Here is a 144,179-nt window from a genome sequence, read left to right as displayed (position 1 = left end):
TGTACCCTAGAACTCTGTGGGAAGCCAAGGAAGTGATTGCTGGGCCTCTTACTGAACTACTTGCATCTTCGATAGTCACAGATAAAGTGCCGGAAGACTGGAGGTTGGCTAATGTGGTGCCACTGTTTAAGAAAGGTGGTGAGGACAAGCCAGGGAACTATAGACCAGTGAGCCTCAAATTGGTGGTGGGCAAGTTGTTGTAGGGAATCCTAAGGGACAGGATGCAGATGTATTTGGAAAGGCAAGTGCTGATTAGGGATAGTCAACATGTTTTTATTGCATGGGAAATCATGTCTCACAAACTTGATTGAGTTTTTTGAAGAAGTAACAAAGAGGATTGATGAGGGCAGAGCAGTAGATGTGATCTATATGGGCTCCAGTAAGGCATTTGACAAAGTTCCCTATGGTTAGCAAGGTTAGATCTCATGGAATACAGGGAGAACTAGCCATTTGGATACAGAACTGGCTCAAAGGTAGAAGACAGAGGGTAGTGGTGGAGGGTTATTTTTCAGACTGGAGGCCTGTGACCAGTGGAGTGCCACAAGGATCAGTGCTGGGTCCATTACTTTTCATCATTTATATAAATGATTTGGATATCAGCATAAGAGGTATAGTTAGTAAGTTTTCAGATGACACCAAAATTGGAGGTATAGTGGACAGCAAAAAGGTGACCTCAGATTACAATGGGATCTTGATCAGATGGATCAATGGGCTGAGAAGTGGCAGATGGAGTTTAATTCAGATAAGTGCAAGGTGCTGCATTTTGGGAAAGCAAATCTTAGCAGGGCTTATACACTTAATGGTAATGTCCTAGGGAGTGTTGCTGAACAAAGAGACTTTGGAGTGCAGGTTCATAGCTCCTTGAAAGTAGAGTTGCAGGTAGATAGGATAGTGAAGAAGGTGTTTGGTATGTTTTCCTTTATTTATCAGAGTATTGAGTACAGGAGTTGAGAGGTCAAGTTGCGGCTGTACAGGACATTGGTTAGGCAGCTGTTAGAATATTGCGTGCAATTTTGGTCTCCTTCCTATCGAAAAGATGTTGTGAAACTTGAAAGGGTTCAGAAAAGATTTACAAGGATGTTGCCAGGGTTGGAGGCTTTGAGCTATAGGGAGAGGTTGAAAAGGCCAGGGCTGTTTTCCCTTGAATGTCGGAGGCTGAGAGGTGACTTTATAGACTTTTACAAAATCATGAGGGGCATGGATAAGATAAATAGACAACATCTTTTCCCTGGGGTGGGAAGTCCAGTACTCGAAGGCATAGGTTTAGGGTGAAAGGAGAAAGATATAAAAGAGACCTAAGAGGCAACTGTTTCATGCAGAGGGTGGTGCGTTTATGGAATGAGCTGCCAGAGGAAGTGATGGAGGCTGGTACAATTGCAACATTGAAAAGGCATTTGGATGGGTATATGAGTAGGAAGGGTTTGGAGGAATATGGGACGGGTGCTGGCAGGTGGGACTAAATTGGGTTGGGATATCTGGTTGGCATGGACAAGTTGGACCGAAGGGTCTGTTTCCATGCTGTACATCCCTATGACTCTGTGACTCTAAGACCCTTCAGTCCAACTTGTTCCCACTGACTATGTTCCCAAACTAAACTAGTTTCACCTGCCACTTGGCACATATCCCTCCAAACCTTTCCTATTCATGAACCCATCTAAATGTCTTTTAAATGTTGTAACTGTACCTGCATCCATCACTTCCTCTGGAAGTTCATTCCATACACGAACCACTCTCTGTGTGAACAAGTTTCTCCTCATGTCCATTTAAATCTTTCTCCTCTCACATTAAAAATATGCCCTTCAGCTTTGCACTCCCCCATCTGAGGGAAAAGACCTTTGTCATTCACCATATCCCTGCCCCTCATGAATTTATAACTCTCAATCAGGTTACCCCTCAACCTCTCTGCCCCAGTGAAAAAGGTCCTAGTGTTTCCAGAAGCAAAAACAGAAATTGCTGGAAAATCTCATCAGGCCTGGAAGCATCTGTGGAGAGAAATCAAAGTTAATGTTTCGGGTTGAGTGACCCTTCCTCAGTCTTTTCCCAGTCTTTCCAGTCTATTCTTATATCTCAAACCCTCCTTTCCTGGCAACATCTTGGTAAATCTTTTTTGAACTCTCTCCAGTATAATCATGTCCTTCCCATAACAGGGTGACCAGAATGGCACACCATACCCCAGAAGAGGCTTCACCAACATCCTGTACAACCTTACCATGACATCCCAGCTTCTGTGCTCAAAGGCTGAGTAATGAAGATAAGTGTGCCAAACACCTTCTTAACCACTCTGTTGACACAAATGTCAAAGTTTTATGTATTTATCCAGAAATAACATCAACTGTGATCATAACAATGTACAAATAATGATCCCTAATTTATGGGATAGGTTATAAAGTTGGAAATATATCAATCATTTAGTTTCGGGAATGTGCCAGAGAAAACAGGATGTTTTGCAGCACTTGCAGTTTGACCCTATGATGCTACTGGTATGTGTCTACAGGCAGTTCACCAATTACTGACAGTCAATTTCAGCCTGTTTGCTTTGTCAGCAGTGGGATACTCAGGTAACTGCCTTGGAGGGGAGATCAATCATAGCTGGCAGCAGCTGGCAGGAGTGTTTTGAAACATCTCTTGGCTCTGCATGAATTCAAACATAAGTTGTATTTACCTTTTGTTGAAGCCTGCTTGCTAGCTCAGGTGCATGTCTAGTAAACTTTGTATCTGGAACCCCTGAAAATTCCCTGAGAGGCCTTAAAACAGCTGTTGGAAGTTCTCAAGCCTAAAACTGTGACATTATTTGACAAAATCAGGTACAATGGTATCCAATTTTATTATAGTCTTTTGTTGCTTGATGTATAGTTTGAATTCCTTGAACAATTCATGGATATTAAGTGTGCTGTGACCCGAGCTGATGTTGGACAATCAGATCCCAGAGTAAAACTTGGCTTGATGAACCATAACATTCTTTTCTTATCTGTGAGGATCAGCTACTGGACACATTCACAAGTGTCAATTAAAATTTTTGCACAAAGAATAAAGCATGGAAAATACAGGAGCTACATAACGCTACATAAAAGGGTTAGAAATATTTCATCACAAACACCAGAAAAGGATTCCGTTCATTCCAATAATATCTACACAAGCACCCAAACCCTATCAAAGATTTACCACTATCTCAGCAACAAGATTTCTTAGTTCAGGCTAGCATGTCTGCAACCTGTTTGTGTATTCACTAGACATTTTCTCTTCAGCTGGTACCCCTCCCTGATCCACTTAAAATAAATTGCAGATGAAACTCACTGTTACTTTAAACTTCAGAACAATCTTGCAATATTTCTTATAAGAGAATTGAATATGTCTCCACTCTCTGACACACGCACTCATTCCTTCTAGATTTCCTTCTAGATTTTTCTGTCGCCCTACATAGCGACAGAACAGTTGCTTCTACTTTTTTATGATTAGACTATTCACCCCTTCTCTCCATTCGATGGTTGTACACATCATTAACAACAGTTAAAAATAAATGTAAAGCAACTGGTCTAAAGTTTCAGGGCAGGTGTAAACACAATATCTACTGGGACAGGAGCCCTCTGAGCACAAGTCCTGTTTCAGAAAATGACACTGTTCAGTGACAATAGCCCAATGTCCTGAGTCTGAACCTATCCTGTGTTTCCAAGGGCAGTGGAAAATAAAGGCTAGGCCTATGGATGGAAGGTCACATCATTCTCTCTACCCCCAGAGGATTTTCACCAGCTGCTCCTCCCTCTAAGAAAATATCAAAGGAGAGAGCAAATTCAATGTTGCCAGCAAACCTGACAAGAGGATCGTGGAACAGGCTCAGGAGGTCACTGTTCTTACCCAGCTTGCTGATCGTAATGAAATTGCTCTGCCCTTCGATGTTTTCTTCACATTGGGAGCTAAGCCATGGGGACTCCAGCCACCATGATACTGATGTCATAAATGTAAGCAGCCAATCTGGGGGGAATGTCAGGAAGCGGAGACCTCACTCTTATGAGCCCTCACATCAACCACAATGAAACATCATGTTTTGCCATTTTTTGTATTGCTATTGCATAGTTGACTTTGCATTGAAGATGGCGAGGTTTCGACTTCATGATCTTGTGAGTGACTTGCAGGCTCTGCCTGAGATAAAGGAGGACCCCCCAACTTTTATGTTCCATTGGTGATGCTGTCCCTGCATCCTCAATTACCTTTCAGCCTCCTCCCATTTCATATAAGACCCTTTATGTAGCCATTAATGTCATTAATGTACTCCCAGTGCCTATAGCTTTGTGAAGTGCTATGTCCTTGAAGTCAGCATGTTAGTGACTGGTGAAAGACCCAACACTACCACCACCACTGAGCTTCCCATCCCATCCTATGCTCTATAAACTCCTATTCTTCTATCTTGAACTGTCCCTCAGCTATACAATGCAATCAACTCTAACCCAAAACTCAAGTTTTCTGCTTTCCCCAGGACTGCCTTGATCTTCCCAATAAGCCCCCTGAACATTATTGAGCAAATCTCCAGGAGTGACCATGGCCCACATCCTGGACTGATGTCTGAACTGGCTATCTCCACCACATGCTGACTGACATACTGTATCTGTAATCCGCAGACTGATTGTATTTGAATGACTAGACTGACCATGGCCCAATCTTCAGACTGCAAAGAGCATAGATTCCATGTCTCTGGTAGGATTACATGTTTAATTACTCATACTGGATTGGAATCAGACGAGCCCCGAGACTGACTATGGCAGTACCCCTGACTGACCTCACTAGGACTGCTCCCCTTTGACTTTCAGACATACAGGGGTATTTGCCAGCAAAGCTGCTGGTTCATGCTATGCAGCCATGAAGCAGTGCATCCACCACCTTGACAGTTCAGGGCTCTGGACTCTCACAAGCTGCCCACTTCTCCCGTTGCAATAAAAAGCAATGGCAGCCATGGAGGCTGTCAGCCTGCCACCTAACGCTGGAGAGCCTGTGCAGTGAAAAAAAACAAGTGAGCCATAAGAATGGCAGTTTCCAAGTGGATGAAATGTATATGAGTTGCTAAGTAATGAATTGAAGAGCAATAAGATGCATTCTGTGTAGTTCCATGATGTGCAAAGACTGCATGCAAAGTGACCTGGCAGAAGCATGCAAGTCATAGGTGTCCCTGTGAGCTCAAGGTGATGTCCTGAAGAACTGGTTTTTGGGTGAGAATTGGAAGGAGAGCAGGCATGATGATATAGTGAGGCTGCAGGTTTCTTGATGCCAATTGTGTGGGTGCAGGGTGGAAGAGGATGGTATCCTTGGAGCATGTAGTGGCATTGTAATGAAAACAGAATTGGATGAAGGCCCACAGAAGCAATGGAGACCTGCAGCCAATATCTAACCATTTTGACTTTTATGATGAGAATCGACATCTTCTAGTTTCTTGAGGAAGAGGAAAATTGGAAGCTGCATCAAAATGAGTCAAATTCGACTTATAATGAGATGCAAATGATGGTAATAAGTAATATATCATTACTGAAATTCTGAACCCACTGTTTCATTCATAAGGGAAAAATCAAAATGTTCTATAATACCATTGATATTCTGATTTTTTTTACTGTATTTTAACACATTTCTTACCATTGCCTATGTCACACAAGGAAATGGAAAAATTCCACTAATTGTTCCCAACAAGTAATATTCATGCTGTAATCAGAAAATTCTTAAAAACATGTTGTGCCAATCCACTTAATTATGGGTTTTCAACCTCTTTATCAGGACAGACCCCCTTTAAATTTAATGCATTACCACAGAGAATGAGGATGATAATCTAATTCAAGTCAACAACCTAGAAAGGACAAAAGTACATTTTCTTTTGGAATACTGCATTCAATTCTGGTCTTCCCACTATAGGGAAGATGTTGTTAAACTTGTAAGTGTACAGAAAAGATTTCCAAGAATGTTGCCGGGTTTGGGAGGTTTGAGTTATAGGGAGACGCTGAATCAGCTGGGGCTATTTTTTCAGGAGCATTGGAGTTGAGGGTGACGTTATGGAGGTTTATAACATCATGAGGGGCATGGATAGGGTCTTTTTCCCAGGAGAGGGTAGTCCAAACTTAGACAGCATAGGTTTGAGGTGAGCAGAGAAAGATATAAAAGGGACCTAAGATGAAAATATTTTCGTGCAGAGGGTGGTGCACTTATGGGATGAGCTGTCAAAGGAAGTGGTGGAGACTGGTACAATTACAATATTTAAAAGGCATCTGGATAGGTATATGAATAAGAAAGGTTTAGCGGGATCTGGGCCAAATGCTGGCAAATGGGACGAAACTAATTTAGGATATCCGATTAGCATGGACAAATTGGACCGAAGAGTTTGTTTCCATGCTGTACAACTCTATGACTCGATAACCCAAGAAGTATAAAGGAGGATTTCAGAAATTTCCTTTCCATCTTTCTATTACTCTCATTGAACATAATTCTAACCCTAGACAAAAAGACCTCAAAACCTCATTGAAATTAAACAGCAAATTTAGTCTTTAGAAGTAATAGGTAGCAAAGACATTGATGCTACAATCATCAGGTATGATAAATGAAAAGAAATTGCAAATTCTTCTAATCTCTGCAGTCACACATCAGGATTTCAATCAATCCTTTTTGAGCTGTATAAAGAACATGGCTATGCTTAGAGGAGACAAAGCCCTTCACTTTTTTCATTCATTCAGGTACTCTTTGTAAAGGGCTCAACCAATAATGCTTCAACCAACCGAATTTCAATAGTTATTCATAACAGAACGCCTGGAATAACACTGCAATATCTTGTCAATGCAATCCCATTGAAAGTATACTCCTGTGTTTTGATAAGTTAACAGATCTGGTCAACACATTAGTTCAGTAGAATTTTCTGAAAACTCTTTAGTAATCTCAGACTAATTGGATTGCAGAGCCATTTGCAAATTCCAAGTGAAATGCTTCTCATTCATTTTAACTGGAGGAGCAGCGATTAAATCCTTCAACAGATCTCAGGCTGCCATAAAAATACACAGTGTTTCCTCCAAATTGAAGCAATAATAAGAACATAAGAGCTAGGAGCAGGAGTAGGCCATCTGGCCCATTGAGTTTGCTCTGCCATTCAATAAGATCATGGCTGATCTCTTCACGGACTCAGCTCCACTTACCCACCTGCCATGCATAATCCTTAATCCCTTTACTGTTCAAATATCTATCTATCTTTGGTTTAAAAACATCCAACGAGGTAGCACCAACTGCTTTACTGGGCAGGAAATTCCACAGAATCATAAGCCTTTGGGTGAAAACGTTCCTCCTGAACTCAGTCATAAATCTGTTCCCTTTAGTTTGAGGCTTTGCTTGCTAGTTCTAGTTTCACCCATTAATGGAAACAAACTCCCTGCTTCTATCTAATGGGCACTGAGAGGATGCCATCTCAAACTTGTTGTTTTAAGACTGAATTAAAACAAACTTTATCACATTTCCCTTATAAAGACTGCTGAATGACTTATCCTTTTGACCCATCTCCACCAAATAGCAATCGCCACTATGTAACTGACAAAAATGGTTGTTGTCAGCTTTCCTAGGTGTGAATGGTACATTGAGGATCTATATATGCTGGAGGGTGAGTTGTATTTTCACAACTATTGATATCAGTAGCACTTGGATGCAGAAATCCCATCCCTCTGGGAGGAAAATAGAAATCACCGGGACCATTTAAAATTTGTGCTGAGCTAAAACAGTTTCCATTTCAATTGTCCTAAGGACCTTGTTGTACAATGTGGGAGTCACAGCTTGTGAAGTAAACATAGATGTTCTTGAAAGGCAAATATGATGTATGAAGTGTTATTATCTGATGCTATTTTAATCCCATGCCCTTTAAATATGAAAAATACTAAGTTTCAGCTGTCTGTTCAAGTAACAAAATGAACATGCACTGCTAAACAACATTGATTGACAGATCATTAGGTGCAGCTTAGAAAAAGTGTTATACCCTGGTTCATTTTAATCAGGTTCAATATCTTTCATTGTTTATATTTCCCAAAAGCCTCTATTACAGGAGCCAGTTATGAATGCTTGGCTGAGATTCAAAATTCCTAAAACTACTTATCTCAATTGGGGATTTGAATTCACATTTCAATTCAAAATTTGAAGCTATTTAAAGATTAGCTTTATGATGTAGGTTATTGAATAGAATTTGTTTTCCAACAGGTTGACCACTTGAATGGAGTTACATTTTTTGAATGGGTTTCTTGAATGACAGGCTTTTTTTTTCAGTGGAAGCAAGGGCCCAAGTTTGAGGAGTTGTGGTGGATCAATGAGTGGGGAAAATGGGATTAATGTGGGAAATGATCAATGATAATGACAGGAAAGATAATGACAGGAAGGGATAGATAATATAAATCTAAGAGTAAATCAGCAGGGAAGACTAAGGGTTACAAAAATAAGAAAAGACAAAACTGAAGGCACTTTATTTGAATGCATTTGACATTCACATAAAGCAGATAAAACTAGTAGTGCAAGTGGTAATAAATAAGTATGGTAAAAACAATGACTGCAGATGCTGGAAACCAGATTCTGGGTTAGTGGTGCTGGAGGAGCACAGCAGTTCAGGCAGCATCCAAGTAGCTTCGAAGCTACTTGGATGCTGCCTGAACTGCTGTGCTCCTCCAGCACCACTAATCCAGAAATAAATAAGTATGGTCCAGTTGCTATTACTGAGACATGGCTATGGGACAACCTATATTGGGACCTGAATATCGAAGGGTATGTGACAGTTAAGGAGGTTGGGAAGCTAGGAAAGGTGGAGGAGTGGTTTTGTTAATTAAAGCTGATATGAGCACAATAAAGAGGGATGAACTAAATTCAGGATATAAAAGTAGTCTGGGTAGAGATGAGATTGATAAAGGCAAGAGGTCATTTATGGGAGTTGTGTATATGCCCCTTAACAGTAACTATACGGTGGGCTAGGGCATCAAGGAAGAAATAATGATAGTTTGTCAAAAGGGTATGGCAAGGGATTTAAACCTAGATATAGACTTGAAAAATCAGATAGAAACATGTAGTCCAAATGAGGAATTCATTGAATGTTTTTGGGATAATTTCTTAGACTAGCATGTTGTGTCCCCAATCAAACAGGAGGTTACATTGGACCTGGTTTTGACCAATGAGATAGGATTAATTACAAATCTCGTAGTGAAAATGACCCTGGGTAACAGCAAGCATAATATGGTGGAATTTTACACATAGTTTAAGGGAGAAAAATGTGGATCCAAGATTAATATTTTGAATTTAAGTAAGGGCAGTTATGTGGGCATGAAATCAGAGCTGGTGAAAGTGAATTGGCAATTTATTTTAAGGGATAGGTCAATACAGATACAGTGGCAAACCCTAACCCAATTCCAGAAAATGTAAAGTAGATACATTCCCAAAACATAAGAAGCATTTTAAGGAATTGAATCAGTCATCCATGGTAAACTAAGAAAGGCAAAATATAGTATCAAACTCTAAGAAAAGACATAAAATTGTGCAAAGCTAGATGACAGGTCAGAAGATAAAATATGAACAAAGGCAAAGAATCAGGAAAGAATATAGAATGTTATGTTTTATTGTGAGAGAAATTGAATGCAACAGTAGGAAGATTATGCTTCAGTTACACAGTGCAATGGTGAGACCGCATCTGGAGTATTGTGTTCAGTACTGTGCATTCTACTTATAGAAGGATGTTAATGCAATGAAAGCAGTTCAGAGAAAAACTAGACAAATATGTGGAATGAACAGATTGCCTTATTAAAAAGGGGTAGACAGGTTAGGCCTGTAGTCTCTGGAATTTAGAACATTCAGAGATGACTCAATTGATACTTAAGATTTTGAGGGATTTGAACGTGTGGATATCAAAAAGATGTTTTCTCGTGTGAGAGAATCTAGAACTAGGGCTCATCATTTAAAAATAAGGAGTTGCCTATTTAAGACACAGATTAGGAAACATTTTTTCTCTGAGGGTTGTGAGTCTTTGGAATTCGCTTCCTTAAAAGGAAGCAGAATCTTTAGATATTTTCACAGCACAAGTAGAATGATTTTTAGAATCATAGAGTCACAGAGATGTACAGCACGAAAACAGACCCTTTGGTCTAACTCCGTCCATGCTGAACAGACATCCTAAATTAATCTAGTCCCAATTGCAGCATTTGGCCCATATCCCTTTAAACCCTTCCTATTCATATACTCATCAAGATGTCTTTTAATTGCTGTAATTGTACCAACCTCCACCACTTCCTCTGGTAGTTCATTCCACACACGCACCACCCTCTGTGTGAAAAGGTTGCCCTTAGATCCCTTTTAAATCTTTCCCTTCTCACCTCAAACCTATGTCCTCTAGTTTTGGACTCCCCTACTCTGGGGAAAAGACCTTGACTATTCACCTTATTCAGGCCCCTCATGATTTTATAAACCTCTATAAGGTCACCCCTCAGCCTCTGGTCCTGCAAAAACAGTCCCAGCCTGTACAGCTACTCCCTATAGTTCAAACCCTCCAACCCTGGCAAAATCCTTGTAAATTGTTTCTGTATCTGTTTCAAGTTTCACAACATCCTTGCAACAGAGGGGAGGTCAGAACTGAAAGCAGTATTCCAAAAGTGGCCTAACTGATGTCCTGTACAGCCACAACATGACATCCCAATACTCAAAGCCAATAAAGACAAGCATACCAAATGCCTTCTTCACTCCCCTTGCCTACTTGCGATTCCACTTTCAAGGAAGCTATACTCCAAGATCTCTTGGTTCCGCAACACTCCCTAGGACTGTACCATTAACTGTATAAGTCCTGCCCCGATTTGCTTTTCCAAAATGCAGCACCTCACATGATGTAAATTAAACTCCATCTGCCACCTCTTGGCCCATTGGCTCATCTGAACAAAAGTCCCGTTACACTCTAAGGTAACCTTCTTCGCAGTGGACTATACCTCCAATTTTGGTGTCATTTGGAAACACTAACCATGCCTCCTATATTCACATCCAAACCATTCTTGATTGCCAAGGGGATGAAAGACTATTAGGAAAATGCAGGAATATAGAATTGAAGTTAAAATCATATTGGCCATAATATAATTGAAAATTAGAGTGTAGGGCCAAATAGCATACTTTTGTTTAAGAGCAAACAGGCTATGAAAAAATGGGGTCAAGGTCTTAGACATTTTCCAGAGGGGCTTCTAATCAATCCATCTCAGCACTCGCCTACTCTGCAACTATCTCTGGCTTCATCAGACCCTGCTTTCCTCTTCACCTAGAGTAGGGCATTTCCATGCAGACAGGCCTGTTAGTTCAGGAGATTTCAATCTTCAGCTTTGTGCCCCCATGACAAAACTTCTGCCACATGTGGCTGGTATAGTCAAGATTCTGATCAACAGCAAACCCAGAACATTGATGCTGAGGAATTCATCGATAATATTGAGATTGAATATTAGAGGAGTTGGGTAGACAGGGATGGGGACGGTATGTCTAATACTCAGTCGTGGGATGTGGGCATTGCAGGCTAAGCCAGCAATTATTACCTATCACTAGCTACTCTTGAGAAAGTGATGCTAAGCTGTGTTCTTAAACCACAGCAGTCCACATGCTGTAGAACAAAGAACATAGAACATTATAGTGCAGTCTAGTGGTTGACCCACAATTCTGTGAGGGAGGGAATTCCAGGATTTTGACCTAGAAATTGAAGGAATCATGATAAAATTCCCAGTCAGGATGGTGAATGTCTTGAGGGATCCTTTATGATGATGGTGTTCCATTTTTCTACTACCCTTGTCCTTCTAGATGGAAGTGGCCATGGGTTTAGAAGGTGTTGTCTAAGGAGCTTTGGTAAATTTCTGCAGTGTATCTTGTAGATCATACACACAGCTACTAGTGAGCATCAGTGGTCGAGGGAATGGATGCCTGTGGATGTGGTGCCAATCAAACAGGCTGCTGCTTTGTCCTGGATGGTGTCACTTTTTTTGAGTGTTGTTGGTGCTGCACTCATCCAGGCAAGTGGGGACTGTTCCAGCACATTCCTGACTTGTGCCTTGTTGATGGTGGACAGGCTTTGGGGAGTCAGGAGGTGAGCTACTTGCCACAATGTTCATAACCTCTAACCTGCTCTTATAATCACTGTGTTTGTGATGAATCTAGTTGTGTCTTTGGTCAATGGTAATCCCAAGGATGTTGATCGTGGGAGTATATCATTGGTGATTAGATTGACTCTTATTGGAAATGGTCATTGCCTGACACTTTTGTTGCAAATATTACTTATCAGCCCAAGCTTGAATGTTGTCTAGTTAATAATGCATCCAAGCACAGACTGCCTCAGTATCTGAGCAGTTATGAATGGGACTGAACATTATGCAATCAAGTTTAGAAAATGAAAATCTTCCCAAGTATTTTGTGCTCAGATCACCAATTATATCTGAAGTAGAAACTCCAGGCTCTCTTTTGTTTCTCTTTTTTCAGTTTAGCATTAAGGTAGTGTGTCACTGTTGGGAGTCCTGTATTTCGAAGGTGGCATTAAACTAAGGGTCCGCCTGATTTGTAGGGAGGTGAAAAGAATCCACAGACATTATTCAATGAGGAGCACGAGGGATTCACCCCCCCCCCCCCCCCCCCCTCCCCCCCACGGCCTCCCACCCGGTGTCCTGACCTATATTTACCTTGAACAAATACCAATGAAACTGATTACCTGGCACTTATTTTTTTAAATCTTTCAGTATGCATGGTGACAGCTGTGTGACAACAGTAACTATGCTTCAAAATTATTTCTTTGGCGACATTTTGATGTTACAAAATGCAACTTACATTCTTTCTTTTTCTAACCACTATTTCAATGATGTTGAAATCACTTTGGTCATAAAAGTTGTTCACTCACATATGTTTGTAAAAAGTACAGCAATAAATCCCAATCCTTTAATTTGCAATCTTGGCTACTCAGTTTCTTAGATCGAATATAACTTGCTCAGTTTCTTCGATGAATGGCCTATCATTGTGTCAATTCACCAAACTAGCTTCTGGTATTTGGCAGTTTCTGTTCAACATTCTCAAGAACTAACAGCCTGTCAGTCTCGTGATAAATATTCTGCCTCTCACAAACTAACACTTAACATTTCAGGGCACTCAGTTTCTTGCAAGCTAACACTCTGTCTGTATTCATGACTTTGTTTCACCCGTGCACACCAGGCCAGCTGATACTCAGTTACAGCAAATTAATCTTCTGCCACTTTCAAGTGAAGTAATCACTTTCACCAAATCTCTCATTCAATTTTGTACTAACAGTGCCTCGAGAATCTCTGTGCAAGTTTCGACTAAATACGGGTTAAGATTTTCCTGACATAGCTGTACAGATTTTGATTGGGAATTTGTACTTTAACGTTAATCATACGAGACAGTTCTTGACACCTTCAAATACCTTTGGTAACTTGCGTATCAAAGTACTTTTCCTAAACACTATCTTTCTTTGCATTTCAGAATTTTGTTAACTATTTTGACCATCTTGGTGCATTTTGAAACTAAGCACACATCCCATTCAATTACTTTCAGCGCTGCTTGAAAAATTATGTTAGATTCTTCAGATAGTTCCCTTACATTTCTGGCTGTTTGCATTATCTAGCCCACAGTAAGATGAGTGGAACATTTTCTCTGCAGGCATGGAATCTAACAACTAAAACAATTGTCACATCCAAATTACATTAGATTTGACCCAATCATCCACTACAAAATCAGCACTTTCATACTTTCACAATACTGAAAGCAAATGAAACTAGACCCAAAACCGCAAGGCATACAAATAAGAGAAAATATTTTAATCAAATATAAATTAATTTTCAGGATACTGTGCATTGTACAATAGCATGTTTCATTACAAACGGTGCCAGAAGAAATAATTGATGATACGTTCACCCAATCTTACTTCAGTAATGTGATACAGATCTTGAAACTTCAAGTTGTGATATATTCATGCAATTTACACCATAAGTTGCATCAATTCATCAGGCAAAATATAACTAATGGTATCCATAAAAGCATGAGAAACACACATCACCTGGCTAAGACTGGGCTGAAGGCTAAACTCTGAATGATATTGGAATTCAGACAAAGCACTCACCATATTTGAGAATCAAAAGAAAAAAGGCAAAGTGAATCATTTGGACTCTTAAAATCACCAAAGCAACATTTAACATAATAGTATATACAACATTACATTTGAGGCACAATAAAAAATAATGCAAGGTCACATTTACTTTGGTTAAGGAAGTTAAGGGTGGAAAATAAATAAATGCTTCCATTGCCAATGGCTCCACCTCCCAGGAATGAATAAAAATATTCACTTTAACAATGCAACAATTAGCCTTTTAAGATATAAACTGTGTGAAGTGTAACATGAATAATAAACGGTCCTTATGATCAAATCTGAAAAGATGCATAAATGTAAGACAGAGAACTTCTGAATTAAATAGTACATTGAAATGAGCTTTCCTTCACAAAACCATTTATTTTTGGCTGCTTTGGGACGGTATAATAAATAAAACAAGTATACGTGTATGGGTCAGTGTCTGTTGTATGTGTGTATGTGTGTGTGTGTGTGTTTGCATCTGTGAGTCTGTGTTCATGTCCGTATGTCTGGCTGTTTGTAGTTTGTGTGTGAGTGTGCCTGTGCATATATGTGTGTCTGTCTGCCTGTATGTTTTTGTGTGCATGTATCTGTGTGCTTGTGTGTGTGCGAGTGTGAGTGTGTGTGTGTGCATACGCACACCTGTGTGTGTCTTTGAGTGTCCGTGTGTGTGTTTGTGTGTATGCATGTTTGCATCTGTGTTTGGGTGTTTGTGTGTTGCATGTTTGTGCCTGTGTGTCTGTGTTTATGTGTTTGTGTATGTTTGTGTGTGTATATGTCTGCAGTTTTGTGTGTGTATTTGTGTGCCTGTGCATATATGTTTGTGTATCTGTCTATCTGTGTGTTTTTTGTGTCTATATGTGTGTCTATGTCTGTGTGAGTAGGCAGGAGTGGGTACTGCAGATGCTGGAGATCAGAGTCAAGATTAGTGGTGCTGGAAAAACATAGCAGGTCAGGCAGCATCCAAAGAGCAAGAAAAATCGATGTTTCAGGCAAAATCCCTTCATCAAGAATGGTAAAGCCCTGATGAAGGGCTTTTGCCCAAAACGTCAATTTTTCCTGCTCCTCAGTTACTGCCTGACCTGCTGTGCTTTTCCACCACCACTCTAATCTTGACTCTGTGTGTGTGTGTGCGCGTGTGCGTGTGCGTGTGCGTGTGTGTGTGTGTGTGTCTTTTTCCATATTATGTGGGGAATTAATAGGGGGTGGTGTTCACAACCACACTGAAGAATAACAACCAAGTGTTCCTCTTAAAAACCCAGCAGTTGGTAAAACCATTCAGCATGAGCTCCCTCAGCATATGCAAATGGATTTTGAACTTATTAGTTGTCATCTTACAGTGCCTACAGACTGGGAAGTGTACCCAACAATGTCTCAGAATGTTATACATCACTTGGAAACTATTGAGAAGTCATGACAGCTATTGGTTAAGGAGTTGAAGGCACTGTTTCACATTATACCACTGTGACACAAACACGAATATGGTCAATTGACAGGAAACAGAGTTCTGGCTCAGGAATTTTTTCTTTAGTCTGAAGGATTGTTTAAAGGTAGTTCGTTAAGGGTCAGTTTTTGGCACCTCCTTTTCCTGTTATAAAGTAAGGACCTAGACAATGGTATACAAGCACAATTTAAACTTTTGTGCGTAACAGAAAAAAATCAAAGTACTCTCAACTGTGAGGCATGGCTAAAGGACATAAACAAATTGGTGGTATGGTTGGATAAATGCAGATGAAAACTAATGCAGGGTAGTGTGCATTCATTTTTGCAAGAAGAGTTCAGAGAGAGATAGTGTAAAACAAAGAGTTCAATTCAAAAAAGGGTCTATGAGCTGAGGGACCAGAGTGTCATTGTGTGTAAGTCATTGAAAATGACAGGTCAGCTTAAAGTACTATCTTAGGTTTTATCAGTAGGAACAAAGAGCACAATGAGATCGAATGTCTCTGTATCTAAACTAGAAGGTCTTGATTCTTGCCCCAGGACTTAGCTATGGAAGGAGCTGTCATAATGTGGCCAAAAAGGTTGATTTGTAGGCTGATTATCAACCTATAAATCCTTTCAATCTCTCTATGAGAGGTGGTAAGAGTGGAAGAGACTCGTAGTCAGCCATGACTGATGAGGAGTGGTGCCCCTCAAGCTATAGCCTCTGCTGATTATCCAGCAAACCATTCCAGGGAAAAAAACTAGCAATAGAAAAAGTCATGAGTACGTAGTTTGGCATCCCACTACAAGTGGGATGAGACATGAAGGCTAAAAGAGCAAGGATTTTAATTAAACTAATATAAAACAGTGTCTCGGCCTCAACTGAAGTATTGCATATATTCCTGAAACCATACATAGAACATAGAACATAGTACATTACAATACAGTACAGGCCCTTCAGCCCTCAATATTGCGCCAACCTGTGGAACCAATCCGAAGCGTATCTATCCTACACTATATCATTTTCATCCATATGTTTATCCAATGATCATTTAAATGCCCTTAAAGTTGGCGAGTCTACTACTATTGCGGGCAGTGCATTCCATGCCCCTGGTACTCTGAGTAAAGAAACTACCTCTGACATCTGTCCTATATCAACCACCCCTCAATTTAAACCTATATCCCCTTGTGCTAGCCTTCACCATCAGAGGAAAAAGGCTCTCACTGTCCACCCTATCTAACCCTCTGATTATCTTTTATGTCTCAATTAAGTCACCTCTCAACCTTCTCTCTAATGAAAACAGCTTCAAGAGCCTCAGCCTTTCCTCATAAGACCTTCCCTCCATACCCAGCAACGTCCTAGTAAATCACCTTTGCACCTTTTCAAAAGCTTCCACATTCTTCCTATAATGCGGTGACCAGAGCTATACGCAATACTCTAATTGTGGCCACACCAGAGTTTTGTACAGCTGCAGCATGACTGCGTGGCTCCAAAACTCAATCCCTCTACCAATAAAAGCTAACACACTGTTTGCCTTCTTAACAACCCTATCAACCTCGGTGGAAACTTTCAGGAATCTATGTACATGGATACCAAGATCTCTCTGCTCATCTACACTGCCAAGAATCTTACCATTAGCCCAGTACTCTTTATACCTGTTGCTCCTCCCAAAGTGAATCACCTCACACTTTTCTGCATTAAACTCCATTTGCCACCTCTCAGCCCAGCTCTGCAGCTTATCTATGTTCCCCCTGTAACCTGCAACATCCTTCAGCATTATCCACATTCCTTTACTTTCGGAAGGATAAGAAGGCACTAGAGAAAATGCAGAAATAATTCATGGAAGTGATTTCAGGGTGAGGAACTTTAATTATGTAGTTAGATTGGAGGATTTGTGACTATTTTACTCAGAGAAGAGAAGGTTGAGAGGATTTTATCAAGTTAGTCAAAATAATGATGAGTTTGTACAAAGTAGCTATGGAGAAACTGTTCCCACTGATGAAAGGATGAGGAGCAAGAGGGCACAGCTTTAAGGTAATGGACAAGACATCCGATGTTAGATTTGAGGAATTTTTTTTTTCATGCAGTGACTGGTTAGGATCTGATAGTATAATTCATTTGAGGCATTGAAGAGAAAGTTGGATAATTATTTGAAAAAAATTAATGTGCAGGGTTACAGAGAAAAGTCAGGGGAATGGCACTGCTCATTGGGAGACCCAATACAGACATAATGGGCCAAATAGCCTCCTTCTACACTATAACAATGCTGTATAATTCTATGATTGGGCAAAGCAAAACAACATTGCAACCATATTACAAGTGTTGTTTGCTGCAATGCAGCATTAGATTATTATACACAATGTGTAATCCCACTTAATTAAAATGAACTTGTAAGCAGATTCATTGCATTTGGAAAATTATGCAATCAAAATGTGAAGTATATAGCTTAGTATTTGTTAAGTTTTCATAGTGGAACCTATCATGTTAGGTTTATGGATAAATCCAGGATCCCAAAATGTGTACAATTTTACTTTTCAGGCATAAATTCATTCAGTGGGATTGAGAGATTTGCTTGTTACAAGATTTAATGGAAACAGTTGTTAATCTTCTTTGAATTGGCCTGTTATGTACTCAATCTAACCTGCAAAGTAAAAGAGCTATTTATAAAGAGATTAAGATTAAACATTCCATTGTTGAATGATCCAACAGCCATAACAGATTTACAAGGGACACCTTTTGGGCTTTGCACTTGTTCCAAGAGTAAAAAGAAGTTGGAGTTACTGATGAACGGGATCATCTGAGTATTACACGTTAACTGCTGTGGATTCTATTTGTCATATAAAAATTCAATTACTATCAAATTCTAACTGCAAAACAGCTGGAACAACAGTTAATCAGAATCACAGAATCAGCAGGAGTTCCAAAGAGATGTATTTAAACTCAAGTATCTTGGTTGCTTCAATAACTACCATCCCTCCATCCTCAGGTTAGAATGGTGTTGTCGTAGTCCATAAGACCATAAAACATAGAAGCAACAATTGACCAATCAGCCCATCAAGAATGTTCCACGATTCAATGAGATCATGGCTGATCTGAAATCCATTTTCCTATCTTTTCCCATAACCCTTGATTTTGTTAATAATTAACAATCTGTCTCGATCAGTCTTCAATATACATAACGACCTAGCCTCTACAGCCTTCTGCAGTAAAGAATTTCACAGATTCACTCCCGTTTGAGAGAAACCAATCCTCCTCATCGCTGATCCCATACTCTGAGATTATGTCCTCTGGATGTAGACTGTCTCACAATGGGACACAATCTTTCTGCATCCATCCTATCAAACCCCTAAGAATCTTTCATCGTTTCTCAAAGGTTGCTTCTCATTCTTTTAAACTCCAATGACCACAGAGCCAAACTTCTCATAGGACAGCCTTCCATGCCTAGGATCGAGCTAGTGAACTTTCTCTGCAATGCCAATAAGGGACCAAAACTATTCAGAACATTCCAGCTGGTGCCTTGTATCATTTTAGTAAGATCACGTTATTTTTATATTTCATTTCCTTTGAAATAAAGTTCAACATTCCACTTCCTGTCTCTGTGACCTCGTGAACTTTTATGCTAGCATTTTGTGGAGTGTATTTATGTCCATACCTGGTTCTTCAGATAATGAAGCATTCTACAGGAACTGACTCACAACATTCAGCCCCTTGAGCCCAATCTTCCATTCAATCAGATCTTGATCCCTCCAAATATAGGAAATACAAGCCTAATTTTTGAAAACGTTGCAAAACTTAACTCTTGGGGGAGAAATTGTATGGGTAAGGTAAGGTGTGTTGCTCACCTCATCCTCCCATTACAAAAGTCAGTTCCAGACTGACTGACTTCTAGAATCAAGTCCAAGCATCAGCGATAACAGAATGCGAGCAGCCTTCTCGAGTAGACGCCAGGATTAGCTGAAAGCTCCAGCAGTCGCAAAACCACCAAGAGCTTAGTCATGGGCATTGCAGGGAATGCAAGAAAGCTCCATAAAGAAAAGCCATTGTCTTGATATGAGTTAACTCTTGGACCTTCAAGGCAGGAGGGAATTATACATCCTGAGAAATGGAATGAAGCAATCAGGGTGTTGAGGGTGTGGTGGTTTAGAGGTCAGACAAGGAGGCACAACGCTATCATCTTGGAGACTGAGGTTATCCCTAATGTGTACAAGGAACCTTCCAAAGCTGCACACCACTTCTTTTCTGCAGACTCCATGAACCTGCCCATCCATGCCAATAACAATATATATTTTAAACCAATCTGTTTGGACATATTATGACACACTGCTGGAGAAGGTGGGACTTGATTCTAGAACAGAGTTAGGGATACTACTGCACCACCAATGGCACTATAACACGGGAAATGAAATATTCAGGTCAATTGACATGTAATAAGACCGTAAGGCTATAAAACCACAAGACATAGAAGCAGAAATTAGGCCGTTCAGCCCTTCGTGTCTGCTCTGCCATTCAATCATGGCTGATAAGTTTCTCAACCCCATTCTCCTACTTCCTTCCCATAACCTTTGATCCCCTTGACACTCAAGAACCTATCTATCTAAGTTTTAAATGTACTCAATGACCTGGCTTCCATAGCCTTCTGTGCCAAGAATTCCATAGATGCACCACTCTCTGGCTGAAGAAGTTTCTCCTTATCTCCATTCTAAAAGGTCTTCCCTTTATTTTACTTTTGGGTCCTACTCTCTTCTACCAACAGAAATATCTTCCTAACATCTACTCTGTCCAGGTCATTCAATATTCTGTATTTTTCTATTAGATCCCCTCCTCATCCTTCTAAACTCCATCAAGTATAAACCCAGAGTCCTCCAACATTCCTCATATGTTGAGCTTTTCATTCCTGGGACCATTCTTGTAAACTTCCTCTGAACACGCTTCAGGATCAGTACATCGTTCCTGAGATATGAGACCCAAAACTGCTCACAATAATCCAAATGTGGTCTGACCAGAGCCGCATTGAGTATCAGAAGTACATTCCTGCTTTTATATTCAAGTCCTCTCAAAATAAATACCAAAATTGCATTTGCCTTCCTAACTACTGACTCTACCTACAAGTTTACCTCAAGAGAATCCTGGATGAGAACTCTCAAGTCTCTTTGCACTTCAGACTTCTGAATATTCTCCCCATTTTGAAGATAGTTCATGCCTCTATTCTTCCTACTAACATGCATGACCTCACATTTTCCCACATTGTACTCCATCTGCCACTTCTTTGCCCGTTCTCCTAACCTGTCCAAATTCTTCTGCAGCCTTCCCGCATCCTCAATGCTACCTGTCCCTCTACCTATCGTTGTATCATCTGCAAACTTAGCCAGAATTCCCTCAGTTCCTTCTTCTAGATTGATAATGTATAAAGCGAAAAGTTGTGGACCTTGTGTAACACCACTTGTCACCAGCTGCCATCCTGAGAAGGACCCTTTTATCCCCACTCTCTGCTTTCTGCCAGACAGCCAAGTTTCTATCCAGGCTAGCATCTTGCCTCTGATACCATGCCCCTTATTTTACTCAGTGCCCTCCTGTGCGGCACCATGTCAAAGGCCTTCTTGAAATCCAGGTAGATAACACTCATTAGCTTTCCTTAGTATAACCTGCTCATTACTGCCTGAAAGAATTCTAGCAGATTTGTCAGGTATGACTGCCATTTGATGAAACCATGCTGCCTTTGCCCTATTCTACCATACACTTGCAAGTATTCGGAAATTGCAACCTTCACAATGGATTCCAGGATCTTACCCACAACCAAGGTTGATGTTATGGACTAGGCCAGACCCCACTAAACATTTTTAAGCAGATAATCCAGACTGTAACTTTGCTATTTGTTTCAGCTAAGTGTATAGTGGATATTCTCGGAGTAAATTAGTTAGTTTGACTGCCAAGTTTTAAACAAACAAAATTTATTTACAAAATTATGGAATGAAACACAAAGAACGGAAAACTGAATGCTGGATAACTTATCCTATCCGAACCTGACTTAATGATGCTGTTCCGAAAATGCTTGCGACAGTCCCAGTACATACATCCCTTAGCACAAACAGTAAAAATGGCACAGACAGCTTAAAGTTTGCAAAGTCAGAGAGAGTGAGGTCAGCAGTCTGTTTCACACATCCCCTGCTGCAGCTGAACTCACTAAATTTCTGAACTGAATTTAAAAAACTCTAATCTAAAGGCGAGCTACACGCTAGCTGGCCACCCCCCCCCCCCCCCACCCCGCCCCCACCCACCGATTATATCAGCTCTTTTAGACTTAAAAGTCTCAGGCTGGAGGTATTATCTGTTAGGGTTAAACATAGGGCCCAATAAACCAGTCAAACTTCAGTCATGATGGAACCTTGGGTTGTTAGAACATCTCTGAAAAAGCCTCACGGGCATAGTAACCTTGCAAAAACAACCAGTATTGTGACATTAGGCTAATCAGCCTATAATTTTCCATCTTTTGCCTTACTCCCTTTTTAAACAAGGGTGCACGTTTGCGATTTTCCAATCCTCTGGGACCCTACCTGATTCTAACGGTTCCTGAAAGATCACCACTAATGCCTCTCTTCAGCTATCTCCCTTAGAACCCTGGGGTGTAGTCCATCTGGTCCAGGTTATTTATCCACTTTAAGGCCATTGAGTTTTTCCAGCACCTTTTCCTTGGTGATGGCCACCATATGCAGCTCTGCCCCCTCACTCTCTTGAATTTTTGGGATATTTCTCATGTCTTCCACCATGAAGACTAACGCAAAGTAATTGTTCAGTTCCTCAGCTCTTTCCTTGTTCCCCACTACCATCTCTCCTGCATCATTTTCCAATGGCCCAATATTCCTCTTTTGCCTTTTATATATCTAAAGAAACTCTTACAGTCTTCCTCTCTATTACTGGCTAGCTTAACCTCACATTTAATCTTTTTCCGCGTTATTTCTTTTTTTGTTACCCTGTATTTTTCTTTGTAAGCTTCCCAATCCTCTGGTTTCCCTCTGTCCTTCGCCACATTATGTGCTTTCTCTTTTGCTTTTATGCCATTCCTGACTTCCCTAGTTGGCCATGGTTGCCTGTACATGCTTTTTCCTCAGGATGAATCTCTGCTGTGTCTCCTGATTTACTCCCAGAAACGCCTGTCATTGCTGTTCCACTGTCTTTCCTGCTAGCCTCCTCTCCCAGTCAATTCTACCCAGTTCCTCCCTCATAACTCAATAGTTGCCTTCATTCAGCTGAAATACCGCTTCCTCTGATTCTATCCTCTCCCTCTTAAATTGCAGAGTAAATTCAATCATATTATGATCACTGCACTCTAAGGTTTCCTTCACCTTAAGTTCCTTTATCAAGTCTGCATCATTGCATAACACTAAATCCAGTATTGCCTGTTTCCTAGTGGGCTCCACCACAAGCTGCTCTATAAAGCCATTCATCCATAGACATTCCACAAATTCGTTTTCTTGCAATCCATTACCAACTTGATTTTCTCAGTCCACCTGCATATTGAAATCCCCCATAATCACTGTAACTTTGCTCTTCCTATATATCTTTTCTATCTCCTGGTGTATCTTGTCCCTCTGCTCCTGGCTAGTATTTAGAGGCAGGTACATAATTCCAACTATGGTTCTTTTACCTTTGCAGTTCCTCAATTCTACCCACACATGTTCTACACCATCTGACCCTACTTCGTTTCTTACTATTGATTTGACTTCATTTCTTACCAGTGAAGCAACCTCAACCTCTCTGCCAACCTGCCTATCTTTTTAATAGGATGCATATTCCTGAATATTCAGCTCCCAATCCTGATCCCCTTGCAGCCACGTCTCTGTGATACCCACCATGTCATACCTGCCAATTTTGATCTGTGCCACAAGCTCATTTACCGTATTCCTTATACTACATGTATTCAGTTTTTAACACCTTCAGTCCTGTAATAATGGTCCCTCTTCTCATTGTCATTTGTTTGTCCAGTGTGATTGAAGTTAATTGCTAACCCTTTCCATACACTCTGCCCTATTTGTGTACGTGCTGGAGATTTTAATAACCTCTCCTGGGTTCTGCACTCTTGCTTCCTCCTTTAATTCGGGTTTTATAATATCCCCTCGAACAGAACCCTTCCCCCCCCAACACCATCCCAATTTAGTATAAAGCCCTGTCTACAGTCCTAGTTATGCGACTCATGAGGACTCTGGACCCAGCAAGTTTCAGATGAAGACTGTCCCATCAGAACAGGTCCTTTCTTCCCCAGTACTGGTGCTAATGTCTCATGTATTCAAAACCATTTCTCCCACACCAATCTTTGAGCCACACATTTACTTGCTTAACCTTATTGACTGTGTGCTAATTAGCTCATGGCCCGTGTAGTAAGTCAGCAATTATTACCTTTTTGACTCTGTTTTTTAATTTAGTTCTTAGCTGTTCATAAGCTGAGTTGCCCATTAACAATTTTATTCAATTTCAGCCTCTTGTCATTGACAAGCTGCAGGCAACATTAGTCAGCACTTGCTGCTTTCTTTGTTTCTGTCACACCAAGCCAACCCTTCTGCCTTTATCCTCTCAGATCTTCAGAAACTGTTTGTGTGGTCAAGAATGGCTGTGGCAGACTAAATTGTCGGGAGCACCAAAGACCGATGATGAAGAAACATCATCAGTTAATCTCAGTTCAGATTATAACACTTCCCAACCTATAGAGGACAGTGTGGAAGCAGGGGATATCCATGTGGTGAGTCACCAGGAAAAAGGAAAAAAGGACTGGACAGGTGCCAGTTCCCAAAATTGTGAAGATCATGATGAGTTCACCATGAAAGAATTCAGACAAGGACTTCAGCATGGCAACACACAGCAATGGGCTGATGGGAATGCACACAACTGAAGCTTGCCCAAAATCACAGTCATGAACCATGGAGAACTGTGCATCTACAACTTGACACACAGCTTTATGCACATTTTGGAGCCCATTGCCTTCAACATAGAAATGGCGACCAACTCCATGAGATCACTGGTGAACCCAACCACAGAAATAGCTTCTGATGGCCATCACAGCTGGCAATGCAGCATCCGGAAGCAAGTAAACATCGGAATTCTGGACTGGAAGCTCAGTCTGAGTTATTGAAACCTCAGCTTGATGTTAGTTAGCCTCTTGCTGTCCTGGCTGTGGTTACCATTGCTCAATAAAGATGGCAGGCTGTCACAGCAGTGCTGCAGCCTGTGCTCTAACAGATTGCAGGGTGGGTACCCTGGGGGAGTGAGTCTGCAGGTTCCAACATGGAAGCTCTGCAGCTTTCCACCAGATAGGGGGCAGCACTGGGGTAAATTCTATAGCAGCACGAAACCAGCCAAAAATACCCACAAAACAGTCACAAAATAAATGGCAAAGGCAATTAATTGTCTTCTTTTATGGATACTGGCTAGTTTGGTGCATAAAGATGGTATAGGATGGCTAGTTTGTTTTGACTTTCATTATCATGAAAAAAACACTGTGACAGAGAATGGGAAGGTGTGGGACAATGGGATTTGTGTTTTGATCTTAGAAACCATAACTAAATGAAGCAATACAGGTAGCTAGAACTGAAAAAGGACAGTGTCTCTCTTTCTCTCTCTCTCTCCATCCTTCCTTTTCTGAGATGCTCACCACATCTCTAGTAGCAAAGAAGAGCTGCTCCACAGTAGAGCAGAACATCTATTTCAGCACCCCAACTCTATGATGTTTCATGGCTCTCAGTTATGTATGCTAGCCACGTGTGGTTGGCTTCTGCATGAGAGACATGAGCCAGGGGTAAAATGGATAGCCTTTGTCACCCTGCAGGTATCTCTAGTTTGATGTGGTAACAGTAAGGTTACTGGAACAATGGATTGGCACAGATCCAAAGCACCAGAACTGCTAGCCAGATAATGAACCTTCACTAAGTTGATATGTTGGCCAAAGTAGCACACTAAGTATACACTGTCAATGATAATTACTGCAGTTGAAGTACATCCCTTGGAGAGTGCATAGTGGTAGTGTCCCTACCTATGGACCAAGTCCCACCTACTCCAGAGGTGTGTAATTACATCTCTAAACAGATACAGTGGATTCTGTGGAGAATGCAGGTGATGGGCTATGCAGTCTGTCTACCTTTCACTCAGAGAGAAGACAATGAACTCCCCTCCCCTGACATTGAAGAATATTTCTCACCTCTCTGATCAGGCGAAGGATGATGAACAAGATATTAGATATGTTGCAGGAAGAGCGGGTGGTCTTCTCCAGTTGGGAAGGATTCTAACACAAAGAAATTCAAGGGGGTGCAGGGGGGGGGCGGGGGGTGCTATACGATCAATTTCGTGATCACTAGCAGCATCATCCTTGGTATGCCCTGCAAGCCCAGTGGTAAGAGGTAACAGAACCTGTGAGCACCACCTCCGTAAAGCACAGATGACACACACTACAGCTGACTTAGCTGGAAGCAAGAGAAAAGCTCCAAGAGGTTACAGTGACCTGAGATCCCTTCTCCCTCCTCCTCTTACCTCTGTGAGCAACTTACTCTCTTCTTTGCTGGTCTTGTTCCAGCTGACTTTCATGTGACTGGAAGCAAGTATCTGTCACAATGAAGACACACAGCACCAATCCCTGCAGACTTCTTCAACTATAGCCAGTTCTTCAACATACTGAGCATGTGCACAAAACAAAACAACCATGGATGTTGTTCGATTAATCAACATAAAGGTATTGTGTATTCCTGCTAGTAAAGGCGTGGAATGCCCTGCCTGCAACAGTAGTAGACTTGCCAACTTTAAGGGCATTTAAATGGTCATTGGATAAACATGTGGATGATAATGGAATAGTGTAGGTTAGATGGGCTTCAGACTGGTTTTTCAGATCGGTGCAACATCGAGGCTGAAGGGCCTGTACTGCACTGTTCTATGCTCTATGTCAAGAGATAATCCTTCCAGCTGCTGGATGTGTTAGCTGTGTACATGAAAGCAGAGGTGTTTAGCTACAGCAGTGAGGTCAAAAATATCTACTGGTGTCAAATTCAAATCACACAATGACTGACAGCAAATCTGTTTCCTCTTAGAGAACACATTTCTGGCCTCTGAATGGATGCCTCTTGATTGATGCTGATGTTGGTAAGAGGCCTTGATCAGATTGATAAGAATATAACAGAGGTTATGGATCTAAAAATGCCTACATGCCCAACACAATCTTCTTTTAGCGATCTGCACAGCAATTTGCTTTTGAATGAATACCATCTATATGCTTTTTAAATCTTCCTTGCACCTTTCCATCACAGAAGACTGACCAGTGATTATCCCCCATCCCTTTGTTTTCTCTCAATTTAGGATCAATGTAGAGCTTAACTCCCACGTCTTTCCTGGTTTTCTGCTTCCACCCACAAACTTCAGAGGAATTAGCGACTACATTTAGGCAGTCTTCATGTCCCTCTATATTTAAGCGATCCAAGACTGCCAGTTACAACAACGTTACATCCGTAGAAGAAAAGAATGCTTCATTTCATTTCTATCAGCACAATGCCACCTGCCAAATATTTATGCCAATAATACTCAAAACAAAAATATGTTTTAGTTTCAAAAGAAACGCAAGATCTCCAAATCGTGTCAGTCAGTTTTCATTCTCCAGCTTCTGCCAAATCTACAACATTGTGAAGATGACTAGATTAAAGAAGATCAGACAGGAGTTGACAGTCTCATAATTCATGGAGCCATTATGCCACACTGTGGAGACCTTCATTTATATAAGGAAACATCATCATGTCTATAGGTGCCATCCATGGGGATTACAAAGGCTATCTTCAGGCTGTTCAAGAATTATAGGGTTTTTCTCACTGAAATCGAACTTAAAGCCAAGCTCATGTTTGTTTTATTTATCTTATAATTGTGGTCACATTTGTAAGTAATAAAGGTCTTTGCTTCAAATGGAAAACTATGATAAAGGAAATTGAGGTAACTATGGCAACAGTGACTAGCTGAACAGGCAAAGTCAGGAATAGATTTATAAGATACCAGTAACCTTAAAGCATGAGATAAGCACTTGACACCACTGCAATGTGTAGCCTTTGCACTGAGGTTGCTTCAGTCCCTTCTTTGTTCAAGAACCAGCGCAAGAAAGCTATGCTTTGATAGACATCTATTTGTTTTTAAAGTTTACGTTGATTAATGCTGTAGGTTGAAACAGAAACCTGAAGATTCTCATTTTAAGCATTTTTGAGAAACAGAACAAACACATACATCTTGTCTGGACAGTCTTTACCTGTTTCTATACAGTTTCCCTTCTGGGTGAATACTGCTTGGTATTTCCTAATTTGAGAATTTCAAATAAGTAGCATTAGAGTATTTTATCATTAAGCAATAAAGACACAAGGTGCTGGTTCAGCTATATGATAAAAAGAATATTTTGACCAGATCTTACGAGAATCTTTTTGCAAGCGACTGGTGAGTTACAGTAACGTGCAAAATACATTTGAGATGTCCTGCGTTAATTACAAGGCAATGCCAATGTTGCAGGTCAAGGTTGGGCTTGGAAACCTCATCAAATAAAGAGAATGGGGTGGGGGGACTGGGGACCATTGCTGATCACTGCATGAGCCCCTGTTTCTGTTTAATTGGAATCAGAGTTGTAGAGTCATAGATTCATACAGCATGGAAACAGACCCTTTGATCCAACTGGTTTACACTGACTATGTTCCCAAACCAAACTCGTCCCACTTGTCTGTGTCTGGTCCATATCCCTCCAAACCCTTCCTATTCATGTACTTATCCAAATGGTCTCGTAAATGTTGCAATTGTACCTGCATCCATCATTTTCTCTGGCAGTACATTCCACAAACGAACCACTCTCTGTGTAAAAAAGTTGTCCGTCATGCTTTTTTTCATTCTTTCTTCTCTCACCTTAAAAATGTGCTCCTAACTTTTGAACTCTCCTACCCTGGGGAAAAGACCAATGTTGTTCATATTATCTATGCCTCTTATGATTTTAGAAACCGGCATAAGTCACCCCTCAAGAGCTTTTTCCTGCTCTTCGGATGCTGCCTGACCTGTTGTGCTTTTCCAGCACCACTCTAATCTTGACTCTGATCTCCAGCATCTGCAGTCCTCACTTTCACCTGGAAAAAGTCCCCACCTATCCAGCCTGCCCCTCATAAACCAAACCTGAAGCTGAGTGTTGAAGGGTTGTAAAAGAAAGCTGGATTAATGCAGTAAGCACTCTGTTTTATATAGACATATTATTCCTTTCTCTGCAAACATTTTTTGTGAATGTTTTCTAATTTATATAAATATATGTACAGTGACATAGGTAGATGGAATCAATAACTTCATCCTTTTCTGTATGATTCACTAATATGAATTGGATGTACATGAACAGACAGATGACAGTTTTCAGGTCAGTAAGAATGTTGAATAATAAGAGATGTATCACAAACAGTTAGAAGTGAGACATGCTTTTTTTTCATTCAAAGGGTGAGGGTGTTATTAACTACACCAGCATTTATTCCCCAGAGGACAGTTAAGAGTGATCCTCATTGCTGTGGGTCTGGAGTCAACATTGTTTAAATTAAACCCCACACTATAACAGTTTTAACATGGCAGCATCTATAATGTCTAAGAGTTTGTGGTAGGTAGGTACCTATCTCTCATAGAATAAATCTTTGCTTGGAATAGCAGGTGTAACTTATCTGCCTGATCCCCCACCCACTAGTCCCCGCTTTATTGTAGGTATGGGAACTTGTTCTGCATGTGATAAGCCTAAAACGAATTTATTTCTAACTTTGCCTTGATATGCTAATGTATCCATTGATATCCTGTCTGCAGTGATTTTTATCACTGTGGAATCACCAGAGCTTTCAGCATGTGCAGAATAATATGTTCCACGGACAATTTCTTATTCATAAATTTAGTAACAGATCTGGATTTACCTCCAGTGAAATAGTGCAGGATTCCCACCCCTAGTAAATCAACAAGCCGCAAGATCTCTTTTCTAACTACCAGGAGAAAGTATCAAATTAAAATGTGTAAATGGCTGTCTAGAGATGTTCTAACAGTGGTTAGCCTGAACAATAGTCACTGTCGACAATTAGGAGAGGTTAAAGGGCAAGATATTAAGCTTAGTGACTAGCTGGGGGCTGGGTTGCTGCAACAAAATGATTTTTATATACCTTCCCTTCCCCCACATGCCTCTTGCACACAGGAGGAGCCTTGTCCCTTGAGAATACATTTCCAGCTGTTCCCACAGACAGATGGGTCCCTTTATAAAGCTCCATGCTATAATGTTAAAACAAACCTCGGGCTATGTTTGCTTCTACTGGTGTACAGGGAGGAATCTTAATAATATTGCAACTCATCTCAGTTATCCTTGATGTTTATCAGCAATATAAAGTGTGGTATTAAAATTAAAATCATTAGCTGTTCATACAAGGACATTGAATATCTGAAATTCTAAAAATAACTGTACTTTGCAGTAAGAATTAGAACTCCAAGCCAGTTATGTAAATTCCGGGCCACACTTTGAAAATTCCATCCTGATATTGCTTGACATATCCTGAACATTTTAAAACCTTATAAACTGCAATAATTCCCAGATGACTCAGGTCCGATTGAACAAAGGAAGAAGAATCTCGGAGCTCCTTCCTGTATGCCAAGGCCAGTGTAAAGAAAATTGACCCACTTTCCGAGATTTTTATATCGATGACTAGAAAATCAAAGGACGTTGGCCTGACTTTAAGCACAATAATCATTTCTACTCAAAATATTTCAAAGCTAATTGTACTCTGCTTCAGTTATTTGTTTATTCCTGATCTCAGCAAGGATCAGTTTAAGGTTTATGATGTTCATAGGATAACCTTTGTTACAATTGCGTCAACTCCCAGTTAACAATACATTAGGAGCAGCTAAGTATACAAGCAGAAATTTTAGACCCTCAGTGGTACAGTGGCAGTGTCCCTACCTCTGAGCAGGAGACCTAGGTTTATGTTCCACCTACTCTAGAGGTGTGACATTGCTGAACATGTTGATTAAGAAATATCTATAAGCACAAATATTAAACTACTTACCCCATTCCTCACTTGGTAATCAAGCAAATGGCTCATGCAGTGGGGTTCAAATTGCAGCCATGTGATGCTCATCAATGACGTGTATTATGTTATCTAAACAAGCATATACTTGACATTCAAAAGCAGAGTGTCAAAGATATCATTCAGACCAGACTATCTTGTGGCTATCTGCAGTGAAGTCAGTGTATGGGACAGGAGCAGAAGAGGCTGTAGGTGTTGTTTAAAGCCTTCCTTGGTGAGCAAGAGATGCAATTCCACAAGGAACCCTTTGGCATTCTGAGGCCATGCAGCTTTCAGCTAACGTGTCAGAGACCATCCTGCAGGGTATAGGCTATGAACACTGTAGCATGGCCACACTGACTCAATGCACTCTCTAAGCTGCTGCCCCAGATGTAGAATGCTGCATATTGTTGAAGAGGAGAGTGTGAAACGGACTGGTAAGCTAGAAGAGATACTTGTTAGGAAGGAAGATGTGTTGGGCATTTTGAAAACCTTGAGGATAGACAAGTCCCCCGGGCCTGATGGGATATATCCTAGGATTTTGTGGGAAGCAAGAGAGGAAATTGCAGAGCAATTGGCAATGATCTTTTCATCTTCACTGTCAACGGGGGTGGTACCAGGGGACTGGAGAGAGGTGAATATTGTGCCCCTGTTCAAAAAAGGGAATGGGGATAACCCCAGGAATTACAAGCCAGTTAGTCTTACTTTGATGGTAGGCAAAGTAATGGAAAGGGTACTGAGGGATAGGATTTATGAGTATCTGGAAAGACACTGCTTGATTAGGGACAGCCAACACGGATTTGTGAGGGGTAGATCTTGCCTTACAAGTCTTAGTGAATTCTTTGAGGAGGTGACCAAGCATGTGGATGAGGGTAGAGCAGTGGATGTAGTGTACATGGATTTTAGTAAGGCATTTGATAAGGTTCCCCATGATAGGCTCATGCGGAAAGTCAGGAGGCATGGGATAGAAGGAAATTTGGCCACTTGGATAGAAAACTGGCTAACCGGTCGAAGTCAGAGAGTGGTGGTAGATGGTAAATATTCAGCCTGGAGCCCAGTTACAAGTGGAGTTCCACAGGGATCAGTTCTGGGTCCTCTGCTGCTTGTAATTTTTATTAATGACTTGGAAGAGGGAGTCAAGGGGTGGGTCAGTAAATTTGCAGATGATACGAAGATTGGTGGAGTTGTGGATAGTGTGGACGGTTGTTGTCGGCTGCAAAGGGACTTAGATATGATGCAGAGCTGGGCTGAGGAGTGGCAGATGGAGTTCAACACTGTCAAGTGTGAGGTTGCCCATTTTGGAAGGACAAATAAGAATGCGGAATACAGGGTTAACGCTAGGGTTCTTAGTAAGGTGGAGGAGCAGAGGGATCTTGGGGTCTATGTTCATAGATCTTTGAAAGTTGCCACTCAGATGGATAGAGCTTGTAAGAAGGCCTATGGTGTATTAGCGTTCATTAGCAGAGGGATTGAATTCAAGACTCGTGAAGTGACGTTGCAGCTGTACAGGACCTTGGTTAGGCCACAGTTGGAGTACTGTGTGCAGTTCTGGTCACCTCATTTTAGGAAAGATGTGGAAGCTTTGGAGAGGGTGCAGAGAAGATTTACCAGGATGTTGCCTGGAATGGAGAATAGGTCGTACGAGGATAGGTTGAGAGTGCTAGGCCTTTTCTCATTGGAACGGCGAAGGATGAGGGGTGACTTGATAGAGGTTTATAAGATGATCAGAGGAATAGATAGAGTAGACAGTCAGAGACTTTTTCCCTGGGTACAACAGAGTGTTACAAGGGAACATAAATTTAAGGTGAAGGGTGGAAGGTATAGGGGAGATGTCAGGGGTGGGTTCTTTACCCAGAGAGTGATGGGGGCATGGAATGCGCTGCCTGTGGGAGTGGCAGAGCAGAATCATTGGTGGCCTTTAAGCAGCAATTGGATAGGTACATGGATGGGTGCTTAAGCTAGGACAAATGTTCGTCACAACATCGTGGGCCGAAGGGCCTGTTCTGTGCTGTATTGTTCTATGTTCTATGTTCTATCCTCTTTAAGTCAAGAAAACAAAGGCTTCTAATGTGGTAGAGAAAAAAAACTTCCTCGTCCAAATAGAAGATTCTTGTAGGTCAGGAAGAAGTAGCATAATGCATGTTAGCAGTTACTTACAGACACCACTGATATGGTAAACATTGTTACAAAGACTTTGAGGACATCTAAACATTAGGTCTCATTCTTCCAAGAACCTGTTCTGACCACTTGTCTATACAGCATCTTCATAATGGGTGATGCATTTGGCACTGCTGAATATTAACCCTTTCAGAAACCTATACATCAAGCACCTGATGTGCTTGACCAACTTCTACTGGCCTGATATCATTAGTATTAACATCACCTGAAATTGGAATTACATATCAACCTATCTGGTCACTTACCTCACTGGTAAACTCAGGGCTATATCTTTTATATCTGTTCAAACTAAGACTCTTTCAACCTCTTTGGATTGAGTAAATTTGTAGATAGCTTACTGATGATGGTACAGTGATGTCTAATGTGGTCTTGAAAGGTGCTGATAGCATGGCTCCATTATTCACTAAATTTATTTATGACTCAAATTGTATTATTGATGCGTTCGTCCCATAATTCATTTATAACTTCCTAGCAGCATTGCAGTGACTCATTATCAGAGAACTGTGGAAGAGATATAAGGTTAGAAGGGACTGCTAAGCTGAAATAACGCAAGGTCAGTGAGGAGTTTAAAAATGAGGGCATTTACACTGGTGGGCAGAAAGGCAGCATGGATCAGTGAAGATCCATTTGACAGGTGAGCAAAACATTGCTCTTTTTCATGGCTTGTAATTTAGGCAAATGGTCAGTCAGCACTGTATAAATCCAGGACATTGATTTCTCCATCAATGCCCCAAATTTACAATCCCCTTGGAGGGAGTGTAGTAGTATTGTCCCTACCTATGGACCTGGTGGCTCTGTACCAAGTCCCACCTACTCCAAAGGTGTGTAATTACATCGCTAAACAGGTTGATTGTCCAACCTTGTTCTATGCTTCACCTATCAAGCGACTGATAGACTGACTCAAACAACGATTGATGGTTGAGACTACGGAATTAGGTGGAGCAGGGTGCTGTGAGGCTCTAGGTCATAGGTTTCAGTGGATGACATTTGGTTTGTAATGAAAGAGTATTGATCAGAAACATTTACTATGTTCTCCTCTCTACAGATACTGCCTGACTAGCTCAGCATTTTCTGTTTTCACTTCATTATTTGAAGAGCTGTGAATGTAGAGCTGTATTTGTCAGTAAACATCCCCATATCTGATCTGAAGGGTAAGTCATTGACATGGTAGCCACAGGTGTTTGGGTTTATACTGACTGAACCTCCCTGATAGCTCCTTGTTGAATATATGTCACTTGACTAGAGACAAAGAAAATAAATGAAAATTTCCATCATCTGACAAATGATTAAGTATAGGCTGATGGGTGGTCATGGAATGATTGGTTTTGCCCTGCATTTCATGTACAGGACGTACATACTACATGGCAGTGTTGTAGCTGTACTAGAACACATGAACACATTGTTAATTCAGATTATAAATCTTCAATCAAGTTGTGCCGTGGCCCATAGCCTTAGCATCCTGTGTCACTTTTTGACATCACATGAAGTGGCTGGATTCAGGCATCGATTTTGATGGCGCTTTTGTCCTCCAGGATAGTCCTAGATTCTCCAAGAATTGAAGACAACTTTCCATGATCTTGTTGTGTGCAATCCTAAAGAAAAATCATAAAGGCATTTTGAAAGATTGTCACTTGTCATTTTTTATTAACATTTCTCTTCACCAAACATTTCTCTTCAATGTAAAAATATTGAAAATGGAGTAAAACTGCTGTTAAGCTGACAGTCAAACATCATCCAAATGTCTAGTGAGACTTTTTGTGTTCTAATCAGCAGAAGTCATGTTACACAGCGATTGACCAGTTAATGACTTGAGTGGAACTAATTCATTTGATGCCACTTCCAGAAATACATTTAATTACAGTAAGTAACTCTATTCAGAGAAGGCTGAAACAGAACATCTCATCAAAACTTCAGCACGGAGATAGTTGATTCAAGCTTACATTTATATTCTGTTGTCCACTCTCATTGTTGAAGGGGATTCTCATGGAGGTTCCATCTGCAGTTTGCCCATAATCAACTGAGGAAGTGCTTTGGAAATTGAACCCAGTTATTCTCAAAATTGTCACGAAAGTTAAAGATTTTTCAAAATCTGCAAATTTCCCAATCTACCTGACTTTCAGACCCAGACTGACTGAAAGCGTGAACTAGATGAAGGAATCCTGATGAAGGGCTTATGCCCAAAATGTCAATTCTCCTGCATCTCAGATGCTGCCTGACCTGCTCTGCTTTTCCAGCATCACACTCTGATCTCTAACATCTGTAGTCCCCTCTTTCTCCCCATGACTTGCTCATTGAATCAGGACTGTTCTCCTGGCTTGATGGTGATTGCAGAGTGAGGAATACATCAGGCCAACCTGAGATTACAGCTTGTGGTGGAATATGGAACTACAGGAGTTGATAGCCTCTGGTGCCAAATGGATGCCCAATTTTGAACCATTGAATGTGAAGATGGGAACTCATCTTTTCAGACAACTACACTATCCTTAGGACGGTTGCCCTGCACCAGCTGGGTTGTTCCTGTTTCCTTCCCTCAATGGGTGTGTTAATATCTGAGACATCATGAGATCCTAATCAACCCACAATGTGTTGTGGCTCCATGAATTCATGGTATATCTTTGCAAAGTGATGCCACCAGTTCTGGAGCGTTGCTGGTTATTGGGAATAGAACTCAGCTAAGCATGGTTCTCCTTCCTGCAGACTCATAATTCATCAGATGTCCCTTTAGTCACCCAGAAATTCCACATTTAACTTTGCCAACTCCAAAAAAAATCCTCCTTCTCTTTGGTTTCAAAGCCAAATGCTACTTTAGGCTCGATACCCAGACCCAGCCTTATCCGTGTAACCTTGCATTTTCCCATGGCTAACCCAGCTAAGCCCTAGACACAAAGGGCAAATTTAGTATGGCCAACCCACCCAACCTGCACATCTTTGGACTGTGGGAGGAAACCAGAACACTCGGAGGAAACCCATGCAGACACGGGGAGAATGAACCAACTCCAAGGGTGGAATTGAACCCAGATCCCTGACACTGTGAGGCAGCAATGCTAACCACTGACCCACATTGACAGATATTTTATATATCTTATTTATTTTATTCTTTGTGAATAGGTTTCATACTGAGTTGGCTATAATAGACTGTAGAATATATTTTCTTACAAAGGCTTCTCAGAAAATGTCCTTTCTATTGTATTCGATGTTTTAGACAAAAGTGCATTCAAATTACTGAAAGTGCCTCTGTAATAACCTCCCTGGGGATTTCTATCTATAATAGCCTACAGAAGAGCACAGCTTATCATTCAGCTGCCAATCATAAACAGACCTACAAGTTGCAACACAAATCCATGCTGAAAACTGGAGCACAAAATTTGCTGTCCCTCTTCAATTAAAAAGGATTCTCCATGAGCATATCTGAGGATTTTAATATGTACATGTATCTTCAGTAGCAAATGTCACAGTCAAGTCAGGCATGTTTAGTGCTATTATACAGGTAAACTTAGTCATATTATTTTGCAATTGTATGTCTTTGCTGTATTGCAAATCAACAGTGGAATTTTCTAGACTCAGAGGAGAACATCCAGTGAATGCACATTTCGCAGCATGCCCAGTGGGAAGGTGTTGGAAAAAGATATTGAGTTGGGAAGCTACTCTCTTCTGGCTTAAACTGACAAGTTACAAGTCTTCCATGAATTGTTCAGGAAAGCATTTGAGATGGTTGAAAGAGAAAATCAAAAGTTTTTTTAACGACAAATTAATTCTCTCCCAGCATCACAAGGTCGCAAGACAAGAGCAGAGTGGAAAGAAGTTTAGGGAAGCTGGCAAACTGGGAAGGCTTCGGTCAGTTACACTGAAGAGCTCTAGCAATGATTATGTAGAAACTGCTATTCATGACACTTACTCACTCGGAGAGTGCTGTCTCTCCTTTACAACCAAATGCCAAATCACTTCACTCACTTTCAGGTGCTATCAGTCTTGGAATGGGACAGTACATACAGTTTCACCTTCCAACTATGCTAATAAGCAAGAAGCCTACACCAGTGTGTAGCAATGGTTAGCACTGTTGCCTCCCGGGTTCGATTCCAGCCTCGGGCGGCTGTCTGTGTGGAGTTTGCACGTTCTCCCCGTGTCTGTGTAGGTTTCCCCCCACAGTCCAGGATATGCAGGTTAGGTGAATTGGCAACGCTAAATTGTCCATAGTGTTCAGGGATGTGTAAGCTAGGTGCATTAGTCAGGTGTAAATGTAGAGTAGGGGAATGGGAGGGGGTGGGTTACTCTTCAGAGGGTCAGTGTGGGCTGAACAACCTGTTTCCATGCTGTAGTGATTCAATAATGTAAACTTCAGAGTTTTACTAAAGGTTCATGGATTGGAAAAATCAGAAAATATAATTTGGTAAACACAGTTTGAAAGAAGCAGCAATAACTCTTTTTCTGGAATAAACTGTTTCTTGAAATGAAGGGAAAAAGGAGATCGGTTATAAGAAACGGAATTACAACAGCATGTGAATTGACCATCCCTGGGAAGAAGGAACATTAGCAAGCTGTTTCCTGGGAGTGAGGAGATAACACTAATTGGATAAATCTGCTGCCTTGTGATAAATGGACATTTAGATCTGCCTGTGGAAGCAATGTTCTGAAGTAAAGGGGTTAATTGCAGGAAAGAGCTGTGTTTTAAACAAGGAACAAAAGAGTTATTTCACAATGAGAAGTCAAGCTGCAGACTTGAGATCTCAGAAAGTATAACCCATGTTGGGGATGAAAGAATCTAAAGGATATCAATAATATCACACTACAGACTTCAAAGAGAGAACATTGTTTCAGAATCCAACACCAGAAAATCTCAACAGCAGAACTCCAAAGAACAGAAGGGCCAAACCCTGAAATCCTTCAGAGACAGCCCACTTTATTGGTTGAAATCCTGGCCGTATTTCATCATTATTCAGATAATAGCCAAGTTGGATTGCAGGTTTGTATTGAAGGATCTTAATGAAGTTTAAATAATTATTTCAGTATTTGTTTGTTGGTGATACTTCTTAATAAGTAGCCAATATAAAGGTAACTTATGGTAGTTTACCCAGGAGCAGCAGCAGGAGTAACTGCTTTCTTCTCAGTTGGAATGTTCCAACACAGAATAAAGGAGGCCATTTTGGACTGAGATGAGGAGAGCTGGTGGGATTAGTACTGTGACCAGAAGGCAACAAAACCCTGAACAAAACAGTTAGAAGACAAAGGATAAGCTCTGCCAATGTGTCTGAGCACCAGTGCATTTGTAAATTCAGGGTCCCATGTCATTGGCGACATTGACAGTCTCTTGGAACAATACCTCCTTCAAAGTTGTGGAGATGAGCTAGTATTGCAAGTGGCCAACAAGCTGTCTTGTCATTGGAGGCCCAGCCAAGGCAAGGTTTTCTCCATTTTGCCAGGTGGTTGCTCTCTCCTCGTACATAGAAAGAACGGTATAGAGGAGTGTGTCTTGAGTAAAGGAAAGAAGTGTTTTTCAGCAGGATGAGTGCAAGAGGGCAACAGGCTAAGGGGGAGTGTAAGCATTGGCCTTTCAGATAGAGATGTGAAATGCCTGGAGAACAAAGAACAAAGAAACTTTACAGCCCAGGAACAGGCCTTTCGGCCCTCCAAGTCTGAGCCGATCCAGGAATCTGTGGAACTACAGCTTGTGTTTTTCTGAGGAATCCTATGCAGGAGAATGCTGGAGTGTGGAGTGTTACACAGATTCAGCTTTGCAATCCTCCTGAGCTGTTGAATCCAGGTTGAAGACCATATTCCTGTTCCTGGCTTTCTCAATCATTTTCATCAAGGCCTATATAGTTAGGAACACAGAAGCCAGAATAAGCCAATCAGCCCACTCAGTTCTGGTTTTCCAGATCATTGCTGGTCATCTGTCACAAACCCAATTTTCCAGGCCATTCCCCTATCTCATGATATCATCAGTATCTGGTAATCTATTAATCTGTCTTAAATGTAGTCAGTGGCTGTGCTTTCACAACCCTCTGAGTTAGAAAACTCCAACAATTCACTGCCCTTTCAGTGATTATCCCCAGCCCACCAGCAAGAAAACCCATTATGAGGCATTTATGCACTGATCGGGGGCTTCTCAGCCTATGAGGTGACTCAGCAGTGATGTCCTATTCTGCCTGAAGTTTTGAGTTAACATTTTAATTTTAATATGACTCATCTTCAGAACCTTAACCTAGGATTCTTCTTCAGTGCCTTGTTGGGACATTTCAGAGAGCAATTAATGCTCAGCCATTTTGGAGCCTGATATAGGAAAACACTTGTGAGCATGATAGACTTTCCATCCCTAAACACCATTAGTGAACTAGGTGGTTGTTAAAACAATCAACAATAGTTTCATGATAACCATTAGACTGGCTTTACACTTCCAGATTATTTTATTTCAAGCTTCACCATCTACATTGTGGGATTTGAATTTGTGTCACAAGAGTATTGGCATAGCCTTTGGTTCATTAGCTCAGTAACATTACTACTACACCACCACCCTCAGCTGATAGGCCAATACACCCAATGCTCCCTCTATATCTGAGTCTATGGGAAGCAGAAGATGATGGGACCAATTACTCAGTATACGGCAGCACAGTGGTTAGCACTGCTGCCCCACAGCACCAGGGTCCCAGGTTCAATTCCAGCCTCAGGTGACTGTCTGTGTGGAGTTTGCACATATGCTCCATGTTCTGCGAGGGTTTCCTCCGGGTGCTCCGGTTTCCTCCCACAGTCCAAAGATGTGCAGGTTTAGTGAATTGGCCATGCTAAATTGCCAAGTGCCTTAGACAGAGGGAAATGGATCTGGGTGGGTTACCCTTTGGAGGGTTGGCATGGACTGGTTGTTCAGAAGGGCCTGTTTCTGCACTGTAGGGAATCTAATCTCATCTAATCATACTGTGCAGATAGATCCAATCCAATAGGAGAACAGCAATTATGTAGATAAAGCACACATTGGGTAGGAGTGGCCTGCACGTACTTCAGGTGTCGAATGAGCTAACAAATCATCTTGCTCTGAATGTCACCCTCACCATCTCCAATGCTGCCTGCTCCACTCAGGTCAGTGCCACCAGACCAATGCATCTCCAGAATGATGTACTCTCTTCCTTTGCAGGATGAAGAGAGAGAGAAAAGTTGTAAAAAGGCTGTCTTCCCTTACCCATTGCAGCATGATATATGCATAAAATGCTGCACACTTCAGTGATGGCCCTTGTTCAATTAGACTATAAGGATTATTGCTGCCTCAGTGGTGCCATTGGCTATTTGATCTGACAATGTCAAGGAGATCTATGAGTATTCAGCTTGTGTGCCAGCTGGTTTGTACAGGGCTATGGACCTGTCACCTGGATATCACTGGCCTTACCACACATTGGCAGATCACTGAGGCACTTTCTGCATGGCATGTACTTTTCCAAGCAACTACCCCAGATCTGACATCAGTCAGAACACCATCTGTGTCTCGTTGGTCCCACTTACAGGTTTATTTTTCTGGACTGTGGAAAGAGCATTTCTGTCTTCTCAGAGAGGTGCATCTGTTAAAGTCTCAAGCGAGATATCTGAATAGCCTGGAACTCCTTGGGGATGCTTATCCAGGGCAGCATTGGCCCTTTGAGCTCCCTGAGGCTCTAATGTTTCAATGACTGGCAAGCTGCATGATGCTTACCATTTTAAATCCACCCTGCATCATTAAGTCTGAACACCAGGCCATTCAGCTAACTCACCTCCAGGCCAATTATTGGCTTTGCATTTGAAGAATACATTACGCCACTGAAGTTGATGCAATACGGAGTCAGGACACAGGCATGGTTTTCTCAAAACTGGGTTGAAAATCCAGCCCAACTTTAGCTTTTTTGCCTTATCCTACTTTCTAATGTCGTTTGGTATCCACACACAGTCTGGATTTGTGAGTCCTTTCAATTCTCTTTGTGGGACAATTCTGAGGCTACTTTAGCTCCTCGTTGGAAAAATTCCCACTGTTACCATTTTGTTATTGTTGAAGAATCAGTCTTATAAAATTACAATACCTAAGATGTACTGTGACAAATCAGAGAGAAAAGCTATAACAAATAACCAGACAGCAAGAGTAATGACAGTGCAGCAGCATGGTGCCTCACAGCACCAGGGTCCCACGTTTGACTCCAGCCTCGGGTGACTGTCTGTATGGAGTCTGCACGTTCTCCCTGTGTCTGCTTGGGTTTCCTCCAGGTTCCAGTTTCCACCCACAGTCCAAAGATGTGCAGGTCAGGTGAATTGGCCATGCTAAATTGTCCATAGTGTTAGGTGCATTAGTCAGAGGGAAATGGGACTGGGTGAGTTACTCTCTGGAGGGTCAGTGTGGACTTGTTGGGTTGAAGTGCCTGCTTCCACACTGTAGGGAATCTAATCTAAAAATATATTTTCTTTGATTTCAGCATAACATAAAATAGTCTTTGAATAACATCCCCAAGATTATGGTGTTATTTGCTGTTCGGTATCCTGTTTTTGTAACACTGCTGAGACTAATGTTTGCACTGAGGCCAGACAGGTTTATTTAAGGGAAGTTTCAGACTGACCTGGAGCATTTGAGCTAGAGCCAGTCTGCCAGCCAAGCACAAGGTGAAAGACCCATTGCACCTGCTGAGGTGTCAGTGTTTGAAAACTTGACAATACAGCAAATTGCTGAAAACGTGTTGCTGGAAAAGCGCAGCAGGTCAGGCAGCATCCAAGGAACAGGAGAATCGACGTTTCGGGCATAAGCCCTTCTTCAGGATTCCTGAAGAAGGGCTTATGCCCGAAACGTCGATTCTCCTGTTCCTTGGATGCTGCCTGACCTGCTGCGCTTTTCCAGCAACACATTTTCAGCTCTGATCTCCAGCATCTGCAGTCCTCACTTTCTCCTCCAATACAGCAAATTGCCTTGTACAGTTCAACCTGAATTAAAGCTCCAACAAGAATTGTTCAGAAAATCAGGAGAAAAAATCTGAGAGAACTATGTAAATAACTAAAGTTTTAAAAATTGTCATGTCAGTAACTGGGGATAAGGGATTTTGAGAAGGAATAATGAAACTATTCCTACCTTGTGCAGGTTTTATAAATTAAACAAACACAGGTAAGTCCTATAATTACAGTTCTGTATTAGTTTGATTTTGATCAGCATGGTTACGTCAAAGATCAAAATTCCTTTCTCCAGGTCTTAGACTCATCTTGAGCAACATAATAAGAGAACTAATAGTTAAACTACTTATTTCTCCATAATTACAGTGAATATTAAGAATTGAACGCACCTCCCCCAGTCACCTCCATAAATGCACTTCTTGCCATCTCTAGTTTTTTTTTTGCAAATATAAATCAAAATGATTTCCAATTGACATAGGATATGTCAATTGGAATATGGTAATAAAAAGATATGGTAATAAAATGCAAATTATGTTTCTATAGCTATTTCAAATTATGCATAATACTCCTTTGCTAATTTGAATATATTTTCTAAGAAAAAATAAAGAATGTTCCAATTCAAAGCTAAGTTTTGAAACTCAATTTATAGTTGTCAGCCTCAGGGACCACTTCTTTCAGAATGATTTTCAGCTACAAAATAGAGCTGTTTGTCCACTGGTCTGCGCACATTTTGTATTCACAGGGTATGGCTGTTACTGGTTAGAGCTGAAAAATGTGTTGATGGAAAAGCGCAGCAGGTCAGGCAGCATCAAAGGAGCAGGAGAATCGACGTTTCGGGCATAAGCCCTTCTTCAGGAAGGGCTTAGGCCAGCATTTATTGCCCAAAGGGCAGTTGGAAATCTACCACGTTGCTGTGGGTCTGGAGTCACATGTAGGCCAGAGCAGGTAAGGATGGCAGGTTCCTTTCCTAAAGGACACTAATGAACTGGCCATGTTTCTCTTGACAATAAAAAATGGTCCTGCTCCACAACCACCTGATGAAGGGGCAGAGTTCCAAGAGCTAGTACAGGTACACAGTCCTTTTTCCAAAATCCTCGGGGCCAGCTGGTTTTTGGAATTTGGAATTTTTCGAATTTCAGAATCAGTGGCAGTTAAACAGTGAAATTAAAAAGGTCTTACCGAACAGCAGATGCAGCTGTGAGTACTGTGAGCCCTGAGACAGAATCATGCCTGCCAGTGCTGGGCCACGTCATCACGTCATATCTGAGTAACATGGGTCAAGTGGGTGTGGAGTTGGGTTAACGGTTTGCACACTGAACAACCTTGTTATGGAGAAAAAAACTTCACGAAGAAAACTTCAGATTTTGGAGCTTTTCGGATTTTGGGTAAAGGATTGTGTAACCTGTACTTCCAAATAAACCTGTTGGACTATAACCTGGGGTTGTGTGATTTTTAACTTTGTCCACCTCAGTCCAATACTGACACGGTAAAAACACATCCATCAAAGTTTCACCTGCACATCCACCAATATCATTTATTGGGGAGACTGGGCGCCTCCTAGCAGAGCGCTTTAGGGAACATCTCCAAGACACCCGCACCAATCAACCAAACCGCCCCGTGGCCCAACATTTCAACTCCCCCTCCCACTCTGCCGAGGACATGGAGGTCCTGGGCCTCCTTCACCGCTGCTCCCTCACCACCAGACGCCTGGAGGAAGAACGCCTCATCTTCCGCCTCGGAACACTTCAACCCCAGGGCATCAATGTGGACTTCAACAGCTTCCTCATTTCCCCTTCCCCCACCTCATCCTAGTTTCAAACTTCCAGCTCAGTTACTGTCTCCTTGACTTGTCCGACCTGCCTATCTTCTTTTCCACCTATCCACTCCACCCTCTCCTCTTTGACCTATCACCTTCATCTCCTCCCCCACTCACCCATTGTACTCTATGCTACTCTCTCCCCACCCCCACCCTCCTCTAGCTTATCTCTCCATGCTTCAGGCTCACTGCCTTTATTCCTGATGAAGGGCTTTTGCCAGAAACGTCAATTTCGCTGCTCGTTGGATGCTGCCTGAACTGCTGTGCTCTTCCAGCACCACTAATCCAATACTGACACGTCCACTTCATGGTCATCATTAGACTTTTTAATTCCAGTGTTTTTAAAATTGAATTTTTTTTAAAAAGTGATTAAAAGCCTAGCAATAGCACTACACCATCACCTCACCTATTACAGCAGTACTATATGCCCTGGAGATTGGAGTAAATGTTTTCACCAAACAAATGTGGGATGACCACAGACTGAAGACAAAGATGAAGCAATGCAAGAATTTTTTAATGAGTTGCTGGACCTAAAGAGGCAATCGCCTCATGGTGTTATTGCTGGACAATGAATCCAGAACTCAGCTAATGTTCTGGGGATCTGGGTTCAAATTCTGCCATGACAGATAGTGGAATTTAAATTCAATAAATAACCTAGAATGAAGGGTCTAATGATGACCATTGACATTTGTCCAGAGAAAAATCCCATCTGGTTCACTATGTCCTTCAGGGAATGAAATCTGTCATCCAGCATGATACATACATGTGACTCCAGACCCAAAGCAATGTGGTTAACTCCTAACTGCCCTCTGAGCAATTAGGGATGAGCAATAAATGCTGGCCTGGCCAGCGATATCCATATTCTGTGAGTGAATAAAAGAAGTCCAACTTCATTAAAGGTAGGATCTGACTAATTTTAAGCTTTAATATTATGACCATCTGCATTTTCATTGCACAGTACATTTTCATAAAGAGTTTAACCCTCACAGCTAGGTGGGGCCTTAAGGTTACATTCATACACTTGGTTTAAATTTCAGAAGAAGCTATAGCTATTGGATCAGCTGCTGTGACATGATAAAAGGGGGAATCCAAAGCGGAAGTTTCTGAACACAAACACTGGTCATTTATTCGTGTGTTCAGTGCAGCTAAAATCCAGGGAGGTGCTTTAGGTCTGCTGTGCTCTGAGATGGCACGACTCAATTTCTTGAAGTGAACTCTGTATCCTTAAGATACAACAGAATTGGAAAGATGTGATTAATAAGGGTGGGAACTTTATACCTTTTTACGTGAGCTTGCAGAATTTATGTTGCTGTCATTGAAGAACCAAACTGATATTGTAGATTTTAAGACTGACAGCATGGTTTGGGGTTTTGAATCAAGATTGGGGTTGAGTGTGGCTCGAGCTTACACTGTTTTGGGAGTTAACACAAGAGAAGCTGCAACCAGCTGATACAAATAAGGGGAATTGGAGGGTTCCACCAGCTTGAAGTGGCCTTTCAACATTTATACATCTTTACGATTCAAAAATTGTGAAAAGAGAACCATGCCCTAGGAAGGTCATTGGCCAGGGCTGTGACAAGCACAAATGGAGCACAGGTTTCCCAGTCTGCCTCCAGGCAACTGGCCTGTACCAGATATTGGGTGGGAGCCAGAAAACAACATTCAGCCTTTGATAATTGGCCTTATTTGTACCTAACCAGATGTCTTGACTTTGTTGGACAGTCCAAGCTTTTCATTAAATGTCAGATGTCCTGACAATTTCCTAAATGCACCAGTTTTCACATTTTCCATATTTGTCAAATATCTGGGGTTATAAAACCAATGTGTGAGTACATCCTTCTTCCTGTGAACACCATTGCATGCAGCAGACTTGTACTCCACCCTACCCTCCCCTACTCCATTGGTGTCTCTAAGGGAGTTGACACTACATTTTGGGGCCAGTGCCAGCTTTGCTGATGATGCCTTTTAAACAGTCACAGTTTCCAACTCTGGCTGAATATATGGCAGGAGATGTCACCATACTACCTCCCACTTTCAACTGACTCTCCCCAAGACTCTTGCAATTGGTCACCCAATACATCAATCATCATGGAGCCGTACCTTCCTTGACTTTTCAATATGTTCCAGTATTGACGTTTGAAAATCTTAGTTAGTTTTCAATTAACCTTTATCAGCTATACATCACTTGCTATTAATAGAAATATAAAATTACATTGAAAGGAGGACCTATCAATGCATTTATTTCATTTATTTGCTCATGGGATGTGGATGTCACTTATGATGAAGCTGCCCCTTTAACAAGATTATGCTGTCCTTGGATTTTTTTTCTCAGTGAGGTCGTAAACGACACAGACTCTGAAAGGTCTGGGGTTGAAGGGTTTTAAGGCCAATTTGTTAACTGCTAATAGATACTGCCTCAGGTAGAAAGCCTTCAAGTTTTAATTTTAAAAACTTGGACAATGAAAGGGGAGTGGTCAGTTCTCCCAGTTCAGCTTTTCCCTGGTTTGTTTTTTTTTCATGGCAGTAGTGTGGAAAAGCTGCTGGACCCAAAGAAGCAGGTCCATGCTGGTATTCTCTCTCATTGACTTCTATCCTGTAAGAACCTGTGTTTGATTTTCCTTTTGTGCCAAGGGATGTTTACGGGAATTGTTGCAAGTATTTGGAACAGCATTAAGTTGGAATAGTCTGTTGATTTTTCAGAAAGGTTAAGTTATTTGGTATTCTGTTCTCTTTTGTTTGTGTTTCATCTGGTAATCTTGTATATAAATTCTGTTTTGTTTAAATTTAAATGGGTTGACCAGCTGTATCACTCCAGAAATATCCACTCTACACCTGCTTAAAACAACTAACAAAGTTAGAGTTTGGGCCAGTTTCTTGCAATGTATAAATATAACAAATATAAGCCCAACGTGACCACACACTGCCAATTACTATGCTTCTGAGAGCTCTCTCATGCATTGGCCTATATGGATCATCACCCAATATCACAATCAGAATTTTAAAAAATGTTAATTGTGACTTATAATCAACACAGCTATTAAAATCATTGGGGTAACTTTGATGCCAATAGAACTAAAAATCAAAAGACGTGGATAATAAGTTCTTATTACCCCAGCACTGCACAAAATTCAGGTAACAATCTTGAATTTTATATTCGGAAGGTGGGCTCTGTCTTTAAGGTCATTTTGTTTATATGTTGTCACCTGCTTTAGACATCATGGCATTGGCATCAAAACAAACCAATTCTCCCCAAATAACACTACTTTTACAGCATTTTCCTGATGGATGCCTGAACACTGAAAAATTACTCCTCAATATTCTATAAGTTGAGAATTATTTTCTCAAGTCCTGTTCTTATCCTGTCTACTGCTTCAGCCATCACAGGTGGTACTATAGCTCAGTGGTTAGCACTGCTGCCTCACATCGCCAATGACTCCGGTTCAATTCTCACCTCTGTGTGGAGTTTGCACAGCCTCCCCATATTTACATGGGTTTGCTCTGTTTCCCCCCATAGTTCAAAGATGTGCAGGTTAAGTGGATTTGCCATGCTAAACTTTCCAAGGATGTGCAGGTTAGGTGGATGGCGTGGATCTGGGCGGGATGGTTTTCAGAGGGTCTGCATGTACTCAATGGACCAGACAGCCTGCATCCACACACTGTAGGGATTGTATGACCATGGTATTGACATCAAAACCAACAAATCCTCTACAGTATAACACTGCTATTCCAGCATATGCCTGAACACTGACCAATCTTTCCTCAATTCTTATAGGTTGAGAATTATTTTCTCACCTGCTGTTATCCTTCTAGAGAAATGTGTAACATATATTTATACCTGAATATTATGTAAATTCCAATTAATAACTGATTTAGTCAATACATAGAGCACCATGACCCCTCACAGCTCTATTTATTTTGGCAACAGGCTTTGGCTTCTGTTTCGAAGAAACATGATTGAATTCTAATAAGCTAATCGCTTTTGAATAGTATTCGGCCAGGCATGGATTTCCCAGTAATTTCCTGGCATATGACAGCAGTGAACATGGTTTCTCCCTACTTACTCTGTAACAAAGTGAGGTGCTCATTGTGAGGCTGAGAATGGATGCACTCAGCAACTGACAGTGGCTGGAAAGAGCTTTTTCAGGGATTAGGCCCTGACAAGTATACTGGCTGTTATCTGAAGGCACCAGGCAGACACCCTGCTGAAACTTCCTGGGTGTATGAGAACACAAAATCCATGCAAATCATGGCTGTGACAATGACAATGAGTTTGGCTGAGTTGTGCAAGAGTGTGCCCTGGGAATTGATGGCACTGGAGGAAGGTAGACTGGGTGTCTGGCAGTTGTAGTGTTCCAGGTGCACTAGACAGTGTGTGGTATTAATCATGAGCATTCATGCATTTAATTGAAATGAATAGAAGTGAAATACAGTTTCTCTTAAGATCACTTGATTATGGGCACTACAGAGCCAGGGAACAATGGAGCTAAAAAGAAGCATAATTTTCGGCTGTATTTAACTGTTTTCCCCATTGTTGAATATCAATAACATTCCATATCCAATTTCAATCATCCTTTCAATAACTGGAAAATTGAGCATGCCGTATGCAGCTGTGCACTATGTTTCAGGAGCACCATGACACGAATTTCTTTTTGTAAACTGATCATTGCTTTATTATTGCTTTGATTTAATTTTATTGAGAAGTTAGTAACTCTCCAATTTTCTATTAAGTTTCATTTTGTTACTGTTATTTATGTTTAACATTCTTCTCAGCATTCCTTTGAAGGTTACTATGCAGTATAATTACAATAATTGACAAACTGTATTGAAGGCTTCCACAGTAAAATATGGTGATTATCCAACACATATTTTATCTAAATGCTTGTTATTGAAACAAGGAAAGAGAAAATGGTTCTGTCTCCCTGGTTCTATAAACTCAGTTAGTGATTTTGTGAGAAGCGAATATGACTATTCCTTCTACTACATCAGCATAGTGCTAATGTATTACATATAAGATGTTCATCAGCCAATAAAATTTTTTATAGTTTCTCTAGGGACATTGCTTTAAAGTGCTCTGTCAGAAGCCTAACAGTCAATTCTGTGAAGAAGCTTTCGGTAGATTTACCCTTACCACATTATTAAACATGACTCCTGTTTAAGATACAAATTCACAGCATCATTGCATTGGAAAATAAGCCTCAAACATAATTATTAATCTTATCTTTTTTGCAAATCATTTGATTGCATTGGTGTAATGAGACCAAGTTTACAATAAAACTCCTTATCAGCATATGAAGAAAGCTTAGATAGCCAGACTGGATTGCACAGCAAGCTAATCATAAATTCAATACAAATGCATCAATGAATATTCAATTGATATCTCCACTTGGGATGATCTCCGATGGAACTGAACCTGAATTGTATTGGAACGATCTTGCCATCAGCTTCATCTGAATGCCAACCATCAGAAGCAGTCTTTAGAAACTGAATAGTCATTTCTCACTTCATAGCAAAACCAAAAATAGCAAATGCTAGGCATCTGACACAGGGAATATGGCAAACACAGCAGGTCTGTCACAAGGTCAACATTTGGCTTTTCTTTCAAATTATTGCTTTCATTTTTTCTTATATATTTGCAAGTTACTATTGAAACATCCATTTCCAGAGCTCTAAATGGGAGAGTTGATGAGCAGCTCATTACTTGAAAATTAGGCTGCTTGAACCCTCATTTTACTCACCTGCAACTCTAATGCAATGATAGTGTGGATTGTTCTTGTGGTGCAGTGTTTGTACCCATCCTCAAGACCAGTAGATACAGGTAGGAGACCCGACTGTTCCAGGTGTGTGTCATAGCAGAATGGGTTTGTTAACTGGCAAGGGGATGAAGGGAGAAAGCAGGAGAACAGGTTGAGAAACATAGCCATGATCGAATGGCAGAGCAGATTCGATGGGCCAAATGGCTTGATTCTGCTTCGATAACTTATGGTCTTATGATCTTAAAATAACTACAATTATCATCTGATATTTGATTAGGCTGCTTTACTTAAAGCTAACATGCCTTTAACTTAGTGCTAGTGTTACTGCTGCTGAGTCAAATAATGCAGGATTCATGGTTAATGGTGAATGAAAGGTTAGAGCCCCAGCTCTGATGTATAGGATAGTTGCACCTAGTATAAGTACCCACTCCCCATTATTGTACAGATTGCAAGAGTCCAGAAAAACCTTCTACTCAATGAACTAACTATCCTATTCAATTGCATCTCTTCTTCTGATTTTTACACCAGCAAAACCAATTTGGAAAGGGCCCAGCCTAACCATTCAATTGATTTTCCTGGTTATTTATTTTCAAACTACATTTGCTGATACGGTACCTTTGTGTTTCTCACAATGGCAGCCAGTACTGAGTGAGAAATAGATTAGCAACCGGTTACATTTTATTTTTGTTCCTTTTTTTTATTTGTTCAGGTTCGACACAATCATTCGAATCAATTCAATCAATCAAAGCAATTAATCACTGGAATTGATCTATCCAATGATTCTGATCAACTAGTCCAATCAATTCAATGAATCTGTTCAATGAATCACTCTGATTAATCCAATAGATGGAGGTTTTTTTGATGGGATAAATTACCTATTCTCTGTAGTTATTTGCTTGATTGAACTTTGCATTATTCAGTGTACTACTGATTGTTTGTTGGTCTGTCAACATCGGCTTATGCTATGAATAAACTGGGAAGAGTGCCCCATTATTCCACAGGATATTACAAAATGTATAAAATCTCAATTTTGGGGGCCCTCTTCTGGAACAGTGATAGTGTCCCAACCCTGGACCAGGAGACCCATTTCCAAGCATCACCTGCCCCCAAGGTCTGTAGTAATATATCTGAACAGGTTGATTAGAAAAGTAGATTGAATATAGATATAAAACAAATTAAAAACCCAAAGTGCCATAAAAGAGAAACAAAGGAGCCTTCTCTCATTGCTAGAATCTGTTCTCTGTTGGAGCAACATCCAACAACAAAAAAGAAAAAGAAATATGTTCTAACTTATTCGTTAAAAAAGGTGCCTGGGATTCTAGGAACAAACTAAACTAAATTATGAATTTGGCAAGGAAAATAACTCATCAAAAATAATATAAAAGCCCTTCTGTACAGAAAATAATTCAGGGAAATATCATAACTGTGTGGTTATTTTCAAATTTCCAAACTATGATAAATGCTTATGCAAGATTCTGCAATAGTCCAGAGGACAGTTGTTTCAAAATTATTGTAACTTTCTTTTCTCTGGTTGCTATGGTTGATCCAGCAATCAGGAACCCAAATTATCAGCTTCTACAATGGGGATGCATTGTCAGCCAGTCGCAGCTAAAAGTGGCTGCTTCCAATGCTCCTTGAGCACCACTGCATTTAGAAACGCCAAAGAAAGCCTTTTGTTTCAAATGGATCTTAGCACTACTGGAAGCACTAATGATGTTTCAATTATTCTGTAGTGCTGCTGCCAAAGGCAGGGGTCCTGTTAGAAGCACCACTGTAAGGCAATTGTAGTATCCTTATTAGCAAGAAATTCAAGTGGGCTAGTTGTACATTTTGACATTAACAGCAGTGCCCAATGGAACTAAAATCATTTTAAAAATTGGCTACCATAATAGGTTTCAGCCAATCCACCATAAACAGAGAATAAGCAAGCTGAGCAAACATGAACTACCACTTTCACACCTAAGTCTGCCAACAGTTTGAGGGGAATTAACAAATTTGTAAAAATGGTTGCTGAGGTTTCTTGTTGGCATTTTGACAGGATAAGCTTTTGCAGTCCATTCAATGACAAGGGATGTGTGCTTCATATCTGAAGCTCCCTCACGTGTATCTGTTAAATTTCTGGTCAACAGTATTCCCCCATGATGTTGACAGTAGAGGATTCAATGACTGTAATGCCATTGAATGCTAAGGGGGATAGTTCAGTTCTCTTGTTGCAAATGGTCATTACTTAGCATACTCAAGCATTACTGATGCTTATCAGCCTATCGTTCAATGTTTCCCCAGGACATGCTACCCATAGATATGGAAGTCTTTGGTATCTAAAAAGTCGGGAATGGTCAGAGCTAGGTGAATATTCCCACTTCTGAGAAAAGATGAAGGGAAAATCATTGATAAAGCAAATGAAGATTCTGGGCCTAGGACACCCCCATTGGGAATTCCTGCAGTGACATAGTTTGGTTACAATGATTGGTATCCAACAACCACAAGCATCTTTCCTTGGGCTCGGTTTGATTCCAAACAGTGGAGCGATTTCCTACTGATTTCTATTAGCGTTTTGCAAGGGTTCTTTGGTGCCACACACAGGGCTGAATTCCATTTGGCTAAGTGCCAGTTGCACCAAGGTTTTTAAAGGGTTTTTAACTGCAAGGTCGAGAGAGTTACCTCAATATAGCTTACCAAACTCACCTTATTAACCACCTACCATTACCACTGTTCTATACCTCTCATGAAAGAATGACCAGCACGGTAAGTATCACACCCTTCCCTCCATAATCTCACACTCACTTTATCTCAGCTACTACACTCACCCCCACCAGGGCTCATGCTGTGTTGCTCTATTATCTTCCCTCTCTTGCTTCCACTCACCCTAACCCTCATAGTACTAACCCTGCAAGGCCTTGTTGCTACCTTCTCACTGCCTTGAAACACCTCACCATCCTTCATCTGCCTGCAACAGCCCAACAGCCATGTCCTTTCATCTCACTTAATCCCTCCCTTTCTCTAATTCCATGATAAGACAGCTCACAATGAGGCACAGCAAGACCAGAGGTATGGATGAGTGCCCTTCTGAGAATTATAAGACCACTTCAAACAGGCTGCAAGTAGGCCGTTGAGCCCCTCGAGCCTGCTCTGCCATTCAACATGGCTGATTCGACACTCCTCACATCCATTTTCTTGCCCTTTCCCCATAACTGTTGATTCCCCTGCTGATCAAGAATCTAGCTCCCTCAACTTTTAATATCCGTACAGACTCTGCCCCCACAGCTCTCTGTAGCAAGGAGTTCCAAAAACATATAGTCCTCTGAGAGAAGACATTCCTTCACATATCAGTCTTAAATTGGCACCCCTTAATTCTGACTCTGTGCCCTCTGGTCTTAGAATGTCCCATGAGAGGGTACATCCTCAAAGCATTTACCTTGTCAAGTCCCTTAAGAATCCCAAATGTTCCAATGAGATCTCCTCACATTGGGTGACACGGTGGTTCAGTGGTTAGCACTGCTGCCTCACAGCACTAGGGACCCAGGTTCGATTCCCATCTCAGGCGACTGTCTGTGTGGAGTTTGCACATTCTATTTGTGTCTGCATGGGTTTCCTCACACAATCCAAAGATGTGCAGGCCAGGTGAATTGGCCATGCTAAATTGCCCATGGTGTTAGGTGCATTAGATAGGGATAAGTTTAGGGTAGGGGAACAGGTCTGGGTCAGTGTGGACTTGTTGGGCCGAAGGGCCTGTTTCCATACAGTAGGGATTCTAATCGAATCTGTTCTAAGTTCCAATGAATAGTGTTTAATCTTTGTTCATAAGACATTTCCTGCATACCAGGGATCATCCTTGTGACCCTCCTCTCAGCTTCCTCCAAAGAAATAATATCCTTTTTTACTCTACTGCTGACAGTATTCCTGATGTGGTTCCGGTGTAGCCACTGCCCGAAGTCTTTGAGAGATAGCTACCAGCTTGCTGAAAGGTATTTGTCATCTAAGCTGCTGGCACATGGTGCAGGGTTGAGATTGATGTAGCTCACTGCCAGACAACAAGATGCACTCCTACTTGACTGAACACTGATGCCTGGTCATGTGACTACATTAATTCACAGAACAACGCAAGGCAAGGCATGGGATGGTGGGCGCGGGCAACTGTGAGTGAGCACTATGAGAGCAACCAAGCAGCCTGGTCCAATCTGTGAATATAATGAGTCATCACTGCAGCTTTTGGTTGCTAACTGTTGTGTGAGGACACTGCAGTGTGAGCCTGTGCTTCCTACAGATCCTGCAAGTGCGAGGACAATCATGAGGGGCTTCACAAATTAGATGAGTTTAGATTCCCTACAGTATGGAAATAGGCCCTTCAGCCCAAAAAGTCCACACCGACCCTCCGAAGAATAACCCACCCAGACCCTTTTCCCTCTGACTAATGTACCTAACACTATGGGCAATTTAGCATGGCCAATTCACCTGACCTGCACATCTTTGGACTGTGGGAGGAAACCAGAGCACCCAAAGGAAACCCACACAGACACGGGGAGAATGTGCAAACTCCATACAGACAGTCATCCGAGGCTGGAATTGAACCTGGGATCCTGGTGCTGAGGCATCAGTGCTAACCACTGAGCCACCATGCCACACATATGTTGGATGCCAATGTCTGTGGGAGAGGGGTGCAAACGGCTTGTGTACATGGATGGTGCCCTGAGATGCTGCTCGGTGCCACAGGACATGAAAGTTGCCCCATACTCAGCAGTGAGCTGAAGTCATCAGGTACCCGCGCTGAATTCCATGTCAAAACTTCTCCATGTCTAGCTTGGTCAGTGCATGTGATAAGGTAGGCACCTGAGTGTTAATGAGGGATGTTGTACCGATAATAAGATGTTTCAAAGGCAATAACCCCTCCTTAATTTCAACTCCCTGTTGCCAAGCAAGGAAATCACCTCACTGCTCAGCAGCTATGTAAAAGATGCAGTGAGTTGTTCCCAGCGTTGTTTAGCCTCATTGGACAAGATAACTAATTGAAAACCGAGAGTTAACTTTGGTCCAACATCATATGTTTCTGATGAAAAGAGGGATAAAAGGCAAAGGGGAGCAGCCAGGGAAAGTGGAGTTGAAACCAGGATAAGGTCAGCTACGTCCATGTTAAATAGCAGAGCATGCTGGATTGTCTTCTCTTGCTCATAACTCCTATGTTCCTATTCTGATCTCAGAAGTTATTTGGAGAATCCATCACAAACTTAAAGGAAAATAGGGAAGTCAAATCAGCATTCAGTCCCATAAACCATTGGGACTGCAGCAAACCACATCTATTTGTACTTTCTGATGTAAAGCTAGAAGGACAAAGGCAAGTTGGACATGTCAAGAACAGATATTGATAAATAAAGGAATGATGTAAAATTAGTTCCTCCCATACCCTGCGACTACCCAGCCCAGATGTGAAAATATGCATTTGTTTCCCAGTGTAACCTAAGAATATAAGTAGAATTTTAGTGCAGCACTCAGCCAAAGAGCGACTCAATCTTGCTTATTAGAACAATTAACCTACTCTTCCCCCATCCACTATATTTAATCTTAGGCAAAGGTCACCTCAGTCATATTCAACCCTTTGAAGAGTCGTATCTGAAGCCAGGATTTAGCTATGATGAAGCATTATGTCTTTAGGAAACTGTTTTCAGACATAAACAGCTGAAAACAAATTTAGAGTAAACATGATGCCTAATATTGAAGCATTTTCAATTCGGCCTGGCTAATGTAGCAGTATTTCTTCAACCATCACCCCACCCCTAAGATTCTGTAATATTCTTGAATGCTGTCCCTTCTAATTAATGCAAAGGGTGTCAGTGCCTCAAGAGGCTTGTTATTGAATGATTAAAGCAGAGCAATCAATTGCTTTCAATGGAATTGTAGTCTCCAGCTTCCTTCTGTACAATCTCTGCAGCATCTGCTTTACAACATTATAGTTGGCAAAAGGCATTGTCTATGTGTTTAATAATGCATGAAATAACTTGATTATTCTCCAGTGTTCTAGTGATACAAACGTCGTTTGCTCTATCCTATAAAGTATATTACAATTAATTGATGTAGCATTAATTACTCAAAATAAATGCCTTAAGAATATTAAGGACTTGAGATTTACTTAAAGGTGCATATAGGTTATTCCTGCAACCCTATCCTGTACTGAGGTTGCTGGTATCAGAGGAGCATGGAACTCCATAGATTGGCTCAACAAGCCTGGGGCTAAAGATCCTAACCACTATTCAGTGATTCCGGTTTGACAGGGCATATCATACAGATGAAGTAGGGAAAGGCCAGAGTTGAGGTGCTGCCTGTGGTTAAAAAAACATTTGTGTCTGTGCAACAGTATGAGCTACAGTTAGCAGGAAAGAAACAGGGGAAACCAGGTAATTACAGACCTGACAACTTAACACCAATCCACCTCACCTGCCTCTACAAAAATGGCCATGGGGTGAAATGAAGCTGAGGAACTGGCATATGCTTTAAAATTTAGAGTGTAACAGTCTGAAAGGATTAATGTTGAGGAAAGTGGTATCTTGATGTGATTTTGCCTCCAACTGTGTTTACCTGATGTGGCAATGCTTATGTCATCCCATAATATAAGAAACTGGGCATGACTATCATGGTATTGAAGAATTCAACAGACATTTATTACAGATAAATACCATACACAAATATTATACATAATAGAAAGCAATAAACAGTGTGCTTCCAGTAGTATAATATGTTCCAAGTTATTCTGATATAAGATTGACCTTATATCCTCAGGTAACATCCTGTGATACAGTGATGACATCCTCAGCATGTCTCTTAAAGGTACACTTACATACTTAATATGGAATATAACGTCCCCATTTTTCCAAAGATAAAATCTATTCAAAACAGTCATACATGGTTGTACATAGCGATTTGATAATTATAGAAGCTGATAAAAACAGACTTTTCAAGATTAGATTTCAATTGTTGTTAATATAATGCTTTCCTGATCAGATCCTATAATTGTACATCCATCTGCAGAGGTATGTATTGTTCAGTATTGCACCTGTTTGACGACTCAGTTGTCTTATTGTTGATTGTTGTCATTCAATACCATCACACAGCCATCATTATCAGAGTATTCTTCCTCACTTTCCTTGTGCATGAATGTTGTGCCATACCTCTGTCTAAGTTGGTTTCTGTTCCTTTGCAATGTAGTACCATGAACAATAATGACTTCATATAATCCAAGCTGGCTGCATATCTTAGAAATCTTCACTGGTTTCTAAGTATTTTTAATTTGGATTTTTAACATGCACTCCTTGTCTAACGTACTGATTTTGTAGTTCTCGACTTGCTTGTTCATTGAGTATCTGCTACTGTCTTTGATAAAGAATATCCTGCATCTCAGAATAGTTAGACAATTGGTTGCTGAGCAAAGTTCTTTACATTTGCCTTTGTTGCATAAGTTGAGTAAGGGATGGTATTCCTTCCTCCATTACACAAAAACACAGCAACATAATGTGAAAATCTTACTTTCTTAGTCAACCCTAATGAGCATTGATTTTATTGCACATAACACACATCCCATTAGACACATTGAGCATGAATAGTAGTGATACAAGTGAAATGTCACTTGCCCCTTAATATACATATTCTGAAATGGAATGCTAGTGTATTGCAGTCCATTATCAGACACTACCTGATCCAAAACACCAAATAAACTGAAAATCGCATTATGACAACAACAGCCCAATTCATTGTATTGCTAAGTCACCAGGCATGGGAAATTTAGATTTAGCCCTAATGTAAATGACATTAGTTTTGCTCATTGTCTGTATACATTACTTACAAAATATCATACAAGGGCTTTAACAAACACTACATTGGACAAAAAACTAGCCAACAGGACACATGAACGCCAACTAGCCACAAAAAGACATGACCCTCTCTCACTAGTATCCTCACATACGGATGAGGAAGGACACCACTTCGATTGGGACAGCACATCCATCCTAGGACAAGCTAAACAAAGACATGAACGAGATTTCCTAGAAGCATGGCATTCCAACCAGAACTCCATCAACAAACACATCGAGTTAGACCTCATCTACCACCCCCGAGAAAAGGAACAGGAAGTGACTTCACCACAGGAAATAATGTCACCACAGGAAATGACATCACCAATGCAAAGAAACCCAAACATATAAATAGAAAGCAGGAATTTTCAGCATTGCTTCACCTGAGGCCCACTGAAGATGTTACCTAGAAAGGTAACGAAACATCTGAAAATAAACCTTGCAGCTCAGTGAGCAAATCTACATGCAAAACCTCAACCTGAGCTACAAATCTTCTCAAAACTCGCTATTGTAAATGTTGGGTTGCTTTGGGGTAGATTCATTACCATTAATCGTTCTTATTGGCATTAGTCTGAGTCACTGATACCATGTGGGGAAGGATAGCCACACAAACTCTTCAGAGGAAGGTCAACTCAATCGTGATGAATTGGGTTATTATTTATTACTTAGTAGTTAGCTATATTCGATCTGACAGACCTGATCATCTTACAAGAAACAATCAGCCTTATAACTAAGCAAATAATGGCTACTTCAGCTACACATTATTAATGCAGAGAACAATCTCTGAAGGACATTAGACCCTTTGATGAACACAGGCAGAACTCCTTGGACACAAGGAGAATTAGTTCATGCCTTCCACTAATAAGCTTTCATATCCTTTTCTTGCAATGTCATTTAACCCTTTCAGGAACTAACTGTTTTATTCAACACTGAGGAGTGAATGAGAGTGAGTAAGTGAATTAAAAATAGAAGAGCATTTGTGCAATAGTAACCCACATACTATAAAACCTGTCAGGTGTTAAAGATGTGACAAAGAAAGAAGGTTACAGATTGGAAAAGGATTGTTTTTGTAAAGGGGAAAATGGAGAACTTGGAAAATAAAATGGGCAACACATAGAAAAACAATGGGAAACATTTGAAATAGCGCTCAGCAATGTGCAAGGAAGGTATATTCCATTAAAAGGAGAAAGCAGCTAAACACTAATGACACTCGATAAATGATTGAAGAAGCAGAGGAAACATTGAAGGTTAAAAGAGAGACAGAAGTTCATTACATCGACAGCCGAGGAGTCCATGATAGTCAGAGCACCTTAGGATTAGGAGAGAACGCAACAAAAACTGGTAGGCAGGCAAAGAGAAACCATGAAATTGAATTACTGAGGAACATGAAACAAAATGGTGAAACACTTTTCAGACTCATCAACAAAAATAAACAGGACTGGAATTATAATTCGGCCATTAATGAATAGCTGGGATAATACTACATGGAATTACAGAGAGATGGCAGACACATTACATTTAAAAAAACAAACAACTGCTGGAGATCAGAAACACAAAGAAGTCAGGCAATGGGACCCTGTCTGAGAACCTCTCTGGCTATGTCAAAGGCATCTTGAAATCCATTGTGCAGTGGACTCTAAGTTTCTATTGTGACACTACAGATTTCTTCCAGAAACTCAGCACCCATGGACCCATCAAACTGGGAACATACTTTGTCACAATGGATGTTTCAGCACTCTACACCAACATCCCCCACAAAGACGGCATCGCGGCAACAGCCTCAGTACTCAACACCAACAACTTCAGACAGACAACAAGGTTCAGACAGAGCAGTGGAGGGATACAGGATAGCCAGAAGGGACCTGAAGAAAGGGATTAGGAGAGCTAAGAGAGGGCATGAAAAATCCCTGGCGGATAGGATCAAGGATAACCCCAAGGCATTCTATGCGTATGTGAGAAACCTGAGAATGATGAGAACGAGGGTAGGTCCGATCAAGGACAGTGGTGGGAGACTGTGTATTGAGTCGGAAGAGATAGGAGAGGTCTTGAACAAGTACTTCTCTTCAGTATTTACGAACGAGAGGGACCGTATTGTTGAAGAGGAGAGTGTGAAACGGACTGATAAGCTAGAAGAGATACCTGTTAGGAAGGAAGATGTGTTGGACATTTTGAACAACTTGAGGATAGACAAGTCCCCCGGGCCTGACGGGATATATCCTAGGATTATGTGGGAAGCAAGAGAGGAAATTGCAGTACCGTTGGCAATGATCTTCTCGTCTTCACTGGCAACTGGGGTGGTACCAGGGGACTGGAGAGTAGCGAATGTTGTGCCCCTGTTCAAAAAAGGGAATAGGGATAACCCCGGGAATTACAGGCCAGTTAGTCTTACTTCTGTGGTAGGCAAAGTAATGGAAAGGGTACTGAGGGATAGGATTTACGAGTATCTGGAAAGACACTGCTTGATTAGGGACAGCCAGCACGGATTTGTGAAGGGTAGGTCTTGCCTTACAAGTCTTATTGAATTCTTCGAGGAGGTGACCAAGCATGTGGATGAGGGTAGAGCAGTGGATGTAGTGTACATGGATTTTAGTAAGGCATTTGATAAGGTTCCCCATGGTAGGCTTATGCGGAAAGTCAGGAGGCATGGGATAGAGGGAAATTTGGCCAATTGGATAGAAAACTGGCTAACCGGTCGAAGTCAGAGAGTGGTGGTAGATGGTAAATATTCAGCATGGAGTCCAGTTACAAGTGGAGTTCCGCAGGGATCAGTTCTGGGTCCTCTGCTGTTTGTAATTTTTATTAATGACTTAGATGAGGGAGTCGAAGGGTGGGTCAGTAAATTTGCAGATGATACAAAGATAGGTGGAGTTGTGGACAGTGAGGAGGGCTGTTGTCGGCTGCAGAGGGACTTAGATATGATGCAGAGCTGGGCTGAGGAGTGGCAGATGGAGTTCAACCCTGCCAAGTGTGAGGTTGTCCATTTTGGAAGAACAAATAAGAATGCGGAATACAGGGTTAATGGTAGGGTTCTTGGTCAGGTGGAGGAACAGAGGGATCTTGGGGTCTATGTACATAGATCTTTGAAGGTTGCCACTCAGGTGGATAGAGTTTGTAAGAAGGCCTATGGAGTATTATCGTTCATTAGCAGAGGGATTGAATTCAAGAGTCGTGAAGTGACGTTGCAGCTGTACAGGACTTTGGTTAGGCCACATTTGGAGTACTGTGTGCAGTTCTGGTCGCCTCACTTTAGGAAAGATGTGGAAGCTTTGGAGAGGGTGCAGAGAAGATTTACCAGGATGTTGCCTGGAATGGAGAGTAGGTCGTACGAGGATAGGTTGAGAGTTCTCGGCCTTTTCTCGTTGGAACGGCGAAGGATGAGGGGTGACTTGATAGAGGTTTATAAGATGATCAGAGGAATAGATAGAGTAGACAGTCAGAAACTTTTTCCCCGGGTACAACAGAGTGTTACAAGGGGACATAAATTTAAGGTGAAGGGTGGAAGGTATAGGGGAGATGTCAGGGGTGGGTTCTTTACCCAGAGAGTGGTGGGGGCATGGAATGCGCTGCCCGTGGGAGTGGTAGAGTCAGATTCATTGGCGACCTTTAAGCGGCATTTGGATAGGTACATGGATGGGTGCTTAATCTAGGATAGAAGTTCGGCACAACATCGTGGGCCAAAGGGCCTGTTCTGTGCTGTATTGTTCTATGTTCTATGTTCTATGTTCTAAGTGCCAATCCTCAAGTACAACTCATCCACTTCATCCTCGACCACAATGTTTTCACTTTAATAACCAGTTCTTCATCCAGACACATGGAAGAGCCATGGGGACCAAATTTGCACTCCAGTAGGCCAACATTTTCATACACAGTTTGAACAAGACTTCTTTTCTGCACAGGTCCTCCAACCAACACTATACACCAGATATATTGATGATGTTTTCTTCCTCTGGACCCATGGCAATGAGTCACCGAAACAACTACACAGTGATATCAATTTGTTTCATCCCACCATCAGACTTACCATGGACTTCTCTTTAGTATTATTGTGGACATGCAGAATTTCCTTAGCCTTCTGAGCAAGTCGAGGCATTGGTGTGCTTTTTTGACTGTAGCATTGACATGGATGGACCAGGCTAAATTGTTGGCGATATTAACTCCTAGGAACTTGAAGCTCTCGACTATGTCTACCTTAGCACCACAGATACAAACATGGGCATGTCCTCCACTCTTCTTCCTGAAGTTGATGACCAGCTCCTTCATTTTGCTGACATTGAGGGAAAGATTATTGTCTTTATACCATGTCACTAAGCTGTCCATCTTTTTCCTGTACTCTGTCTCATCGTTGTTTAAGATCTGACCAATTTTGGTGGTATTACCAACAAATATGTAAATGGAGTTGGAGCGGAATTTGACCACACAGTTATGTGTGTACAGAAAGTATAGTAAGGGGTTGAATGCACAGCCTTGCGGGTCATCGGTGTGTTGTTGCCTATCCTACTGCGCTCATCACTGCTCCACCCACTTGATTTAAATTAATTTTTAAATTAATGTGTGTGATATGGGTGTCGCTGGCTGGCCGGCCAGCTTTTATTGCCCATCCTTATTTTCCCCTTGAGAAGGTGGTGTGAACAACTGCAGTCCTCATGCTGTGGGTTGACCCACAATGCCAAAAGGGAGATAATTCCAGGATTTTGACCCAGCGACAATGAATGAACGGAAATAAATTTGCAAGTCAGGATGGTGAGTGGCTTGGAGGGGAGCTTGAAGGTGGTGGTGTTCCCATGTATCTGCTGCCCTTGTCCTTCTAAATGGAAGTGATCATGGCTTTTGAACATGCTTTCTGAAGATCTTTGGTGAGGTTCTGCAGTGCATCTTGTAGGTAGTACATACATCAGTGGCATGTCAATGCAGTGCCAATCAAGCAATGTGCTTTGTCCTGAATGGTGTCAAGCTTCTTGAATGTTGGTTGAGCTGCACACAACCAGGTAGCTGGAGGTATTCCACCACACTGCTGACTTTTAACTTGTACACAATAGACAGACCTTGGAGATGTCAAGGAGTGAGTTACTTACCAGTATTCCTAGCCTCTGACCAGCTCTTGCAATCACTGTGTTTATATGGTGAGTCCAGTTAAGTTTCTGCTCAATGGTAACCCCCAGGATGTTGATAGTGGGGGATTCAGTGATGGTAACACCATTGAATCTCAAGGAGCAGTGGTTAGGTTGTCTCTTATTTGCGTTGTTCCTTTCTGATATTTGTGTGGCACGACTGTTACTTGACACAGTGGCTAAGTGGCCAGCACTGGTGCCTCATTGCACCAGGGACCCAGGTTTAATTCCAGCCTTGGGTCACTCTGTGTGGGTTTCTCTCGGGTCCTCCGGTTTCCTGCAACAGTCCAAAGATGGGCTGGTTAGGTGGATTTGCCATGGTAAAATGCCTGTTGTTTCCAGGGATGGGCAGGCTAGGTGGATTAGCCATGGGCAATGCATATTTGGAGGGGAGCTGGCTGGAATGTTCTTCAGAGGGTCAGTGTGGACTTGATGGGCTGAATGGCCTCTTTCTGCACTGTAGGGATGCTATGATTCTGAACTAAATAGTTTGAAAGCTTAATGTTTGATCTGAAATGATCACACCCATTATTTTAGATAAGCCTGTTTGTCTGTGTAGCTGCTTTCTTACCAATTAGTTTGAGGGATGAAGATAGCTTGATGCCATTGATTCATATCCACAGGGACTTGCATTGAAATTGATCAGATACATCCAAGGAATCTTTAGAGTGATCAAAGAAACAAGATCCTCGTCACATCTGAACCCAAGTCTCAGGGGTGAGACAGCAAGCTTCGGAAAATTGCACATCCAACACTCTGACACATTCTTTTTGAAAGCTATAAAATCCATTTTATCTCCCGTGCAATAAAAGGTTTTTTTATAGCTTCTAAAACTGATTACTTCTTGGAACAGCAACCCATGCTACTTTGCTCACCCACCAACCCCACTCCCAACTCGCTAGCATGCATACACAGCTTTGATATCTTAATTGTTCTGTAAAATGATCTCTGCAGACCTGTCTCCCACGTGGTCTGTATAAAACCCAGGCAACATCAAATCGGAGTTCTGCCAGCAGTGCCTAGAGGCTGATGGGGTACAAAAGTGGTGTTAACAATTGCTGTGTGCCAAAGACCTTCATGTCAGGAACTCTGTCATACTGTATACAGTACCTTATGTGTAAATACACATCAGAGCTAATTGCAGTTAACACTGCAAGGTGAGAGACAGGTAATTCAAGTTAGTATATCCAATTGGTTTGCTATATACAGTTACTCATTTCAGAAAATATTGCTTTGTCTCCAGCGATTATTGTTTCAGTTGCAATATTGTTTTCATTGACAATCCAATGAAGTGTTATGAAGGGCATTTGATCACAAACAACTCAGACATGGCTGTTTGGAATGATGCCAAAAATAAGTTAAGTCATCCAAAAGTGGATTTAAAGCTTAGCAAAGCTTTTTAATTCTTGCAACCCACACAGTGTTGGGCGTTTTCACTGAATGGGTACTTGAGTTGTTTGTCAACTGGTTATATAATTTACATTGTCTAAGAAACTAGAAATAAAGAACTTCCATTTTTTAATCTTAACACAACCTCAGGATGTTTCAGACGGCACGTTAGCCAATGAAATAATTTAAAATGTAGGCATTGTAATGTATGAAATGGAAAAACTAATTTGCACAGGAAATGCTCAACAGTCACTAGGAACAGGATTAAGACCCTCAGTGCTCCAAACCTCATGCACCATTACGTTAAACCATGACTAATCTTTACCTCAAATCCATTTACCTGCTTTTGCTCTGTGTTCCTAAAACCCCTTACTAACATAAGTCTACCATTCTCAGTTTTGAAAGATACAATTGTCCTAAAATGGCCAACCTGCTCAAAGAGATCAGTTCAAGCTTCCAGCACCCGTTGTTGGAAATAGTGTGTTCTGATTTTGCTCCTGAATTCCCTTGTTACTGGTTCACTACCTGTGAAAATAGATTTCCAATCTACCCTAGTGAATCTTTTTAACATTTTAAACAGAATAATCAGATCACCCTTCAGTTCTCTATGCTACCAGATCATTTGATATTGTTTGAAGATTAAATAATAGCCAGATATCAGGAAAACTCATCTACTCTTTATTGACTCTTTTTCTTTTACATCTGTCTGAGAGGACAAGCAGGCCCATGGTTTAACTTCTACTCCAAATGCAGTACTTCCAGTAATGTAGCATGCCTTCAGTACTGAACTGAAGTACTAATCAAGGTTGTGCTGAAGTCTGTGCAGTGTACTTGAACCCACAGCCTTTTGAGTTATCATCGAGAGAAGTCCATTAAGCCAAAGCAGAGAGAAGACACAAATCAATCACTTGAGTTATATTCTCAGATTCAAATACAGTATACTGCTATAAATTCAACATGTGAACAGATACACATAAATCAAGTTTGAGTCATAGAGTCATAGAGATGTACAGCATGAAAACAGACTATTTGGTCCAACTCGTCCATGCTGACCAGATATCCCAACCCAAGCTAGTCCCACCTGCCAGCACCTGGCCCATATCCCTTCAAACCCTTCCTATTCATATACCCATCCAGATGCCTTTTAAATGTTGCAATTGTACCAGCCTCCACCACTTCCTCTGGCAGCTCATTCTACACACGCACCACCCTCTGAGTGAAAAAGTTGCCCCTTAGATCTCTTTTATATCTTTCCCCTCTCACCCTAAACACATGCCCTCTAATTCTGGACTCCCCCACCCCAGGGAAAAGACTTTGTCTATTTATCATATCCATGCCTCTCATGATTTTATAAACCTCTATAAGGTCACCCCTCAGCCTCCGATGCTCCAGGGAAAACAGCCCTAGCCTATTCAACCTCTCCCTATAGCTCAAATCCTCTAACCCTGGCAACATCCTTGTAAATCTTTTCTGAACCCTTTCAAGTTTCACATTTGCTGCATAATTCTAAAAAAAATCACTATTTACATTCAGCTGTTCATGCATTTGTATTTGTGGATCTATGCTGCATGCAAATAAGCTGCAACATTTTCTGAGGTATTAACGAAACTTGAATAAGTATTAAAATGCTGCCTAAAAGGAAGTGATCTGCTGAAAAGTGAAGAGTTATTGCTGTAACTAAGTGTATCAAGCTGATTGTATCAATGTTCACTAGGGTAAGGTGCATGTCCATATTCATAGAATCATAAAACTCCTACAGTGTGGAAACAGACCATTCTACCCATTAAGTTCACAACAACCCTCTGAAGAGCAGCCCACCCAGACTTACACCCCTACCCTATCCCTCTAACCCTGCATTTTCTCTGGTTAACCCATCTTGCCTGCACATCCCTAGACACTGTGGGCAATTGTGCATGGTCAATCCACCTAATGTACATGTCTTTGGACTATGGCAGGAAACCCATGCAGACACAGGAAGAATATGCAAACTCTACACAGACAGTCCCCCAGGAGTGAAATCAAGTCTTTCACAGTGAGTTCTGTTGTAAGATTCTATGTGTTTCATAATGTACAGCAGTTATATATGTGAGTTGTCAAATTATCTAAAAAGCATAATTGCTTTATCCTCTTTGTCACAATAAAACAGTTGCCTTCAATGCTGCACATACACATACCAAGCCAGAAACTGGCAAGGCAGCAGTTCATGAGTTTGACCAAAATGGATGTAGTCTTTATTTAGGAGCGAAGTGCGCCATTCTTCAAAGGCTATGATATTATATTTTTAAAGTCCCAAAATCAAATCTAATATGTGAACTACAATTGGACTTATCCAAGTCTGAGAAAGGAAATGGTCTGGCTGATAATTTTCTTGACTAAATAGAGGCTTCAACCTGCCTAGATGATGGTTCTGCTGGATTTTGGAAGAAGTCAGAATTATTAGGACAGTTGGTTAGAGATTTTTTAAAAAAGGTACAAGGCACATGCAGGCCAGGCGGAACAATACACATCTGGATATCCACTATTCAGTGTTTATGATATTGGGTCACAGATAAGTTGTTCTCACCATTGTTTTCCAACTCTAACTTATGGAGTCACTGTTCAATGTGGTAGAGTGTACATTGACAATGAGGCAAGAGATGGTTAAACAGGCAAGGGATGTGCCAAATAAGTGATAGAGATGTGACCATGGAAACATCAGAATGTGATAACATCACAGCACAACTATCTTAAAAGGATAATGTTACTGTACCCATGCACAGATGCGTTTTAAAATGATACTGGCTTATGGATGCATTTTGATGGTTTTACTGTGATCTTTGCAAAAACTGTTGGAATGACTCTATGACTCTATATATTTTGTCCATGGACGACAAAGACTTCCAGTTGGCATCAGGGTTACATCAGACTGGCACAGGTTCAAACCACACTTGTTAATTGTCCAGTCTACTGGCTGCTCTCAATGGCAAGAGTATTATCTGGTTGAAATTGACTCCATGCTAATACTTACTGGGATTGAAAGGAAAGACTTGCATTTATATGGGATTTCCATGACCACTGGATTCTCAAGCCAGTTAAGAGCCAGTTTAGTACTTTGTAAAGTGTAGTCATGTCTATCATTGGAAACGCAGCAGTTAATTTCAGTCCACTAAATTCTCACTAACAGCATTGTAATAATGATTAAATAATCTGTTTTGGAACATGTTGATTGACAAATAAATATTGGTCAGATGAATATGATTAACTCCCCTCTACAAAATAGTGAATTGAGATCTTTCACATTCATTCAAAGCACGAAAGCAAAGCCTCAGTTTAATATCCCATCTAAAAGACAGCATCTCCAGCAGTACAAGAATGCCTCTGTACTCCACTAGACTGTCACCCTTGCTTTTCTGCTCTAATCCTGCAGTGAAATTTGAACCCACAACCTTCTAAATCAGATGAGATGACTATGTACAGGGCTGTAATTGGGTCTTTACCAACAGTCTCCATGATCTCTTACCTAAGGAAGTCAATAGGATACAAGACTGTTTTTCATGATTGATAAGGTAATTAAAGTGATTAGACCTTTAGAAACCTGTAATAGAGGCTGGGATTCCTCTCTTTTGGCTTAAGATAGTTCTGGAAGCAAATACTGTAATAGGTGGGTCATTCTAATGAAAACATAGCAGGAATGTGTGCTTATAGTCAGTTCTCTATTCCAGCCAAATAGTATATCCTCACAAATGAATTTCTCAGTAGATAGGATGGCTTGGTGACCCTCAAGATTGACAACGGGTTTCTGTACATGTCAGACTTGTAGCTGATGAAAAGGAGTGTTAATTTGTTCGTCTGTGCATGGTACGGTGTGCAGATTATCAAAGGAACGAGGAGGAGGAAAGACAATAACATTTTGAAGCCACCTGCATTTACATCTCCTTCATGAGATTTACTATTGAGCTCTGGACGCAATGAGTTGACACAATGATTGTAATGAATAGATAAATGCTACAAGCAAATCACATATTTTCATGGCACAGACAGCTGTGAAACTGAGATACCAATAAACTTTAAAAATAAGTACAAATGCCAATTGCTTTGTAGCTTACAAAAATAGTCACAGGATGCACACATCTAGTTGCTACTGAATTAGTTAAATCTCACACAAGGCAATATAACATTTAAAGAATAAAAATAAAATAATAAAAGCATGTAAACATTAATAAAATGGAATTTTCAAATAACACATTGGTTTGGGACTTGTTATCTTCTGACCAGTCCCCCTGGTATGAATCCCCGATATATTAGAGTTCCAGACTGGACAGAAATTGTCCAAGTTTCTGAGTGAGGAGGGATGAACAGGCTCCCCATCTTTAATCACTTACCCCCCACTTTGTTACTCACAAGATTAATTTAAGAAAAGCGCTACCTCGCTTGCAGACCAAATGAATTTAAATTTAAATTAACCAGGCTTTTCTTGAGTTAACGAAAAGGTGAATTTTATTACTGATTAAACCCAAGAAGAAATAATAACATAACATGTACACACATTCAGATTACATTTAAGAAACAAATCCAAAATAAAAGCTGTTAGAAGATATACGAATCAGTCTCTGGATCATACATGAAGAGTAGAAAGCGGAACGTAGATAGTTGAGCTGTCTACTTCAAGATTCTTTGTTTTCAGATGAGCTGGTATCTTTTGTCCTGTTTCTTTTTGCTGACTGGCTTCCAGGATTCAGAAAGAGAGGATCCTTTGACTGTGAATTTCATTGTACACTAAAGCTTGAACCCAGGCTAATATCCACGAGCATCTGAGCCCACTAGCATACATAGACAAGAATTGAGGTTGGCTTTTAACTATTGTCCTTATATATTTTTGAAAGTGGAAAGCACAAACATATCTCTTGCACAGACTGCAATCTGAAATACAGGATATTACTGTTTAGTTTGTAATGTATTTCACCTTTTGAAGCTTCCTTGAGATGTTCAGGTACGATATTCCAGGGTTCCTCACTAGAAAACCACTGAATTTATATTCTCAGTCATCATTTGGTTGCCTCTCACTTTTTAAAAACTAAAAGTGTTCAATATGTCCATAAGCAATCCATGATTATTATCCAAAATCATGATATAATCAAATTCCTAATTGTCATCATTTGAACTGGGCTCTTTCTGTTGGTACCTCACTAAATCAGACAGAAATCTAATTAATGCTTACAAATAAGATGCTTTGGATATCATTTATAACATGATGACATTCCATTAGCCTGCTGGACAGGGTGCCCTAGTAGGTAAAATATAGCATAAAAGGACAGGAATTGCTCTAAGCAAAATCAAAACATTTATTGAGTGGTGCAAGGCAGAAGAAAAAAATCTTGGTTCCCAAGAGTTACAGAGTGTATGAGGGCAAAAAATGACCTCATTGTATTATGAAGCATTTATATTCTAGGCCAATCAACTCAACAGATCAATGCTGGTGTCCATGCTTTATATATACTCCTTTTATTCATTATCTCATCCCATGAACACACCCATCTATCCCTTCACCCTTAAATGTATCAGATATCTTCTTAAATTCTTCTATGCCATTCACCTTAACCATTCACTGTGGAGTGTTAACCAGTCTCTGATTAATGGAAGTTCTCCTGAATGTTTACTTGGATACTATTATCAATATCTTAAATTTATGGTCCCCAGATCTGGTCTCACCCACAAGTGGAAGCATCTTCTCTCCCTTTATGCTGGGATATATCCCAGAATATTGAGGAAGGCAAGGGAAAAATTCTTGGAGCATTGACAGACATCTTTGTATCCTCTTTGGTCACAGGTGAGATCCTATACAATGGGAGAATAGCCAACGTTGTTCCATTATTTAAGAATGGTAGCAGGGATAATCCAGGAAATTGCAAGGCTGTGAGCCTTGCATTGGTGATGGGGAAATTATTGAAAAAGATTCTCAGGAACAGGATCTATATGAACTTAGAAGCAAATGGACTTATTAGTGACAGACTGCATTTTGTCCCAGGGAAGTCATGCCTCACCAACTTGATCGAGTACTTTGAGGAGGTGATGAAGATGATTCATGAGGGAAAGTGGTTGATGTTGTCTACATGGACTTAAGTAAAGCCTTTTACAAGGTCTCTCATGGGCTGCTACAAAAGGTGAAGTCAAATGGTGTCGGGGTGAGCTGGCAAGATGGATTCAGAACTGGCTTTGTCATAGGAAGCAGTGGAAGGATGCTTTTCAAATGGAGGATTGTGACTAGTGGTGTTCCACAGGGATCAGTGCGGTGACTTCTGCTGTTTGTGGTCTACATAAAGGATTTGGAGAAAAATGTAGCTGGTCTAATTAGTATGTTTGCCGATGATACAAAGGTTGATGGAGTTGCGGATCGTGAGGAGGATTGTCAGAGGATACAGCAGGATGTAGATCAGATGGAGGCACAGCAGAAAAGTGGCAGATTGAGTTGAATCTGGATCATGTGAAGTGATGCATTTTGTAAGGTCAAGTACAAGTGGAATACAGTGAATGGCAGAACCCTTAGGAATATTGGTATGCAGAGAAATTTGGGTGTGCAGGACTACAGATCACAGAAGGTAACAGCAAAGGTAGATAAGTTAGTAAAAAATGGCTTATACCATGCTTGCCTTTATTGGAAGGGGCATTGAGTATAAAGATAGACAAGTTATACTGCATCTTTATAGGACTTCAGTTAGGACACACTTGGAATATTGTGTGTAGTTCTGGTCACCACACCTCAAGAAGGATGTGGATGTTTAGGAGAGGGTACAGAAAAGATTTACCAAGATGTTGCCTAGTATGGGGGATTTTAGCTATGAAGAAAGTTAGGATAGACTGGATTTTTTTTTTCATTGGAATGTTGGAGGTTGAGAGACAACCTAACAGAAGTTTATAAGATTGTGAATGGCATGGACAGAGTGGAAAGTAAGAGGCTTTTTCCCAAGATGCAGGGGTCAATTACTAAGGAGCACAAAGTGCGAGGGAGAAAGTTTAAAAGCGATGTGCGAGACACGATTTGCATACAAAGGGTGGTGAGTACCTGGAATGTGTTGCCAGAGGAGATGGTGGAAGCAGACACAATAGCAGCACTCAAGAAGCACCTAGACAATTACATGAATGGGAAGGGAATGGAGGGATATGAATCCTGTAACTGAAGGCAGTTTTAGTGTGCAAGGACAAAATGTGTCAGCACCAGCTTGGAGGGCAGAAGGTTCTGTTCCTGTATTGTTCTCTGTTCTTTGTCTGTAATACCTTGCTTAATTTTTAACAGGTCCATCAAGTTACCCCTCAGTCTTTACTTTTCTCAAGAAAAGAACCCCAGCCTGTTCTATCTCCTACTGATAGGTATAACTTGGTATAATCTTCTCCTTATATTTTCTATTACATGAAGGCTAGAACGATTTGCAGTTTCCATACAAATTTAACGTATGTCTCTGCTTTTAAATGATCTCACCCAGGCTTGCTTTGATCGAATGTTACAAGTGCCTAATCACACAATATGTTTTGCAGCTTTCAATAGTTTTTTTTCCCATTGCTAATTATAGTCTTCCTGGATTTTCCTAATTTTGCAGCAAACTGCCAAATCTATCCTGAGACCTCACATCAGAATTGCCCCATCTCAAATGTAGAATTAAAGAGACGTTCTTTTCATTACTCCCTTGACTATTAAACATATCAAATCTAAAAGCTTTCCTGGTATCTCAACCGTACAAACATTTCTTTCTCAAACAAAGCATAACAAAAGCTACAATTAAACTGAATAAGGAAGGAGACATCGTAAAATGCAGGATAAATGACAGAGAACCAATGCTTTATGGAACAATGAATTTGCAAAGAACATTGGGCCACAAAATGCTGTGACTGAAAGGCGAGTAGATAATATAATCAACACTCACTATGGTTACTTTTTGCACAACTCCCAGTTTTCAAATCCCTTTATGGCCTCTCTTTGCAACTTCTTCAATTCTCCTTCCTCCAAAGATATCTGCACTTCTCTAATCATGTTTCTTGAAGGTCCTAAATTTTAATTGCTCCACCATTCGTGACCATGTCTTCAAATTCTAAGACCCTACATTCTGAAATTCCCTTTCTTAACGTCCCTATCTCTTTAATTTCCATTGCTTCTTTCATATTCCTTCTACTTCTCTGCTGCCCTAATACTCACAGTCAAATCCTGCTTCATAACAATCATTTGAAGTGCTTTTGGGATGTTCTACTGTCATTAATGCACTATATGAAAGCATACTATTGGGGTAGCCCTGGTGTAGAGTAGGAGTAATTTTGAAAAGAGATCTAATAGAGGAACAGACGGGTATTTTTGCAGCATCAAACATGATTCCAGGATGGTATATCGCCTCTGTGGTGTCAAGGTCAAGAAGTGTGCTGCTGGAAAAGCACAGCCAGTCAGGCAGCATCCGAGGAACGGGGGAGTCGATGTTTCAAGCATAAGCTCTTCATCAGAAACATGGCCGGGGGGGGTTGTTGTGGCAAGGGGTCTGAAAGAGAAATGGGAGTTGGGAATGTGATAGGCAGATAAAGGGTGATGGTGATAGGTCAGAGCGGAGGGTGGAGCGGATAGGTGGGAAGGAAGATGGACAGTTAGGACAGTTCAAGAGGGTGGTGCTGACTTGGAGGGTTGGATCTGAATAAGGTGGTTGGAGGGGAGATAAGGAAACAGGTGAAATTGACATTGATCATGTGAGATTGGAGGGTGCCAAGACGGAAGATGAGGTGTCCTTCCTCCAGGCATGGGTGGCTAGAAATTGATGGTGGACGAGTTCCAGTACGTGCGTGCCCTTGGTGGAGTGGGAGAGAGAGTTGAAGTGTTTGGCCACAGGGCAGTGGGGTTGATTGGTCTCTGAAACATTCCACAAGTTGGCATCCTGTCTCCCCAATGTGGAAATGACCACATTGAGAGTGATGGACAGAGTCTTGGCTAGAGCTAAGGAATAAAGAAGTGCAATTACATTGACTGGTCTAGTCAAAAGGCCACTCTCCTGAGAAGGGCAAATGTTTCTTGAGTATGTTCAGGAGAATTTTTTGTTCAAGTATATTTCTAGTCCAATGAGTAAGCAAGAGTTAATGGACCTGGTTCTCGGCAATGAGCTGTGCCAAGTAGTTAAAGTTTCAGTAGGGGAGCATATAGATGATAGTGATCATTGTATCATAAAATTTAAGTTGATCATGGAAAAGGACAAGTAACAAACCAGAGTAAGAATAATTAAATGGAGGGACATTAAATACCCTTGGAAAAATGGAGGTCAAACTTGAGCATGCAAAATTATTACTAAAAAATGTTATCTGACTTTAAAGATGAAATAGTTTAGGTACAAGAAAATGGGAAATGCTGATCAAGCAATCCAGAGTTCCCTAGGATGAAAGAGATAGAGATTAAAATGTAATGGATAAAATATGCTTATGATGGGCATCAGATAAATATTTGTGAGCTAGCCAGAACATAAAACCCTCAGATGGGAATTGAAAAAGGAATTCACAGAAAAAAAGACATCTTATTTTCAGGGACCGACAGTCGATAGAAATTTAAAAGTCTTGTCTAGCCGTGTAAATAGGAAAGGTTGGGAAAAGGTGGAGTGGAACAAATTACAGGTCAAAAATGGACTCACTCATGGAGTCAGGGGCATGGATGTGGTACTAAATGAATATTTTACACTTACCTTTACCAGGGAAGGAGACGCTATCCAGGCCATGGTGAATGAGAAGGCAGCTGAGGCATTTAAAGGATTCAATATTGATAAGGAGGTGGTGTTACATAAGTTATCTGTACATAAAGTTGCTAATGCACCAGAACTACATGAGAAGTATCCAAGAAATTGAGGGTGTTGGGACAACATCACAGGACCCAAAGGCATTTGCTAGCACTGATAATAAGTCAGAGGGTTGGATGGTGTTATGGACCAGACCAAATCCCCTCAAAATATATGAAGATAGCCTAGACCCCAACTTCCTTATTTTTAAACGTAAGTGTAAGGCGTCATGTTCTAGGTGCAAATCAATTGGTCAAAGGCTTGAAGCAAAACATACTTTACTCAGTATCTGCAGTCCTCACTTTCTCCACACTTTATTCTTACACTATAGTTAAAATACAAACAAATAAAAGAAGAATTAGAATAACTCTTGGAAAATTTAACAGAATAATAGATTATTTAAGTACCACTGATTAACTGCTCTAAGATACTAGCATCTTCTAAATACACCCTTGGCAGAGGCAAGTTCAGTAAAATAGATTGTCTCACAAGCAATTCTCCAGTCCAGGAGAAAAAGAACATCAGGAGAAACTCTGACATAGACAGAAAGAGAGAAGGAAAGTTCAAGCATTTTGCTGCAGCAGGGAGAGATGTCTAACAGCTTCCAAACTCCACCTGCTACTGAAAGTTCAACTAAAATCCTGGTTTTGTGAAAACTGTCCCCACCCCTTCATGCTGCTACTATCGTTCCAACTTTGCTGGGCTCAGAGCAGATAGCTTGTTTCCAAGCTTACAATACCTGCTTTCGAAAGAAATGTGAGAGAACAAATCTTTCTTTAAGACATATCTCATACCAATAGGAAGGTCATCTGAAGAAGCAGATTCCAGACTCTCCCTGTCCGTCCAGAAAATCTTGAATTGTTTTTGGGCTTACCACTGCTGACTTCCCCTGCCAGGTTTGACTGATCAGAGCAGAGGTAAACCTCCATCCTGACCTTAATAAGACCAAAGGACAATAAATGGGAATGTAATGATATGTCTGCCTGAGTAAGTGGGACAACGTTGCTACCCAAAGATAGGGCATGGTGGCTATGGGAGGGAGTAGAGTGGAAACAGGGCATTTATCTAACCGTCCACCAACTATTCTCATCTGACTTCTCTAATGTTATATCCATTCAACTAAGCATTTATAATGTTTCTACTTTTTTTTTCAGTGTTTAGCATTCATATTTCTAATAGCTAACAGAATAATTTAGCCAAACCTAGACCAAACATTAAATACATGCCTGTTAACATTAAAACCATATATATTTCACATTGAGCATTGTATGAATTTGTGGAATAGTAATGTATTAGAACAATCCTAAAATGCAATTCTGTATTATATTTGACGTCAGTCCCCTAATTCCATTTAATGGAAGAAAAAGTGACAGTGCAAGATAGCAGATGATGACACATCCCTCGTCCCAACGTCTTCTATGCTCACTTTGAGCAGAATTTCAGCAGAGAGGTAACACATATTCTGACAGTCCTGATGAACCTATCCCAACAGTTACTGCATCAGAGGTAGATCAGTTTTCCTTAGTGTGAATCCAAGGAAAGTGATGGGACCAGATGGAGTACCAGGCCGTGCACTCAGAGCATGTGCAGATCAACTGGCAGAGGTCTTCTTGGACATCTTCAACCTCTCCCTGCAGCAGGCCCCTGTCCCTGCCTGTTTCAAGGGGACCGACATCATCCCTGTGCCTAAGAAGGCTCATGCAGCATATCTCAATGATTACCACCCAGTGGCCCTAACTTTAGTGGTCATGAAGTGCTTTGAAAGGCTGGTCACGATATTAATCAACTCCAGCCTCCCCACTGCTCTTGACCCACTCCAACTTGCCTTTCAGACTAACAGATCCACGGCAGATACCATATCACTTGCCCTTCACTCCTCCCTAGAACATCTTAACACCAAGAACAGCTACATAAGAATCCTACTCATTGATTGCAGTTCAGCCTTCAACACTATTATCCCCTTTAGACTGATTACTAAACTTAGTGATCTCGGACTAAGCCAACTTTCAGCAACTGGATCCTCAGTTTCCTGACCCACAGGCCGCAATCATAAAGATCCGGGACATTATTTCATCCTCACTAACACTCAACACTGGAGCCCCCCAGGGGTGCATATTCAGCCCCCTACTGTACTCACTGTACACCCATGACTGTGTCACCAAATACCAGACTAATGTCATTTACAACTCCGCTGATGACACCACCACAGTCGGTCGAATCTCAAATGATGCCAAAACAGACTACAGATGGGCAGTGGAAGATTTGGAAAAATGGTGCACTGAGAACAACCTAGATCTCAATGCCAGCAAAACCAAAGAATTCATTATTGACTTTCAGCGAGGTGTTACTCATGCCCCCCTACACATTAACAGCACAGAGGTGGAACGAGTGGAGAGTGTCAAGCTCCTGGGAGTGGTCATCAACAACAAGTTTTCTTGGACTCTTCATGTGGATGTACTGGTTACAAAGGCCCAATAATGTCTCTTTTTCCTCAGGCAGCTGAAGAAATTTGGCATGATGTCAAATACCCTTGACAACATTTATAGGTGCGCCATCAAGAGCATTCTGTTTGGATGTATCCCTACCTGGTATGGCAACTGTACCATTCAAGATTGGAAACGGTTACAGAGAGTGGTGAACTCGGCCCACACAATCACAAAGGCAACCCCCCCCCCTATAGAATCCATCTATTAGGCCCACTGTCAAGGAAAGGCCACCAGCATTCTCAAAGATCCATCCCACCCTGGCAATGTTTTTCTACACCCTCTACCATCGAGAAGAAGATACAGAAGGTACAGAACACATGCACCAACAAGTTTTGAAACAGTTTATACCCTACTGTTATTAGAATGCTGAATGGACTCACAAACTCTTAACATTCACCTGTACCTGTGTTTTTGTTTTTTTCCGCTGTTTGCCTATTATTTACTTATCTGTGCTACTTAACTCTGTGATCCGCCTGTATTGCTCTCAAGACAAAGTGTTTCACTGTGCCTCAGTACGTGACAATAAATTCAATTCATTCAATTCAACTCATTAAATGAAAGGGAATTCATCCTGAAAACTGTGACTCAAAATGAAGATAAGGGGAACAGAAAGGATTAACACTGATAATGGATGTTGCAGTACAGAGCAGAGAGACTATATAGAGAAGGACAGGTCAATAGCAAAGTGGTGAGGTAAAAGCTGCTGACCAGGCAAGTTGGAGAGTGAGGAGTCAGGCTTCGTAAAGTAGGATAGACGTGGGCAGAAAGAAGTGCCCAGATTAAATGGAAAACATAAGAAAAAGGTCATGTGGCTTATCCAACCAGTTAATCTGTCAGGTCTATGGACTCAATCTATTTGAGATGTTTGCAGATCCATGTTGTCTTGGCACAAGTCCCATATTCCCAATGTCCTCTTAAATCAGGAATCCATTCATGCACTTTTCAATAGATTAACTAAGCCCACATTCAATGTACTAATGGCTGCTGACTCAATCATCATAAGGGCTGAATCTGCTCTTTATATATGTTAGCCCATCTGTGCTCTGAAAATGATGTTTTATTCAGTCAAAGCATCGGTTAATGCCACCAAATAAACTCCATATTATTTTTGACATACTTTTCTATTCCTATGCTATAATTTCATTTTTACAGAGAACAAATGTCTTTCTTCAAACAGTTGAGTGAGGAAAACCAGAACAGTGATTTCCTTTCATTTCCCAAAAGTGAAATATAATCAAAACTGAATCTATGATAGGAGTGATACAAAATAAAGAACTGAAGCTTTCTTTGAACCTAACTTTCCGCCTGTCAGTGATGGAAGTTTATGAAATTATGAAACATGAAAATAATAAACCTTGCGGGTCATGCAGAGACGAAGATGCTGTGCCGAACAATTTTATAGTACTCCCAGCAGCTGCTCAGGAGCAGGACTGGCTGTGAGCTAACAATACATCAACTGTTCCTCCTCATCCCAAACCCAAGAGATAGAAATCTGAAGAAGGGCTCAAAAGAAGAGAAAATCTGGTAAAATAACGGCATGTGTAGAAAACTAAAAATAGTAAAAATGAAACCAGAACCAAAAACTGTTACAAATTTTGCCCTGTGCTAGCCACAGAAAGAGTAATTAAAATTAATATTCCAGCCAGTACTGCTTCTCCCCATTCTCAGATTCAAGCTTAATGTGCTACAGGAAATAACTGAATGGAAAGCAGAATATGGCCCAACACAAAAATACAGGTTGGAAATGTGGCAGGCAGAAAAGAATACCAGCAGGATGGTAAGGTGCATTGTTAGAGGGCTAATGTCATCTGTGTAGTAATGAAAGTGCATTGGCAATAAGTCACTTTTGCACAGGGCAATGAATTCAGTTCTAATAAGTACTCTGCACAAATAAACAACCCCTTCTTAAGCCATACATACGATATCAGGAGTCTAGCAATTTGTTTTGTAGTTTTATTGCTATCTCTAAGACAAAAAAAGAATAGCTTACACTCTTTGAAAAAGCTTCATTTTAGAAAATTTTACCACATTAAATGAGAGGAGCTGCCTAACCCAAACATGTTTTTGTTTAATTGCTTGTCCTGTGGTTACTTTGTTGTGCAGACCCACAATTCTGTGGTTTATTGTTTAATCATTTTCAGTCACTGAATAAAATTCAAACAATTCATAATGTCAAGGTATTTCAATAAGGTACGGCACATAAGGGTGGTTAATGAGAACCCATGGTATTATTAGAACAGATATATTGACTAACTAATACAAGGCAGGGAGTTTGGATAAAGACTGCATTTTCAGAATGACAACCTATTATTTATGGATTCAGTGCTGGAGCTACAATTATTTACAATACATATTAATAACTTGGGCGACTGAAGTGGATGTAGGATTGCAAAGTTAGCAGAAGGTTTAGGCGGGAAGCAAGACATTATGATGACATTAAGATATTTCTTTGACGAGATATTCACTGATGGGATTTGGGGATCACTGGCTGGGCCAGCAGTTATTTCCCAATGCTAGCTGCTCTTGAGAAAGTAGTGGTCAACTGCCTTCTTGAACCACTGTAGGCCACTTGGTGTCGATACACCCATAATGCTGTTAGGGAGGGAGTTGCAAAATGTTGACCCAGTGACACTGAATCAAGAGCGATGGTGAGTGAGTTGGAAGAGAACTTGCAGGTAGTGGTGTTCCAATGCATCTGCTGACCTTGCCTTTCTAGATGGAAGTGATTATGGTTTTAGAGGGTGTTGTCCAAGGACTCGAGGTGATTTTCTGCAGTGAATCCTGTAGATGGTGCACACTACGGCTATTGAGAATCAGTGGTGGAGAGAGTGAATGTTTGTAGACGTGGTGCCAATCAGATGGGTTGTTTTGTCCTGGATGGTGTCAAGCTTCTTGAGTGTTGTTGGTGCTGCATCCCCCCAGGCCAATGGGGAGTATTCAATCACATGCCTGACTTGTGCCTTGTGGATGTGGACAGGCATTGGGCAGTCAGGAGGTGAGTTACTGCTCTTGTAGCCACAATATGACTGGTCCAGTTCAGTTTCTGGTCAATGGTAATCCCCAGAATATTGATAGTTAGCGATCCAGTGATGATGATGCCGTTGAACGTCAAGAAGTAATGGTTAGATTCTCCTGTGTTGAACATGGTCATTACCTGACACTTGTGTCAAGTATGACTCCACCCAGTGGAGAGGTATCCCTCTCATTCCCATTGACTCCAGTTTTGCTAGAGTTCCTTGATGACACACTCAGTCAAATGCTGCCTTGATGTCAAAGGCAGTCATGATCAACTCACCCCTGGAATGCAGCTGTTCTATTTATGTTTGGAGGTGAAATGGGGCCTCCTTATCCATGTGTGCTACTCACTGAAAGTTAACATGAAGGCATACCAGAAGGCAAATAGTATGTTGGCTTTCATAATGAGAAGATTCGAGTACAGGGGTAAGTGTGTGGGATCAGACCACTCCTGGAGTATTGTGTGCTGTTTGGTCTCATTATCTGAAGAAAAATGTTCTCATAGAATCCCTGCAGTGTGAAAACAGGCCATTCGGCCCAACAAGTCTATTACCGACCCTCCGAGATCCATTCATTCTACCCTATATTTTCCCCAAACTAATGCACCTAGCCTACACATCCCTGAACACTATGGGCAATTTGGCACAGCCAATTCACTGACCTGCACATCCTTTGGACTGTGGGAGGAAACCAGAGCACCAGAGGAAACCCACGCAGACACGGGGAGAATGTGCAAACTCCACACAGACAGTCACCCGAGGCTGGGATCAAACCTGGGTTCCTGACGCTGTGAGTTAGCAGTGCTAAACACTGAGCCACCATGCTGTCCCAGAGCAATGTACTGGCTACTGAGTGAGTGTGAAGAAGGTTTACCAGACGAATTCCTGGGACTGAGGGCAGTCTGAAGAGAGACTGGATCAGTTAGGAGTCTATTCACTGGAGTTCAGAAGAATGAAGGGGATTTCATAGAAACCTATAAAATTCTAACTGGACTACACTGGGTAAACACAGGAAGGATGTTCACAATAACTAAGAAATCCAAAACCAGGGATCATAGTATAAGGATAAAGGGTAAGCCATTTAGGACTGAGGCAAGGAGAACTTTCTTCACCCAGAGTGTGACGAACCTGTGGAATTCTCTACCGCGGAAAGTGATCAAGGACAAAACATTGAAAGTTTTCAAGAAAACGTGAGATATAGTTCTCAGGGCAAAAAAGATCAAACAGTAGAGGGAGAAAGTGGGTTCAGTTAACTGAGTTAAATGATCAGCCTGTTCCTGCTGTAAAGCACTGCCGGTAACACTTTACTGATGGGACAGTAATTAGCCGCTTTGGATTTGTCCCGATCTTTTGGTGTACAGGACATACCTGTACAATTTTCAAGATGATTAGGTAAATCTCAGTGTTTTAGCTGAACTGGAAAGGCTTGGCTAGGCATGAACAAAGTTCTGGAGCACAAGTGTTGAATACGATGTCCAGAACGTTGCCAAGGCCCATTGCCTTTGCAGTAAGCAGTGCCTCCAAGTGGTTCTTGATATCACGTGGAGTGAATCGAATTGTCTAAAGGCTTGGCATGTGGAGACTGGTGGAGGCCGAGATGGATCATCCACCCTGCATTCTTGGTGGAGGATTGCTGCAAGTGCTTCACCTTTTGCACTGATGTCCTTGGCTGATCCATCATTGAGGATGAAGATAGTTGTGTAGCTTCCTCCTCCAGTGAGTTGTTTAGTTGGTCACTAGATATGGCAGGACTACCAAGGCTGTGGAATTGCTCAGTTCTGTCCACTACTTGTTGCTTATGCTGCTTGACAGGCAAGTAGGTAGTGAGTAAACCACCAAGACAGAAAAACATATTTGACCTCATCTTCACCAATTTACCTGCCGCAGATACATGTGCCCATGGCAGTATTAATAAGAGTGGCCATCTCACAATCCTTGTGTAAGGTATTAGCACATTGATAATATTTTACATAGTGTGTGAAATTATCACTGTGCTAAATGAGACTCAGAATAGATCTAGCAACTCAAGACTAGACATCCATGAGGCATTTTGGTGACTTCACCAAGTTAATGCTTCATTTTTAGGTATGTCTGGTGCTGTTCTTGGAATGCCGTCCTGCACTCTCCAATGAACCTGTGTCAATCCCCTGGCATGATGGCGATGGTAGATATACCAGACCATGAGGTCTCAGATTATCTTGGAGTAAATTATGCTTCTGTTGATGGCCCATGGCACCTCATGGATGTTGTGATGGGGAATTCAGTGACAGTGAAACTATTGAATGTCAAATGATGATTAGGTTCCCTCTTCTTGAAAATGGTCATTACCTGGCACTTGTGCGGCTTGCAACTTGCCACTTGTCAGCCCAAGCTTGGATTTTGTTCACTTCCGGCTGCATTTGATCATAGATTTCTTCAGCATCTAAGGAGTCAAGAATGGCACTGACAATGTTCAGGTCCAGTGCCCCTTCTTAAAAATGGGTCTGATGAACAGTCACTGGATCTGAAACATTAAGTCAGCTTTCTTTCTACAGATACTGCCACACCTGCTGAATTTTTCCAGCTAATTCTGTTTTTGTTCCATTTATACACTTGTGAATTCAACGATGATACACCAGCTGATGATCAACAAGTGAACTCTGCAGTGGGACGTCAGGCTGCTACCCGGCAAAGTGAGTTTGCACCTTGCTAGTTCAGACTGTTGTCATCACAGCTTGCAAATGGCCTTGCAGGATGCCATGGCATTACAGCAACATTCCCATAGATTACATGGATCACTGCGGCATGCTGTGGGAAAGTGACAGTGTGTCCATGGAGCATAAACATGCTGTTTCCTCTTAGAAAGAATGAAGTTCATTCTCCCATCCTTGCCATTCACCCAGAGTTCTTACTGTCACATGTCAGAAGCTAGCCCAGAGTACGACCACCAACGTCAGCAATTTGCATCGACACTATCTGAGCCCAAAGCTCCTCGACGTTGAACTTCAAGGCCATCTGCAGTCCACTCCACTGAAACTCAAAGTCCTTCTGTCAGGCAAGCTGGAGTTGCACTACATTGGAGCACAAAGACAAGGAAAGGCACATGGAATACAAGCATTAAATAAGTGCACAAGTATCGGTATTGATTTTCATCCAATTACTTGATAGCCTTCATTACTAATGGCCATTTTTGGTTTTGCCATGATGGCTCAAATGCCATTTTCACAAAATTAATTATGCCACACCAAAATATGACAGAATGAGTGAAAGTAGGCACTGAGCTGAATGATTCTCTATAACGCATCAGTTGGACATTGAGGAAATAGGGTTCTTTCTGTCCTAGAATTAGGCATGCAGCAATGCAGCTATGCAGTCAATGACACCCTGGACCTGGAGAAGTCTGCTATCCTGGAAAATCCATGAGCACTCTCCATCTGCTTCTCTGTGGCAAGAGACAATGAGCAGAGAACCTCCAAGATGTTGTTTACGATATAGTGGACAGCAAAGCAAAGGATGTTGAAAATATCTCTGATTGCAATCTATGAAGACCCAGACACACAAAACTTCATTAACAGAGTCATCTTCTCAGCCATTGGGAATACCATACTTTTCCTGCTTTGAGGTTGCACATGTAGCTGCAACATTCAGAAGACTTCAGTGAGAACATTCTTGTTGAAGCGTAAGTGGCTCCCAGGTTCTTCTTTCTTGAGGATCAGCTTGGAAGAATTGTTGCCTGGATTTATATCATTCATCTTTCTTTCCTTCCTTCCTTCGCTCTCTCTCTCTGTCTTCCAGTTGTCTGTCCTGCTTTGCACGCTCTCTCTTTATTCTCTAAAGTAGGCTGTATTTACAAGGTTAATGCCTATTGGTGCATCTATGTCTGGGAGCGACTGATTCCTGCAGAATTTCAAGTTGGCAAAAAAAATCCTCTGCATCTTTCACATTACTCTGTGGAAAATTTTAAGCCATATACAAAAATATGCAAAGCAAGAAACATTTTGTTTAATCAAAGCAACAATGTGAAATTAATCAGCAACAAGCCTGCAAGCAGTTGATGATCTTTTTAAATGGTGATGGGTGGGAGTGGGGTGGGGGCGAGGTTTCTTCCTATCTACTGAATTAACGTTCAGCTGTGTTACCGTAAGAAAGTATTTAGTGGAGATTGAGTTCCAACATGGTACCACTGGAGTCAGCGCAGCATACTGTCTACCATCATGATTTGCCGGCTCTGCATATTTGTCAAATCACACAAGCTAACACCGTCACCACTATGCTCTCCGGCATTATATGTGATACGTGCACGGTATTTTTTTTACTTCTATAAGGGTAATCATAGCACCCAACAGCAATGAGAAATGAAACTGCAATTTCACAATACTTGAAATGTACAGTGGTACAATTAACTGCTCATTTAATACAAAGAAAACCAGTTCAACTTATATCCAACATTTCCTGATGAGGGCCACACCCAAACATTCCGTTTACTAGTCTTTGCTTCAAATTTAGCAAATTTGCATCTTTTTTCCCCAGTTGTCAAAAACAACTAACAATCATCTTTTTTTTTCTGAATTAAGATGTATGAGTCTTGCTGTAAATTACATTAGAATATTACATTATGCCTTGGTGAAGACAATTCGTAGATTTAATCCTCACTATTTGGGAAAACAATAAATACTTTATTCATCAATCATAATATGCTACATTTCATATGTCTAGTGAAATATGTTTCAATTTTACTATCAGTTTAATTACCAATTCAAATATTAGCCCAATTATAAATGACTTAACAAGTCAGCCCTGAAAGAAATCTTAAATGGAAGCTAAATTAATTCAATACAATAGTGATTACATTTTGTTAGACAAGCAGACAATGGGTTAGAGAGCCAAAAAGTGCAACACCCGTTGGTTTAGTGAAAGTTATTGTCACAAATGTATCAATGCAAACAGATTTATTTTGTATGAATATAATGTACATCCAATGTTGCAAAATAATTTAGTTTTTGCATTTATTTCAAATTTTAAGGACCATGATTAATTGCTGAGGCAAGCTTTATGCTTTGACAGACGGGAAATAATCTTCTATGCCAGAACTATGGATCATGAAACCCGTAAGGCACAGATTCACGGACACCTCAGAAACACACAGCAGCATATAGTGCTCCTAGTCAGGACTGCAATCCCTGTACTCCACCCACAAACATCAGCACTGCAGCTAAAACCCCATTTTTTTTACTCTTAGCACTGCCTGTCATCTCTGCTAGTGCCATAATTAACTGGGACATGTTTCATATAGCTTTTCTCTGAAATACTAATTGTCATGTCAATTTTAGTAATAGTGTCTAGTATCTGTAACATATCTAGAACGAGTTCTTCTTAAATGCTTTAGCGCAATAACAAGACATCTAAAACTAATCTTCAGTGTAGCTAGCTTTGAGTAGGCAGATGCTAGAATTGTGACAAAAGTGAGGACTGATCTAAACGATGCTAGAATTGTGACATCTTTTTACATTCGGACAGATGTGTTAAGAAATAAATGCAGCCCAATATTCAAGCCCATTAAGGTAGCATTTATCTTTCATAAATATGTATGGAATTTCCCGACTCGAGTTCGGATTGTTTCTGGTTGGATTGGAAGAATGATATTTACTGGTTTTATGCAGTGTCAATTACAATAGAGAGTCAAGTGGACTTTGAATAATCATATTCAACAGTGCTCATTGTGGAAATGAAAGCAGCTTTTATAGTAAGGAAAGCAAACAACTTTGTTGTAGTGACGGCAGTGGTGGTGATGGTGAGTTCAGTCACCCTGCAAGATTTTTGGACACACTTATAAAACCAGGGCTAAATAAATTATACGCGCTGCCTACAATAGGTAAGACCTCAGTCAGAAGATCAGTGCATGCTTTTCACCATGTTATGGAAATGCAGCTGCAAAACAAAAAGCTGGCTGCAGTTTTAAACCCTTTGCTTCATTAATAGGAAAAGCTAGAAACAGTGAAACAAATGAGCAGAAACTAAGGGGAAGTGTCTCCACGTACTGTTGCCAATCGTTACAGCACAACACTGCTGTTGAGAATTTGCCGTGAATTTCCATTTTCCACCTGCCAGAACCCTGGAGGCTTGCTTGATCATTTCTCTGTGCTTTCAGTGTGTTGACGCCACCTTCTTTTTAATGATAAAAGTACATTAGCTGAATGAAAGCCTTACTTCAAGCATATTTCAACACTGCCAGTTAACCCCCAAAACCCAGGGCATTTGTTACAACTAAAGACTACATAGCAACTGTGGCTGTACTCACAATGGATTCATTGAAACTCGAAGTGTTTCTTTGGAGTTTGCTTTCAGGCAGAATTTAATGGTTGTAAGTCAGGGCGCGGCTGTCGCTCCCCCTCACTCTTAAGTGCTGGAACATTGTAGCAAATGTATTGAAAACATCCCATTTTCAACAATTGCAGTTCAGCACCACGGACAGCGCCTAATGCCCGCGCAAGAAAAGCACTCAGAAGAATTTTCAGCTATTATAAAATATACTGCTTCCAAAACATCAATTATTGATAACAGACATTGAACATCTTGCATGGAATGTGCCACTGGAAAAGGAGGGGGGGGGGGTGGCTCAATATTTATTAGCATTTTTAAACTGCATACTGGCACTTTGTGCTTTAGCATCATTGGTGGATCAATATTTAATACCTGGAGATCCAGAGAATACACCAGTCATGTCAAGGGATCTCTTCAGCCAATCTGCTTTGCTTGGCAGATGATTATTATTCATAGAAGTCAGCCTGTATTCTTTCCCTTCCAGAGCTCCACACTGCTGACTCAGTGCCTTATTCAGTCATCTCTCTCTACGCTGCTGTAGCTGGACCCTTTTCCCTCCCAGCTTCTGAGTATTTGCATCCTCCACCATGTCTAAAACAGCAATCGGTAAGAATTCCTTACTTTTCATAATACCCGTCTTCTTTTTTCTCTCAGCGGAAAATTTAGTGTCTTCACCTATATAGGTTTTTTTTTCTTTTTTTTAAAAAAACAAATCTGTTTTGGATGGGCTTATTTCTAAAAAAAAGAAACTCATGTAATTGACTAATTCTGCTAATCGCTAAATGAAAAGTCAATTTGCAGCATTTCCTCAAACATATCTGTTCTGTAGTAAAGTGCTTTCCAAAATGTCCAGACATGAGAGCAGCACCTTGAAAATTATTGACATGAGCTTTAATATTCGTAATTTGTTGTAATTGTAGATGAAAAATACTGTCATGGTTAAAAAAAAGAGAAACCTTAAAGTTTTAAAGGCTCGATTAGATGTAAAACATCAGTGTAACAAAAGATAGGAACTTGGTGCAACGTTTGCTTTGTTATTCTGAGATTGGTTTATATTTTATTCCTTAATGGGTGTAAAATCCTTAACATCTTCTGAGAATAAAGGTACATTTGGGTATTTTGCGGTGGTGTTCTTGCTACGTTTTTTTTGACAGAACACAACACAATGCAGGCAGACCCCACCCATGTGGCTTTTCTTTCAGCATTGAGTTACCATTTAAAATGTATCAGTTTTGATTTTACTTGGATGAAATTCCAGTGGGAGATATGAAGATCAATATTGTAGAAATTGCAGATATTACAAAAATAAAAATAATGAAACCTTAACAGTATTAAATGTGTCAGATCAATATAGATGAACAAGTGTCTGCAAAATTACAGTCCACAATTTAATAAGTGAAAAATTGTATTAAAATCAAAAGTCAAACTATTCAAATGCTGCAGTATTTTGTTATTCACACTTAACAATGGCTTAGAACTCAAAGAAGGAATTATGCAGCAAGACATTGTGTCAGAAAACTACCAGATGCTAATTAGAAGGTTCTGTCCTATTATTAAGTATTACCATCTGGGATTTTCAACAATATGAGCACATCGCTGAAATTGGTTCTCTCTTTAGAGACAGATGTCTCCATTTAGGCTTGTTCAGTGGATGAGGAAAAGAGGAAATCTGTATGTAAATTACATGTGCAGTCAATGGCAAAGAACAAGGTGGGAAGGGTGGGGTGCTTAATCTGAGATGGAGCTGTATGCAAACACATTGAGACTAAACTCTGGGAGAGCAGCCAGCCCTGCAGTGCCTACAACAATGATCCCTCCCCACTGCACCAATCTAGTAATCAGTATTGATAATTTGTAGTTGTGAGAGACTGATCACTGCAGAAAGCCCTATCAAGAATGCTGTTGCCATGGAAAGCTTTTCGATTGATTAATAAGCAGTTCATGTGTGGCAAACTGCAGTTTTGGCAAAAGACAAGGCTGCTGTGAGCAGTAGCTGAAGAAGGCCATCAATGCAAACCAAAGTTCAAAGCAACAGAAATACCAGACATGCTTTATATTTGGATAGCCAAAACAAGTCTCAGGTGCTGTCTAGGATTAAAGCAATTGCACGGTTGCATAACCACATCATCATTTTGTTTACATTATCATGTTGGGTACAATTAGACAGGAATTACTCCAATTTCCCTTAATGCAATACCTTTGACTCAGTTGTTCCTTAAGAATATTTGTATTATTCAGCTTTAATGTTGCCAACTCATTTGTTGAATGGAACTGCAGTTATTGTGAAGATTTTATTTTCTAGAAAAGTAGCTAATTCTATCCTGCCACTTTATTATAATTTTTTATAGTTTAATCCCAGAATAAATATAAAAATTCAAAATGACTGTTATTGTAATCTTATCAAATTAATATCAAGTACAGATAAAAATATAAGACTTTATAGTAAATTGGTTCCTGAAATGGAATCAAAGAATATATACTATTAACATAACTGTATATAAAATGCCATTTATACAATATCATATATACCTTTAATAGTTTATTTACTTTGTCTTGCAAACCATAAACCATCTAAGCTTTCTCAGTTAACCAAAAATAATCTTGGTTATTGACTTAGCAAAAATCACTGCCCATGTTATTCCATGACCATCCACCAGACAGTGCTAGTCATGATAAGCAGTACAGACTCAATTAACCCTCCCCTCATTCAAGAGAGGACACCATGTGTCCATATGGTGCTCTTTCTTTGTACTGCCTGGTTGGAAAAAGCAATTTCAAATAATAGACATCTCTTGGATTAAAACCTACAAATTGTAGTTGCATGTGAATTACTGAACCACTGTATATTGGAATCTACTTCTGAAAAAATCTCTTCAAGGAAGTTTCTATCCAAATTCATGCCCATTTGACATTTTCCTTTTATTCTGTATGACCTTGAACAGAGGTTGTTTTGTTTAAGCACACAAATAAAATCTGACCTTTTAATTGCAATTTGATTCTCACCATTTAAATCCCCATTTTCTTTATTATCAAAATATTATCAACACATTCATTGATGTTTACTCAAAACAAAATTAATATTGGGGTAATTTATTTTAGTTATTTGCATTTCATGAATACTAATATTTCAGGGAGAGATTGGATTCCATTTGCATTGCTCTCATTTCAATGAGGTTAATTTTTGTAGCTCGAAAGAAAACAGAATGAACTTGATCAGAAATATTTCCCCAGAAATCCCTTTCTTTGTTGAAACTTTATTTCATAAGAAATAAAAGCATGAGATTACTTTATGAGGTAACATACAGAACTGTCATTGATTAGTAATTGTCTAAACACATTAGCTAGTGTAAAAATTAGTCTTTGAGAACTATCTATAGTTTGCCACTGATTGATCATTGCTCTTGATATATTATTGCTTGGGTATTAATATGTTCTGAAATATAGAAACATGTATTGTATCTGTAGATCTGTAAGTCGCCAATATACTTCCCTTCCAATATGGCTGGCTCATCACTACCCTCGGGGGATAAGCAAGACAGCCAATAGCACCAAACCTCTATAGGTTATTCCACTATTTTCAGAAAAACAATGGATTAGCAAAGCTGTTAGCCTTGCCAACAATGTCCAAATCCTGAGCATGAATTTAAAATAAGCCTTCCACATTCTTTCAAACCAAACCTTGTCTCGAACTTCCTCTGTTCTTGTACATTTTGCCATAAAACTACTGCTCAGTAGCAGCAATGAATATATAATTGTGAATTCTTCCTTTGATGACTTCATGAATAAAAGCATTGCTGAAATTATTATTATGATCATATTTAGAACTATGTTAGTAACTGATAGAGATACAATTCTGTTGTAAGGCACTTTGTAAGTAAACAATATACATAGGAAACAATAGGTCTCGTTGCTTTGAATAATGCAAAAGTCACTCAATTGGGTGGAATGTCCAGTCATGTGCAGCATCAAGAAAAATTAAATATTTAAGAGAATATTTCTGGCTTCATGAAAGCAAGTTCTAATTTATTTGATGTTCTCCATGAAAATAATTCTGTCACAAATTTCACCAAAGGAAATTATAGACAGGAGGTAAAGTATTGATGTATTGAAGATAATATAATAACAATAAAATAAATTTCTTGATTTATAAATACAAAGCAATAAGAACTACATATATTGAGAACAAAAGCAAAATACTGTAGGTGCTGGAAATCTGCAATAAAAACAAACATAATGAAAATATTCAGGGAGTCAGGCAGCAACTGTGAAGAAAGAATGTTTCACTTTTAATCAGAATTGAAGGTGTTGGAATAGCAAAACTTTAGTTGACCTCAAGTAGGAACAGTACAATTAAGAAATAACGGGCATGTGAGGTGGGGGTGAATGGGAAAGGAGTTAGGGCTGGTTTTTGTGGGTATCACTGAAGCAATAGATGATTTTTTGAAGTAGGAAACAATGTAATAAGACAGATAACTTTGAAAGCAATCTCTGATGTGTGGCAAGAGGAGGCTAAGTGCTCTGCAAAAATAATAATAGTGTAAGACAGGAGAGAATACTCAGTTGGTTAGATTGCCACAAACAGAATAAGCTGAATGGGATGACAAAGGCAGTTGCTGTAATGTTCTAGAGGTCATTATAGATGGGAATGGTAATTTTGAAATCAATACGCTGAGGAATGAGAGACCAGTGGAGCTTAGCCAGGGCAATCAGTAATTGGCATTGGTGATGGGGAGGTCAACAGCAAAAGTCTACATGAATTGAAGTTTATACAGGTTAAAGCTCAGCAAATTGGCAGCAAAAAATTGAAAAAGGCAAAACTAGTGGTAATAATGGCGCAACTGAGGGGTTCGGCATCAATGGAGGTGCAGAAAGGAAGGAAACAAAAACAGCTGACATTGAACAGGATAAAAAGGTAAAAACAATGACTGCAGATGCTGGAAACCAGATTCTGGATTAGAGTGGTGCTGGAAAAGCACAGCAGTTCAGGCAGCATCCGAGGAGCAGGAAAATCGATGTTTCGGGCAAAAGCCCTTCATCAGGAATACAGGCAGAGTGCCTGAAGGTGGAGAGAGGTTGGAACAGGATACTACATAATTGAGTTTGAGCTAGCTTTCAGGAGAGTGACTATGATCAGGGGCTGTAAGAGCACTGGATATCTTAAAAAAAGATTGCTTCCAGTTCACCAAGTTACAGAAATATAGTCTATACTTAATTACGCATAAATATGCATTTTAACCAGTGCATTAAAGTAAGGGAGTTGTCAATCCCTTCATAACCCTTCATAATTTAGAAGTTCTAGCTGGAGCTTGCCTGGACATTGAGATTTTAGGCTAATTTCTGACTATATATTCATGCTACTGAATATATTCATGCAAGCATTGCAAAAATTATTTGTTTGGGTTGAATTCCATTTTGTATAAAATACTGAAGGTTCTATTCTGCTAATGACATTGTGGGAGGATAGACTATGAATATCATTCAGTCTGGAGTGGAACTTTGAGGTCACATGAATGGCATTCTATGCATACCAAGTGCTTACATGCAGGAATGACTCAGAGAAACTAATAACTGAATGTATTTAATTTACAATTGCCTGGCAATCCAATAGACATAACCTCTTTTCCAAACTTTGACAACAAAATAAAGATAATTGTAGCAACATTAAAAACTGAAATTTTAGGCAAATCTTTCAGCTTAAGGCTTAATTCTGTGATATGCCATTCTGTGTGAAAGGAGATGCTCACGGAAAATATATTCCAGGAACTTTCAGGTCATCTATCTGTGATTGCCACCCATCCCCATCCTGTCCCATGAAAACTGAGCAAAACCCCTAGTAAAACGCAAGTTATCACAATTATCAGGAAATTCACTGATACTTTGTATGTTAGAGCTAACATAGTCATAATCATTTTGATACAAATGTGAATTCTAATTTGTTTTATAGTAAAAAAAGAGTTGGGGATGTTTCCTTTATATTTAAAAAGACATGTAACTCTGTTTACATCTATTTGAGACTTTCATTTACTTTGTTATTAAAATTATTTTGTTAAAATATAACCTGATGTTATAGCTTGCTGTGTAATCATTGCACAGTTTAGTTCAATATCATAGTGTTCAGAAAGGTCTATGTACCAAACCCTGGTCTGTGCTGTGATAACAGTATCTCAACCAATAATGACAGCAAGATTACTATGGTTAGTTTGTTGTTAGTGTTAGGTTATGTTTCCAAGTTTCCTGCTAGCAATCTCAGGTATGAGATTTTCTTGGAGTCTGTAGAAACCTGAGATTAATCTCCTGAAAACTGCTGCAAAAATCAAGGTGAGAATGATAGAGGCACTTAAAAATGTTGTTTTGTTTTTCATTTTCACCAAAAGTTTGATTATAAATGAGGGACAATAAAGGCTAACAGCCATGAATTAGATCAAGGTAACAAAGTGGCTGCTTTCTAATTGGCATAATAAAATGGTGAGGCACTTGGAAGAAATCATGTGTTCAAACCTCTTAGATGATATCTAAAAGGAATTGACAACCCTATTGTGATCACCTGTTGGAAAATGCATATACGTGAGCAATTAGTAGGGAGTTTGGCTATGAAACTCTGTCCATGGTCGCAAAGCATGCTGAGGCTCTAACATAAAGAGTGGTGGGCTCCTGAACTCAACCAGTGGAGAAACAACGAGCATGGATCACTACCTTCTGTGTCACTGGGTCAAAATCCTGAAACTCCCCCACTACCCGATGCTATTGTGGGGTCTACGTACACCATATGGACTGCAGTTGTTCAAGAAGCCAGCTCGCAACCATCTTCTCAAGGAAACCTGGGAATGGACAGTAAAAGTTGGTTCAGCCAATGAAGCTCACAAACCACGAATCAATGTGAAGAGAAAGGGAGGAATTTTTTTTAAGAAGGATAAAATGATTGTTTTTTTAATGTGTCTAATGCTGTAGATTTTTCTTTAATTGTAGCTTTTATTTTATCTATTTGGAGTTAAGTACAAAGGAGCAGGCTTGTGGAACAGCAAGTCACTGCTTAAACGTTCTGTGTCTCAGGGTGCCAGGATTCAGCCTTGCACCTGCAATTTCCCCATGAGGTAAGTTCACAGATTACACTTGTACAAAACATCACATTCAGGGGAAAAGAAAATGGAAAAGTAAAGTCAATTCCCCAGAGTGTCCCTGAAGCAACAGATTACCCTGTAGTGCTGCTAAGCCTTAACAACTGCAATATTTTCCATTATAACCTCCCCTCCCGCACCACCGTTTTGATTCAAAATAGTTCTGTTGCAAAGAAAACCTTGAACAGGAAAGAAAATCCTTTTTGCCACTTGACAAAAAGGTTTTGAAGAGCTTTGTCAACTCCAAATCTGCTACAATATGTGAAATCGACGATTTGAAAGCTGAAACAGTCTAAGTGTTCACAAAAAGGAAAATAGTCTGAGTGAAAACACTGTGGTAATTAACAACTATCATTTCACTGTGTCAATCATATTGCTGCAGTTTATTAGGTTTCATAGTGATAGTTTCCTGATTTTCTAATGCTTTCCACCTAACAAAAATAGTGGGTTGCTATACAGTGACCTTTGCTGATAGCTAAGTAATGGTGTCTCATTTTACACTCATTATCTGATACTTTCAAGAGAAGAAAAATCAATAAATATGCATGACTTAATGACTTTAGAAAGGAAAATTGATGGCCCTCAATATTGACTACATCTATCAGAAATCCTGACCGAAATCTTATGACATTGAGGACCATCATGGCCCAACTATAACAGATCCTGTTTCAAAGTAAGGCCACTGACAAAATGATCATTGCAAATGCAAAGAATTAATTATTACCACGGAGAAAAAAAATGTATAAATTTCAGCAAGTTGTTCTGGAGCTCTCCCACAGCTTTGGTTTTGAATCCTGTTTAGGTTTGGTTATATTCTTAGAAAGCACAGATTCCTTGTTGGAATGGAAAACATTAATTACTACACAAGTGTTTTTTATAGCTCGAAACGTTTAATGTTTTATATTTGCAACTTGTTATTTGTATGTTTATTATTATCCAATTTATGCCATAAACTCCTTTTTTTCTACACAATACGTTAAAAATTTTAGGTATGTTTATGGAGACTTTCTTATAATTTCGAACCTATTCAGCAGTCATATCATGCTCTTCTAATCTATTGAACTCCTTTGTTTCAGTAGAAATCTCAGTCAGTCATGGTGAGAATATTACTCTTAAATACTTTCACATTAAAGCCTGTGCTATAGTCAGTAAATATTATGATAATGTTGATTATTCAAGTATGAGCATCAAAAAGGGATTTGTCTTTGGAAGTAGTCTATTTTATCTCATAACTAAAAGTACACTGAAATATTCATCGTATTAAATTATAAAACACTACAGCTACATGAACCACGTAATGTTCCTGTCTTGATTATAAATTAGATTAGATAATGTTATGGTCATTTCATGCAAATTCCATCTCCAATCTGTTCTCTCCTTTCTGAAGACAACCATATACATCTTTTCTGTAGACTGCCATCAGCATCTATCCCAAAACTGCTATTTTTTATCATTCTTACAGGACATCTCATGACTATCATTTCTGGAACTTAACACCTTTGTCATTGTTGATGCTGTCATTATTATCTTTCCCAAGACCCTCATCACTGTCCTTACTGAGGGTGTTTATTTATACTGCCTGGGGTTGCCATTTCTAACTTTTCTGAAACTATCATCACTATTCTTCAGTTCACTACCACAGTTTCCTTAGAAAATTCTTATTCTACATGCACGTCTGATGCAATGAGTCTAAAAAAAAGCTTCAAATATTAGCAGTCATTCAAAATTAGCATCTGATAATTTTTAAGGCCTCTAATCACCCGCCAACAATTCCATTTAAATTGATATGCTCAAAAGAAGGAAACAGTTCTTTATTTTAATATTTGCTAATCTACTTGTTCAGAAAAGTTATTGCACACCTCTGGAGCAGGTGGGAATTGAAGGTAGGTCTGCTGGTTCAGAGGTATTGACACTACAACTGTGCCAAGATAGCCTCATAGTTTTTTTTATAAGAAAGGGCTCACACACACCTGATTTTTTTTCCCATCACCAAATCACCCATAGTATCTTTTAAACTAAATGATTAATTTACATACATATCTGTTAAGGACAGTACAAACCATCAAAGGTTAAGGAAAGAGCTAAATCAAGCAGTTATTTTAAATTTAACTTATCCTTCTAATCAACCTATTCAGAGATGTAACTATACACCTCTAGAGCAGATGGGAATTTAAATCAGGTCTCCCAGACCAGTGGCAGGGACACTACCTCTATGCTACAAGAGGGCCCTTATAGTTTGTTTTAATGTTACTTCTTATGTGTTAAACCATTTGTAAGTCATTCACATGTAGTGATCTACTTTGAAGTGAAGCTATGATTGCTATTTGGACAAATGCAGCAGCTTTTAACACATGGATATGAAAACATTATTGCTTATGTTATGAATAAAAAAAGTTAATATGAATCTGAGCCTCTCAACTCTTTCTTTTCTGTCAGAGGCCATTCTTTTCCAATTTCTTTTCCTCTGAATTTCCAAAGAAAATTTTGTGGTTCCAACTGACCATGTTCTGAATTGACTTTGAATATTTGGGACTAGATTTTACAGCCTCCACTGAAGAGGACATGGAAAATAAATTGAGCAGTCAACCCGTAGACTCAGCACTATTCCTTTCCCCTACCATATCCTGCCTCACCTCCAATCTGTCCCCACATTACAGCAAGTTGAATAAAGTGTCAGGCAGCCAATCTGCCTTGAATCCTATTGAGGCTGTTAACTGTCCAATTGGTGGCCATTTATGGGTTTCCTTCTGCCTCTGACATGCCACTGAGGAAGGGAGAAGAAGCATGAACAGCCCAGCATGGTTCTGGTTTCCCCAGCTGAGGGTAGTGATGGTGGGAAAGGAGTGGGTTACCTTATTTGGGCTTCACTATGCTCCAAGATGGTAAACGCACTTTGTGCTTCTCCCCAGGCTCTAAAGCCTGACGTTCTGTCCCCTTGCCTGCCTTGCTGGAGTCTGTAAACTATGCCTGATCAAAATGTTTAGACTTTATTTGCAGTCCAGGAGACATCTTCCTTCCAGAGCACTGCCTACAGTGCCAGCAGTGGCCACTACTGTCTCCTGGCACTGTTGTGTTAACAGAGCTGCTAGCCAATGTGACCCTATAAATGTATATAAAATTATGAGGGGCATAGATAAAGTGAAGAGCCAAGGTCTTTTCCCGAGGAAAAGTTCAAAACTAGGTGATAGAAGAAAGATTTAAAAGGGACCTGAGGGGACAATGTTTTCACACAGAGAGTGCTTCATATGTGAAATGAACTGCCCAAGGAAGTGGTAGATGCAGATAAATTGTGGTATTTAAAAGACATTTGCATAGGTCCATGAATAGTAAAGGTTTGGAAAGGTATAGGTCAAAGGCAGGCAAGTGGAAATAGTTTATTTTCGGAAACTTGGTCAACATGGATGAGTTGAATGGAAGGATCTGTTACTGTGCTATATGATTCTATGACTCTATAACTCAAATGCAAGGCTATCCATTCTTGAGGGGAAGCCCCACTCATTGAATTAAAGCCAATCGCTGCCAATGTCTGTGGGAAAGTCAGGTTTAAAGTCAGCATGATGCCACCAACCTTTTCACCAAAGGAGGGGAAAAGGATACATCATCCCAAAGTATTCACCACTTGAAAATTTACACATATTTGCTTAAAAAACTCAGCACGTTGCAGTTTGAGTTGAGAGTGTGGTGCTGGAAAAGCACAGCGGGTCAGGCAGCATCTGAGGAGCCGGAGAATTGACATTTCAGGCAAAAGCCCTTCATCAAGATTCTCCTGCTCCCCGGATGCTGCTTGACCTGCTGTGCTTTTCCAGCACCACACTCTCGACTCTGATCTCCAGCATCTGCAGTGCTCACTTTCGCCTAGTTCAGTTTATGATCCTACTCGAAATGAGATTGCCTTTGCATAGAATATAAATCTTCAACAATAAAAATTGTTATACCAGCAAAATAAAAATCTTATGGCCCACTTGTAAAGGGAAAACCAACTAGTATAAAGCAAGGAACAAAGGATAACAGGATACCTTTCAAATTTTGATCAGAAAAGATTTAAACAATGTTACATTTTCAATATGAAATTATGATAATAATTTAAATGCAGCATTGCGTAACTTTTCCAAAAAAGAGAATAAATATTGTGTCTTAATTGTTCCACTCTTACCCATCTTCATTCATTTTATGTTCATTAGAAAATTATCTTGCAATAGGCTTATTGTCTTAAAGACATTTATAGCTATTTTGCCTCTTACTGAATCAAATGGCAGCGATTGAGCTAACCTATCCATTTTAAGCCAAAGAATGACTTTTTCAATCTCTACATAATGATATTGCACCTAAATAAATAATTGTTTTGTTCCAAAAGCTCACACTGTGAAGGTTTATTGCTTTCTGTGACAATCTATATACTCTGAAAAATCTATAATGGCCTTTACAAAATTTACAAACAGTTCAGAGAAGGATTTCAATTGAATTATGTTAAGATTTGTCATGTTAGTGGAAAGTAATCATTGTAAAAACTGGATCTTTGAAATGCAGTGAAAAGATCAGAGATTATTTCATACTGCTGTCAGAAATACAACCATTACTGGTATGTTGTTAAACGCGACATATACACCATGCCATGTTCTCACATATTCACACATTTAAAAATATTTATGGCATTATTTTTAAATCAAGAACTTAAATAACTGCCGTAACTTCTGTTAGTAACCTGTGATAAGAAAAGCAATCACACTAAACATGAAATGCTATAAAATGGATTTGTAACTAATTCAATTATTTTTAACTTTACATCTACCAATTAAATTAACAAGTTAGTTTCAATTTCTCAGCCTGTTCCAAAAATGTTTATAACATTGCTTGAGTCACCATCTATATTGTACATGTTTCTATATGTAACATATCAGGGCTGTTGAGTAACTGTTATCTACATCAACTGATAGTTAATGATCTTCTTCAGAATTTCTCAAACTGTGAGTCATGAGCCCCCCCCCCCCCCCAGAGTCATAAAGTTGTGCAGCATGGAAACAGACCCTTCGGTCCAACTCATCCATGCTGCACAACTTTATGACTCTGCATCTATGATTCTGAGTTTCCTGTCACCCAGCCATTTTTAGTCCATGTTGCTACTGTTTCTTTTATTCCATGAGCTCTAAGTTTGCATTGAATGACACAATATAAATGTGTTTTGGATGTCCATGTACACCACATCAAAAGCATACCCTCATCAAACTTCTCCATTACTTCTTCGAAAAACTCCAAGTTAGCCAAACACAAGCTTTCCCTGAGGAAATCCATGCTGGCTCTCTTTAATTAGCAGATTTGTCCATGTGGCTGTAACTTTTGTCTCCAAATGATTGTTTCAAGAGATTTCTCTACCAATGAAGTGAAACTGACCAGCCTATCATTGTTGGGTTTATCCTTACAAACGTTTTTGAATAAGGGAGTAATATTTGCAATTCTGAAATATGGTGGCACCATTCCGGAGTCAAAGAAAGACTAATAAATTATTGCCAGTAGCTCTAGAATTCCCATCTCACCTGGTCCCTGTGGCTTCTCAACTAAATACCAACAGTGTATCCAATACTTTCTGCATATTAATTTGAACTCTCCGGTGACTGAACTTTTTCACCAGAGCTGTGTAACATCTGTTTCCTAGTTAAAGATAAAAAGTATAAATTTAGTATGCCAGCCATGCCCTCTGCTTCATAGAACATAGAACATAGAAAAATACAGCGCAGTACAGGCCCTTCGGCCCTCAATGTTGCGCCGACCGAAGCCTACCTAACCTACACTAGACCAATAACCTCCATATGCTTATCCAATGCCCACTTGAATGACCATAAAGAGGGAGAGTCCACCACTGATACTGGCAGGGCATTCCATGAACTCACAACCCACTGAGTAAAGAATCTACCCCTAACATCTGTCCTATACCAACCTCCCCTTAATTTAAAGCTGTGTCCCCTAGTAACAGCTGACTCCATACGCGGAAAAAGGTTCTCACTGTCAACTCTATCTAAACCCCTAATCATCTTGCACACCTCTATCAAATCTCCCCTAAACCTTCTCTTCTCCAATGAGAACAGCCCCAAGTGCCTCAGCCTTTCCTCATACGATCTTCCTACCATGCCAGGCAACATCCTGGTAAACCTCCTCTGCACCCGTTCCAGTGCCTCCACATCCTTCCTATAGTATGGCGACCAAAACTGCACACAATACTCCAGATGCAGCCACACCAGAGTCTTATACAACTGCAACATGACCTCAGGACTCCGGAACTCAATTCCTCTACCAATAAAGCCCAGTACGCCTTCTTCACAGCACTATTTACCTGGGTGGCAACTTTCAGAGATCTGTGTACATGGACACCAAGATCCCTCTGCTCATCCACACTACCAAGTAGCCTACCATTAGCCCAGTAATCCATCTTCTTGTTACTCCTACCAAAGTGAATGACTTCACACTTAGCTACATTGAACTCCATTTGCCACCTTTCTGCCCAGCTCTGCAACTTATCTATATCCCGCTGTAACCTGCCACATCCTTCTTCGCCGTCCACCACTCCACCGACTTTCGTATCATCCACAAACTTGCTCACCCAGCCTTCAAGCCCCTCCTCCAGGTCATTTATAAAAATGACAAACAGCAATGGTCCCAAAACAGATCCTTGTGGAACACCGCTAGTAACTGCACTCCAAGATGAACCTTTACCATCAACTACTACCCTCTGTCTCCTTCCAGCCAGCCAATTCCTAATCCAAACCTCTAATGCACCCTCAATGCCATACCTCCGTAATTTTTGCAGTAGCCTACCATGGGGTACCTTATCGAACGCCTTGCTTCCATGAGTAAATCCACTTTTTAGTCCCAAATTGGCCCTATTCCTCCTTTTACTATTTTTATGGCTACCAAAGACTGGAGAGCTCCCACACATGTTAGCTGCCAGTTGCTTTTCATAATCCCATTTTGCTTTCTCACCTTTGCATTCAGTCTGGTTCTCAGGAGCATTTTCAGCATTGACAGAGCAGATTGTGAGAATCTGTTCCAATGGCAGACCTGTCTAAGACAAGAAGGAACAAGTTTAAGGTGAGGAGTAAATGGTTTAGAGGAGCTCTGAAGAAAAAGTTTCTTCACCCAGAGAGTGGTAGGAATATGGAGCATCCTGCCTGAGAGGACAGTGGAAGTAACTACTCTCACAACATTTAAGAAGCATGGTGAGGACTTAGAATGCCAGGACATAGTAGGCTATGGACAAAGTGCAGGGTAAATGGGATTAGTGTAGTTTGTGTTTGTTGGTTAACATTGAGATGGTGGGCTGAAGGCCTGTTTCCACTCTATGATTCCAATAAGCTTGCACCTCTCTGTAATGTCCTTGCAGATCTATTTCTCTGCATCCAACTCACTAACTGGTGGCTGATAAACTACACCAAACAATGTCAGTAGCTCTTTTTTGGCTCCTCACCTCTAACCAAACAATCTGTCCTTGAATCCTAGGGGATGTAATCTTCCTCTGGCACTGCAGTGGTCTACCAATACCCCCACAACTCTGCCCTTTTTGCCCTATCTTTTCTGAATATCTTGTATCCAGAAATGAGCAATACCTAGCCCAGGTATTCCCTTAACCTGGTTCCTATTATAGCCACAATATCATAATTCCATGTGGTAATCCACATTTTGAGCTCAACAATATTATATCCTGTACTCCATGCACAGAAGCCCTTTTCAGGAGTGTAGTGCCTTTAAGACACAGGGCCAGTACAGGCAGAGAGGCAACTGTAGACAGATTTCCTCAAATCCAAGGGCTCATTGAGTGCTCTCGCATCAATAAATCAGTTCACCAGATTCCTGAACAGAAAAGGCTTCTGCTCATATCCAGCTTGTCAATAGTTGGTCAATGATAGAAAATAAGGAAACCCATCTTGTAGGTCTACATTCAGTTCCAGGAGAGTTGATCCCTGGATGGTTCCTTCATCCTGCAAATGCCATAGATGCTGGAGCCCCAGCAGCCAACACCCAGGTTCCAGGTGTGACCGTTGAGGGACATTTGTTATCTTAAGACTATAAGATATGGGAGCTGAATTAAGCCATTTGGCCCATCAAATCTGTTCTGCCGTTCAATCATGGTTGATATGGTTCTGAACCCCATTCCCTTCCTTTCTCCCAGAAACCCTCAACCCTCTTTCTAATTGTGGGTGGCACGGTGGCACAGTGGTTAGCGCTGCTGCCTCACAGCGCCAGAGACCCGGGTTCAATTCCCGCCTCAGGCGACTGACTGTGTGGAATTTGCACATTCTCCCCTTGTCTGCGTGGGTTTCCTCCGGGTGCTCCGGTTTCCTCCAGGTGAATTGGCCGTGCTAAATTGCCCTTAGTGTTAGGTAAGGGGTAAATGTAGGGGTATAGGTGGGTTGCGCTTCGGCGGGTCGGTGTGGATTTGTTGGGCCGAAGGGCCTGTTTCCACACTGTAAGTAATCTAATCACGAAACTATTTTTCTTTGTCTTAAATATGTTCAATGACTTGGCCTCCACAATCATCTGCAGCAAAGAATTCCACAAATTCTGTCTTCTGGCTCAAGAAATCCTTCCTCATCTCAGTTCTAAAGTGTCATCCCTTCACTCTGAGGCTTTGCCTTTGGTCCTAGCCTCTCCTCCTTCTCCAAGTCCAATCTATCCAGGCCTCTCAAGTATTGTGTAAGTTTCAATCAGATCCCTCACCATCCTTATAAATTCCACCACATACAAACCCAGAGCCCTCAACCACTCCTCATATGACAAGCCCTTCAGCCCCAGGATCATTCTTGTAAACCTGCACAGGACCCCCTCCAAAGCAGAACAGCCTTCCTTAGATACACGGCCCAAAACTGCTCACAATATTCCAAATGCAGTCTGACTAGAGCCTTGTACAGCCTGAGCAATACATCGCTGCTCATGTAATCGCGCCCTCTTGAAATGAATGCTAACATTTCCTTTGCCTCTCTAACTGCGAACTGAATGTTAACCTGAAGACAATACAGAACTGGGACTCCCAAGTCCCTTTGTGCTTCAAATTTCCAAAACCTTTTCTGTTTAGAAAATAGTCTGTGCTTCTATTCTTCCTACAAAAGTGAATAACCTCACACTTTCCCACATTGCATTCCATCTGCCAATTCTTTGCCCATTCTCCTAGCCTGTTCAACTCCTTCCCACTCCCTCAACACTACCTGTCCCTCCACCTATCTTTGTGTCATCTGCAAAAATGCTCTCAGTTTCTTTGTCCAGCTACTTAATGCATAATGTGAATACTTGTGGTCCCAATACAGACTGTTGTGGAACTCCACTAGCTACTGACTGCCATCCTGAAAAAGACCCTTTTATCCACACTCTCTGCATTCTGCCAGTCAGCCATTCCTCTGTCCCATGACAGTACCTTGTCCCTAACACCATGGTCTCTTATCTTACCTTCTGAATAAGGGGCTTCTGATACCCATCCAATACCCAGACATTGATACAGAAAGACACTAGAACCAAATGAACCCTGCATGCATTAAATAGACCACTGGCATCTTGAAATTGTGCTTCTCTTGCCATAGCAGATTAGGTGGTGCTGTCCAGTACAGGTCAGGTAGAGTAACATACCCATATAAAAAAAAAGGCTGAACCTGTATAAGGAGGACCTGGAACACCACTCTTTTTTTTCCCAGAGGAGATTAGGGAGGAGAGGAATCAGCAGGCTGGCACAGCGACAAGATTTATGTTAATTCACTTGAGCAGCTCCCAGCTCTTGTAACAGATGAATCTGAAACTCAATTCCTATCAGAGAGAGAAATTACCAAACAAGCACACACAACCAAATCATCCAATGGCCACACAAAAACTATCCAATTCAGGTTTCTACTGCCATTTACTAACCCTCTTCAAGAACACAAAGGTCTGATCAACTGTATAACCAATTGTAATTAATACGGGAGAAATGATTGGTCAAACAAATTTAGAGAGCTTCCTCCAGATGATACAATAATGCAATAACAACATGGTGCCTTCTCATCCAGAGTGCCCCTTCTCTGGCTGAAGATGAGATGGAAACACCGTGCTCCCTTGTCTTTGCTCACGTCTCAGATTACTGGAGCTTTCTATATTCAAATACTGGCTCTACTTTTGGAACGTCTCCAAAGGCTGCTGTATCTGTATCATTGCAGCGGTGCCCTTTGCCCCAAGGCCTAGTTGCATGGACCATTCCTCCTCATAGGGACCATGGAGATGACACCAGTCCCCCACCTCCCCTCAAGAGGTAGCACCTCCTCTGGCTTAATAACTGCCACAATCCTTGCATACTGGATAAAACCACCAGCGGAAATACAGCTGACGTTTACTCTGTGCCATCAATGATTCAAAGCAGCAAAGTTACAGAGCATCTCATTTCTTTTGGTGTGTGTCAGTAGGCTGCTCCTGCTTGTATTTCGAATGATGCTGCATGTGGGTCTTCAAGACCTTGGCTACTCACTCAGTGCAGGAGCTAATGTGCTTAAATCCCTAAGTCATAACACTGTATGGGCTCCTCCGCTGTCTGCCTATGCCTCTGTAATACTTTTGACAATTGGGAGCTCATCAGTCTTTGATTCTTCAGAGGAAACTTGAAGAATCTGAACCCCAGTTTCTTCAGCCAGTGAAGTATGGCTGGTTCTGAACTCCACCCTCTGAAAGGGGCTGTGAACAGTTGATTCATTCTTATTTTTCTCCTCCTTCCTGCTCATCCAGTGCTCCTTAGTCTAAAGTAAATTCAGCACCACTGAGTTAAGTGTGTGTCAACGCTGGGACATGGTATGGATGTGTTAGCTCTGTGGTGTCTAACGTCTTCCACACACCACTCCCAGCCAGTGAGAAGCCAGGCAACAACTACGGTGGGACATTCAACTCGACTTTATTTCCTCTGTGTGTCTGACACAAGTATGGTGGTGGGGCTCCCCGTCCCAGCAGATACCTCCACATGACCAACCCAATTGCAGCTTAAGATTGACATGAGCTGTTACCTTCTTCAATCACTCTTCAATAGCTCCTTATCTATTGTGTCCCATCTCTAGGCAATTCACTGCAGAGGAAATTCACTAGGATGCTACCTGAAGTGGAAAATGTAAGTTATGAGGAAAGATTGGATAGGCTGGGGTTGTTTTCATTGGAGTGAAGAAGACGGGTGGAAGACCTGATATAAGGTGATGAGGGGCACAGACAGAGTGGATAAGGAGTAGCCATTCCCATTAGTTGAAGGGTCAGTCACAAGGGGCCACATGTTCAAGGTGAGGGCCAGGAGGTTTTGGGGGGCTGGGGGAATGTGAGGAAGATCCTTTTTACCTCGAGGGTGGTGATGATCTGGAATGTCTGCCTCAGAGGCTGGTAGAGGCAAGTTGCCTCACACCCTTTAAAAAGACCCTAGATGAGCACTTGGTAAGTCATAACATTCAAGGCCATGGGCCAAGTCCTGGTAAATGGGATTAGGTTGAAGATCAAGTGTTTTTCAAGTGTTGGTACAGACCCAATGGACCAAAGGGCCTCTTTTGCACTGTTTGCTTCAACGTAAGGATCACCAACTTTAGTTCTCAAAGATGCAACTGGGAACTTGCTCTGATAATGTTACAACCCCGTGCATCCAGTCAACTCAGCTCTTGTGCAATATACAGAGGGAGGGCAGTTATCTAGGGGTCACTGATCTCTCACCTTTCCAGATTGTATCCAGTTATTGAACATTTTGCAACGCTGGCCAGTCGCCTGCTGGTGATCTGTGCAACTGCCTCTATCCTGTGGATTTCAATTACTACCCTTAGGACTTTGCAGTCTGTCCTTGGCTAATGACTGCCCCTCACCCCGGGTCACTTAAACACATTGTCTTGAAAAATGGAGCCTCAGGAGCTTCTCCGGCAGCCACCACCCACAATGCAACCTGATGGCTGCGTGACATTTCCCAACAGCCCACAGCAAACAGCTGATGGTTAGGGCACTTGTGCCACAGTGGTCCTGGGCCAGGAGATCTGGGTTCAAAGTCCCACCTGCTCCAGAGGTATATAAGAGAAAATCTGAATAAACAACTGATGAAATCCCCAGGGTGACTGCAAATGGCCAGACAAGAGCTGAGCCTGACATGATAAATCTGGCACAATTACTTGTGTCAGTTTCCAAAGTGCCCACAATTCTGAAGAAGGCTAACTGGACTCAATGCATAAATGTTGTTTTCCCTCTTCACAGATGCTGCTGGGCCTGCTGAGTGTTTCCAGTTGCTTCTGTTTTCATTTTGCCCCAGTTTGACAAATAAACAACGGCTGATTGCCTGAAATTAAACAGCAGATACCTTCCTGAAATCTTCCGCTTGCGGGAGTTAGGTTGAAAGAGTTCTGATGTAAGGAAGAGTTTGTAAGAAGAATTCTGGGCCAGTTAATAGAACGGGATCGCTGCAGGTGGTGATGTCGAACTATCAAAGAAAAACTGAGCCCAACAACTTCCGACCCATCAAAAACTCAAGGGCATTTCTGGGGAGTTGGGTTCTTTTTAAGTTTTTAATTACCCAATACTCAAAAATTCTTGAGGTTATCTCATGGGACATTTTACATTATGTACTCCTCTAAATACCATCTCTCCCAAATTAACTTTAATATTTTGATCTTGGAAGGAAGAAGAGGAAGTTCTTTGTATATTATTGTAGGCCTCTGGCTACTGTCTCAAAACCATATTGTGTAGGACATCAAGCAGAACATCCACAGACTTGTTCAATATTCAGTAATGTTTACCCTGGCAAAACAAAGAAACTGCATTATTGCATCATTTCCATTGACTTCGTAGCTTCGCATCAATATGATTGAAGACCTTTGTATAATTATCCATTAGAGGACCCATTAATATATTGCAGTATAGTTCCACCATTTAATTAGACTTAAATTCTTTGAATCTACATATTCACTTTTGAAATTGGATTCCAATGTGGTGAAGCCAATATACTTGATGCACTTTGCTTGTGGGCTTTAGAACTATTCAATATTCTCTTTCTCCTATTTTCTATCCAATTACCAAATTTTCCCTTATTACCATAAATGTTCACGTTAGCTGCAAATTTAATGTGAAGCATCTTAACAAAACCTACTGAAATTCAAGTTATCTCACATCCATCACAGTACCATCATCTAACCAATCAGCTACATGATCAAAAAATTGAGTTAGGTTTTCTATTTGAAAGCTTATTTTTCATTAACTTGTTGTTGGTTTGGGTTTTTGTCATTTACTTTTGATAAATGTCTTTAATTCAAATCTTTATATTGGACTTCAAAGATCTTCCCTTATAGACTTCCATCTGCAATCTACAATCATATTCTCCATTACTGTTTTATTATACACAATGAAAGACTGATAATATATTTCAGCCGCTTCCCTTCTCAACAATTCATCCCAGTGGGATATGAATATCCCAACAGATATTAATAATCAGAGTAAGCCTACTTTGCCACGATTTCAAGCACTGAGGTAAATTATTGTCATTAATCCTAATCAAACATTTCCAATCTCTTTTGTTGTACTTAAAGGATCAAAACAATGCATTACCTTGTTTAGTACTATTTCTTTGCACTTTGCCTGAACAGAAACATGCAAAAAAATTACATTATCTCCTCCTGCCCACCTTGAGTCAACACTGTTTCATATTTTCATGTTTCTGTTAATGATCTTTCCTTACATTTCTGAAATGAAGTAAATATTAAAATGGTCCAATTATCCACAAAACAGTAGCAGAATTATAAAGGAGGAAGCCCAGATGACTATTGGCGATTTGCTTAGTTAGGAGAATTTAGTCTAAATGCCATTTTGCTCTCATTCACAATTTCACTTTCTCTTCTGAAGAATTATTCACAATGTTTAAGCTTGTTCCAATGGACAACATCTAGGAATTCTGTCCCCAGCAAAACACTTTGAAATCTCAAATTACAGAAGTGGTTACATAAATTCTGCAGCATTATTGTATTTCTATCAACCATTATTAATCTCAGCTAAGTGAATGCTTCTGTTTGGATATGGAGCTCTTTGAATGCAGGTGTGTGAGTATACATAGGAACAGGAGTAGGCCATTCAGCCCTTCCAGCCTGTTCCACCATTCAGTGGCTGATCCGTGGCCTAACTCCAAGTAGCTGCCTTTGGCCCATATCTAATAATATCTTGCCTTAACAAAAAAAATATAAGATTTAAAATTAACAACTGATCTAGCATCAACTGCCATTAGTGGAAGAGAGTTCCAAACATCCACCACCCTTTACATGTAGAAGTACTTCCTTACTTCTCTCCTGAATGGTCTGATCCTAATTTTCAAACTATGTCCCTAATTCCAAAAAGTGAAGGTTTGCAAATCATTTTGCAAACAAACACAGATGCAATAGGCAGAATGGCCAGGAATGTATTCCTCATTACAGCACCCCTGCCCCCTCCCCACCTTACTTCAAATCACAAGTTTAGTGTAAAATCTTTTAGCGAAATTCACATTATAAGATTGACTTTCAATAATAAAGATAGATACAGGGGTTGCTGGAATGAGAAAACTTGACTATCATTTGAATATTATTGGTCATCCTTTAGCTTTAAAATTGCCTGTCACAAGTGTGAGTTACCAACAGTATGTAAAATGCAATGTGGTGAAAAAGTCTATTTCCAGAAACCATGACATTGAGAAATAACTAGGGAAGGCAATGGGGTAAATTTCCATTCAATCAGGCAGAAAAGGTGAAATAGAGGGGAAAAAAGAATTGAGAAAAAACAAAAAAGAAAACGTTTGGTGAAGCCAACAGCTGAATGACATTATTCAACAGTTATCAAAACTTAAAAATCACAAAACTATCTCTTCACTACAAATTGCTGGAGAGTTTCTGCTGAAATTATTTGAAGCATATTAAATTGTTAATTTCCAAGCAAATGTTGCGCCACTAAAGGAGAACTGAAATGAGACATTTTAACAAGCAATCTCATTTGTAAAACTGTAAATATAACAGTATACTTTCTGTCAAACTAGTTCTTGCGCATTGTTCTGGTAACCCTTCTTCATTAAAACTTCGCCTCAGCTATGACACAGAGGGATTTTATGCACATATCATAAACAGCTAAAAAGCAGAAGTCAATGGAATGTGACAGTTAAACTATGACCCCATTAATTATAGAATACAAAACCCAAAACGTAAGACTATTTTAGTCTATTCAGAGTTTTCAAGCCTCTGAGGTCTCTTCTGCAAGTCATTAAAACAAAAACCAAGAACTAACTTCTTAAAAGGATTTCTGAACTACAAATGCATTACATATCAGTGCAGTGTTTAAATAATTATTAAATATAATTGTGTTTTAGTAGCTTCACATTAAACTTGTCTAGAATGAGATGAGTTTTAGTTCTTAATAGCTTTTTGAAGAGCTTGCATTATGATAAATTATTTTATCCACTGACTTCCATAGCAGAAACTGACAGTTTCGATATATATCATTTATTACTCAATTGCACCACACAAAATGAGTACATATGCTCCCAGAATTTCTCAAAAGGAAAATGTTTGCATGTACAATCTATTCAAACTGAAATGTATTGCTTATCCTTAGAGAACTTTCTGCTTTTGCCTGTTTCTTGTTTCATTTTTAAAGTCAAGCAATAAGGAAATTTTCACAAGACAAGCTTATACAAATTATTGTGTGGCAGTTGCATTTGTACAGTTTGCAGTGTCTGTGTGAGTATGCAAGAATGTATCTGGTAGTATCTGTACCAGTGTTTATCTCATATTTCATCCAAACTAATACTCAACACTGGAGCCCCCCAGGGGTGCGTACTCAGGCCCCTACTGTACTCACTGTATACCCATGACTGCGTCACTAAATACTAGACTAATGCCATTTACAAGTTTGCTGATGACACCACCATAGTCGGTTGAATCTCAGATGACAATGAAACAGACTACTGATGGGAGGTGAAAGACCTGGAAAAATGTTGCACTGGGAACAACCTAGCTCTCAATGCTGGCAAAACCAAGGAACCTATTGTTGACTTTCGGTGGGATGTTACTCATGCCCCCCTACACATTTACCGCACAGAGGTGGAACGAATGGAGCGTGTCAAGCGCCTGGGAGTGGTCATCAACAACAAGCTTTCTTGGACTCTTCATGTGGACACACTGGTTACAAAGGCCCAATGACGTCTCTCCTTCCTCAGGCAGCTGGGAAAACTTAGCATGATGGTGAATACGCTTGCCAACTTTTATAGGTGCGCCGTCTGGATGTATCACTACCTGTACAGCAACTGTACCATTCAACATCAGAGATCGTTACAGAGAGTGGTGAACCTGGCTGGACAATCAAAGGCCAACCTCCCATCTATAGAATCCATCTATCAGACCCACTGTCAAGGAAAGACCGCCAGCATTCTCAAAGATCATCCCACCCTGGCAATGTTTTTCTACAACCTCTACCATCGAGGAGAAGGTACAGAAGCCTGAACACACGCACCAGCCGGTTTTGTAACAGTTTCTGCCTACTGTTGTTAGAATACTGAATGGACTCACATACTCTTAGCATTTGCCTGTCCCTGTGTTTTGGTTTTTGCCACTGTTTACCTTTTTTTTACTTACCTGTGCTATTTAACTATGTGATCTGCCTGTATTGTTCGCAAGACTAAGCTTTTCACTGTGTCTTGGTACATGTGACAATAAATTCAACTCAATTCAATTCAATCCATTTATATATTCTTCTCACTTCAGTGAAACAATTAGAGAAAAATATATATTGTGTTCAATACTAATCTAGTTACTGTCTAAACTGTGCTGAGTGGGAGAAATTGGACCTCTGACTGTGCCCTTTTTCATGCATGAAGTTGGTACAAAAATGCCCAGTTTTGGGGACTATGTCCTCCATACCTCAGGTGCCTGAAACATATCCATGAAGGCTGCATTGAACAGGCACTGGTCCCCTTCCGTGTGGCACTGACAAGACAAACTCCTTTCTAAGGATTCATCTCAAAGATTCACCTACCCTGAGTAAGCATTCTCTGATGAACGAATAATCTTAAATTTTTCGTATACACATCCCAGCTCCAAAGCACCTACTGCAGGCTACTCCTGTTGTCCTCAGCCATTTATTTCTGTTTGTCTGTTCCAAACCCCCTGGGTTTACCTGAATATCTTTGTCAGCAACACTGCAAGCCAATATAGGCCTTTCTAAACTGGCAAGTCACATCCAGACAAACAATTGGCATTTGTGGCTCGCAAGAAATATGCTGACGAAATCAGAGGCCCAGTTCTGGACAAGTCCCAGACTTGTCGTCTCTGGCGTCTATTTGGGTACCTGAAAACAAGCTTCAGCAAATATTTTGATTTAAATAAACATAAGTTGAATACCTATAAAAAAAATTAATTATCATAATATCACTAATTCTACATCTATGACAGGTAAAGAGTACCATATTAATAAAAGTGGATAAAAATCTCAGGATAAACATCTCATGGGAGAAGTATATAGAATTCAAATTTAAAATATTATACAATGTAATTGCACACCTGTACAACAATTTATTTATATGTTTGAAGATAGAGATTTAAATATACATTTAATGTCATGCTCTCTCTTTTTTACCCCTAGTAAACAACATCCCATTTTGTGATAATCTATCATTTTCTTTTGCAATGGGTAGTAACAATTAGGGCATTACAAAGGCTTCTGAGAGACAGAAGGTGAGTTAACCACCACAAAATTCCCAGTTTTTGATCAGCTCTTGGAGCCACAATATTTAAATTGCTGATCCAGTAAAGTTTCTAAGCAATACTAGCCCGAGGATATTGATGGTGAAGATGCAGTGATGACAATGCTATTGAACATCAATAAGAGACGGCAAGCTTATTTCTTATTGAAAATGGAAATTACTTGGCACTTGTGTAACACAAACGTTATTTGCCACTTATCGTTCCAAACCGGAATCTTGTCAAGTCTTGTTGCATGTTGGAATGGACAGTCTTCGTATTGAAGGGTATTGAATGCTACTGAGCATTGTGAAGTTATATTAAACATTCCCACTTATAACTTCATCATGTGGGCAAGGTAATTTATAATGCAGTGTAAAATGTCGATATTATGGGCATTTGATAATGTTTGAGCCAAGATTCCAAGGAGATATGAAGCAGTGTTGCCCCAATGGAATCCAAACTGAGCATGGGCAAGCAGATTATTGCTCCATAAGTACCGTGTAGCATCATCATTGAAACCTTCCATCATTTGCAATTAAATGAGAGTGGACTGATAGAGCAGTCAGTGGCCAGATTGGATTTGCTCTGTTGTGCTGGACAGAACCAATTTAGGCAATTTATCACATTGTTGAGCAAATGGCAGTGTTATGGCATGCGAAAGGAGCTTACTTAGGGATGTGGATGGTTCTGGGGGCGGGTGCTGTAGCTTTCCTGGCACATCTTGGTTAGGAATGCAACTAGTTGTAGAGCACAAGACTTCATTACAAAGAATAGCGTGGCCTTTTCTGTATCCAGTGCTTCATGTGTTTATCATATGGAGTGAATCAAATTGGCTGAGTACTGGTATCTGTTATGCTGGTAACCACAAGGGGAGGCTGAACTGTATCATCACAATAGACAATAGACAATAGGTGCAGGAGTAGGCCATTCTGCCCTTTGAGCCTGCACCACCATTCAATATGATCATGGCTGATCATCCTTAATCAGTATCCTGTTCCTGCCTTATCTCCATAACCCTTGATTCCACAATCCTTGAGAGCTCTATCCAACTCTTTCTTAAATGAATCCAGAGACTGGACCTCCACTGCCCTCTGGGGCAGAGCATTCCACACAGCCACCACTCTCTGGGTGAAGAAGTTTCTCCTCATCTCTGTCCTAAATGGTCTACCCCGTATTTTTAAGCTGTGTCCTCTGGTTCGGCACTCACCCATCAGCGGAAACATGTTTCCTGCCTCCAGAGTGTCCAATCCTTTAATAATCTTATATGTCTCAATCAGATCCCCTCTCAGTCTTCTAAACTCAAGGGTATACAAGCCCACTTGCTCCAGTCTTTCAGTGTAAGGTAATCCTGCCATTCCAGGAATTGACCTTGTGAACCTATGCTGCACTCCCTCAATAGCCAGAATGTCTTTCCTCAAATTTGGAGACCAGAACTGCACACATTACTCCAGGTGTGGTCTCACCAGGGCCCTGTACAGCTGCAGAAAAACCTCTTTGCTTCTATACTCAATCCCTCTTGTTATGAAGGCCAGCATGCTATTAGCCTTCTTCACTACCTGCTGTACCTGCATGCTTACCTCCATTGACTGGTGTACAAGAACACCCAGGTCTCTCTGTACTGCCCCTTTACCTAAATTGACTCCATTTAGGTAATAATCTGCCTTCCTGTTCTTGCCACTGAAGTGGATAACCATACATTTATCCACATTAAACTGCATCTGCCATGCATCTGACCACTCACCTAACTTGTCCAGGTCACCCTGTAATCTCCTAACATCCTCATCACATTTCACCCTGCCAACCAGCTTAGTATCATCAGCAAATTTGCTAATGTTATTACTAATACCATCTTCTATATCATTAACATATATAATCACCAATGCATCCACGATTCCTTGAGCCACCTCCTTCAGTACCCTGGTATGTAGACCATCAGGCCCCGGGGACTTATCAGCCTTCAGACCTAACAGTCTCTCCAACACCAATTCCTGGCAAATATAAATTCCCTTAAGTTCAGGTCCTTCAGCCACTGTCACCTCAGGGAGATTGCTTGTGTCTTCCCCAGTGAACACAGATCTGAAGTACCAATTCAATTCTTCTGCCAGTTCTTTGTTCCCCGTAATATATTCCCCTGTTTCTGTCTTCAAGGGCCCAATTTTAGTCTTAACCGTTTTTGCCTTTCACATACCTAAAACGACTTTTACTATCCTCCTTTATATTATTGGCCAGTTTATCTTCATACCTCATTTTTCCTCTGCGTATTTCCTTCTTAGTAATCCTCTGTTGTTCTTTAAAAGCTTCCCAGTCCTCCGTTTTCCCACTTTTCTTTGCTATGTTATACTTTTTCTCTTTTAACTTTATATGTTTCTTAACTTCTCTCGTCAGCCACGGCCACCCATGCCTCCTCCTAGGATCTTTCTTCCTTTTTGGAATGAACTGATCCTGCAACTTCTGCATTATACACAGAAATATCCACCATTGTTCCTCCACTGTCACCCCTGCTAAGGTATTGCACCATTGAATTTTGGCCAGCTCCTCCCTCATAGCTCCATAGTTCCCTTTATTCAACAGAAATATTGTCACTTCCGATTGTACCCTCTCCCTCTCAAATTGCAGATTGAAGCTTATTGTATTATCACATAGCATTTCAGGCTCCAAACATGATCAAATTCCCCTAACATCAATGCAACATTTAAAGATGATATCATGGAGCCTTAGCAAAGCTGTAGTAAATGGGAATCAGAGACAAAGTTGTTCATTATTTTGAGTTACACCCAGCACGAAGGAGACTGGTTATAGTTGATAGAGGTCAAACACCTCAACTCCAGGACATCACGTAGGAGTTCTCTCAGCTAATGTCCTAAGATGGTTGCAAATGCTTTAACCTATACTGAGCTCCCCTATCATTATGAATGGGAATGTTTGTGGAACCTTTATCCTTTTCAGTTAATTGCTTAATCGTCCACCCCATTCACAGCTGGATGTGTCAAGATTGCAGAGCTGTGAGCTGTGATCTGATGTGTTGATTGTTGGATTACTTCCTCTGTTTGTCACATGCGGCCCCTGCTATTTGGCTACAAACAGCCGTGTGTTGTAATTTCACCAGGTTGACATCTCATTTTATGGTCTGTGCTGTTCCTGATGCTCTTCTTTGAATCAGGGTTGATCCCCAGCTTCATGGTAATGGTAGTGAGGAACAGGAGGGATGAGGTTGCAATACTTCGACCTTTCTCCTATCTTCATTTTGTTTGGACTCACTTATTTATAATCTGTGAGAATATATGTTGTGTTACTATTTCTTCTTGCATTTATTAATTAATAAAGTTAAGTCAAGAAAGCCCAATTAAATTGGCTCCTTTTAAAACAGAAGTTCATTTGAGTCTGAATGAAAAGTCTCACCAGGGGAGCATTGTTTTTAAAGTAATCTTGTTTAAAGGGCAGGTCAATAAAAAAAAAGGGAACTGATTCATCCTTGACATTGGAAGCTTTCTAATTTCGGTATTAAAATAACTCCTCAGAGACCGGTGTCCCGTCACCAAATCACCCTTTATGTGCATGTGGAAAGTCCTTGTCACTGATCCAGCTCCCTCACAGCCAGCTCTCAGAGTGAACACAATGTCTGATATTTCCTTTTTTTAATCTGTCAGCCAAGGCTTGTTGGTTGGGGCTGTTAATCTGGTCCAATCAGGGAATTCTATGAGTTCCAGTTTGCTAACCTCATTACAATCACTGTAGGTATCCAATCTGGAAACATATCAAATTAGGGAACCTTGCCGAGAGTCTGATCAAAACATCAGCAATGTGAAGTAGCAGCGCAACCATTTGAGCTGATACCTGCCACTCTTCACTTCATCAATTTCAACATCATGAAATTTACAATTTAGTCCCATCCAGTGCAGTGAAAGCCAAAACAAATTCACCTAGTGACTTCAGCTGTCTGATAGCTATCAACCAATTACAGTAAGACAAAGACTAGGCATTAAACATCATTGACTGCATTCTAGCCATTAGAGATCTTTGTTAGATTGTCTCATTTAGGAGTGGCCATGAGCAGGTTAAGAATCATAACCCACACACCCAAATAGGGGCCTTAAAAAATGTTTATCCCCTTTGTCTCTGCTATGATTGCCACAAACAAAGAGAGGCCGGTGACAATGATAAACTTCAACCCTCCCCAGTCAAATTCTCAAATACCGCAACAAACCTTAACCATTTGATTTTCAGAAGTCACCTCTCAGGGCTCATACACAGTGCTTACACTGTCATGATGTGTTGCTTAAGCAATGTCCATGCTGTACATTCACAGTTGTAAAAAGTAAATAAAAGGGTCATTTCTTCAGACTTTCTCAATCATTGTGAAAAGCTTTGAGACAACACTCTGGGATTGTCACCTTTGTCCAAGAAAACACTAGTCTAAAGGTGAAAACCCAGCGTGATATCATTCCAATGCATCTTGAAGATCATTTTGTGCCCAGATAACCATCCAGGTTAGAAATGGAGGTCTGATCAACGATAATGCCAATTCTTTGTGGAGATGTGATATGGAAGCAGTCAGTTGCACAATAGTCGAAGATTGGGGTCAGGGTACATCATCACTTTACTCCAGATATGTTGTAGAACCAATAAAAATTGTAATTCCTTCATCAGAGTTGTACTCTTGGGTCAATATGGGAATCTTGAATTAGCCTCATGAAAATGTCAGGCGTGCTGATGCTCTCTGGAATCTTACATAAATGCCGTTCTAGTCATGCTGCATCCCTGATAACAGGTATTCTCCTTGGAAATAGCTGAAGTGAAGTTAGTTCCATTGCAAGGAGTGGCTTCATATGAATGATTAACCCTGTCACTAGTTTAAGGCCATAAGTTAAAACAAAATTTCATTCGGGAATGGATTCCTACATACTAAGAAGGTGGAATCAGCTGGTGAATGATTGTCGATTCCCCATTGGGAAAAGCCAATCACTTCGTATGAAGTGTGGCTGAAGTTGAACAAGTACAGCATATGAAACTAAATCAGAAATAGCTGGAGAAATTCAGCAGAGCTTCAGGAAGATGGGTCACTGGGCCCAAAACATTAACTCTGCTTCATCTCTACAGATGCTGCCAGACCTGTTGAGTTCCTCCAGCAATTTCTGTTATAGTTTTGGATTTCCAGCATCCACAATTCTTCATTTTTGTTTTGTTTAAGTAGGGTGTAGGTATAGGTCCTTTTTTTGGAACAGAAATGATAGTGATTGGTTTAAAGCTGCTGCCCTCAGTACATGAGCCATAACCTTTACACCATCTGATTATTATCCTTTCCTTTCATCCTTTCATGAGTTCAAACAATGGTTGAACTTATGTCAATTCCATTAAATGCAATAAGAATTGTCTCTGCTAGTGTCTGTCGTTCTTTTCACGGTGTGTGTAAACCACAAAAACACATACCTGTATGTGACAATGTGCTCTGGAAGGTAGCTTAACTGAAAGTGGTTGAAGAATTAGTGTTACTTCAGTAATATTGTTGGTTGCTTCAGAATCTCATCACCTCCACATGAATCTACCTGTCATTCTCACCTGTCCCTTCACTTATTTCAGCAGCTGGGATGCAAAATACTTTAATTTGTTTTATAACAATGTCAACACTTGACTTAGCCTAAGGAAAGAATATTTGGAGACTTCTTCACAAACTGAACCTGATGGTGATGAATTGTTCAGGCCCTGGATCAGACCCATCAGGAAAAGTATTAATCTCTTCATCAGCACGCCAAAGACCAATAGTAAATACTAGTCTCATCTATACATGAAACAGACCCCGCTGTGAGGTGGTGAAGGCAATCAGAACAGGAATCCACCAAACAGCTGGGTAATGTCTCAAGTTCCAGGAGTTCTGGTTTGAAGATTCAATCACCAATCCCAGCAGAGGGTGTAGTCACTGGCTACCATCAAGACCTGACAGAAACAGAGAACTTCCTTCCCACCTCCAGAAGAACTCTGAGGTGGGCAATTATGTGCCTCAAAAAGTTGAAGGAGCTCATTTTTGTGCAGGAAATAACAGTTAGCAGAAAGTGGATGAAATGGTAATTCCTCAATTAGCGCTAGGTCCACTACAACTTCTGATCGATCCAACGATGCACTTCCAGAAAGTTGGTCAAACCCACATAGGGCATTAAATTGGTAAGCAGTTAAAACTGATGAAGTAGTTGAAAAATTGCAGAAGAAACTGGATTAGTTTAATATAAATTATATGCAAGGTCACATGCCAAAGGAGCAGACCTCTTCAAGACTAATTCACATCAGTGGAAATAAAGATCAGGAGAGATGGGCTGCTGTTTCTCTATTGCTAATGTTGAGCTTCTTCCCAAGGCTCAAGTTGTGAGTGAGTCCAGAAGACAAGGGTTTAAATAAAAGCCACGAGGAGTCACTGAAGAATTTAGGAAGGATTTATTAACAGAGTGTGGTGGGATTGTGCAGCTTGCTGGAACATGAAGTGGATAAATAAAATTGCATCACCTTCTGATTCTATCCACCATCTCAAGACACAGGCAAGGAATGCAATGGAATACTCCTCACTTGAGTGGATGAGCGCTGCTCCAGAAACATTCAAAAAGTTTTACACCGTCCAGAACAAATCATCCCACTTCATTGGTATCACCTGTAAGGACATTCACGCTCTCCATCACTGACCCTCAGTGACCACAATCTATAACCTGTACAAGATGTACTGCAGAAAGACACCAACGCTCTCTGGTCAGCACCTTCCAAACCCATGATGAGTAAGACAAAGTCAGCAGATACGAAATATAGAAATCAGTGCCACATCATGTTCTAGTGTTCTTTCTTCTGGAACATGCAGAAAGATCTTCAAATGTTCCATCAATATTTATGGCAAGTGCATTAGGCATCTTTAAGGTTTTCTCCTGGATTTTTCTGTTTGTCCACCCTATGACCTCCTCATACTCTCCCCTTTACCCATCTCTCACCCCTCTCCTCTCTCTAATAGTCATGTGCATTTTTCATGATCTTTTTAATCGGAACTCACTGCATTGACATCAGAGGGTGTCCATGGTAACCATCTTTTTGGGTTTTGCATCATCATTTGGGTCACCTTTTGTCTACTGCTGCAAAGTTATCTGCCTCAGAATGCTTCATAAGACAAAAGTAGTGGTAAAAAGTATTCTAAAACTTGGATTTACGTTCTTGAAGACTGATTGACTATAATCCTGACCCACAGGAATGAGGTGAAAATGAGGTACTGAGGGCAAACCTTCCTTGAAAATATCTTAAGCATCACCTTCTAAATTCATTTATTCAAAATGGTCAATTGCTGGGGCTGTTCTTGCATTCCTCTGTAGATTTAACAGACCATCTCACTACACTAACGATTTATCTTTATTCAATCTCTGTAATGTAATGCAATGTCCCAAAATGTAAAGTTTAGTACCACATATTTGGTCTGATGATAAAAGATTAATCAGTTAGTATAAATTAAGGAGCATCATAAAGGAGGAAAGCAAGGTAGAGATGATTAGATTACTTACAGTGTGGAAACAGGCCCTCCGGCCCAACAAGTCCACCCCAACCCATCAAAGCGCAACCCATCCAAACCCATTCCCCTATACCTAACACTACAGGCAATTTAGCATGGCCAATTCACCTAACCTGCACATTTTTGGACTGTGGGAGGAAACCCACGCAGACACGGGGAGAATGTGCAAACTCCACACAGTCAGTCGCCTGAGACAGGAATTGAACCCAGGTCTCTAGTGCTGTGAGGCAGCAGTGCTAACCACTGTGCCACCGATCTGAAGAGATTTAGGGAGAATATTCCACAGCCTGTGCCAAAGTTAATTCAAGGCAATGATGGAGTAATATAAAATTAGAGCTACATTAGAGGAACATAGATATCTTGGAGGATTGTAGGACTGGAGAAGTGTACAAAGAGGTAAGGTCATGGAGGAATTTGAAACCAAGATTGTACATTTTAAAATCAAGACATTGCTTGAACTTGAGTCAGTAGAGGTCATAAGGGAACAGGGTTTACTGTAATAAAGACACAGGGGCAACAGAGTTTTGGATGGCCTCAGTTTTGCAGAGGGTAGAATGTGGAAAGCTAGCTAAAAGTGCACTGGAATCGTTAAGGTTAGAGCTAATGAAGGTATGAATAAAGGTTTCAGCAACAGGTGAGCTCAGAAAAGGGCACGTAGCTAGCTTGGAGCAGGGACTGAAAACAAAGCCTTCCTCTGGTTTACAGGGAGAACATGTCTACTCATCCAGTACTGGATTAGCCGACTGATTTCGCACCAGTGGAGCGGTCAAGACAGATGATAGACAGTCAGTGTTTGGAAGTTGTCAGCATAGTTGTGTAAACTCTAACACTGTGCCTTCAGATAATGTCATAGAGTCATAGAGATGTACAGCAAGGAAATAAACCCTCCAGTCCAACTCGTCCGTGATGACCAGATCCCAACCCAATCTAGTCCCACCTGCCAGCACCCGTCCCATATCCCTCCAAACTCTTCATGTTCATATACCCATCCAGATGCCTTTTAAATGTTGCAATTGTACCAGCTCCACCACTTCCTCTGGCAGCTCATTCCATACAGTATCACGCTCTGCACGAGAAAGTTGCCCCTTGGGTTTCCTTTAGATCTTTCCCCTCTCATCCTAAACCTATGCTCTCTTGTTCTGGACCCCCAACCCCAGGGAAGAGACTTTGTCAATTTATCCTATCCATGCCCCTCATGATTTTATACACCTCTATAAGGTCACCCCTCAGCCTCCGACACTCCAGGGAAAATAGCTCAAGCCTATTCAACCTCTCCCTGCACCTCAAATCCTCCAACCCTGGCAACATACCTGTAAACATTTTCTGAACCCTTTCAAGTTTCATAACATCCTTCCGATGTGTTGAGGGGCAGGGTGGAGTCATAGAGTCATTCAGCTTGGAAACAGAGCCTTCAGTTCAACCAGTCCACGCTGACCATGTTCCAAAATTAAACTGGACCTACCTGCCTGCATTTGGCCCATAGCCCTCTAAACCTTTTCTATTCATCTATTTACCAAAATGTCTTTTAAATGTTGTAACTGTACTTGCATCACCACCTCCTCTGGCAATTCATTCCTCACATGAACGACTCTGTGCAGAAATGTTGCCCCTCATGTCTTTTTTAAAATGTTCTTCTCTATGCCCCTCCTAACTTTATAAAGCTCTATAATGTCACCCCTCAACCTTTTATGTTCCAGCGAAAAGGTTCCCAGCCTATCCAGGCTATTTATATAACTTAAGCCCTCCATTCCTGACAACATCCTGTTAAATCTTTTCTGAACCTGCTCCAATTTAATATTATCCTTCCTATAACAGGGTGAACAGAACCACCACACCAGAAGAGGCCTTACCAACGTCCTGTAGAACTTCAAGATGAGTTCAGCTCTGGGACTGGGGAGAACTAAAAAAAATTATCAAGATAGAAGAGTATAAGAAATGAATATTAGATTTCCTACAGTGTCCTTTGGCCCAACCGGTCCACACCGACCCTCTGAAGAGTAACCCACCCAGACCCATTTCCCTCTGACTAATGCATCTAACACTATGGGCAATTTAATGTGGCCAAATCACCTGACCTGCACATCTTTGGACTGTGGGAGGAAACCAGAGCACCCACACAGCAAATGTGCAAACGCCACACAAACAGTGGCCTGAGGCTGGAATTGAACCTGGGACCCTGGCATTGTGAGGTGACAGTGTTAGCCACTGTGCCACCCCATATGGCACATGATCATTTAACTCAAGTTCAGTGATAAAGCATTTCATGGGCTCTTCGCACTTGTTGTTGGAGGCAAGGGTGAAGAAGGTATGGGAGGAATTGTAAGAAGACAGAAGACAGTAGAATAAAAAAAAACAACGGTAATCTTTAAATTCTGGGATGGCCTTGGAATAGCGAGCAGTTTTATTAGACGAGGAGAAGACCCAGTTACTGTTTTAAGTAGTGCTGTTAAACTGGTGGTGGATGATCATTGTCCACCCACCTTTATATCTGCATCCTTTGACATTAGGGAGCAGAGACAAGGGCTACAGAAAGAGTGAAATAAAGTAGAGTCACATTAGAGATGAAGACATCAAAGATGAAGATGAAGGCGTAGTTGAGAAGATCAATTGCTGCAGAAATGTTTGCAGAATCTAGAGCTAAAGGCTGGACTTCTAACATTTTGAAAGTAGACAGGTCATTCTGCTATAACGCGCGTTTAGTCAACGCGAATTGGCTTTAACACGATTGACTAATAGAGAAGGCTGTTTCTAAAGCACAAACTTTTAAAACGTGTGTTGGCTATAACATGATTACATTGCCAACACTTAAAATGCTATTTTTATTGCGCAGTTTTTATAAAGCATGGGGCCAGAAGAATGCAACCATCGCATTATAGAAGAACTACCTATAGTTGTAAATGAGTTGGAAGATAGTCTTTTTTTCCAGAAACAAATACAGAAGGAAGTATGGTTGAGACATGGAAGGGAAATGTGTGGAGATGATAAATTGAGGAAGTGTCCAGGAATAACTTTCTGTCTAATCAAAATTTATATGGAGTGGGAGATTTAAAGATGAAACAAGGATAGCAAACTCAGAGGACAGAAGGAAAAATGAGTTCAGGGGGAGGTTGAATCCTTCAGAGACTTGAAGGAGAAAAGCAGTAAAGATATCTCAATCATAACATTTTTATAGGGTCAGGGGTCAGAACGACCATTTAGAAAGGAGGTAAGAGGGATGAAATAGAATGAGAGTCTCCTCCATTGAGAATATCACAGAGGAGTAGAGTTTTAATCAAAGCTTTGAACTGGTGATGAGCACCACAGTGCTGCTGTGACAGACTTAATGGGGCAAGTGATAAAAGATGGGGAGGCTTCAGTCAGTGGCAAGGATTTCCATTAAGGTCATAATGCCAGTGCAGTCATCCAAAGATTATAGGTGGCAAGGGCATTGGTCACAAAACAATAGCCATGATGGAGGGACATATATTAGACAGGTAGTGAGAGCTAATTTACTGATAGAGTCCTCAGGCTTGGTGATAGGAAGGTGAAGTCAACAGGAATAGGTTTGGAAGGTTAGTCCCTGCAGGTACACCAGTTTTGCCATCTGTTCCAATCCAGGGTCTGCCCGTTCAGTCTTTGTAATGGGGGCTGAGGGGTTGACAGGTTTCTCAATGTTCTCCAGAAGTTCTCGCTTTCTCTTGACCTCTCTCCTTGTAAAACTTCCCTTGAATGGTCACCACACTTTTTTAAAATTTGAATTGCATGATATTTTCCTCATGTATCAGTTCCATTAATCCTAACTCTCCCTGAGTTGTAATAAATTTTGTAGGAGGACTGAGACAGGAAAATCTCACACTTTTAGTACTTGAGGTTTAGGTTAAACAAATCAGTGCCTTTGAACATGGAGAGAATGAAGGGGTATTTGCATACAGGCGTGAATGTGGAGTTATGGTGCAAGATCAGCCAAGATTTTAATGAATAGTGGAGCTAGGTTGATAGATTATATGGTTCATTCCTGCTACTACTTCAGATGCTCTTAACCCGTGCAAGTCAAATTAGAATCGATTTACAACTGTAGTTGAAGGTTGCTCCTCTCTCTCACACAATGGCTTACATTTGAATGATAACTTGTTGAAAAGGGCTGACTTTAACTTACCATGTAATTTTGTGCAGTGGGCAACTAATGACACAGTAAGGGAAACCTTCTTGATTTCTAACGTGACTGTGTTTTGGTCAGGAACACAATTTAATAATCAGCATCATGCCACTAGCAGATGAGCCAACCAGTTAGAGAGGGAGGGCACATCCATACTGTCAAAGGAAGGTTTCTGATGGGAGCGATAGATTGGAAGCTTTTTGAAGCTGAAATGACTGTAGCAGTGGCCAGGAGACCTAGGAACACTGCTCCCTGGGACTCATTTTAACCTGGTGCTTCTCCAGAGAGAAACAAACATCTGCAAATGCTGGAATCCAAAGCAGACAACCAGGAGGCTGGAAGAACACAGCAAGCCAGGCAGCATCAGGAGGTGGAGAAGTCAACATTTCGACTTTGACCCTTCTTCAATATGTCAGGATTAGAGAGAGAGGCTGTAGTGAGACGCGTTTACTAAGATGGTTGGAACGGAACCATCTCTCCAACCAAGCAGCCATGGTTGGAATAACTAAGGCAGTCAAAAGCCAAGGTCAGCCAGTCAGGGCACTATTATTATCTCCCCATAACAAAGCTTATGGGTGGAATCTTCCCAGGCCCTGAACAAAGTGACTGTGGCAAGACACTTGGGAAAATTCCATGAGACGTCAAGCAAGGCGTTTCCTGATAGCAGGCCAAAAACATTGCATTTTCCAATTAAATTTCAGATGTCAAGTCATGATTTGCACTCCTGAGCAACAAGAGGCCTACAAGCAGGTATCTATCATTAATTATTACCCTCATTATCTGTTAATCTGGTCTCATTAACCTGCAGTCAACCATTCTACCACCCGCCGAACATTAACCAGATGCTGAAAATTCCCAACATGAAAGTCTGAGCGGTTACCTGGTAACTCCAGCTCACCACTTCATCCTCCAGATCTCCATCATGCACACCCAGCACCAATAACTCAGGGCACACTACATGGGCAGTTATTGCATGCATCCCCAGATCCAAAGACACTGGCATCCAACACATGACAGCCTCTCTGCACCGTTGTGGCATATCTCCAACACATCGACAATAAACTTCTGTTCTTTGGAGCATGCCAACACCTCCCACTGTAATGCTGTTGCAGGATACTTTGTCCACAGGGAGAGGCACTCAGCTGGAGCAGGCTGCATCTCCAGGCTACACACTCACTCTTTTTGCGCTCAGTCATTTTGAGCCTACCTGGATATTCACAGCATCCTCGGCTTATTTTGCCTCACCCTGAGTTTTTACTTTGCTGACCGCAACCGCTGACAGTCCTTCTGTTTTGCCTTGTCTGTTAACACAGGCACAAAGTCAGGCATGGTTGTCAGCAGCAGTCCGTCATAGGGGTGGACATGTTGCTGTATGGCACTGTGCTACAGCAAACACATATCTGTGCCATATGCCAACAAACAACACTTCAATTAAATGGCCGTGTCTCAGAATCAAGTCAACGGAGATAACTTTCAGTCACGGAGTCCTGGCAACTCCAATATCAGTGCAGGGGCTTGGACACAGTCAATCAGTCACTCAGTGGTAGTCAGGGTCAGGATTGGCTCCTTACTGGTGCCGAGGAGCCAAATGTCGAATGCCCCATTACCCATCTTGGCTTTGCCTGTCCTCTTCTGGGCTATTTTGATTGAATGAGATGGAAGTAAGCGGCACAGTAGTTGGTGCTGGTTCAGCTGGTGGAAATGTAATTAGGTATTCTGACTGAGTGGGCAGCACAGACGACATGCATGGTTAGTGGTGAGGGAAGGTTGGTTGGATAAGAGCAAGTGAGGGTGGATATTGCATGTAATAATGAGAGTGGTAGTGCTTGAGCCTTTATGGAAGGTGGGGACAGTAGCAGAGATAGACTGAGTGTGCGGTAACAGAGACACTGGTCGCACTTATCCTGGCAGAGCAAAGAAGGTCAATGACCTCCTCTCTGCATTGCTCAGCATTCCACCAACTACCAAGCTCAGAGCAGGCTGGCAGAGTCTGCTACATGGCCTGTGTTGAATCAGAGAATCCCTACAGTGTGGAAACAGGCCTTTTGGCCCAACAAGTCCAGACAGACCCTCCGAAGAGTATCCCATCCAAACCCATTCCCTTATCCTATCAATTCTCCTGACTAATACACCTAACCTACACAACCCTGAATACTATGGGCAATTAAGCATGGCCAATTCACCTGACCTGCATATCTTTGGATTGTGGGAGGAAACTGGAGCACCTGGAGGAAACCGCAGACATGGGGAGAATGTGCAAACTCCACACAGACAGTCGCTCAAGGCTGGATTCAAACCCAGGTCCCTGACGCTGTGAGGCAGCATTGCCAACCATTGAGCCTCTGTGCCACCCGTTTACTGGTCCTGGGAGAAGAGAACAGCCCTCCTCTGTACCAGCCTGGCCACCAGGACCTCCAGCGTCCTGATTGCAAAGTGAGGCACTAATTTCTCCTTCTTTGCCATTTCTGGGTGTAATGTCATAAACCATCTAGAGCCGCTTCATATTGACAGCTCTTAACTGGGTGCACAATCGCCAATTCTGGGGATCCCAGTGTGTGCCAGGATAGTCCAGCAATGATGAGGCTTCTGGCTGTGGTGAACTGGACTAGTGTGGGAGAGGAGCACTATAGGAGCATTGTGGGTACTTAATGAGGTGAGTTTGGGATGAGAACACTTGTTGGATGTCATGGAAAGAAATCTGCCATGAAACTTGACAAGCTGTCACTGAGCCAAAACTATGGGAAGATTCAGCCCAATATTTGTCAAAGCATAAGCCCAAAACATTAGCCAAGTACCAGTGCATCAGGTAATGAGGACAAGAGGAAAAAAACTTGTTTCAAAGCTGCATGGAGAATTTGCTCACCCTAATTGTTAGCTGTTAAGAGTATTGATAAAAGATGCAGGAATGATTGGCAACAGTGATGAGACTAATGTAAGAAGGTGATCAGAATTGTTAAATCTGTGGCATAGGACACCCTTTGTCCTGTTTGTAAATCTTCCTTTTGTGTTTAACTTTCACAAAGTAGTTGCCATGGATCCAGAGGTATTGGATAAAGAAATGCTTACACCCTACATGTTATTTTTCTTGACTTTAAGAATTAATCTCTCTGCAATAACATATAAGATGTTAATATGTAGGTATAGAATAAGCCATTCGGCCCATTGATTCTGCTGTATCCATGTTGGTACATTTCTCAAACCCATTCTCCGGTCTTCTGTCTGAAATACTTGATCCCCTTACTAATCAAAACGGTCTTAAATACAGTCAATGACTTTACTTCCACAGCCCTCTGCAGTAGAGTCTCATGGATTCACCACCTGTTAGCTGAACAGAGTCCTCCTCATTTCAGTTCCAAAGGGTAATCCCTTCACTCTGAGGCTGTACCCTCAGATCTTAGTCTCTCCTACTTGTGGAAACATCATCTTCACATCCACTCTATCCAGGGTTGTAATTTTCCATAAGTTTCAATCAGATCCCAGTTTCAATCAGATCCTACCTCATCCTTCGAAACTTAATCAAATACAGACCCAGAGTCCTTCACTGCTTCTCATGTGGCATTCCCTTCATCCCTGAGATCATTCCTGGAAAGCTTACTTACGGGGCCCAAAACAGTTCACAAGATTCCAGGTGCAGTCTGACCAGAGCCATACACAATCTCAGCAATACATCCCTGCTTTTGTATTCTAGTCCTCTTGAGATGAATGCTAATATTGCATTTGCCTTCCGAACTGCCAACTGAACCTGTATGTTAACCATAAGAGAATCTTGAACTAGTAATCCGAAGTCCCTTTGTGCTTCAGATATACTATGGACAAGGAATTTATTACAGACAAATAATGAATAAATGGATAAAGCAGGAATTTGGAGCACAGAAAACCATATGGTTGATGATGGAGGTGAATTTTCTAATGACGAGTTCAGAGACATCTGTGAAAGCAAATATATCATTGTCAGAGTACAGCAGCTGAGAGTTTCTTTAGCAATACACTTTATGAATGGGCTCATGCTGTGATTGTTGAAATTATGCCAAAACTTTTGGCTTATCAACTAGACTGTAAGTTGACAACAGCTCTGACACAGCACAGACTTTTCATATCTTCATTCATAACTAGCTTTCCTGTCTACCTTTGTATCATCAGCAAACGTGGCTACGATATATTCAGTCCCTTCATCAAAATCATTTATACAGATGGCAAATAGCTGAAGCCCCAGAACTGATCTCTATGGCACTCCACTAGGTACAATTTACCAACCTAAAATTACCTTTTTATCCCAACTCTCTCTTTCCTGTATATTAGACAATCTTCTATTTATGCTAATATATAATATTTAAATAGGTATAGTTTATGCAGTAACTTTTTATGAGATAACTTTTGGAAATCCAATGCACTATGTTTATTGCTTCCCCTTTACCCACACTGCCAATAAATCCCTGACCAATCAGCACCCTCTCCTCATGCTGTATAAATTGGTTCCATTTCTTTCAAGTCTGTCCTTTGCCTTTAGATAAAAAATTGCTAACTGTGCACTAATTTAAAGTTTAGTTGTAGTTATGCATTGAGGAGTAATCAAGCACTCATTCATGTCCCTGTGAATAGGATCAAACTGAAACAGTGGTGTTTGGATTTGGAAATATATGTTTGTAATGTGTGTCAGTGTAAATCTAGGGGTTGGTTAGTTCAGTTGGCTGGACAGCTAGTGCATGACACCAAGAACATGCGTTCAATTCCCGCGTAAACTGAGGTTACGAGGAAGGAACTTCCCTACTCAACCACTTCCTTTGCCTAGGCATGGTGACCCTCATGTTAAAACATCACCAGTTATAACTCAGAGAGTCATAGAGATGTATAGCATGGAAACAGACCCTTCGGTCCAACTTGTCCATGCTGACTAGATGTCCTAACCCAATCTAATCCCACCTGCCAGCACTTGGCCCATATCCCTCCAAATACTTCTCATTTATATACCCATCCAGATGCCTTTTAAATGTTGCAATTGTACTAGCCTCCACCACTTCCTCTGGCAGGTCATTCCATACATGCACCACCCTCTCTGTGAAAAAGACCCTTTTATGTCTTTCCACTCTCGCCCTAAACCTATGCCCTCAAGTTCTGGACTCCCTCAATCCAGGGAAAAGACCTTGTCTATTTATCCTACCCAAGCCCCTCATGATTTTATAAACCTCCAAAAAACCTCTGAGGCTCCAGGGAAAACAGCCCACCCTATTCAGGCTCTCCTTATAGCCCAAATCCTCCAATCCTGGCAACATCCTTATAAATCTTTTCTGAATCCTTTCAAGTTTCACAACATCCATCCGATAGGAAGCAGACCAGAATTGCACGGAATAATTCAAAAGTGGCCTAACCAATGTTCTGTCAAGTCTGATGTCCTTCCAACATGACTTCCCAATTCAATGTTCTGACCAATAAAGGAAACACCTTCTTCACTATCCTATCTACCTGTGACTCTACTTTCAAGGAACTATGAACCTGCGCTGCAAGGTCTCTTTGTTCAGTAACACTCCACAGGACCTTTCCATTAAATGTATAAGTCATGCTCTGATTTGCTTTTCCAAAATACAGCATTTCACATTCATCTAAATTAAACTCCATCTGCCACTTCTCAGCCCATTGGCCAATCTGATACCATTGTATTCTGAGGTAACCTTCTTCGCAGTCCATTACACCTCCAATTTTGTTTTTATCAGCAATCTTACTAATTATATCTCCTATGTTCACATCCAAATAATTTATGTAAATGATGAAAAACAGTGGATCTAGCACCGATCCTTATGGCACACATTTGGTCACAGGCCACCAGTCTGAAAAGCAACCTTCTACCACCACCCTCTGTCTTCTACCTGTGAGCCAGTTCTGTATCCGAATGGCTAGTCCTCCCTGTATTCCATGAGATCTAACCTTGCTAAGCAGTCTCCCATGGGGAACCTTGCTGAATGCCTTACTAAAGTCTACATAGATCACATCTACCACTCTGCCCTCATCAATCCTCTTTGTAGCTTCTTTTAGAAACTCAATTAAATTCATGAGACATGATTTCCGACACACAAAGCCATGTTGACAATCCCTAATTAGTCCTTACCTTTCTAAATACATGTAAATTCTGTCCCTCAGGATTCCCTCCGATATTTTGCCCACCACGAAAACTTTTCTGATTCCGCATGTGGATGTACCTACTAGAGAAGTTGCAAAACCTGACCTACTCTTGGGAAATAAGGCAGGGCAGGTGACTGAGGTGTCAATGGGGGAGCGCTTTGAGGCCAGCGACCATAATTCTATTAGTTTTAAAATAGTAATGAAAAAGGGTAGATCGGATCTAAAAATTGAAGTTCTAAGTTGGAGCAAGGCTAATTTTGATGGCACTAGGCAAGAACTTTCAAAAGTTGATTGGGAGCAGATATTCCCAGGTGAAGGGACAGCTGGAAAATGGGAAGCCTTCAAAAATTATATAACAAGAGTCCAGACATAGTATATTCCTGTCAGGGTGAAAGGAAAGGCTGGTAGATGTAGAGAAAGCTGGATGACTAGAGAAATTGAGGTTTTGGTTAAGAAAAAGAAGGAAGCATATGTAAGGTATAGACTGGAGAGATCGAATGAATCCTTAGAAGAGTCATAAGGCAGTAGGAGTATACTTAAGAGGGAAATCGGGAGGGCAAAAAGGGAACATGAGATAGCTTTGGCAAATAGGTTAAGGAGAATCCAAAGGGATTTTATAAATACACTAAGGACAAAAGGGTAACTAGGGAGAGAATAGGGTCCCTCGAAGATCAGCAAGGCAGCCTTTGTGTGGAGCTGCAGGAGATGGGGAGATACTAAACAGGTATTTTGCATCAGTGTTTACTGTGGTGAAGGGCATGCAAGATATAGAATGTGGGGAAATAGATGGTGACATTTTCAAAATTGTCCATACTACAAAGGAGGAGGTGCTGGATATCTTGAAATACATAAAAGTGTATAAATCCCAGGACCTGATCAGGTGCACCCTAGAACTCTGTAGGAAGCTAGAGAAGTGAATGCTGGGCCTCTTGCTGACATATTTGTATCATCGACAGTCACAGGTGAGGTGCCGGAAGACTGGATATTTGCTAATATGGTGCTATTATTTCATAAAGATAATAAGGATAAGCCAGGGCACTATAGACCAGTGAGACTGACATCGGTGGTGGGCCAGTTGTTGGAGGGAATTTACCTTATTGTAAATCAAAGTTTGTTAGAATGCAAGGATTAAGTGCCCATCCTATTTTTACCTACACAGTTCTCAGAAATAGCTCAGCAATCGTGACTGTCTCAGCACACAATGATTCTGTAATAGACTATCCTTAATATCTGGGAAAAACTGAGCACTGGAGGTCAGAGTCGAAGAGTGCGGTGCTGGAAATGCACAGCAGGTCAGGCAGCAACCGAGGAGCAGGAGAATTGACATTTCAGACATCAGCCCTTCATCGGAATTGTCGATTCTCCTGCTCCTCGGATGCCCCTGACCGGCTATTCTTAGTATCTGTCTTATCTGACAAAGCACTTAAACAAACATATTAAGTTTTACTCCAAGTTGTAGGGTTTACGTAGCATTTCCAAAGTTCAGTACAATTTTAAGTAAGTTTGTTACTTGAGTTTGTACACTGATGAAATTCACATGCAAGTTCACATAGTATGTCCTTCTGGGCTTGTTATTGAGACTGATCTTATACCTTAGAATCCCTACAGCATGGAAAGAGGCCATTCAGCCCATTGAGTCCACACCATCCCTCAGAAAAGCATTCCATCCAGGCCAAAACCATCCCCATAACCCTGCATTTAGCCTGAGTAATCCACCTAACCTCATCATCCCAGGGCAATTTAACATTCCTAATGAAGGGCTTATGCCCGAAATGTCGACTTCCCTGCTCCTCAGATGCTGCCTGACCTGCTGTGCTTTTCCAGCGCCACATTTTTCAACTACGACAATATAGTTGGCCAATTCACCCGACATGCACATCTTTGGACTGTTGGAGGAAACCACAGCACCCAGAGGAAATCCATGGAGACACAGTGGGGACATGCAAATTCCACACAGACAGTGGCCCACGGCTGGAATCAAACCTAGGTCCATGGCATTGTGAGGCAGCAGGGCTAACCACTGAGCCACCATGCCAGCCCACAAAATATCTTAAAAACCTCCAAAGAAATGATCAGGAAAGTAAAACAGTCTCTCTGAACCATTAGAAACATTGGGTGACATAGCGCACAATTAAACTAGGTTGTGTTTAAACATAGATCAAATTAGAATTTCAGAAACTTGTGGGATCAAGGGATACACAAGTGAACCTTATGAATGAGAAAATAAAAACACTGCATGTTAAGCAATATTAAGAAGAGAACATAAACTGGCTGACTATGGACAAATCAAAATTAACCAGTAAGCAGAAAAGGGACAAATAAATTGCAAGAATTAAGTATTTTTCAACCCACTAATGCACATTAAAATTACTTTCAACCAATGTACAACACTGTGAAAAAGAACTACTGGAAGCTAAATTCATTAGCAGTGGCAAATATTTATCAGTGCAGCACTGGATGATGAAGCTAAATTACTAAATGTAGAATTAAACCTTTCTTTTTAAGCGCAGACTATCAATGGAACACAGCTCCATATAAACTTTAGGTTAGAAACAGAGAGACAATACTCCTGCAAAACATTTGTATTATCAGCTTTCCAATAAATTACCACCAGAACCCAAGAAAGCTTCACAACATGGCATGGTGGCTCAGTGATTAGTAATGCTGCCTCACACTGCTGGGGGACCTGGGCTCGACTCCCACCTCAGGTGACTGTCTGTGTGGAGTTTGTACATTCTCCCTGTATCTGTGTGGGTTTCCTCCAGGTGCCCCGGTTTCCTCCAAGAGTCCAAAGATGTGCAGGTTAGATGAAATGGCCATGCTAGATAGCCCATAATGTTCAGGGATGTGTAGGTTTGGTGCATTAGTTAGGGGTAAATATAGAGTAACAGGGTAGGGGAATGGGTCTGAGTGGGATACTCTTCGGAGGGTCAGTGCGGACTTGGGCCAAATGACCTATTTCCACACTGTAGGGATTCTATCAACATAAAATAATTGCAATAATTAGATGACATCACAAGCATTTCTCTTCAAAGGTACAATATTCACATTGCATTGTTTTCTAAAGTGTGATTTAGCTTCAAAACAACAAATGCTGGAGATCACAGTGGGTCAGACAGCATCCATGGAGAAAGAGCAAGCTAACGTTACAAGTCAAGATGACTCTTCACCAGAGCTGAAGTGAAATGTAAAGGGGACAGCAGTTATGCTATAGTGGGTGGGTGGGGTGGGGGGTGCTGATGGGGGTGGAGGGAGGTGTTGGGGTGCAGCTGTGCTGTCAGAGAAAAGATATGGACAGTTCAGATTAAGTGATCACAATGTGAGAATGGCAGAACAATGGTGTGTCTAACTGCCAGACTGGAAAGAGAAGACTATCTCCCCCACCCCAGTGGGAACTGTTGTCTCTTTCCAGTCTGGCAGGAGAGACGCACCATTGTTCTGCCATTCTCACATTGTGATCACTTAATCTGAACTATCCACATCTTTTCTCCATCAGCATCCTGCACCCCACTACTGCCACAATACCCCCCCCTACACCCCACCTCCCCCTGCCCTGACCATAGCATAAATGCTGCCCCCTCCACACTTCACATTAACTCTGATGAAGGGTTATCCAAACTCGAAACGTTAGCTTACTCTCTCTCCATGGATGCTGTCAGACCCGCTGTGATCTCCAGCATTTGTTGTTTTCAGTGCAGATTCAAGCATTTGCAGTAATTTACTTCTACATTGCGATTTATTTTTGAATGGTTCCTCAATGAATTTCAGTAAAATATTTACTCAGGATGTGTGAGAGCACAAGGAGAGGGTTTGCATATCCATTTAAAGTGGAATCTATCTCCGAGAGATGATGTAACAGTGGTCATTGCAATATTTGTTTACTTTATTGAAGCTCCCACCTGTCAGCACCATCTGTCCTCAGTCTCAGAGATCTAGCAGAATGAGCTTTGATTCCTTGCTTTCATTCTGCAATGCTTTTGAGCTAAAGCATGTAGCTCTGGAGCATAGATCCCATAACTTTAATTTCAAAAGTGATCTCCGTCAATATTTAAACTGAGTATAAAAAGGTTGAGGAATGGCTGGACCATATTGTAGTCCCAGTGCATGTCCCATGATGTGCTATTGCCATAGAAAGGTGACAATAGCCAGTCAGCTGTTTTCCTACAATTGAATGGGGGATGTTGGGAAAAGAGTTGCCCCGCGTTAAGCAATATTGCTTTTGGGGACTGCTCTCCATCTGACTTACACGTTTTGCATTTCTTTCTGATATTATTGATTATAAATTAATAATTTCAATTAAAATATTCTGCATTTTCAAAAAAAAAAGCTTAGGTATGAGATAGTTCCCTAAATGGAATAAAATCCCACTTTCAAATGATGAACAAGTTCTTACCCATTCAGGTGCAAGGCTGTTGTTATGGTTATAGATGCTCCCCGATAAACAATTTTGTCTTAGTCTGCCCTTCCCATTGAGTTCCATTGTGTCTAATCTGCAGTTTTGTCAGCCTTCTGTATAACATTGTGTAAGGAGAGTGAAAATTAATCCTTTTTGCTTTTGATTTATTGCAGCATACAAGGAGAAAATGAAGGAGCTCTCCATGCTGTCTCTGATATGTTCCTGCTTCTATTCTGAACCACATGCTGCCACGTTCTATAACTATGATGGTGAGCTATTCTTCATTATCTGAACTCACAGACTAACAGGAAGCAGTTACTCTTAACAATCTTAAAGAGGTGACAGAGTTAATTAAAATAATGGATGTGTTTTATTTAGCTAATGTCGTTCAGATGAATTTTTTAAAAAATTAGTTTTGATCTGCAAATTAATTTGCTCTAAAGACGTAATAATTTCATATAGGTAACATCCCTAAAACAAAAGCACTTCCTCTTTTCTATATAGTAATGCATAAAGCCTGAAAAATGTTACCAAGTGGGATAACTATGAATGCTAAATGCAACAAAAAACTGTTAAAGAGCAACTTGTGCTTACCAGGAAAAAGCAAGGAATAGATTAAAGTTTTTCTCAGTTCAGATTTAGTTCCTCACTGTTCATTCTGACTATGCAGAGCCACAAAGGCCTATTTTTCTGACTGTTCCCAATTGATGCCATGGTTTGTAAAATGCACGTGTTTGTATTACATCAAATATCCTTCAGACATGCAAGTTAAACAAATCAACAAGCGAGCCTCGGGTCAGTCCTTTGAGGTGATCTTGAAGCCACCTTCACCAGAAGCAGTGCCAGCACTGGATCGCCCTCTGTCACCTCCAAAGAAAAAAGATCTTTCTTTGGACGAGATCCAGAAGAAGCTTGAGGCTGCTGAAGACAGGAGGAAGGTAAAAATATTTCTTTGGGTCATAGCCAATATAATTCAACCTGAAAAATAAATGACAGGGCTGCATTGATGACTGGTAAGTTGGCTCTTTGAATTTACTCATGGGACATTTGACTTTTATCCCTGGTCTGTGAAAAAATTGTTAATCGCAGCCAAGTTAGCAATAGAAATATTAGATTTGACTTATACGTGTATATGGTCTGCCCCATGATTGTCAGTTCATCAATACTCATTACTCAGATTCTAACATGGGCATTTGTGGGAAGATCTGATCAGCCATCAGAAACTTGAAACTGTTTCTTAATTGTCAAAATGTCTTTAGGAGAATTTATTAAACACACGTTCACAGTTAACTTAAATTTATGGAATTATTTAATACTGTACCTTAACAATATCAGCAATGTTAAGAACTATCATCCCCACATTTTCCATAAAGTCTACAGAATTAATTTAAAGTACATAGTTCAGGTATTGCATGATAAATTAGCACTGTACTAAGGCAAGAGCATGCATCTATCTCAGTTGATTGCTGCCTCCTGATTATAGTGATTGTCATTTCAATCTTCACTAAAAGATTTATATTCAATTCTATTCAGTACTGGAGGCTGCTAAGTCAAAAGCACCTTCAATGCAACCTAGGGAAAAGACCCAAGTCTCAGAACATAGAGTTTTCAGCCATTCTAAGCTTGCTTATTACTTATGAATAATTCAGGCCAATTCATCGTCACGTGTCTATGCTCATAATGAATTTAAGAGCAAAAATATGGATTTGGGTTTTGCATCAACATACGTGAATTTAAGTGAAAATATTCTTTATCATAATTCCAATGTTTTGACTGAAAGCTATGTATTATTGGACCATACATCACAAGTAATTGAATAAATGGAACATAAATTACATTAACGTTTGTTGCTGAAGGCACAGTAAAAATAACTGAATGTTACTGAAAAAAGAGAATTTTCCTGAAGCTTTCCATCTTGCATTCACCAGAGAGAGCTCAAGAATGCTTCATGAATGATCATAACTCTACATACTACAGAAGAGAATTGCAGGTTGGCTGGCAAGTCTTTCTCAACTTGCCTTCTGTGGAAAAATGTGATCATTTGAAATCTAGCATTCTTGCCTTTAGCCTGATGAGTGCACAATGAAAAACTTTGTCAACATGACAGCATTTTCTAACATAAAAGCAAGATTGAGTCTCCACTATATGTAGTTGCCTCATAATTTGTTTTAATATTCAAAAAGAGATCATTATATAATCCCTACAGTGTGGAAGCAGATCATTTGGCCCTTTGAGTTGATTAGGCAAAAGTGAAGACTGCATATGCTGGAAACCAGAGTTTAGCTCAGAGTGGTTCTGGAAAAGCACAGCAGGTCAGGCAGCATCCGAGGAGTAGAAAAATTGATGTTTTGGGCAAAAGCCCTTAATCAGGAATAGAGACAGGAAGTCTCCAGAGTGGAGAGATCCATTGAGTTGATGCCTATCTTCGAATGGAATACCACAGAGATCCACCCCTACCCTATGACGTTGCATTTACTTAACTAATCCACTTAACTTGCACATCCCTGGACACTATGAGCAATTTAGCATGGCCAATCCATCTAACCTGTACATCCTTGGACTGTGGGAGGAAACCGGAGCACCCAGAGGAAACACACACAGACACCGGGAGAATGTGCAAACTCCACACAGTCACCCAAGGGTGGAATCAAACCTGGGTAACCTGGCGCTGTGAGGCAGCCGTGCTAACCACTGTGCCATTGTGCCAGCCAAACTGTGACCAAATTTTCAAAATCAATAATATTTAATGCCAGATTACTGTTGATTAAATCATAAACCAAGATTTTTTTTAACAAGCCTATGGCAAAAACTTCAATGTAATCCATCAAGGATAATGTATTGCTACTGAAGCTAATATTCCATTTGCTATCTACAGCAGGAATAAACTCATTACTCCAAACTCCATTGACTTCCATGAAAAATTCCCATATAAAATCAGGCAAGGTAAAAAGACAAGCTTCAGACCTGATTTCTTCCTCCTCCCATTGGGCTGATTAGGTTAGCACTCCCCTTTAGATATCAAAATAAAACTGCTCAAATTGAGTTAATTAATGCCAAATTGGGTATAATTCATGGGGTGTGTTTGTGTTCCTGGGAGTCAATGGTGTTGCTAGCCAAATTAATTTTTATTCATCTGTGTGCCTGAATAATGAACTCTACCTAATCAGGGAAACATTGCAAGGAATGTTAGTCTTGGGCTTCCTTTCATGTATATCTTGTGCAATCAGAATTATAAAACATAGCAAAATTACCACCTCCCTAGCCCAGGCAAGATGAGCCCAACTGATATCCTGACACCTTTGTAAACCTACATGCTTTTCAAGCATCTCTCACTAATAAAAAACCTAAAGGGCAGAGTCTTGGGGATCTCACCTGCTAGAGAGCCAGTGAGAGACCATTTGTGGGGGAGGTCTGCTGAGATGCAGACCAATTGGGTAGTAGCAAATTTGCAAATGGATCTTCCCTTGGACTCAACACCCCAGGGCAGAAGTGCCGGCCAATCAGATGGGAGCAGCTCTTGTGTTCATCAGCACTACAGAAGAGCCCATGACTAGTGTTGAAAGAATAGACCCATAATGATAGGATCACAGAGGGAGCCAGCACAAAGGCAAGTGATGTGGGAGGTCACAGGATGAGCGGAGCAGGATTCTGAACATCTGTCTGATGTCAAGTCACTTGATCAGGCACTGATTACCTTGCAGAAAAGGCTGGATTAACTCAGCAGGTCTGACAGCTTATCACCTCTTCGAAAAGCCATACTGGTCTCCAAATGTTACCCCTGCTTCCAGGAGTACAGAGTTCCTCCAGCACTTTTATTCTCAGGAAATTCACGTGGTTAGTATTGTCCAAATGCTCAATCTATATGATAAGACAATGCACCAGAAGTCAAATCGCATGAATAATACACCAGTCAAACATGAGGGCTTCATTACTCACTAGATTAGGTTCACAATGTTTTCATTCTATTTTGGCACATTAGATAAGTACAAATTTAATTACTGCTTTTGTCATAATTAGCCTTCATGAATACTTGAAAACAGACTCAACCCTTGTTCATAATGTGACACTGCATCTATTATGCAAATGATTATGAGAAATTGATAACTTCACACAATGCAATAATTTGTCAGTCTGACTTTAAAGAACAAGTCTGAATTGTAGAAGGATAGCATGGGGATAAACTACCCTGAGCTGTAACATATACTGACTACAATACCCCTCACTGTAACATATGTTACAATAGCCCCCTTATGTGATACATTGTTAATACTAACGCAATGTCCCTCAAAGTGATTGATGGTTTATACAGATTCAATATTCACTCATTTGTAACACATGGTTTGTGACAATATAGACCTCACTCATTGAGCTGGAAATTCAACTTTTCATAATACTACTGTTCTTACAAAATTTCCAACACCCCATGAAGATCAACTAATCTATTACATCAGCAGAGAAGCAAAACATTAGGTGTTCTGACTGACAATGTATCAATTTAATAACATTACTACTTGCATCAAGGGCCCTAAGTATCATTCTACATGGATTAGAAGAATAGATAGGAAACTATATTCCCATTATTCAATTCTGCTCCGTCAAGGACTATGTTTTTCCTATAACAGTACTGGAGGACAATGAAGTAAAAACTGGCCTATAGCTCCCCATTTTATCCCTGATGCTTTTTTAAGGGAAGGTCATACTTACTGGTGTAAATGTTGATTTCCAGAAGTTTCCATAGCTTATCCAAATGAACTGGAGAAACCCTGAGGAAATTCACTTCCAGTTTTATTTCGTATTTCCACTACCTTTTCATGCTCCATTACAAACTGCCCTATTATAGAGTTATAGAGTCATATAGCCCGGAAACAGATCCTTCAGTCCAACCCATCCATGCTAACTCGACATCCCAATTTGACCTTGTTCCATTTGTCAGCATTTGATCCATATCTCTCTAACCCCTTCCTATTTACAGACCCATCCGGATGCCTTTTAAATGTTGTAATTCTACCTACCTCATCACTTCCTCTGGCAACTCATTCCATACACACACCACCCTCTGCATGAAAAAGTTACCCCTCAAGTCCTTTTTAAATCTTTCCCATCTCATTTTAAAAATAAGTATATTCTCTAGTCTTGGACTCCCCCACCCTAAATAATCTTCTTATTTATCAGGCCCTTCACAGCATTTCCATTCAAATATTCTTGAATTTCACATTGACAACTGCTGTTTTAAACATTGCAAATTGTTGTTCTGTTTACCAGTTTTCCAACCATTTAATCTAGGCAAGGTTCTTATTTTTAAAATTCCATATAATTGGCTTTTACAAATCAAGTCTTTTGCTTTTTCTTTTCTCGATTCTCACAAACAGTCTCGTTGTGGTCACTGCCAAAGATGGGATTAATGAGCTTGTTTTGTGTTTTTTTTTAATTCATCATAAACCAGTGAAAAGGATTTCACCAGAACCTTACTGTAATATGCATGTAATTATGGGTGAATTTGAATCAGTTTATTTGCTGATGGATTTACTCAATCATACATTCCTGCTTGCTTGTGTATTTAAGAGAATAGTTCGTCTAATTAGAATCCTTTTGCTTTTGTGCATGTCTGTAAAGAATGTGGCTTCACTTCTATGACAGTGTTTTATTTTAACTATTAATAGTTGCATTGTAATGAAATGAATGCCTTCTAATCTGTGTGCTCCTTCAAAAGCAAGCTCAGTTATCAGAAAACTGAATAAATCCAGTGAATCACACATACATTTTGGTGTGATCATTTTAAAATGAGAGTAGAATTGAATCTTGATTATCCTATAGCTCTTTGCAATGTTGCTTTAATGATATGCACTCATAAGCACACTTTCAAACAAAGCTGTGATAATTTTGTATATACTCCGCTGTCTGCAGTCTCAGGAGGCCCAGATTCTTAAGCAGCTTGCAGAGAAGAGAGAGCATGAGCGAGAGGTCTTGCAAAAGGCCATGGAAGAGAATAATAACTTCAGCAGAACTGCAGAGGAGAAACTGATTATAAAGATGGAACTGAACAAGGAAAACCGCGAGGCTCATTTAGCTGCTCTTATGGAACGTCTCCGCGAGAGGGTAAATATTGAGCAGAGATTTCCTTATTGCCATCAGCATCAAGACTCACATACACATATGTGTAGCAGATGTTTATTAACTGTCCGTTAATAAACCAATATGGTTTTTCACCCCATTGTGATGGGCTGTATAATGGGTAGTCAATCCACACCCATGTTATCACTCAACTGATGCAGTTGAAAATTATCTGTCTTGTCAAATTGTTGCTCATATCTAAACATAAATACTTCACAACAATTTTGAAAATCATTAACATCTTTGAACAACAGTAGATTCCCTCTAATGTTACTATCACCAATAGCATGTGCTTATAAATTTCAGGATGCTCTTCATTCCTTAGTGTGATCTCAAGCGATGATCCACATTTAAACTTACTCAGCAGTTTCCAAAATATAGTACCTTCCACACCACAGTCACTTTCTAGAAAAGTGGGGGCAAAGAGCAGGAAATGGTAAAGACTGAACAAAGCTATGGATGAAGAGGCACGTTTGGCAAAATGTTGAAGGTGGGAGCAGAGGAGATGTCTAATTTTGGAAACAACTGTTCAGGGCCATTTGTCTATCAAATTTGTTTATCAGTGAAAGAGCAAAAGAAAGGATATTTGGGGGAACGTTTTGCAGTTAGAGGCATAAATCAGTGAGGGCTGAATTTTAGTGGGTGAACAGGTGGGAGGAGAAGAGGGTGTATTTCTTGTCCCTGCCATTATAAAATGCCATTGCAACCATTGTAAAGAGAAGACCATCAAATAGAAAGGATGAACTGGTGAATGGGTGCTTGGGAAGGAGAGATGTTTGGAGGCCAGGCAGAGAGATACAAAGGGTAGGGAACACCTTTGACAGGATATGCTTCCCAACACACACAGGTCACCCCAAATTTCCTTTGCACCTTTTCAATAAAGTTATTTTAAAAATAGCCTTTGCACTTTTGGCCCTTTGTCCATGCCAATCACATTATGGCCTGAGCAACATAATGTTCAAATTGGGGAGGTGCTGGCCCAATGGTATGATTGCTGAACTGTCAATCTAGTGACACAGATGATGTCCCAGGGACCCAGGTTCACATCCAGCCATGGCAGGTAGTGGAATTTGAATTTGATTTTGATTTTTAAAAATCTGGAATTAAGAGTCTAATGATGGTGATGAATCCATTTATTGGGAAAAATCCATCTCCATATTTAGATTAGATTACTCACAGTGTGGAAACAGGCCCTGCGGCCCAACCATTCCACACCAACCCGCCGAAGTATAACCCACCCAGTCCCATTCCCCTACATTTACCCTTGCCCTTTACACTACGGGCAATTTAGCTTGGCCAATTCACCCATCCTGCACATTTTTGGGACTGTGGGAGGAAGCAGGAGCACCCAGAGGAAACCCACACAGACACGAGGAGAATGTGCAAACTCCAGTCAGTCATCTGAGGTGGGAGTTGAACCCAGGTCTCTGGCGCTGTGAGACTAACCACTGTGCCAGCGTGCCGCCCATCTGGTTCACTTTAGGGAAGGAAACTGCCATCCTTACCTGGTCTGGCCTACATGTGACTCCAGACCCACAGCAAAGCGGTTGACTCTTAACTGCCCTATGGGCAATTAGGGATAGGCAATAAATGCTGGCCTAACCAGCAACGCCTTCATCTCATGAATAAATAAAGGAAAAAATTGGCTTGTTAATACGTTCAATTGCCTGTTAATGATTTCTTTTTCATGGCTAGCAGGATACCTATTTCAGTATCTACCATGTTAAGGGAACTGGATAAGGGGTGGGCAGGAAGGAGGTGGACTAGGCTCTCTGCAAAGCCCCTATGCTGTTTTCAGAGCAGACCTCAAAGGACAGCTACTGAGGTTGCTCAACAGCCAAATGCTAGATGTAGATGAGCAAAGTAGACACTATGGATGTTTCACACTTTCATAACGACAGGCAGTACAGATCAGATCTAAAGATGTCATACCAGATGTTAACTATGTTTCTCTGTCCACCGATACTCTCAGACCTGCTGAATTTCTCCAGCATTCTCTGTACTTGAACCAATATAGATGCCTCATTTGTGCATTGAAGCAGCTTCCTGGCTATTTGAAGTTCACAGGCTGCTAGAAATTGTATCAGGCAGCACTCAGTATTAATGGACTGGCCAAGAAATTCCTCGCTGCCACCCCCCCCCCCCCCCCCCACCCCCACCCCGCCCCCCCATTTTGAGGTAAAAATGGGCATCCATTAGCTGAAAATTGACCATAGCACCATCTTTATTTTCAAAACGATGAGAGTAACTTAAGTGTACTAAGTACCTTCCACATCACAGTCACTTTCTAGAAAAGTGGGGGCAAAGAGCAGGAAATGGTAAAGGCTGATCAAAGCTGTGGATGAAGAGGCACGTTTTGGCAAAACGTTATAGGCGGAAGCAGAGGTGATGTCTAATTTTAGAAAGAACTGTTCAGGGCCATGGCCCAGAGCATTTGTCTATCAGTGACAGAGCAAAAGAAAGGGTATTTGGAGAAATGTGTTGCCCTTAAAGTGAGGGCTGAATTTTAGTGGGTGAACGGGTGGGAGAAGAGGGTGTATTTCTCTTAGAGATAACATTTACTTTGAGGAATAGTGTAAACTGATCAACAGTAGAGCAGCCCCCCATTCCCTCAATGAGACAATAACAGCAATGAAAATCTGGATATCATGGATGGTACATTTTACACTATTGTCAAAAATCCCTATTACCTCCCTTCTGTGATGAAGCTTCACAGTAAAACAAACAAAACCTCTCTTACTGTGCCACCTACAGGTGTTTTGGATATTGCAGTTACACTGAGATTTCTCAGGAAGCGGGTCTAAATCAGAGTTCTCGATGCAATTTGTATTAGAACATTGTGACCCATCTATTCTTTACAATATTTAATAGTTTTATAAATTAGCAATATTAGCAATCCTACTGACCATACAATGGTCAAACTTAAATGTTACTACATGTTTTAAATCTTCCATCGAGTTGGCTGAATTCATCATTCTTTGCTTCGGGTTATTTTTGTTTGACATCTTCTTTGCTTTACATTGTTTTTCCCTATGTCTACTTAGACATGGAACACTGTTTGCCTCTTATGATGAGGACAACAAAGAATGATGAAATGACTGCTGCCCTGAACTTTTCAATCGGGAGTGATCACATCACACCATTCCCACCGACTATTGGTGGCACAGCCAATCTCCATGAGACCACTGCAGTTCCAGATTTTGTAAATATGTTCCATTATCTTCACAGGAGAGGCATGCCACAGAAGTCCGCAGGAACAAGGAACTTCGGGAGGAGATCTCTGGTTGAGAGATGATGTCTAGTGTATTTCGCCATCCTGAACAAAGCCTTCCGCCTGTATATTCTGGATAGTGATACATTAGTATGGGTGTCATGAGACATGGTTTAAAAAAAAATCAATAAGTCAATTAATATAACCAAACTTTTAGTTTAAAAAAATACACAAAGGAAAGTGAACCAATCAATTTGCAAGATGATTTGCTTGACGTGGAAACACAATTTGGGTCTTGTTTTATAAATACCAACTTTTTGTTAACAATCATTCATTATACAAGTTGTTTCATATCTTACTACGTCCTGCAACAGGTTCTTTTATGTTGTCTTCTTTCACTGATTTAACATCACTCAATCTGTTCTTTGGAAGCTCTGTACTCATCAGTATAAAGGGAGAACCTGAGGAATATCAAGGTCAGATAGTCAATGGTGCTAGTGATTCCTGCGTACACGTCAACCCAGAACTTCCATGTTCTGTATTCCACAACACACGCTGGCCTTGACCCTTCACTCTAAAGCAACATGGTGTTTTTTTACTTTGTTCAAATCCCGTTGATCTGTGAGCAGGGCGTTGTACTGGTCTTTTTCGAGGGGGGGGGTGGGGGGGTGGGGGGGTTGTGCCAAGTAAGGTCACTGAGAGCACCCAAGACCTAACAATTAGTTCCAGCTGTTAAAGTTATGACCTAAGAAGGTTGCTGCCTGTTTATTCTAATCTTCATTAGTGGTATTTTCATGTATGTCATTGTGAGCAAGCTGTGATAATAAAGAATGGAGTTCTGTGAACTGTAAAATGTACAGTCTGTTCATTGCCTTATTCTCCTCTGAACATGGCTGTTTCCAATGACAGATATTTCATCATTGAGAAGGAATCTGTTTTTTTCCTCAAAGTGCATCAGCGAGGCACTCCCTGACGGTTCACTAGAGCTGATCTGTACTCAACCTTAATTTGTCTGCCTTTGCTCCACATCATTTGAAGATCAATAATAGCTGTTTACAGAAGGAGTCAATGAGCTACCATATTCAGAGGTACCGTGGTTACTGATATTTTTTCATTTATTTCATGAGATGTGAGTGACTTTGCTACCATTCCTAATGCCCTTGTGAAGGTGCTAGTGAGCAGCCTTCAACCATTGCAGTCCATGAACGACACTATGACTCCATGTGGTCAGTGCTTGCAGAAAAGGAACTCTAGGATATTTGACTAGTGACAGTGAGGAAGAGCTGAAAATGTGTTGCTGGAAAAGTGCAGCAGGTCAGGCAGCGTCCAAGGAGCAGGAGAATCGATGTTTCGGGCATCAGCCCTTCTTCAGGAATGAGGAGAGTGTGCCAAGCAGGCTAAGATAAAAGGTAGGGAGGAGGGACTTGGGGGAAGGGCATTAGAAATGTGATAGGTGGAAGGAGATTAAGGTGAGGGTGATAGGCCGGAGTTGGGGTGGGGGCAGAGAGGTCAGGAAGAAGATTGCAGGTTAGGAACGTGGTGCTGAGTTCGATGGTTGGGACTGAGACAAGGTGGGGGTAGAGGAAATGAGGAAACTGGAGAAATCGGAGTTCATCCCTTGTGGTTGGAGGGTTCCGAGGCAGAAGATGAGGCGCTCTTCCTCCAGCCGTTGTGTTGCTATGGTCTGGAGATGGAGGGGTCCAAGGACCTGCATATCCTTGGTGGAGTGGGAGGGGGAGTTGAAGTGTTGAGCCACTGGGTGGTTGGGTTGGTTGGTCCGGGTGTCCCAGAGGTGTTCTCTGAAACGTTCCGCAAGTAGGCGGCCTGTCTCCACAATATACAGGAGGCCACATCGGGTGCAGCGGATGCAATAGATGATGTGTGTGGAGGTGCAGGTGAATTTGTGGTGGATATGGAAGGATCCCTTGAGGCCTTGGAGGGAAGTAAGGGGGGGAGGTGTGGGCACAAGTTTTGCATTTCTTGCGGTTGCAGGGGAAGGTGCCGGGAGTGGAGGTTGGGTTGGTGGGAGGTGTGAACCTGACGAGGGAGTCATGGAGGGAGTGGTCTTTTCGGACCGCAGATAGGGGAGGGGAGGGAAATATATCCCTGGTGGTGGGGTCCGTTTGGAGGTGGCGGTAATGACGACGGATGATACGAGATGATAGGTGAGGACCAGTGGGGTTCTGTCCTGGCGGCGATTAGAGGGGCGGGGCTCAAGGGCGGAGGAGCGAGAAGTGGAGGAGATGCGGTGAAGAGCATCGTCGACCACGTCTGGGAGTAAATTGCGGTCTTTGAAGAAAGAAGCCATCTGGATTGTTCCATATTGGAACTGGTCCTCCTGGGAGCAGATGCGGCAGAGACGAAGGAATTGGGAATATGGGATGGCGTTTTTAAAAGGGGCAGGGTGGGAGGTGGTGTAGTCTAGGTAGCTGTGGGAGTCGGTCGGTTTATAGTAAATGTCCATGTTGATTCGGTCGTCCGAGATAGAGATGGAGAGGTCTAGGAAGGGGAGGGAGGAGTCTGAGATGGTCCAGGTAAATTTGAGGTCGGGTGGAAGGTGTTAGTAAAGTGGATGAACTGTTCAACCTCCTCGTGGGCGCACGAGGCAGCGCCGATATAGTCATCGATGTAGCGGAGGAAAAGGTGGGGAATGGTGCCAGTGTAGCTACGGAAGATGGACTCTTCCACATATCCTACGAAGAGGCAGGCATAGCTGGGGCCCATGTAGGTGCCCATGGCTACTCCTTTGGTTTGG

General features: G+C 40.9%; 1 protein-coding gene across 1 annotated transcript; it reads left to right on the top strand.

Annotated features, from left to right (window-relative positions):
• Positions 1-85,548: 85,548 nt before the first annotated feature.
• Positions 85,549-142,269, top strand: stmn2b (stathmin 2b). Its single transcript, XM_072571336.1, has 5 exons — positions 85,549-85,724; positions 132,276-132,371; positions 132,862-133,040; positions 138,007-138,198; positions 141,442-142,269. The coding sequence occupies exons 1-5, from the start codon at positions 85,706-85,708 to the stop codon at positions 141,499-141,501; spliced, it is 546 nt and encodes a 181-aa protein (XP_072427437.1). The 5' UTR covers positions 85,549-85,705; the 3' UTR covers positions 141,502-142,269.
• Positions 142,270-144,179: the final 1,910 nt, after the last annotated feature.

Source organism: Chiloscyllium punctatum, chromosome 5 (assembly GCF_047496795.1).
Source record: "Chiloscyllium punctatum isolate Juve2018m chromosome 5, sChiPun1.3, whole genome shotgun sequence".
Taxonomy (NCBI): domain Eukaryota; kingdom Metazoa; phylum Chordata; class Chondrichthyes; order Orectolobiformes; family Hemiscylliidae; genus Chiloscyllium; species Chiloscyllium punctatum.
Note: the sequence above shows the minus strand (reverse complement) of the source record. Positions and strands in the feature narration are given on the sequence as shown.

Excerpts from the sequence above, each read along its gene's own strand:
- stmn2b (XM_072571336.1), top strand. Across the intron at positions 132,372-132,861 it reads CACGTTCTATAACTATGATG|ACATGCAAGTTAAACAAATC; the intron begins GTGAGCTATTCT and ends AATATCCTTCAG. Across the intron at positions 133,041-138,006 it reads CTGCTGAAGACAGGAGGAAG|TCTCAGGAGGCCCAGATTCT; the intron begins GTAAAAATATTT and ends CGCTGTCTGCAG.